At 43.8% G+C, this 129,644-nt stretch overlaps 2 protein-coding genes across 6 annotated transcripts; both read right to left on the reverse strand.

The window, feature by feature from the left end:
* Positions 1-7,593: 7,593 nt before the first annotated feature.
* On the reverse strand, positions 7,594-22,483 carry ajm1 (apical junction component 1 homolog). 5 transcript variants are annotated; one of them, XM_085927007.1, is made up of 3 exons: positions 17,661-17,834; positions 8,868-10,872; positions 8,669-8,808 (listed from the first exon to the last, which is right to left on the reverse strand). In XM_085927007.1, exons 2-3 carry the CDS (start codon positions 10,822-10,824, stop codon positions 8,801-8,803), a joined length of 1,965 nt encoding a protein of 654 aa, XP_085783133.1. In that variant the 5' UTR covers positions 10,825-10,872; positions 17,661-17,834; the 3' UTR covers positions 8,669-8,800. The 5 variants fall into 5 exon arrangements, with proteins under 5 accessions (XP_085783131.1, XP_085783129.1, XP_085783130.1 ...); XM_085927006.1 differs by having other exon boundaries at positions 8,674-8,811; XM_085927005.1 differs by lacking the exon at positions 17,661-17,834 and adding an exon at positions 22,434-22,483 and having other exon boundaries at positions 7,594-10,872.
* A 5,868-nt stretch (positions 22,484-28,351) lies between these two features.
* On the reverse strand, positions 28,352-121,218 carry slc12a2 (solute carrier family 12 member 2). Its single transcript, XM_085927027.1, has 27 exons — positions 120,169-121,218; positions 105,782-105,901; positions 102,181-102,256; positions 101,027-101,122; positions 92,536-92,675; positions 91,720-91,830; positions 91,478-91,586; positions 91,097-91,221; positions 81,876-81,960; positions 81,591-81,745; positions 81,396-81,503; positions 80,947-81,070; positions 79,361-79,462; positions 68,636-68,791; positions 66,883-66,982; positions 66,416-66,527; positions 66,051-66,191; positions 61,059-61,165; positions 60,766-60,845; positions 53,591-53,734; positions 51,917-51,964; positions 48,294-48,416; positions 47,440-47,551; positions 33,742-33,828; positions 32,956-33,091; positions 30,239-30,306; positions 28,352-30,046 (listed from the first exon to the last, which is right to left on the reverse strand). The coding sequence occupies exons 1-27, from the start codon at positions 120,742-120,744 to the stop codon at positions 29,911-29,913; spliced, it is 3,477 nt and encodes a 1,158-aa protein (XP_085783153.1). The 5' UTR covers positions 120,745-121,218; the 3' UTR covers positions 28,352-29,910.
* Positions 121,219-129,644: the final 8,426 nt, after the last annotated feature.

Consider the following 129,644-nt stretch of genomic DNA (forward strand, 5'->3'; position numbering starts at 1 on the left):
CACGCAAATATAATGAATTTTTTTTTTCGCTGTCACAGTTTCATTCGCCAATATTAACTAACGTGCGTACGCACGAATTTTGGCGGGAAATGTGCGTATGCATGTACTGTGATTCATTTTGTATCTAAATTTGTGCAAAAAAATAGAACATCCTCAGACCATGCGTTTAAGGACCATCTGCTGACAAAACGTAAAAAACAAACATTAAAATAGACACAATATTGAAACTACAGCCCTTTATTATAATTTTAACAGCAGTTACAAAAGTGAAAAAATACAAACGTTTATCACATTCTGCCTTGTTCCTTGTGTGGTGAATTGTCTTCGTGGCTTCGATGGTCTTCTCAAAACACTTGGTGAAAAATGCTGGCTTTAAAGAAGGAAATGCTTCGGGGACACACGGCTGGTTGGATAAAGATTTTATTCAGCCGATGTCAGAAGATGTTCTCTCACGCCCCACAGACACGATGTTCAGAAGACCCCCGTCTGCCAGGCAACGCCTTTCTCATACCTGGCGAGACTCATGATCTCATCGCTTTGAATAGTAACTACGCTCTGAGACCCCGTGCATGGGTTGGCTGTCTGCCCCTACAAGTCCCTCAATTTGGTTGTTTTTGTGGTCCAAAACACCTGTCAACCCATTCATCTTGTCATCCTTACATTACTGAAACCAAGCACATTTGCTCAACGCAAATAACCCTGGTCCCCCTCACACTGTCGGCTCAGATGTCCTTGGGCCTCATGCAGAAACATATGTCGGCTAAAATATACCACACTTGCTTGTACGTGTTTTTATGATGTGTCTGGGTGTAATCCTGGTGTCGGTACCATTTTCTGTCCCGCTATGTCCCCACGGGGGTCGCGGGCGTGCTGGAGCCTGTCCCAGCCATCATCGGGCCGTAGGCAGGGGACACTCTGAACCGGTTGCCCACAGAGACAAACAATCAGCACTCGCACCCACACCTAGGGGCCTTTTGGAATGCTCAATTAGCCTACCAAGCATGTTTTTGGGGATCTGGGAGGAAACCCGAGTGCCCGGGGAAAACCCATGCCGACATGGGGAGAACATGCAAACTCCACACCGGGAGGGCCGGAGGTGGAATCGAACCCGCACCCTCCTGACTGTGAAGCGGACGTGCTACCCAGTGCACTGCCGAGCCGCCCATTCACATAACGTGTATTTGTCAATAAAACAAACAAGATAAAAAAACATTCATTTTTCATGAATCTAAGGGTATTTAGGAATGAAACAAACTGTGAAAAATGTGTGAAAATAAAAGAAATTCCACCTTCAAAACTTGGCATTGTGTAGAAACAATTTCCCAATGATAAAAATTGTGTTGGGTGCTCTGAATCAGATCGGGACTTCCGGCAAGATGGCAACTTGTCAGGCCGAAAGGAAGAAAACCGAACGAGCCAAATCATCGTCCAATTCCCAAAGAGGTTTCATTGCGACGCACTGTAGAAGATGACCAAAGACTCATCAGTCTGCGAGGAGTTGGGATACCACAGGGTGCCATCTACCCATCCATCCATTATCTGTACCGCTTGTCCCCAGGGGTCTCAGGCGTGCTGGAACCTATGCCAGCTGTCATTGGGCAGTAGGCGGGGCACACCCTGGACCAGTTGCCAGCCAATCGCAGGGCGCACAGAGATGAATAACAGAGAATAACCATCCGCACACCCATGGGCAATTTGGAGTGCTCAATCGGCCTACCAAGCATGTTTTTGGGATGTGGGAGGAAATCGTAGGACATGGAGAAAACCCACGCAGGCACTGAGGTAGCATGCAAACTCCACACAGGGAGGGCTGGAGGTTGAATCAAACCCGCACCCTCCGAACTGTGAGGTGGACGTGCTAACCAGTGCGTCACCGTGCCACCTACCACAGGGTGCAATACATTTTATTTATGTTTAAAAAATCAAATTCTTTAAAGTTAACAACTGCCAACAATGGATGTGAATATTAGAGATCATTCTCAGACTCATGGACTTAAATTCTATTTCTATCTTCTAAACTCCTGTTTTTTAACTCCTGTTTGTTTCTGTTTAATTTTCTAAATTATGACTGCTGTGAACTGTAATTTCCCTGTGTGGGACAAATAAATTAATAGCTTCTCTTAATATTGGCCACTTTAACTATTTCATAGTTGTTTTGACCGCTTATTGTGTCACGTGCCTGCATCATCTGCCGTCCGGTCGATACCTTCCATTGATGTCAGTCGCTCACAGGCACGCCCACACAATCAAGTTAATCACCTGTTACTGCTTGTTGTGTGAAGGCGAAGGCCTTCACACTTATGTTATTCTACTCCTTTAACTTTATTATTGTGTGAAGGCGAAGAAATTGCAAATTCTAGTTTGTAACTCCTATTTAAACCCCGTGATCCCAGCTGTTTTTGTCAGTCTGTCCTGTGATGCCACTTGTTAGCCTACCGCGTCAAGCCCGTCTGACTCCCGGTGCCGACCTTGCTCATTTCTGACCCTTCTGATCCTGCCCGCCGTCTACCCTGACCACTTGCCCGTTTTTGACCACTCCTTGCTCGCCGCACCCCTTGATCACTTGACTGTTTGTGACTACGTTCCGATTGCCGCTGGTCCTCACTGACCACCTGCTTGGTACAGACTACGAATCCCCGCTACGCTCTGTCGTGCTGCGCGCTTGATCAGTTGTGTTCCCCACTAGGTTGGTTTCAGTCACCACCCTGCCAGTCACGCTCTGAGAGCTGACCCGTTGTGGCGCTGCCATCCGTGCCCACCAGCCGCGTCCTTGTCACGCAGCCACACCTGACCAACCAGACCTCCCAGCACTCCATGTACCCTTCCCCTGTCAATATTTACAATATTTAGGCCTCTCACCAGCTGGCCCACTGTTACGTTTTTCCTTTGTTCTTGTCTTGTTGCTTTGCTTTGATGACTTTTAACTTTCACACTTATTGGCTTTCTTTGTGGCGCTGTTGTGTGTGTCAGCCTTTTATAGGAGCCTATTGAGTTGCGCTTGTATTGTTGTTTGATGTAACAAAGACGTCTCACACGTAATTGTTTTAAGTATTAAAGGGAAATATGCTTTCAGCAGTTTGCAAACATATTTTTTAAGGTTGTGTTAAACTTGTAATCATATCAATATAATATCTAATATTGGAGTGCTCGTGTGGATTGGTGGGTGGCGAAGAATGTGCAGGCAAACTGCATGAACTTGTTTTCTTCGAAGTGTTGTGGAACAGACCTAGACAGGGAGTACCGGACGAAGGGAATACCGGACGATAACACCTCAAGGTCGGTGAGAAACAAGACCAACACGTCCAGGTGGTCAGGCTTCGCGGGGAAAACCCAACCGCCTGACTACAACGATAACACCTTGACGGGGAGGAAATGGCCATCGACCAATCATCACACAATGTTTTGCATGTTTTAATATTCATATTGTGTTTCTTCAAAACTGGGCAACCCGGAAGAATGTGTTGTCTTTTGGTGGTCACAAAAACGCACGAGTTTTAGTGTGAGGGACCCGGGACCCAGGCCTGTATTAGTTCGCTTTGTCAGGAATAAACAATTGGTTATTTTGGTCTGATTGATCTACTGGTCTTCTCTTTGACAGAACGAACTCGCAAAATTGTTAGGTGCGCCAGTGTGTGGATTGGGACATGGCAACTCGTCTTAAGTGTTGATCGCAATTTGGAGTCAGATCAATAGCTAAAATCCGTATCCTAACAGTATGTTCGCTTTTATGTCATTCAATGCTCTGGTGGTACACTTTACGGCAGACCAGCAACTGTCTCCTTTTACAACAGCTACTGCTATCAGTACAGTGCTCATGTCATCTGTGTGTCTTTATATACCCACTCTGTGGTATGAATGCTGCTGGGAATCTCAATCTCCCCCCCCCCCCCCCCGGGGATAAATAAAGTATCAATCAAGCAAGTCTGCAACTTGCTGCCCTGTCCTGTTTTCCACATATTGAAAGTTAAATATTATGTGAAAATAAATTTACCTAAATTCAGCCTCCTTTCTGTAGGTGCTTATGTATCAATAGTTTGAAAATATATATATTTTGGTATTGATAAGTATGAAAACAACATACTGTCCAGCTCTATTAATGAGATAATTACAAATCATACACAAAAGCTACTCAGATGTCCTTCAAGCACTGTACGTATACAGACTGGTGACTGGTGCGACCCCTGACTTATTTGAACTCTCAATGAAGAGCCCATTATTCACTGTTTGCAGCTGTATTTTTTTTATTCTTAGGACAAATTAATCAATTTTGAGGTTTCCCCATATTTGAAAAATTCATGATATTTTTCAGGTGTGTTCATTTTGCAGAAAATTTCAAATGACTCAACTCATCTTTATTCATCCAACAATTTCACAACAGCTGCAGCTGTAACAAAGCATTACACAAAACAATACTGCAGTTTTTCTCAGTGACTTTGGTACAATTCTCAGATCAGAATTGAAACTTGCAAAATGGTCAGTGCATTTCTCAAAACGATTTGTACAAATGGCAAAACACTACAGTTCCTCTGCAAAAGCCATTTTCTTTCTCAAAAATATATTTATTCACAATAAATATTTGTCACTGAACTTGTCTATGTCATTGTGTATGGATAAAACTGTAAAATTGCTTATGTTATTATAACTATATAATATATACACCCAAGTGTGCTTTGTTGGGTGTTAATTGCTGCTTCAATTTGGATGACAAATTAATTATTTTCGATTGGTAGTGACGGTCCAGGTACGTGGAAAGAATGACTGCAAGACTCACATTTCACTTTTACTATGGTAGCATAGTTAGCATGGCCGCCTCACAATGTAGAGGCAGTAGGTTTGAATCCAGGCTGGAGTTTGCATATTCGCCTCGAGCCTGCATGGGTTTTCTTTGGGTACTCAAGTTTCCTCCCACTTTCCAAAAACACACAGAGTAACTTGGTTAATAATTGAGTATCATATTCTAACTGGTACTTAGGTCTGAGTCTGAACGGTTGTTTGTTTGGTCTATGTACGCCCTTTGATTGACTGCCAAACCGTTCCCAAAGTCTGCCTACTTCCCAAAGTCAGGTTAAAGTTGGAATAGGATCCAATACATCTGCAACCCTTGTGAGGACAAAACGGTTTGTATAATTGAGGATGGAATGATGTTTGCACGTTTGCATTTGTTGACTTATCAACTCATTGTGATACAGAAAGGGAAATAACAGCATTGCATAGTACATAGTACAAAATAAAAAACAAATTAAAAAAAGAAGAAATATGAAAATGACTTAAGAAAGCCTGCACATGCAACGCAGTCGGAATTACAGTGCAATATTTCAGACTTCCTTTCGCCCATCAGTTCTCATCCACATCAATTATTCTCAAGTGCAATTTCAGGAATCTGGTTGATTGTTGGTTGGTTCACCTAATGCTTCACACATTTTCCCTCGTTAGAAAAAGTCAAGATTCACCAGGGGAAAAGTCTAAGAAATATGTTTCCCACATGACAACTTCTTTTGCATGCAAAATTAATGCTATAATATTGTGGAGTTTAAGACAAACAAAAAGCCGTGGCTGCTGCAGTGTGAACATAGCCTAAGGTGTCACCATTAAAATGTTCATTTCATAATAAACTCATGTAAGAAAGGAACAGTGTCATGGTTTACAATGTAAAATCTAAGGCATAAATCACACACAATAAACACAGCCTAAAAATGCTACTGAACACTGAATATTTAATGTAGCAGATACAGTATCTATCATGGAACATCTGTGTCACTTTCTAATAACAATTATTCCTGTTACGCTTTCATGTGTCATGTGAGGACATTGCAATTATTACGACAAGTCTTGTAGTTGAAACAAATAATTATTCTTACTGTTAACATGTTAACAATAAAAAATGTAAAATGGCAGAATCTTTCATTGCAAAGATAGCCACCATGTCCAGCAGTATTGCTTCAGTAAAACAAAAAGCAAAGCAAACCAAAATAAAATAAATACAACACGGGAGAACATTCCTCACGCAACAAACAAGATAGGGTACTTACATTTTTTGTAAATATGATTTGAGTGAAAGGCCGAGCTCAATCAACCAAGTCTGGTGGCAAGTCAACCAACAGGTCACACACTTTCCTAATGACATGGATGATAATTTACATTCCCACTCACCCAAAAATTTAACATTTTGACATTTAAAATACCCACAAAAATAAAGTTTTAGAACATAATTCTTCACACGGCGGCTCGGTGGTGCACTGGGTAGCACGTCCGCCTCACAGTTAGGAGGGTGCGGGTTCGATTCCACCTCCGGCCCTCCCTCTGTGGAGTTTGCATATTCTCCCTGTGTCCGCGTGGGTTTTCTCCGGGCACTCCGGTTTCCTCCCACATCCCAAAAACATGCTTGGTAGGCCAATTGAAGACCCTAGGGACAATTTCCCTAGGTATGAGTGTGAGTGTGGATGGTTGTTCGTCTCTGTGTGCCCTGCGATTGGCTGGCAACCGGTTCAGGGTGTCCCCCGCCTATTGCCCGATGACGGCTGGGATAGCCTCCAGCAAGCCCGCAACCGCCGTGGGGACAAAGCGGTTCAGAAAATGGATGGATGGATGTATAATTCTTCCCCTATTTCTACATCTTTTGACTAATTCAAATCATTCCAACTTTAAACTTACAATGCTAAAAATTCCCATTCAACAAACATTCTACATTTCACCTTTAAAGTACCCACAAAAACATTAAAAGTTTAGGATTTTTGTTTTGTCTTTGACAAGGCGACATGATGGAGGACTGTCTACCTCACAGTTCAGAGGTACAGGGTTCGATTCCAGCCCCAGCCTTCCTGTGTGGAGTTTGTATGGTCTCCCCATGGCTGCGTGGGTTTTCTCCAGGTCCTCCAGTTTCTTCACCCATTACAAAAACATGTAGGGTATGTCAATTGATTACTCCAAATTGTCTGTATGTGTGATTGTGAATAGTTGTTTATATACGTGTGCCCCGCAATTGGCTTGCAATCAGTTCAGAATGTGCCCTGCCTACCGCCCAAAGATAAATGGGATAGGCTCTAGAATGCCTGTGACCACTGTGAGGATAATATAATATAATATATCATTTGGAATTAATATTTCTCTCATTAGCCAGGTTGTGAATCATTTTATACCATACACTTTTGTTGAATTACTGACACTGCACCCAAATGTATTGTAATCAGCAGTGTGTGTGTGCGTGTGTGCGTGTGCATGTGTATGTATGTGTGTTTGAGTGTTTGTGTGTGTGCATGCTTGTATGTGTACAAAATGTCATAATTAGAGAAATCAGCTTTGCATAGAATTTCCTTTGACGTCAAGAACAAAATAATCAATATTTTTCCTATAATACATGATTAAATATTGGGACATTCCTTGTGAAGGAAAAATGTATATGTAACAGTAACCAGCCCATATAAAGATACATAACAGCCCATATAAAGATACATACACTTACACTAGCTAAAAAGTGTTCTGTATGTTAAAAATAATATGCTGTACAATATTCTGTTGAAAAAAATAGGCTGACAAAATAAAGTAGCTAAAAGTACAGTAATGTATAGTTTGTGTACTCCATACACATATATGCATTTAAATGATGTCATCAAAAAGATGCGGAGTCCCTATCCAGTCCAATGTTCTTGGCTCAGAGGCGGCCATAATCATGCACATAAACTGCTTCCCTGTCCTCTTATCAATTGGATAAATGGTGGTAGGGGTGAATCGGAGGTTATTTTCCACAAACTCACAGAGCTGTTGATACACTTGTGGGTATTCATGGCGTAAGAATACTCCTCGATTCCTTAACTCTCGTTGTATATTGATAAAACATATTTCTCTGGCCTTCCTGCCTTCTTCTCCAGCTTTGTCAATATCTATTGTTCCTGGTGGTGGAGTTAAGATCAGGGTTTCCATCTCAACCTGTTTCTTGTGGATCTTTCTGTCAGGGCTGAAAGAAGCAAGAGCAACCTTTGCATATTTTCTGACTGCTGGAGCTTGGTTCCTTGGTGAAGGCCCATCTGCCAGCTGTTCACCGACAGCAATTGATACATTCAATATAAAACATTCATTTGGGTCGTATTCATTTCCAGCTTCTTGCAACTCTTTACAGTACTCACCAAGGTTGTCTTTGAAACTTTCAAGCTCTCTCAGCGACAGGTATGTGGGTGACATAGGCAGACTATCCAGGCCTGCTTGTAAAAAGTTACTGGAAGACATAGTGTTAGGGAAACCAAGGAAGAGTACGCCCCTGCCTCGAGAAAGATAACCAACTTTGGCAAGACGGGAGAAGGCTTTGTGGACTTCAATAGTCTCACGACAATGTTTGATGATATGTCGACATGAGCTGCCAATTCTACCATATACACAACTCTCTTTATGAATGTCCCAGTCTTCTCTGCGGCAGTTGCGAGAACAGTAATAAGTGTAGCAGCTGTGGCAAGATTTAAAGTAAAGGCAAGCATTAAACAGAGTTTCTGTTCTCCGGCATTTATTGTTTGAACACATCATTGTATCATCCTCATCTGGGCTCTGATCTGGAGAGCACTCATTTGGACCCTTTATTGCGTCACTTGCCCCATCTAGATCTTGAAATGAATCAGGATTTAATCTTATTGAAGTTGGTTGCTTGTCAAGAGGAGGTGGTTCTTGAGCAACAGTATCCAAATTCTTCCTCGACAGAGATACTGCTTCTTCCTCGTCAATTAGCTTCTTCAGCTGATCTAGTATGTCCTCACTCGCCCTTCGACTTGGTGGTTTGTAGTCAGTCACAAGATCAGCCAGCAGCTCATCAAGTTGTTCAAGGCTCTGCTGAAGAGAATTGTCATGTGGCTTTTCTTTGGTCGAGGCATTAATGTCATGCTCACCTTCAGTGCCTCGAGAGTCCAGAATATCCCAGCTGGCAGACTTTCCTTCAGCTTTCCTAATATTCCCAGTACGAAACTCATTATCTGTAATTGTAATCTCTGGAGTTACTAACCACTGTTTACTAGTTCTGTTTTTTGAGGTTGAAGAAGAGCTTTGGTCAATCAAGGAGTTATCAGACGTGGACAAAGCTGCATAACGTCTTGGTGAAGTGGAGAGATTGACTACCACTGGCTGTGGTTTGTCATCCAAGCCTCCTGTAGGTTTCCTTGGATCAAGGTCATTATAGCTCTGATGCCGCTGAACAGAAGGGGGTTGTTCCCTTTCTATATGTGAGGTGAGAATATCGTCCAATGATCTTGAGTAGGATCTAGAATCTGTGCCAATTCTTTGAGGTTCTGCAGAAGGGTTAGAATAACAAGGCATCAATACAGTCTCTTGTTGGACTCTGGTTGGAGTGACTTGGGACACATCATTTACTGGAATAGAGGAATATCCAGGAGCATATGAACTGTACCAGTCATCTGTGTGTGCCTGAATAATCCTCATATTTTTTTGGTTGTCTATATAATGGGCCCTTGCTGGTACCTGGTGCTGTTTTGGCATGGCATGCGTGTCACGTGAATAATAGAACCTTGGAGGAGCAGACTGAATTTGATCAGACCTTGGATCATTTTCATAAAATATTCTTGTTGGCTGTGGTTGTATGATATATGGGCCTGGCTCATTTGCTTTAAACAAATGTGGATACCCTGCCTGTAAAGTATATGGATAATGCTCAATTTCATTGTTACAAGACCTTGTACCCATAGCATGTACCATTCGACCTCTTTGATCATGTACATATTGCACTTTGGAGGTTTGTCCTTTCATACGTTGATCATGAAAATAACAACTTGGCTGAGGGGGAATTGTGGTAACATATCTACCAGGATCCTCTTCATAAAACACTGGGATTGGCATGTTAGGACTGGAGTGACTTCTGTTTTCCATTTCATATCCAGTAGATTCCATCCCTTCAAAAGGAAGTTCCATTTGGTGTTTGTACTTATTTGGCAGACTGTAGGAATTTTGAGAAGCTTGCAGATTCTCTGTAATCAATGAATCAGTGGACGTTGGTGCTCTTGAATAGGAGAAATGGCGGGGCACAGTCAGGCTCCTACTTCCCCAATTGTGGTGCCTTTGACAATGAATGTCCATTTGAGGTGTAAGGTGTTTCTGTCCTTTATGATATAATGCTGAATCATTTGGTTTAATGTCTACCCGACATCTGACATGAGGGCTGGTTGCTGGTTTATCCAGCGTAGCCTCCTCGTAAGTATTCGATAAATAATGGGGTGAAAATATATTGTTACCACTCGTTTGAGGTTGAAGTCCAAATAAATGAGCTCTGTTTGCTGCATAGGAGGACTCCTTACGTGGGGATATGTCAGGTCTCCAATGATATCCTCCTACGGTGCATCGGGACTCCCTTCCCTTCCTCCTGGAGGATGAGGACTCAAACGATATAGGGGTGAGATTAGTATGGACTCGAGGTGCGCTTTTTGACCGAGCTCTTCGTTTTTGCTCAGGGATGATGGCAGGCTCGCTGTTCATACTTGCATCCATTGGTTGAGATGTTAACCTAAAGTTGAAAATATCTGGAGCAGAAAAGCGGTACTTTTTATGGTGACCCAGGGCATTCCAGACAATATCTGGGTTAGCGCCATGCCTCTCAGTATTTTTGTGTGGGGAATTCATTGAGTATTTAGAATGTTTGGGGTGCTCCAGCGAGGTAGTTTCAAAGACACGGCAGCGCTGCTTATTGTCCTTGCTCTTAATTTCTTCCAGTGTGCTGCAATTTAAAGAACTACATTCTTTGTAGCGTTGCAAGGATTTGGGGAGTGAAGAAATGGGGGTAATTTTTATGTCTCGATGCACACTTGATACCAATAAGTCAGGTGGTCCTGTGAGTGTCATCTTAAAAGGACTCCTTTAGTTTTTGCCATTAAGCTCCATGGTTGTTTCCTAGAAGAGAAAAAATATCATGAGGAAAAATTAAGATTTTACCAAAAGGCCGTGTGGGAGTGATCAAAACATAATTTTTGTTGTGTATTGGTGTGTACAGTGGAATTCCTGAATCAAGAATATATATGTGGACCCATCGACTTGGGAAACATCACTTCAACAACATTTGTATTTTCAGGATTCAACATTTTCGTAAAGATTGCAACTGTCAGTGTCGTGTGTTTCTGTAGGGGTGATTTGCGCCCCAGTTGTCAATAAGCAAATGAAACACAATGGCTCCTTTGCTCTTCGCGATCGACTGCATGGAATTGCAAACATTTAAAAAAATATAAGAAAGAAATGGAAAAACCTAGGTTTGGTAATAGCTGTACTGGTAACGCCAAAATGCTACACTATGAAGGCTGTTGCTCTTCTAACTAGACTATGAGTTTTGATCCCTCTGTTAGTACCCCCCTGCCTTGACGGGGAGGTGGCGTAAATTAGTCTTACCATAGTACCGTATTGGCCCGAATATAAGACGACCCTGAGTAAAAGACAACCCCCTCTTTTTCAAGACTCAAGTTTGAAAAAAGAATTTTTAAACACCAAATTTAATTTTTATACAGAAAATAATTACAGTACATCTGAAACAAATGATTGTAACAATATATTCGAGAGAAAAAACACAATATTTGGCCTCATTCGAATCATGCAAAAATTGTCTATCACATCTTAATAGCTGAACATTTAAATATGTAAACTGTAGTGCAACCACGTTTGTAAATGAATGGCTTCTGGTTTTTGACATGTAAATAAACCAATCTACTATGATTAAAAAAATAACATGCAATAACTGCATTAACCATCAAAGTCAAGTTTAACTAACTGTAGTCTTGAAACACCCCTCCGTGAGTCGTCACCTTATCGTGGTGGAGGGGTTTGCGTGCCCTTATGATCCTAGGAGCCATGTTGTCTGGGGCTTCATGCCCCTGGTAGGGTCACCCATGGCAAAAGGGTCCTAGGTGAGGGGCCAGACAAAGCACGGCTCAGAAGACCCCTTATGATGAAAAAGATATATGGATTTCGTTTTCCCTCGCCCGGACTCGGGTCACCGGGGCCCCTCTCTGGAGCCAGGCCTGGAGGTGGGGCTCGAAGGCGAGCGCCTGGTGGCCGGGCCTTCGCTCATGGGGTCCGGTCGGGCATAGCCCGAAAAGAAGACGTGGGTCCCCCTTCCAATGGGCTCACCACCTATAGGAGGGGCCAAAGGGGTCAGGTGCATAGTGAGCCGGGCGGCGGCCAAAGGCGGGGACCTTGGCAGTCCGATCCCCGGCTGCAGAGGCTGGCTCTAGGGACATGGAATGTCACCTCTCTGGCTGGAAAGGAGCCCGAGCTGGTGTGTGAGGCAGAAAGGTTCCGACTAGACATAGTCGGACTTGCCTCCACACATAGTTTGGGCTCTGGTACAAGCCCTCTCGAGAGGGGCTGGACTCTCTTCCACTCTGGAGTTGCCCACGGTGAGAGGCGTCGAGCAGGTGTTGGCATACTTATTGCCCCCCGGCTGGGCGCCTGCACATTGGGGTTCACCCCGGTGAGCGAGAGGGTAGCCTCCCTCCGCCTTCGGGTGGGGGGACGGGTCCTGACTGTTGTTTGTGTCTATGCACCGAACGGCAGCTCAGAGTACCCACCCTTCTTAGAGTCCCTGGAGGAAGTGCTGGAGAGCGCTCCTTCTGGGGACTCCATCGTTCTACTGGGTGACTTCAATGCTCACGTGGGCAATGACAGTGAGACCTGGAAGGGCGTGATTGGGAGGAACGGCCCCCCCGATCTGAACCCGAGCGGTGTTCTATTATTGGACTTCTGTGCTCGACACGGATTTTCTATAATGAACACCATGTTCAAGCATAAGGGTGTCCATGTGTGCACTTGGCGGTTGCTGAGGCAAAAACTCGGGCGTGGGAGGAGTTTGGCGAGGCCATGGAGAATGACTTCCGGACGGCTTCGAGGAAATTCTGGTCCACCATCCGGCGTCTCACTGTTTACAGTGGAGATGGTGTGCTGCTGACCTCGACTCGGGATGTCGTGAGTCGGTGGGGGGAATACTTCGAAGACCTCCTCAATTCCACCAACACGCCTTCCTTTGTGGAAGCAGGGCCTGGGGACTCTGAGGCGGACTCTCCAATCTCGGAGGTCGAAGTCACTGAGGTAGTTAAAAAACTCCTTGGTGGCAAGGCCCCGGGGGTGGATGAGATCCGCCCGGAGTTCTTAAAGGCTCTGGATGTTGTGGGGCTGTCTTGGCTGACACGCCTCTACAGCATTGCGTGGACATCGGGGACGGTGCCTCTGGATTGGCAGACTGGGGTGGTGGTTCCCCTCTTTAAGAAGGGGGACCGGAGGGTGTGTTCCAATTACAGGGGAATCACACTCCTCAGCCTCCCTGGTAAGGTCTATTCAGGGGTGCTGGAGAGGAGGATCCGTCGGGAGGTCGAACCTCGGATTCAGGAGGAGCAGTGTGGCTTTCGTCCTGGCCGTGGAACAGTGGACCAGCTCTACACCCTCGGCAGGATCCTCGAGGGTGCATGGGAATTCGCCCAACCAGTCCACATGTGCTTTGTGGATTTGGAGAAGGCGTTCGACCGTGTCCCTCGGGAGGTTCTCTGGAGGGTGCTTCGGGAGTACGGGGTGCCGAGCCAACTGATAAGGGCGGTTCGGTCCCTGTATCACCGATGCCAGAGTTTGGTCCGCATTTCCGGCAGTAAGTCGGATTTGTTCCCAGTGAGGGTTGGACTCCGCCAAGGCTGCCCTTTGTCACCGATTCTGTTCATAATTTTTATGGACAGAATTTCTAGGCGCAGCCAAGGCGTTGAGGGGGTCCGGTTTGGGGACCTCAGCATTGCGTCACTGCTTTTTGCAGATGACGTGGTGCTGTTGGCTTCTTCAGTCCGTGATCTCCAGCTCTCACTGGAGCGGTTCGCAGCCGAGTGTGAAGCGGTCGGGATGAGGGTCAGCACCTCCAAATCCGAATCCATGGTCCTCGGTCGGAAAAGGGTGGAATGCCCTCTCCGGATCGGGGATGAGATCCTGCCCCAAGTGGAGGGATTCTAGTATCTTGGGGTCTTGTTCACGAGTGAGGGCAGGATGGAGCGTGAGATCGACAGGCGGATCGGTGCAGCGTCGGCAGTAATGCGGACTCTGTACCGGTCCGTCGTGGTGAAGAGAGAGCTGAGCCAAATGGCAAAGCTTTCGATTTACCGGTCGATCTACGCTCCTACCCTCACCTATGGTCACGAGCTATGGGTCGTGACCGAAAGAACGAGGTCCAGGATACAAGCGGCTGAAATGAGTTTCCTCCGCAGGATGTCCGGGCTCTCCCTTAGAGATAGGGTGAGAAGCTCGGTCATCCGGGAGAGACTCGGAGTAGAGACGCTGCTCCTCCACGTTGAGAGGAGCCAGATGAGGTGGCTTGGGCATCTCATCAGGATGCCTCCTGGACGCCTCCCCGGGGTGGTGTTTTCGGGCATGTCCCACCGGTAGGAGACCCCGGGGACGACCCAGGACGAGCTGGAGAGACTACGTCTCTCGGCTGGCCTGGGAACGCCTTGGGATCCCCCGGGATGAGCTGGAGGAAGTGGCTGGGGAGAGGGAGGTCTGGGAGTCCCTCCTAAAGCTGCTGCCCCCGCGACCCGACCCCGGATAAGCGGAAGAAGATGAAGGTGAAGGTGAAGAAGGTAGTCTTGAAACAAATCTGAATAAGGAAAAACATTGCAATAAAATAATGCAAACTGGTTTAAACTTGAGAGTAGCTGAGATCTCTCTCTTTCTTCTTCGTGACAGGGATTCGCTTTGGCCTGGGGAGTTAAGTTCAGCATTCGCTTTAAAGATATATGGCGCCATCTAGCGTTGTGAATGGGTATAATGTCTAGACCCCAAATGTAAGACGACTCCCACTTTTTCAGTCTTATTTCAATGCAAAAAACACCGTCTTATATTCGGGCCAATACGGTATATGCATATTATCTGACTTTCGGGAAGCAATTTACCATACTTGTGATGTTTCCCATGTCAACCTATCCATGTGCTATTCCGTTTGATTATGAATGGGTTAGAAACAATACGATCAGATGAACATGTATGAAAGCAGATTTGTGCCAAAAATGAATCGATAAAAACCTTTTGAAGCACAAACAAAAACCACAGAACAAGAATAACTCTTAGAAGTGTGAGGAGAGTGCAACAGAAATGTGTACATATTTTATTGTCTAACCGTTAGACAAACTCACTCTTTCAAATGGCCAGGTGATAGCAGAACAGAGGTTTACCTTATGAGGACATGTTTTTACCTCCCCGCCTTCTCCCTTCCCACCTTTTCTTTTGTTTGTCCCTATGAGCAGACAGTATAAAACCTTCTGACCTGGAGGGTGGGGTCTGTTGTTTTATCTGCTGTAGTGCCTCGTGTACTGACCACCATTAAACGACAAAATTTAAAAAAATCTGGAAAATTGAAATATGAACTTGTGTTATTGGCCAAATACTTATTTTCCACCCTAATTTGCAAATAAATTCCTTAAAAATCAGACAATGTGATTTTCTGGATATTCGTTTTGTCTCTCATAGTTGAAATGTACCTATGATGAAAATTACAGGCATCTCTCATCTTGTAAGTGGGAGACCTTGCACAATTGGTGGCTGACTAAATACTTTTTTGCCCCACTGTATATTCTAGTTGGAACCTCTCTGCTTTGCACAAAAGCTCAGGCGCCTTCCCTGCCAGAGGTGACATCCCATGTCCCTGGGGCTAATTTATAGCCGAAGGTCGGTCCTTTTTCATGTTGCGCGTAAACATCTTGATGCAAGGAGAGCGGCACAGGTTGGCTAACATGTCTAAGCTCATTACAGGCTTTCTTTTTCAGGCTTTCTTAATAAATTATGATAGATTGGTTGTTGCTAAAGAGTGAAACCAGTCACTTGGTCAGTACAATAAAGAGACTTTTTATCTCATTGATGTCACTCATTCAGTAGAGATATAGTGATTAACTTCAGGTCAGTGGGCATTTTGAGGGAGCTCTTTTTTAATGGTGCATTGAGAGTATTTTCTCAGGGGATAAACACTGTGGTGCGCAGTAGTGTACCTCTGTACCATTGGTAATGAGCAACAAATATTTGTTTTCCCTTTCATTGAAACACTTCTGTCCTTTGAAACTCAACTGGTTATTTGTTGATTGGATGCTGCTGTATATTCCATATTCATCGCACACCGACAAAGAAAATGTTCAGTGTTTAAAAGAGCTCTGTTTTTCAACAAAAAAATGACTTGAACAGAAATATCTTACTCTATTGTTACTGTTTTACTGAGTGTCCTAATGGGCAACATTTCCATGTTATAGCGCTCTTGCAGCGTTTTCACAAGAACACTGATATTTTCTGTGCATTATATCCTTTGTCCACATTTTGAGGCAGGGCAAATGGATCTTTTGGAAGACACAGGCTAATAGAGCCATTTTATTTTAAACTATACATGTACTTTAAACTTTTTGGCGTTCTTGCGGGTAATGTTACAGCTTGTGACTAAGCGTGAAGAAGGATTCTAGAGGAGGAATACAGGAGTGAGAGTGACAGCAACAGATGGAAACTCGCCACTTTATTTTGCCGTGAATCGCTTGAGAAACAGTGACAGCGGATACAGGAGAGTGACCGATGACTTCCCACTTTGTGTTGCCATGATTCGCTTGAGAGACACAAAAACAATTTTTGTGTACCATAAATAATACATATTATAGTCATATCACTCACTACAGGAATAAAGCAGACTGTTTCCCTCTCGCACCACAAGTGTGCTTGTGGCTCCATCTTCAGCATCCTTCTCCCTATTTAACCCGGGTCCCTCCTCAGCACATGTCCAAACCATCTCAAGCTCACCTCTCTGATTTTGTCTCCAAACGAACCACCTGAGGTGTCCATCTGATATGTTCATTTCTAATCCTGTCCATCCTCATCATTCCCAAAGAGAATCACATTTTTATCTCTGCCACCTTCAGCTCTGCCTCCTGTCTTTTTGTTAGTGCCACCATCTCTAAGCCATACAACATAGGTAGCTGGTCGCACTGCTGCCTTGTAGTAGTGATTGTACGAAAATCATGGAATTCCATGTATGGTATCACCGGAGCAAATGATAACATATTTGTGTTGACAGATTCATTGCTCTAATTGTCTCTTCATAGATCGATATGGGATGGATGGAAACATATGTACATACATACATACAAACATACATGTACGTACGTACACTTAATGTCAATTTTGGAGCATGTTCAAATAAGTCTGCATCTGCCTTTGGTTTAGGATCTGAAAATATGGCATGAACATGAAGAATTGTACTTTTTTTCAACGTCCAATCTGAATGGGCAGAAGATTTATTCAACAAAATTCCCAGTTTATTTATGCATATCCATGCATAGAGAGGAGACTCGTAGCTTGACATCTGAGGAGGATGATGTCATGTGTTGAAAAGATGGGACATTTCAAACAACGTTATCACACTGAATATTAATATGGCAACAACAGCACACTAGCACACAACATTCACATACAAAATGAGACGCTTAGCGTCAATTAAACGACAAATTTATTTTTACTCAAGGCTGCATATTAAAATTATGCAGGCATGCATGTCAAGGATACGTGGATGACATGAATGTCAAACAATCACAACGTAGTGTTGGTAGAATGGTAAATGCATAATACCGTATTTCCACGCACATCAATCGTGACTGGGTGTCAACATCATTCAGCGAACCCAGTGCTTCGTATCTTACCACATCAGGTCGAAGACCCAGTCTGAGCGTATCCATTTTTCATACCAAAGAGTAACAAAATCACGCATCAGCAAAAATGCAAAACAAGCCTTTTTGTTTCCCTCCTTCGCTCCCCTCACATAGTGAGATGGGTCTCTTGCGGATTGCTGCGCATTCTCGCTGCACCATCTGCATCTAATCTTGCCGCAACCACAACCCAGTCAGTTCCTTTCCCTAACACACGCCCCCCCCCCCCCCCCTCCTTTTTACCGTTCACTGCTCCTGCTGCGGTGAAAGCTTGCCTCTAGCCCTACTTTCATCAAAGCATGTGAATGCTGATTCCATTGTCCGTATTTTATTTATTTTTGAACTCCATTTCCAGTTTATACCCTGGAAACACACACATATATTCAGTAATCAATGCAGATAATTGCTTTGTTTGTTTGGTGTGAAAAGTACATTTGCATGTTCAGATACTTTTTTTACACTCTGGTGTAAGTCACCAGTTGTTTTTGCCCTTCGATACCAGAGTGTTAGTGGGTTAGTGTGAGTGTTTTAGTTAGCGTTGGTTCCTCTTGCCACACACATGCCGCTGATTTATTCAAGTGCCTCTGTCTTTTGAAAGTTTCCCAACATTGGACGGATTATTCTTCTACCATATGTTAGAACTGTTCCCTGGTTTTATAGTAGTATCATTTGGTGTTGTTTTGCAAACATTCATTGTCTAGCCCATTTCTTGCCTTTAATGCAAGCGAATTTGGTATATTTTCTCTGCTTGCGTTTCAGTGAGTGCCATTTTAGACGGCGGGCCGAACGCTATTTAAGTGAACTTGATTGATCTGCATCGAGGGAGTACACAATTCTTTGTGTGTGACATCTAGTTATCATATTAAGTCAAAAATAATTTTTTGGGAGCAAATTTTTGGTCAAGTCAAGTCAAGTCAAGTTTTTATATAGCCCTAAATCACAAGCAGTCTCAAAGGGCTCTGTCCTCTGCATTTAACCCATCCCCATGTGATTTTGATCCATCCCCTGGGGGAGAGGGGAGCAGTGAGCAGCAGCGGCGCTGCGCTCGGGAATCATTTTTGGTGATCTAACCCCCCAATTCCAACCCTTGGTCATCCTTTTTTACAATCTTACATTGTAATGAAATGTTTTCTCATGCATGTCGTTGGACACCTGTAGTTGATAAACCAATGACAATTCGCATACGGAGATTAAGGACCCTCCCAAATGCAAACAAAATGGAACTGCATTCTGTCTGCATTGCATTGGAAGACAGTAAATACAATTCTAAGAAAACTTTCAAGACTATGATCCAACTTGTGTAGTGTTTTCATTAAACTATACTAAGATAGTTGAACCCTGGCATATTTCCTCTCGTATTTCGCAAACTGTATTCAGCCATACCGATGGTTACCGAGCTTGCTTGCAATTAACCTAGATGGCAAATTAACATGGTCGAACGTTAGTGCTTGTAGCGTTACTAGGTGGCGCATTTCTCGATTTATTTAGGTATTTACAGTGGGAAAGATTGAAGATGGTGTGGTGCATGCATGTGTGCAATCCATGTAAAGAGACCACAAAAATAATTCCATTTATAGAGATAAATTGGGTCAAATCTATCAATTGTACATTGCAATGGGCTTATTTAGCTGTCCCAGAGAGTGCAATAGCACAATTAGCTGTTAAAGCATTCAATTTAACAGTTAACAGCCTGATTCCAGATGTGCTAGCTAATGCAGGTTACCACAGATAATGCTACGTGCAATTTGTAAACACACAGAACATAGAGGCTGCCTGCAAGAGGAAGGAAAAAATGACAAAGACCACAACAGGTTCATACCAAATGCACTTTATTTTAAACATATGACACATGATTACTGTATTTTATTTTACTGGACTGGCCGTGAAATTTACCCTGGTTTTTCTCTTCAGGAGAAAACTATCATTATGGGTGTGAGCGACGTCACTTTAATCCTGTAACATGGACACAGCATGTATGAGTCAAGTTCAGATATAGCCTGAAATAGACAGGAATCAACAGAATGTTAATTTTGTGATGTGTAACTACAGTGCAGGGGTGTCCAGTTCAATCTTTGATCTTGCAAGATTACGATAGACCCCTCAGGCTAGGTTAGGCCTAGAAGATATATGTAGTATCGTCCAAGGTTGAACATCTGGGTAAACAGAAAAACAACCAATACATTTTGGAACATTACTGCAAGACATAAAATGAAGACTTCTTTGAAATTGACTGGATGTCACTTCCTCCAGCCCCCGTCGGAATCCTGGACTTCGTGTGCAAAAAAAACCCAAAAACCACAAGGTATGAAGGGGAGACGCACGTGCAAATCAAACGTTCTACCTTGTACAGACGTGTGTGTGTTTGGACTGTCTGAACACTGTTAATTACAAATGGTAATGTTATTGTGTTGCCAATATTAATTTTCTGTCACAGGTGCAGCTTGGACCAGGGTTTATTGGCGGAACGCAAAGTACAGACTCAATAACCTGACATGACTTTACAAAACTAACATGACTTCCTAACCATAACATACTTGAAAATGACAGGAACCAATGGGACATAAAAACGACACGACAACAAAACAGACAACAATGATCCGACGGGGGGGTGAGGGGCACACAGGACTTATATACACACGACAGGTAACAAGAGGCAGGTGAGAATAATCAAACTAATCATGGGCACACAGGAGGGGCGAGCACACAGACAGAAACCATGACAGACACATAGTGGAACGGCTGGGGACGAGACGCAACAGAACCACCCCCCCCCCCCCACAAGGGACGGCCCCCGACATCCCAAAAAGACAGAAACCCCCACGCGGCGAAAGGGGGGGCAGGGGGGGGAAGCGCACCAATTCAAATGACCTAACTGGCCATGGCAAAGTCCTGACCACGCTCGATGGAATTCGGGGGAGTCAGGACCACAGTGGGGACCTGAACCACAATCGGCGGCGACTCTGGGACATGAACCGCAATCGGCGGCGTTCAGGGAGCCAGGGCCACAATCGCGCCACAGACTGGGGACCTGAACCGCAATCGGCGGCAACTCTGGGACATGAACCGCAACCAGCGCCGTAATTGCGGCACACACTGGGGACCTGAACTGCAATCGGCGGCAACTCAGGGAGATGAACCGCAAATCGGCAGTATTCAGGGAGCCAGGGCCACAATTGCGACACACACTAGGGTTCTGAACCGCAATCGGCGGCAACTCGGGACAGAACCGCACTCTGGCAGCAACTCAGGGGACAGAACCACACTCTGGCAGCAACTCAGGGGACAGAACCACACTCTGGCAGCAACTCTGGGACAGAACCGCAATCGGTGGCAACTCGGGGACATGGACCGCAATCCGCGGCGTTCAGGGAGCCAGGGCCACAATCGCGGCGCACACTGGGGTCATGAACCGCAAACCGCGGCAACTCAGGGGACAGAACCGCACTCGGGCGGCAACTCAGGGGACAGAACCAAACTCGGGTGGCAACTTGGAGAACACAAGCGCACCTGTGGGACAGAACCACACTCAGCCGGCAACTTGGAAAGCAGAGCCACAGTCGGCGGCATTTGGAAGTCTGGACCGTGATCAGCGGCATTCGGAAAGCGGAGCTGTGCGCAGCTGCAAGAGCCACCACGCGCCGCAGCAGTGGGAGTGGGGCCAGGGACGATCGCAGGTCCGGCGCACCTGGCTCGAAGTCCGGTGACGGCCGCAGGTCCAGCGACAGCCGCGGTGGAGCCCAATGGCGGCCACGGGTCTAGCGCCGCTAGCAGGAGCTCCGGCAACGACCGCGGGTCCGGCGTCGCTGGGACGAGGTCCGACGGCAGCCGTGGAGCCGATGGCGCTGTGCCGAAGTCCGATGGCGGCCGCGGTTCTAGCGCCGCTAGCAGGAGCTCCGGCAACGGCCGCAGTTTCGACGTCGCTGGGACGAGGTCCGACGGCGGCCGTGGAGCCAATGGCGCTGAGCCGAAGTTCAATGGTGGCCGAGGGTCTAGGGCCGCTAGCAGAAGCGGGTCCGGTGTCGCTGGGGCAAAGTCCGACGGCGACAGTGGAGCCGATCGCGTTGGAACATGCTTGGATGACAGACGTGGATCGGGCGTCGCTGATGGGAGCTGGTGGAGGATGTACTTGAAAACGACAGGAACCAAAAGGACATGAAACCGACGCGACAACAATGATGTGACGGTGGGGGGCAGACAGGATTTATATACACGACAAGTAACAAGAGGCAGGTGAGTATAATCAAACTAATCATGGGCACGCAGGAGGGGAGGGGCAAGCGCACTGACAGAAACCATGGCAACAGACACATAGTGGAACGGCTGGGGACGAGACGTGACAGTTCTCTACCACTATGATCCTCTCTTTGGTCTTGTTTAATGGTATTGCACTACCCACAACATGCTAGTCTAACACCCAACAAGAATGTGAAACAACTATTATGAGCATTGGGTTAAGGGTGGTTGACTAACGTTTATGTGAGATTACTAGCTGAGAAAGACGGTAAGGCAAAACCAGGAGTCACTGTAGCTACTCTCTGTAACGTAAGTTAGCCATGTGTAATCTCTGAAGCCACATTTTTTTTAATTCAATGTTTTACCAGGTAAGCCAATTGAGAACATTTTCTCATTTACAAAATTGACTGCATATAAACTGCTGATGACTCCTAACATCCTATCACATTTTAGGGCTTTTCACACTGTACGTTCTTAACCCCGGGGCCATCCTTAGCCACTTTGAATATGAATTTATATTAAATAAGAACTTACCAAGTGCGAAAAAAGTCCATTGTTGTCAATGGAGCGGAGGCAATATTTACTTCCTAGTTCCTGAGTTGGAGGAATGCCATTGGGAGACATCGTCACGTGACCTTACGAGTTTTGATTGGTTCTGCAGCAAAGACCCCTTTGCGTTTTCAATCAAACATTGATTTTCATAAAACGATTACCACAATCAGCTCCCAACAATCGGAAATGTGTTAATATATCTATGTAGGTCATATTAAAATATCACATCCTCCCTATAACCAGATCAATCATTTCACTAACGAAAGCCTCTAGCGCAGGGGTGTCAAACTCAAATTCACAGTGGGCCACAATTTTAAATTGAACAAAGCCGCGGGGCAAGGTTGAACAAATGAACCTTTTAATATGGAATCAAACAAGTTTTGATTTTACAATGAATATTGAACAAGCAAGGCTTATATAACTTAAAAGTGCAGGCGTGCAAAATCAAGTTGATAATAACACTAATAATACTAATAATACTAATAGTAGTAGTAATAATAATAACAATAATAATAATAATAATAATAAAACATATCAATGGCATATTAAATAAAAATTAAATAAAAATTGAATGCCTCCTTTCTGTTTGCAGCCTTCTGAGGTAAATGTCAAAATTAGCTTCTTACACAGGCTAATAAATTTGAAAATAAAATAACATAACAACTATGAATAAATCAACCATTCAGGCCTTGGAGTAGCAAGAAAAAGTGCATAGAAAATTCCAGAAAAGACTTAAACTGGCGGTGATTGAGACCTTTGTGTTACTGTGGACATAACATCCTCCATCTTCAGCGCTTTACCACACAGGGATTCTTGATGTAAGATGCAGTGATAAACAGATAATTCACCTGCACAGTTCTCTTCGCACATTTTTTCACAGATCCTGCCCACCAGTCCATTCCTTTTACCACTCATGGTTGGCGCACCATCAGTAGTTAATCCCACAAGTTTATTCCACGGAAGGTTTATTTCAGTTACACGTTTTCAAACCTCCTCAAAGATTTCTTTCCCTGTGGTTGTGCCATGCATTGGTTTAAATCCCAAAAGCTCCTCCTTAACATACAGATTTGTGTCCACGCCGCGGACGAAGACAGTCAGCTGCGCAGTATCAGACGCGTCAGTGCTCTCATCCACAACAAGGGAAAAAGACTGGACAACTGGACATGCAGATTGGTGGCAAACTCACATGTGCGGTCAGCTATTGTGTTTCTGCTCAGGCTTACGTTTGCAAAGGCTTGGTTTTTCTCGGGGCACATTTGGTCACAAACCTTTATCATGCACTTTTTTACAAACTCTCCCTCATTAAAGGGTCGGGCTGATTTGGCGATTTCTTGTGCCACTTTGTGTTGTGGCTTTTGTGAACATTTTCTGTTGTGAAATCAAACCTCTTTTCATCTCCTTAACTTTCTGGCTCCTTTGAGCCGTGTCCAGGTCCTTATATTTGTCCTGGTGTTTGGTTTCATAGTGTCGTCTAATATTGTGCTCCTTAGTTACTGACACGTTGGCTCCACAAACAAGACAAACAGGTCTGTCTTGTATACATATAAACAGATATTCTGTCTCCCACCTGTCCAGAAAAGTTCTAATTTCTGCCTTTCTTTTCGCCATTTGTTGGTAGGGTAACACAGTGACAGCTGTCGTTTGAGGTCACAGTGTGGGGGAGAGGCACGGAGATGCGGGGTGTGCACATAGACTGTATATAAGAAATGGACGTAACATCCGTGACGTCAAGCATTAGCCAATAGTATCAAATCTAGGCAGCGCCATCTTGAACATTTCAGGTGCATTCTGGGAAAAAATGAACACGGATTCTACTACGTATGGGTGCCAAAGCAACAGCAGACCATTATGGGATTTCTAGTACAAGCGATGAATGCGGTGTTACAGCGCTGCTGCCGTATGATACCGGCGGGCCAGCTCTAATGGTAATTTGAAATTGCCTCGCGGGCCAAATATAATTACACTGCAGGCCAAATTTGGCCCGCGGGCCAGAGTTTGACACCTATGCTCTAGCGAGCTTCGGCCCGCCACCTATTTGTTGTGTCCTTTCATTGAAGTAATAAATGTTCTGTAATTATTTCATCTGCGTCTTTTCTGATATCTGCATTTGTGGTTTACAACAACTTCAGAACAATACCCGAGCCTCATTTTTGTCATGGACCACTCCATCCATCCATCCATCCATCCATCCATCCATCCATCCATCCTCTTCTGCTTATCCGGGGTCGGGTCGCGGGGGCAGCAGCTTTAGGAGGGACGCCCAGAATTCCCTCTCCCCAGCCACTTCGTCCAGCTCATCCCGGGGGATCCCAAGGTGTTCCCAGGCCAGCTGAAAGACAGTCTCGCCCACGCGTCCTGGGTTGTCCACGGGGTCTCCTGCTGGTGGGACATGCCTGGAAGCATCCTGATGAGATGTCCGAGCCACCTCATCTGGCTTCTCTCAATGTGAAGGAGCAGCGGCTCTACTCCGAGTCTCTCCCGGATGACCGAGCTTCTCACCTTATCTCTAAGGGAGAGCCCGGACACTCTGCGGAGGAAACTCATTTCGGCCGCTTGTATCCGGGATCTTGTTCTTTTGGTCACGACCATCGCTCGTGACCGTAGGTGAGGGTAGGAGTGTAGATTGAGCGATAAATTGAGAGCTTTGCCTTATGGCTCAGCTCTCTTCACCACGACGGACCAGTACAGAGTCCGCATCACGGGCGACGCTGCACCAATCCGCCTGTCGATCTCACGCTCCATCCTGCCCTCGCTCGTGAACAAGACTCCAAGATACTTATGGACCACATCAAAGTTAGGTTTTTCTCTGAGGGGGCCCTTAAGTATGGTGGCCAACAGGGGCAAACTCTGCAAACACGAGAATGATGCAAACAAACACCGGCCGTACTCTATCACAAGCTTGACGATATGCATGTTTGACGATATGCATGCTTTCTCCATGCTATGATTTTGAGTTTCAGATCAATAGTCTTAGGAAATATACTCTACACCAGGGCTGTCAAACGAATTTTTGTCACAGGCCGCATTGTAGTTAGAGTTTCCTTCGGAGGGCTATTATGACTGCCAATGCCTTAAATTGTATAGGGTATAGCAGGGGTCGGGAACCTTTTTGGCAGACAGAGCCATACATGCCCATTTTTTACAAATAATTTCCCGTGAGAGCCATACCATTAAAAAGATACAATTAAATGCATGTATTTTAATTAAGACCAACAATTTTTCGAGTGTACTAATGTATTCTTTTTAATGACGTCACCAAAAGAGCCATATCTGGCTCGCGGGCCATAGGTTCCTGACGCCTAGAGTATAGGGTAAACAACAAATGAATGATTAGTTTTGAAACCATCCATCCATCCATTTTCTGAACCGCTTAGTCCCCACGGGGGTCGCGGGCGTGCTGGAGCCTATCCCAGGCGTCATCGGGCAGTAGGCGGGGGACACCCTGAACTGGTTGCCAACCAATCGCAGGGCACACAGAGACGAACAACCATTCCCACTCGCACTCACACCTAGGGACAATTTGGAGTGCTCAATCGGCCTATCAAGCATGTTTTTGGGATGTGGGAGGAAACCGGAGTGCCCGGAGAAAACCCACGCGGACACGGGGAGAACATGCAAACTCCACACAGTATGTATGTTAAAAAAAAGGTGACAATACTTTGCAGATTTTCACATTTCGCGGGTGGTCTTCAAAGTTAAAGTCTGCTTTATTGTCAATTTCTTCACGTTAAGACACACAGAGATCGAAATTACGTTTCCCACCGTTCCACGGTGACTAGACACATTACACAACACATACAGCAAATAGCACAAAGAGTAAAAACAAATACACAAGAGCGATGAATAAGTAATAAGCAAATAACCCAATAAATAAACAATAAATAAATAAATAGACAAATAAGAGGAGCAAAATGGAGCAAGCGTGCATACAGCAGACAGCCAGAACATAGCGCAAAAGAACAGGACGTTATGCAGCCGAGGGTGGAGGGGGGAGAGAATTCAGGATCCTGACAGCTTGGAGTATGAAACTGTTGGTGAGTCTGGTGGTGAGTCTGGTGGTGCATAGAAGATCAAAGAAAGAGTGAGCGGGGTGACTCACATCACACACAATCGCGGTCGCCTTGCGGGTGAGACGGGAGGTGTAAATGTCCTTCAGGGAGGGGAGTGAAGGCCCAATGATCTTACTAGCAGTGTTCACTATGCGCTGCAGGGCCTTCATGTTGTATTCAGTGCAGCCACCACCCCACACAAAGATACAACTGGAAAGGACGCTCTCAATGGTGCCACGGTAGAATGTGGTCATGACGGCAGGAGGAGCACTTGCTCGCCTGAGTTTCCACAGAAAGTACAGGCGGCGCTGAGCTTTCTTCGCCAGCGATGCAGCGTTGGTGGTCCAAGAGAGGTCCTCACTGATGTGCACCCCCAGGAATTTGGTGCTCCTCACTCTCTCCACCACATCACCGTCGATGGTCAGCGGCAGGTGTTTGGTTTGATCCTTCCGGAAGTCAACGACAATCTCCTTGGTCTTGCTGACGTTCAGCAGGAGGTTGTTGTCCCTGCACCACGTGGCCAGAAGGTCGCCCCCGGTGATGAGACCCACCACAGTCGTGTCGTCGGCATATTTCAGCACGCTGTTGCTGCTGTAGGTTGCAGTGCAGTCTTGCGTCAGCAGGGTGAAGAGCAGCGGACTGACCACGCAGCCTTGAGGGACCCCCGTGCTCAGCGTGATGCTGCCGGAGACATTGTCGCCAACACGTACTACCTGAGGCCTCTGACAGAGGAAGTCCAGTAGCCAGTTGCAAAGGTAGGTACTGAGGCCCAGCTTGTCGAGTTTGCAGATGAGACGCTGTGGAACAATGGTGTTGAACGCAGAACTGAAGTCCACAAACAGGCTCTTTGCCTGATTTCATGCGGCTCTTTTATGTTCATATCAACATTTGTGTTTATTTTTTGTGCGTGTTCGCTTCGCTTGAGTTCAATATGGTATTTTGGTCAAACGCGCATGCGCGTGAGGTGAAATCCCGCAAAGGAGGAGGGACAAACCCATTCGAGGAGTGTCAATTTCGCTCTCAAAATGGCAAGGAAAAAATGCACAGCTAAACGAATGTATGAAGATGAACACATGATGTTTTTAACAGAGTGGGAAAGTTTATATTTTTTTGTTGAACGCAATGGGAAGCCATTCTGCCTGATATGTCGGACGTCATTAGCGCATTTAAAAGCTTCAAATCTTCAGCGCCACTTCAGCTCACTTCATGCTAATATCGATAAGGACTTTCCAAAAGGGACTGAATTTCGCAGGCGCAAGTTGGACACTTTGAAAAGTCAGGCAGAAAAGCAGGTACAGTTTTTCAAAATAATTACGAAGCACTCAGAGACTGTCACACTTGCATTGTTTCAACTGGCTTGGAACATTGCACGGGATAAAAAGTCATACAATGAAGGGGAGTTCGTTAAAAACTGCCTCAGTGACGTCATTGAAATCTTGTCTCCTGAAAACAACAAACTAAAACGAATGGTCGGTCCCGCCACACATAGTCAATAAAAAAAAAAAAAACGCTATTGTAAATTATTATGTTTTTGTTTGTGGACTTTGTTGAACTGAGAGTTTGTCTGTGTGAGACAATGCACACAATGTTAATTGTTGAAAATGTGGTCTTTGGTCTTAGTACTGTAGGAGTCAATTTATGTCATGGCTCTTAGTCTCTGACTGGTTGGCCACCCCTGCTTCAGGCTTTCGTAAGTAGAGGTACCATTTTATATAAAATTAGTAGCCCTTCACAATAATCAGCACCCAAGATGTAGCTCTCTTTCAAAAAATGTTGGTAATTCTTCTGTTGATCTAATTTTTTTTAATGTAATGCATGGCTTGTGTTGTACACGAAATGAAGCGAAGCGAGTGGACCTTTCCAATTGAGAGATGGACTTTTATTACATATGTGACACACGTGAAAATGCATAGTGGTATAGTTTTTTCAGATTTCAACTTTACATTATTCAGAACTGTAAATCTTTCAAGTTTGAAAAAAGGTCAGTATGGATAAGACTAGCAGTTCATCAAACATCCTTAAGACAAACACGATAAAGAGGATGTGAGGGGCCTGAGTACAAGAGTAAATCTAAACTGTATGATTGCTGGATGTGTTATATGTTCAGTCACCACCGAACCTACTACTTGCAGAGCTGAGCTACATTAAACAATTAAAGAGACCATTATGGGTGGACGGTGATTACATACATATGCGTAAATACATACATACATACATACATACATACATACATACATACATACATACATACATACATACATACATACATACATACATACATACATATAGTAGTTGTGGTGGTCTATTCGATAGTACTGAAAACAAGAAGTTGAACCAACAAGTATGGCTTACAAAAACTTGAATCGTTAGTTCTGGTGTTAAGGCAAAGTTTACTAGCTTGTTTGATAGTGACGCGTTCAGGGGAAAAATACAAGGAACAAACATTTTGTTGAATGAAACATTTGGTTAATCTGTGAACCTACATATGTTGCAATAGGATAACCTGTGAACCTACATGAGCTGCAATAGACTACTGTTTATGTGACACACTGCAGCAAATGAAAAATAACAGCTACAAACTAAATCTTCAACTCAAGACCATTCTATGAATGCTTTAGGCATTTGTTTAAAAGCCTAATCGTGTCTTTTGCAGAGTAGTTGAGGCATTAGAAATATTACAATATTTTAAAAGGAAGACTCAAAAGTTAATGGAGAGAATAACAACAGCCCAACACAACAAAGTGGGAAGAGTTAGTAGAACGAATAGACACCTTCTATTCATGCAATTCACTCCACTAAGAGGACTCATATTTAAAAAAAATCAATAAAATGAACTACTATTTCATATAATAAGTAACATTGTCATCTAACGAGAGTATATGTGATTAACCGGAAGGCACATCCATAAGGCTTTAAAAAGGTGTTGCAAAGCATTCTATGAGCTTCTCTCCAAGTACTTAAGGAAAGCAGCAAGGTAATTAAATATTGAGGCTTCAGAAACATTAACATTAACGGGTCGAGTCATTGTAATAGTGTGTGACCATTCCATGTCACACCAAATTGAAGATGGTGCAATAAGCGTTTTTTTTTTTTTTTTTTTATGGAACCGTTTCGAGAAGCTGACATTCCCGTATGTGAATCAGATTGGAAATACATGAGAAAATACATTTCAGGAACAAAAATAAAGAGTTGGTAAATTTTAAAAAAGCACCCTACACTCATTACTTGAACTCTATGTATTTTTGCTCAGCACAATCCATTCTGTATGTTAATCATGTCACATTATTTTCTAAATCAATTTTTGCAGTTTGTCATTATGCTTGTCTAGCAGACACATTCGAGCAGACTATGTCTATATGAAACAGTAGGTGGATGTGAGAATCATTCTTCATGTGTTATTTTTGTTGCTTTTAAGAGTAGAAAGTTAGGACGCTCTGGTGGTTGCCACGCACCAAAAGGATGGGTGGCAAGTCCTTAGACAACACCTCCAGCCAGGCCATGTACAGGGCACTAGACACTGCACCCTTTCTGGCCAATGGCAGGCTCCTGGAAAAAACAAAACATACATTCAGCTTGCTTTTGAAAACCACTGCAAATTTAAAAAAATAAAAATAGCTGCATTTGTAATCAGAATCACTCGCAATTGTAAGCAATGCAGTGGCATAGGGGATTTGCAGTTCTAATTTACCCGTATACTTAACCCATACAAGCACAAACACTCAAGCAGAGGTGGCTTACATGACAATGAGGTTGGCTGTGTTGGAGTGTTCCTTAAGAAGCTCATTGAGTCTGATCTGACGATTGGTCTGGAAAAACAAACGTCAAATATGTTCAATCAATCTTTGAACAAATTACATGTACATAAAGAGCTGCACCACAAACAGCTTTTTGTCAACCAGTCCATACTTAACACTCACAAATGACGTTTTAAAACAAATTACATTTGTTTACATAAAGGACAAAGATTCGATCACGGGATGACGAAGGGCCCCACGTACTACCGGCATCATTAGCGGCTTTGTTTGTAAGTGACACGGAAGACGAAGAGTTTTAAGGACTTAATGATTTGGAGTGACACAAAAGGTTTGAAAAACTATTATGGCTTTTACGCACGCCCGGTCCTACTCGACGGAGCTCTCTTTAAGCTCCGTGGATGGAAGTCGGGGGCCGGCGCTCGGCCGGGTGGCTGTCCGGGGACGGTGGATGGGGCTCGGACGTGGCTTTTACGCACGCCCGGTCCTAGTCTACGGAGCTCTCTTTCACCTCTGTGGATGGAAGTCGGGGGCTGGCGCTCGGTCGGGTGGCTGTCCGGGGACGGTGGATTGGGCTTGGACATGGCTTTTACGCACGTCCGGTCCTATTCTATGGAGCTCTCTTCCACCTCTGTGGCTGGAAATGCCACCTCTGGGGATGGAAGTCCACGCCACGGCATGCCTGGAAGTCGACGCCGGTGCTTGGGGCCGTGTGGCGGTGAACTATTTATGTTATAGTTATTTGATATATTTTATTTTGTGTAGCAACTTGTATATGTTTTAACCGTTACAGTTCAGTAGTTGTTGCGTAGTTGAACTCTTGTTTTGTTAAATAAAGAGCCGTTTACCAAACCCACGTCTTTGCTTGTACTTTGTTAACACTACAATATAGTTATATACTAGATCTGTGGAATAACAACGAGGCTGACGTCAGGGCGCACATGCGGCGTTGTTGACAAAGGGTTAGGAATTTGATCAATGGATTTAATGATTTGGAGTGACACAGATGGTTTGATAATATTGTTGTAATATGATAGTTATTTGAAATATACTTTATATATTGTTATATGGGTCTGTGCTCAGTCCGCTGCTCTTCACCCTGCTGACGCATGACTGCACTGCGACCTACAGCAGCAACCGCGTGATGAAACATGCCGACGAAACGACTGTGGTGGGTCAGAGGTACAGATGCCTGTGCTCCTGCACCACCAGACTCACCAACAGCTTCATGCTCCAAGCTGTCAGGATCCTGAATTCTCTCCCCCCTTCACCCTCGGCTGCATAACGTCCTGTTCTTTTGCACTATATTCTGGCTGTCTGCTATATGCACGCTTGCTCCATTTTGCTCCTCTTATTTGTCTAATTATTTATTTATTTATTGGGTTATTTGCTTATTACTTATTCATCGCTCTTGTCTATTCGTTTTTACTCTTTGTGCTATTTGCTTGTATGTGTTGTGTAATGTGTCTAGTCACCGTGGGACGGTGGGAAACGTGATTTCGATGTCTTTGTGTGTCTTAACGTGAAGGAATTGACAATAAAGCAGACTTTGACTTTTTGACTTTGACTGTAGAATAATTAGAAATTCAACTTACAAGTCCGACGTCAGCGGCGCATATGTGGCATTGTTTACATAAAGGACGATCGATGGATTTAATGAATTGGAGTGACACAGATGGTTTTAAAAACGTGTTATTTATGTAATAGTTATTAGAATAACTCTGAATGTTACGTCAGGCCCGTTCTAAGCTCTTCGTTTGTGTTTATGTCACGTTAGCATACCTATCGTTTAGCCTGTTGTTGCTCGTTCATGTCTGTTCTTGGTGTTGGATTTTGTCCAATAAATTTCCCCCAAAATGCGACCTATACTCTGGAGCGACTTATACATGTTTTTTTTTACCGTTATTGTACATTTTATGGTTAATGCGACCTATATTCCGGAGCGACTTTTAGTCTGAAAAATACGGTATCGAGCCAAATCTATGGCGAGGGATTTAGTTGTATTGAATTTTCTGAATCTGATTGTTTGTATAGATGTCTTCTTTAATTATCCTTAGTTCTTTAATGACAAAGAACATGTTATTTTATTGTAAAATGGAATATTCTGTCAATAAAAAAATATATGAGGGGGTTGTCTGTCTAAAATCTCACTGAACTGTATCACGTCTCTGCCCCGTGGCGTAAAACTCCTCCAAGCCTTCTGCTACCCTCGTGTCTCACACTGCGTGTTTCGTTGTCATGGTGTCCATTTGCGTCTCTGTCACACCTGTGCTCTCGCCCCTCCCCTCCTGTGTCCTACCCGTAATCATTGTAATCACCGTCATCTGCCCCTTGTTACCCATCTTGTATTTATGTCCTGTCCGCGTGTTACTCCCTGTTGGATTGTCCTATTTATTTACCCTGCTCACTCTGTCTGCGTTTTCCACACGTCTGGTTCCCATCCATTTCTGCTGCCCATCCGTTGCCATGTTCGACTGCCTGTGTTTGTTCCCCTCATCCTGTCTTCCACCACCCTTTTGCCACCAATTAACCCTGGTCCAAACTGTATTTGGTCACCCTGCTCCATTCCACACGTGACAAACTGTTTTGTGGTCAATATTAATTACATACTGCATTAGCTGGTCAGAAAGGTCAAATTGAATTAAAATAAATAAATAAATAAATAAATAAACAAACAAACAAACAATAATATGCGTTTCAGACCTTGGCACGATAAAGCTCCAGCTCATTGTCTGTGATCAGCCATGGTTCGCTGTTTTTCAAACACTCAGCTGCCTCCTGCTCCATGTCGTCTTCTTTCAACCGATAGGGCTCAATCGTCTCATCAAAGGCAGCAATGCTGAACAGGAGAATGCGATCATGGTTTAAGCTACAATACCAGCTAGGGATAACAAAATCATCCTTTCATCTTACAAAAAGTACTGGAAAAAAGAAAAGCCCAAAAACAAAGTACATTGTCGCTCTGCCCCTCGCCTCTGGAATTCCCTCCTCCCGGACATCAGAAACATTGACTCCATCGAACTTTTTAAATCTCACCTCAAAACCCACCTGTTTAGGCAGGCATTTGTCTAATTTTATTGCTCTGCTCAAGAGGTCTCTTTGCTTTTCGACTTCTTTTCTTTTAATTGTGCCTATTTTATGTGTGTTCGGCGACCTTGAGTGCCGTGAAAGGCGCCATACAAATAAAATTTATTATTATTATTGTAGAGTGGGACATAATTGGAATATAATAAACGGGATCATTAGCGTCACCTCAAGTGTCTATTATATAAAGTAATAATACAAAAAATATTCACAGCCAAAATGTGTTTTGAATTTAGATTTTTGATCAACAAATACAGTAAAATGTTTGAGTTTAGATAATCATAATCAAGATTATGTCTCATTAAAATAAGTAAATGTATAACAAACTTGTCATCCAAGTGAACAAGATAATTATACCCAAAATTGTTGAATTACAAAAAACAACGCTTGTTGAGAAAGACTTACTGCTCCTTTTTGGGCTTGGTGTTTATGTCTCCCAGCACAGTGATGTCTGAGAAGTCTATCCTGAATTTGCTCAGGAGAGTTGCCATTCTGCACAGGAAATACAAAATGAATTAGCACTGATGAATTGTGGGGAAAATAAAAAGCAGGAAATTAACCATCTGGTATGATTTTAGTATTTAACCCATAATTCATCTTGAAATAAACTATATAGCTCAAGTGGAACTTTGGTTCACAAAGGCAAAATGAAGCGTTTTTTTTTTCCATTGAAATGAATGGAAGTAGAATGAAGGTCCTTTTACACTACAGAAGGTCGTGCACGACAAATAAAACCATTCCATGTGTCATGGATTGTTATGTATGTATCTTGTCTGTCGACACGAGGACCATCTAGTCATCCTAAATTTGTAAATTTTTTTGGTGGGTCCGCACTGTTGGTTCAGGGTTGTTGGCTCTTTTCTTTCTGGCCTGCCTTCGGTCTTCAGCAACAGTGATCCTGTTGGCCTCGCATGCTTTGGCACCCTTCTGTACAGCTAATCGCCATGTTCCTCTGTCTTGGGCTGCCTGCTCCCATGTGTCATGGTTGATGTTGAAAGCCTTCAGTGAGGCTTTCAGCATATCGTTGAAACGCTTCGTCTGGCTACCTTGGGAGCGTTTTCCTTGCTGTAGCTTGCCAAACAGCAGTTTCTTGGGGAGACGTTCATCTGGCACGCGAGCTAGATGGCTTGCCTAGCAAAGCTGAGACCGCATCAGGATGGTGTGGATGCTGGGCAGGTCAGCACGTGTTAGGACCTCAGTGTCAGGGATCCTATCTTGCCACCTGATGCCGAGAGGTTTTCTGAGGCAGATGGTGTGGAAGTGGTTCAGCATCCTGGCAATGTCCAATGTGGTGAGAACAACAGCCCGGTACATTTTGATATTTGTCTCTGTGGTGAACCCTCTCCTGTTCCAGACATTCCTGTGTAGTCTGACAAAAACGGTGCCTGCTTTGGTGAGTCTGGAGATGACTTTGTCGTAAATGACTACATTCCTGGAGAGTGTGCCGTCAAGGTAGGTGAACTTGTCCATCAAGTTCAGTCGCTGCCATTGATGGTGATGTTCGGTTCAGCGTACGCATGGTTTGCCTGGAACTGGCTGATGCATTACCTCAGTCTTTTTTGTGCTGATGGTGAGGCTAAAGTTGTCGCAGGAGTCAGAGAACAGGTCAACACTGATCTGCATGTCAGCTTCAGTGGCAGCGTTGAGGGCGCAGTCATCGGCAAACAGGAATTCATTGATGGTGTCAGTCAAAACCTTGGTATTTGCTTGAAGCCTCCTGAGGTTGAATATTGAACCATCCGTCCAGTACTTGATGTAGATGCCCACATCAGCATCTTTGAAGGCATCTGTCAGCATGGCTGAGAACATGAGGCTGAACAAGGTGGGGCAGGGACACAGCCTAGCCTTGTTTCACTCGACTGGAGACAGGGAATGGAGCAGTCGTCTCTCCGTTGTCCTGGATTCTTGCTAGCATGCCGTCGTGTAGTTGATGTACGATGGCGATGAACTTTTTGGGGCATCCGTACTTCGCCATCTACTAACATCGTCAAATTGTTAAACTGACGTAGATGGAGTAGAGGTCGGCTTTCTGTTCCTGACATTTCTCTTGTAGCTGTCTAGCGGCAAATACCATGTCTATAGTCCCACGTTCTGGGAGCCCAAGATCAGGGGATGCTTTGAGAATAATTGTCAATTGATTGTCTATGTGAAGCCCTTTGTGACTGCTTGTGATTTAGGGCTATACAAATAAACTTGACTTGACGTTCTGGCTCTCAGGTTGGAGGCCTTGCTCGAGGTGCGTGTTGCTATCGTGAGGTGTAATGACACACAAAGTGGGCATTTGCTGTTGCGCCAAAAATTGTTTAAGAGAGCAGCAGAATAGAATAAACATAAGCCATCCATCCTAGCAGAAAACATGATGAAAACCAAGTGCGCAGTAAATAGGACTTGAATCCTTTCTAACCCCAGAATCAAGTTGCCTTAACACCCGATAGGAGAAGACAGTGTAACATGTGGGTACAGAGAGGTGAGGAGTGGCTTGTGAGCCGCCAAGCTGGAAGAATCTTGCCTGGCAAGATGACCCAAGTGCTCACCCGCAACTGCAACAATTTCTGGGGGCCAATTGACACCAATAAACAAAACTACCTAAAATATATGATAAACAACAAAGCGAATGATGTGGCTGCTGAGTGAGCTCAAGCACAACCAAGTGTTCTGTATGAGTGCAGTGACTATAGCAATGAATGAAGCGTAGTTTGTGAACCAAAGTAATACTGTATATACAGTACAGTATGATATGTACCGTAATTTTCGGACTATAAGTCGTGGTTTTTTTTCAGTTTGGCTGGGCGACTTATACTAAGGAGCGATTTATATGTGAATTTTTTCACAAATTTTCAAAATTCAAATATCCGCAATGTAGTGAAACCGCGATAAACAAACCGCGATGTAGCAAGGGATTACTGTCATTTGAACTGCAAGTGATGTCACCGGCGCCACGCGGCGGTTGTTTACATAAAGGACAAAGGATTCGATCACGGGATGACGAAGATGACGAAGGGCCCCACATTTGAAGGATTTAATGATTTGGAGTGACACAAGGTTTGAACAACGATTTATGTTATAGTTATTTTCGTGTAGCAACTTGTATACGTTTTTACCGTTACAGTTCAGTAGTTGTTGGCTTGTTGAATTCTTGTTTTGTTAAATAAAGAGCCGTTTACTAATCCCACATCTTTCCTGGTACTTTGTTTACGCTACAATATAGTTATATACTAGATCTGTGCGGCAGGCGCGTTGTTGACATAAAGGACGAGGAATTTGATCGATGGATTTAATGATTTGGAGTGACACAGATGGTTTGATAATATTGTTGTTATATAAACCCACGTCTTTCCTGGTACTTTGTTAACGCTAAAATATAGTTAGATACTAGATGATGTGCGGCGCACGCGCGGCATTGATGACATAAAGAACGATGAATTTGATTGATGGATTTAATGATTTGGACTGACACAAATGGTTTGATAATATTGTTGTAATATGATAGTTATTTGAAATATACTTTATATATCATTATATGGGTCTGGAATAATTAGAAATGTAACTTACAACGGGTCCGACGTCAGCATATGCGGCGCATATGGACGATAGATGGATTTAATAAATTGGAGTGACACAGACGGTTTGATAAACGTGTTATTTATGTAATACATACTTGAATAACTCTGAATGTTACGTCAGGCCCGTTCTCAGCTCCTCGTTTGTGTATATGTCACGTTAGCATACCGTATCGTTTAGCCTGTTGTTGCTGGTTCATGTCTGTTCTTGGTGTTGGATTTTGACAAATAAATTTGCCCCAAAAGTGCGACTCATACTCCGGTGCGACTTATATAAGTTTTTTTCACTTTATTGTGCATTTAATGGCTGGTGCGACTTATACTCCGAGCGATTTATAGTCCGAAAATTACGGTATTCACATACATGTGCAACAAAATAGTCTTTTCAATCATGACTTCTGTTAGGGTTGATTGATTATTTTGATCCTATTATTATGTTGGAACGTAACCTGTAATAATTAACCTAGCTTGTCCTATCTTAACAAAGTAGTAGAACAAAGTGCTAAGAACCTTTGAACTGATCGACCAACTGCAGAGGACGCAATCAAAGTTGTTCTGTTTACTCAACATCGTAAAACAACCCCTGCTCTGATTTGATCAGAGGCCAGGGGTTTCACCCTCATCCTGTCCACTCACACCCCCACCCTGTTTCTCTCAATAAAAATGCTCTTGCAAGAGGCCTGAGTCAGACCTCATTCGATCATTGCTGTATGCACAGCGACGAATGACTCTCCACTTGCAGGTGCTTAAAAAGGGCATACTGTCTCCCGTTGTGGTTCTTGCAAAAATAAGTTACATTTTGGTACCGTGACCCGGATCTCTCATACCCGCCATCTGGCAGACGAAGGATGACACGCTGTACACCGTCGACGGGGCAGCGTCCATTAGCCGGACCTGGTAAAGAAAGACCTGGGAAGGAAATTCTTCACTGGGCCAGCATCTTAGGTTTGCCTTTGTCTGACAGAGGCGGATTGATGGGATCCGGCAGTGCAACAAATCAGGGGACAAGTAAGTTAAAGCCCTAAAGTTGTGTGACTGTGTTGTGAAACGCGTAAAAGGTTAAAGGTGCACGAGATATATGGCTTTGGTTAGTCTGAGCTATGAGATATACGGCTTTGGTTTATCCGGGCTATGAGATATGGCTTTGGTTTTTCCAAGCGAAGAAACAGCTGGGGTTTCTAGTCCCAGTGGAAGGAACAGGGCTAAGAAAAAACAGACCTTCTTTTTCTTCATTGAGGAAGGGCGTAGATTCTTTTTTTGTCCATTTTTCCAAGCTGTTTGCATAAAAGTTGTGTGGTTGAGTGTGACTGGTAGGATAAATTGATGAAAGAGCAGTACTAGCAAAAACCCATGGCAATAACACAGGCTAGTAATTTGTTGAAAGGTCAATTTAAACATCCTCAAAGAAAAAAAAATTGAAAAGAAATTGAAAAAACTAAAACTACTAAATTAAGATGGGAAATACAAACTGTAAATCTCCAAATAAAGGGGCTCTTGAAGGAGATGAGAAGTACATGGCGAGTAGATTTCTTAATTGTATGCAATACATGCCAAAGTGTAAGAAAAAGCATAGAGTAGAAGGAAAGTTGAAAGTTGAAATGTGGAACGTAGTGGTAGAAATTTTCGAGGAGAGTGTGGCTAGGAAGCCAAAGGGATTGAGAAAGGAAAGAAAAGAGAGAGAAACGCAATGTGCTAGAGTGTGGTTAAAAGCTTCACAAGAGAAAAGAGAACAAATTCAAAGGACAAAAAATAGAAAGATGAAAAGTGATGAGGTCGTCATTCAATTAAGACTTGAAAATGAATTCAGGGTGCACAATGCCACCCCATTCAATGATGCAGCTGAGAATGCTAATCAACAACAGCTTAAAAATGCGCTCCTCACTGGTTTCAGCCCTGAATTAGGCAACTGGGTGAGGAAACACTTGGTGGAAGTGGACACTGCTTGTATTACAACAACCATGCAGTGGGCCAAAGACGCTGACAAAGTGATCAAGAAAGGCAAAAGTTCTGATGTATTTCATCTAGATGATGATGATAATGATCTAGATGAAGATACAACACTCTTCTTCCAAAGTTCCCAACGGGGCAGAGAAAGAGGTAGAGGCCAACATGGTCGCAGGCCACCATTCAATTCAAAACCCCCATCAGATTCAGACAACTGTTGGAACTGTGGGAAACGTGGGCACTGGTCAAGAGCGTGTCATTGTGAAAAACTAAATAAAAAAGGGTGGAGGAAGAGGCAGAGTGTTGGGAAAAATATTATACATTATCATCATATACCAGAATAGCAAAGTACTCATCCTTGGTGTAAAGAGCAATGAGGTGTTTGTTTTTAGAGTCTGCTCTCTTGTTGATAGAGAAGCAAGTCCGCCCGGGTTTGTTTACACCTGCAAGCCACGTCTCACTGGTCGAGGTCTTGCAATATTTCATTGTGAGTCGTGGAAGGTTTCATCTGTTTTAGTGCCGGAGTCCAGTTCCTTCAAATCTGTGGCTTTACAGCTGAATGGTCCCACACCAACTATTTTAGTTAATATCTACTGTCCACCCAAACCAAATAAGGATTTTATTAATGATTTCACCACATTTCTCACCCACATCTGCTTACTCTCACCCAACATCATTCTGCTGGGTGATTTAAATATTCACATGGACAACACCAACAGCACTCCTACTAAGGATTTTCTTTTTTGCCTGGACAGTTTTGGACTAAAGCAGCACATCGACTTTCCCACCCACACTAAAGGCCATGTTTTAGATCTGGTCTGCTGCTCTGGTGTCACTCCTTTTAACTGCTCTGCTGTTGATCTGGGAACAGGCTTCTCTGATCACTTACTAATTTCTTTTAATCTTAAACTCACATTGTCCAAAATCAAACTGCCCCGTGTTATATCCTTCCGTGACATCAAAAACATAAATTTAGCAGATTTCACAACAGCCATTGAATGTCTACCCACCACCACCCTCCCATACACCCCGGATCAACTGGTTTTTAATTATAACAATGGACTCCAAACTTTGCTGAACTTATTTGCCCCCCTCAAAACCCGGACTGTTTCTTTTATCCACTCTGCTCCCTGGTTCTCTCATCATTTGCGCCAACTGAAGGCTAAAGGACGACAGCTGGAGCGTCTTTCTAGGAAAACTGGTCTCATTATCCACAAACAGTTATTTCACACGCATATTCTCCAATATAAGGATGCGATTTTCTCCGCCAGATCACAATATTTTGCGGAGAAAATTAGAGCCGGTGTGGGGAACACCAGAGCTCTGTTCGCCATGATTCATGATTCAACCCGCCCCTGTGACTCCCTCCCCCCACATTTTTTACTCTTCCGACTACTGTAAGACCCTGATGTCCTTTTTTGACAATAAAATAGCCTCCATCCAGCAGCAACTGATCCCTCACTCGTCTAGCCATCCATTTCCTTTCTTTCCCCATCCAAACCCCCCGTCTCTTTCCTGCTTGCAACTTCCCTCTGCTTCTGACCTTACTAATTTCATCCGGAATTCAAAGCCATCTACATGTATTCTTGACCCCATGCCTTCCTCCTTGGTCATAGCCTCTCTCCCTTCTCTGCTGCCCCTGATCACTGCCATCATTCATTCTTCCCTCACCTCTGGCTCTGTCCCTTTACCGTTCAAATCTGCCGCTGTTACACCAACCCTTAAGAAACGCGGCTCAGACCCAAACACCCTCAATAACCTTCGCCCCATCTCTAACCTGCCATTTCTCTCCAAAATACTCGAAAAAGTTGTCGCATCACAAATCCACACTCACCTCTCTTGTAATAAATAATTTATATGAACAGTTCCAATCCAGTTTCCGTCCCCGTCACAGTATAGAGACAGCCCTTATTAAAATTACAAACGATCTTCTTCTTGCAGCCGACTCTGGTCTTTTATCCATTTTCATTCTCCTTGACTTAAGCGCAGCCTTCTTCACCATCTCTCACTCTATCCTCCTTGACCGGCTAGCTTCTATTGGACTGTCAGACACACCCCTGCAGTGGTTCCATTCATATCTTTCCGGCCGCTCGCAATTTGTCCAGTTAAAATCATTTACTTCACATCCCTCCCCTTTGTCCTCTGGTGTTCCCCAGGGCTCTGTCCTTAGTGTTCAGGGAGTTTCCAACCGTTATAGAATGTTAAGAGGACAATGGTGTTTTTCATGGGACAGGGGGCATATGGTTGGAGCCATGAGTCGTTAAGCAAGAACATCCTGGGTTTGAACAATGACATCATTGAGAGGTCTATACTGCTCGCCTTAAGTAATAACATTCTTGGTTTTCTGCAATCATGAGCTGAACTGACTGCTGTGAACAATGAGAAGCTATACATTTGTGTAAACTCCACCCATTGTATTTACTCAATAAAAAGCGGCCAGCCTGTAGAAGGGCACGGTTTTTGAGCGACACTTGCTGTTGTTTGATTACCGTCCTTTTGCAAAAGCTTTGTGGCCATTGAAGACAACTCTCTGCTTCAGTGAAATTATTTGTGAATGTTGAACACCCAACACAGAGAAAGAGTCACATTTTCAGCATGACGAGCTTCCTCCCCTTTGACCGCTCATGCTCCTACTTTTGGTTTCGAAAATTTTTTAGATTATTAGAACTCCTGTACATACAAGAAGTATGACAATGCTGATTGTATGCCCAATGACAAATGACCAGGGATCAAATTATGTGTGCACACTAAAGTTAAAATTTGCAAATCAAGTGGTAAAGAAATACAAATTGCTTCTAAAAGATAAATAGAAAAATTAGAATCTGCTGTCCTCGCGTGCGTGGGCGGGACCAGCTTCATGATCGACTGCAAAAAGATTCGATTACGGGATGACGAAGGGCCCCACGTACTACCGGCATCATTAGCGGCTTTGTTTGTGACACAGAAGACAAAGAGTTTGAAGGACTTAATGATTTGGAGTGACACAGAAGGTTTGAAAAACTATTATGGCTTTTACGCACGCCCGGTTTTACTCCACGGAGCTCTCTTTCAGCTCCGTGGATGGAAGTCGGGGGCCGGCGTTCGGCCGGGTGGCTGTCCGGGGACGGTAAATGAGGCTCGGACATGCCTTTTATGCATGCCCGGTCCTAATCTATGGAGCTCTATTTCACCTCCATGGCTGGAAATGCCACCTCCGGGGATGGAAGTCCACGCCGCCGCACGCCTGGAAGTCCACGCCGGTGCTTGGGGCCGTGTGGCGGTGAACTATATATGTGATAATTATTTGATATATTTTATTTCGTGTAACAACTTTATATTTATATATATATATATATATATATATATATATATATATATATATATATATATATATATATATATATGTGTTTTTATCGTAACAGTTCAGTAGTTGTTGCCTCGTTGAACTCTTGTCAAATAAAGAACCGTTTACCAAACCCAGGTTTTTCCTGGTACTTTGTTAACGCTACAATATAGTTATATACTAAATCTGCGCGGCGTTGTTGACATAAAGGACGAGGAATTTGATCGATGGATTTAATGATTAGGAGTGACACAGATGGTTTGATAATATTGTTGTTATATGATAGTTATTTGAAATACACTTTATATATCGTTATACGGGTCTGTGGAATAATTACAAATGCAACTTACGAGTCCGACATCAGCGGTGCGGCGCATATGCGGCATTGTTTACATAAAGGACGATCGATGAATTTAATGAATTGGAGTGACACAGATGGTTTTATAAACGTGTTATTTATGTAATAGTTAACACGTTTATAAAACCATCTGTGTCACTCCAATTACTTAAATCCATCGAATGTTACTAGAATAACTCGAGTGTAATAGTTATTAGAATAACTCTGAATGTTACGTCAGGCCCGTTCTCAGCTCTTCGTTTGTGTTTATGTCACGTTAGCATACCTATCGTTTAGGCTGTTGTTGCTCGTGCATGTTTGTTCTTGGTGTTGGATTTTGTCAAACAAATTTCCCCCAAAATGCAACCTATACTCAGGAGCGACTTATATATGTGTTTTTTTCCACGTTATTGTGCATTTTATGGCTAATGCGACCTATATTCTGGAGCGACTTTTTGTCCGAAAAATACGGTAGATGAAGCGAAATTGTGAATTTAAGATATTGCAAAACTAAATTTAAGAGATATAAGTGATTGGTTGTGTTATAAGATTATACAAACTTCTATATTTGAGTTAAATCCGAGAGATTGAGTTGGTTAATTTAAAAAATGGAAAAAAAAGTTTCTGATTAATTCGCCAGCTGTGTTGAGTTTTTTTTGTAAAGGTGGATTGTCTTATCAGGAACCTTAGGAAAAATTAGGATAAGGATTGTGTTGAGAATGATATATGAATGTTGTGTGGAGAGCTTGGATAAATTGAGACCAATTTGATAAAAAGACTGCTCTTTGGAGACTGTGTGAGATGCAAATGAGCAAGGATGAATGATTGCCTGAAAGAAAGGAAAATACAGGTTGAATGGTTGAAGTTGTTGGAGACTACTATGGGAAATTAGTAGAACACCTTTGAAGAAAGAGTGATTTTGTGCGAGTTAAATGCTAAGAAAACAAAAACAAAGTTGGGTTTGGATTGATAACTAGAGAAAAAAAAACAAAAAACCCTGGAGAACCATGCAGAAGATGTGTGAACTGGGAAACCGAGAAGCATTTTGGAAATAAAATCAAATTAAATGATGATAGAATGATATTTAGTAAAGAACACATCCTCCCAAAAATATTTTCTTGGTGATACTCGACAAGGTGTGAGGCATGGTGTCGCCAAGCCTCAGAAGAAGGGTGAGAATGTGGTACAGAGAGTGGAAGATAAAAGAAATACAACACCTTACTACATATAGATTCTTAAATACAAATGGCGTTGTACCATTAAGTTACATTTTTTCTCAAACTTTTGCTATAAACAATTGAAAAATGATTGAAAAGTGAATAAAGAAGCTATGAGGAGGTGGTGTAGCTGTTTGGAAGGGCACGCGCTTACGCGCTTCCCTGGCTAATCAACATTATTTAACTGATAGGGGATGGGCAAAGGAACCATCTGCTACGGGACTTACGGTCCATTCACCCTGTAACCAAGATCAGAATCTTCTTTAAAACAGGAGGAAAAAAAATGGGATAGCCCCTGTCATAAATGGTCTTTGGTCAGGAGGAATCATTAGGAAGTGCTCAGAGTCTCCTTGCAAATACTCCTATTTGCCCAGTTCAAAAGGGCAATAAAATTGATTGGTGAATGATACAAGATTTGCAAGAAGCAGACAAGAACAGTCCTTGGCAGATTACATGATCAGAAGGCTCAAACTGAAAGATGTGTCAAATGATCTTCCTTCCCCACAGGTTGACAACCCCATCAAGCCAGGAGATTGGGTCAACATCAAAGTCATCAAAAGAAAGAAATGGGCCAGCCCACGGTGGGAGGGATCATTCCAAGTTTTGCTGACTACCCACACCGCAGTAAAGATTGCTGAAAGGCCCAGCTGGATTCACCTCAGCCACTGGAAGTTCCAGAGAGTGCTGGGTGGGGAAGACTGACTACAAAGGGGCTTCATCGTTTAAGGTGGGGCGTCTCAATGTTGGTGAAGAATCCATCAATCCCCACTCTGCTAGGCGAAGGGATGTCCCAATGTCTCTGCCATCCTAATAGTAACGGGGCTCCACATGCCAGATGGATCCTCTGCTGCGTTGTGATTGGAGCGTGCTATGGTCTATGGACTCATCTGAACAGACCAAGTGACAATGTTGACCGTGGAAAAAGATGGTCACATGATGAGAGCTTTGAGGACTGGTCATGGGACCCCAGAAACCCATACGAAACCAACACTTGGTACCGCTATGTTAAGTTCATTGTGAGATCACACACACAGGAGGGTTGCTATGTGTGTTCCAAACTTCCCCCTTCCTCCACGCAAGTTCACCTGGAAGCCAGAACAATAACGGTCACTGAAGTAGTAAAATGTCTAGTACTGTCTAGTCACCGTGGGACGGTGGGAAACGTAATTTCGATCTCTTTGTGTGCCTGGCATGTGAAGAAATTGACAATAAAGCGGACTTTGAAATGCATGGCCTTTGTGGGAGCCGTTGGATTTGAACACCGTGCTGTCACAGTCAGTGATGCTACCCCTATCGCCCTGGACCCACAGAAAAGAACCTGTGAAATAACTATTTTGGATTAATCTCAATGTGACTGTTGAAGGACGAAAGATGCCACAAGTGGCCTAAACAAAAAGGCTACCTGGAATGGACTACACGTGTTTCATCCAAGGGAATAAAACCCACAAATGCATTAACAATGATTGCTTTCCAGGAGGAAACTGGATGGGAGCTTTGGACATCACCGCTGAGTGGCAGGATAGGAGAGCCATTTCAAGTGGTGAGGACTCTCCGAACAACATGGCTGCACCATCAAACGGAATCTACTTCATTCAGAAAATTTTAGGTTTATAGGTGCGCCTTATAGTCCGGAAAATACGGTATTGTCAATTTCGCTCTCTAAATGGCAGTAAGAAAATACACAGCTAAACAAAAATATGAAGATAAACACAGGACGTTTTTAACAGTGGGAAAGTTTACCGTAATTTTCGGACTATTAGTCACTCCGGAGTATAAGTCGCACCACCCATAAAATGCACAACAACGTGAAAAAAAACATATATAAGTTGCTCCTGAGTATAAGTCGCACTTTTGGGGCAAATGTATTTGTCAAAATCCAACACCAAAAACAGACACAAACCAGCAACAACAGGCTAAAAGATACGGTATGCTAACGTGACATACACAAACGAGAGGCTGAGAACGGGCCTAACGTAACATTCAGAGTTATTCAAATGATTATTACATAAATAACACATTTATCAAACCATCTGTGTCACTCCAAATCATAAAATACATCGATCATGTAAACAATGCCGCGTACGCGCGCCGTCGGACTCGTGATTTGCATGTCTAATTATTCCACAGACCCATATAACGATATATAAAGTATATTTCAAATAACTATCATATAGCAACAATATTACCAAACCATCTGTCACTCCAAATCATAAAATACATCGATCATCGATCGTGTAAACAATGCCGCGTATGCGCGCCGTCGGACTCGTGATTTGCATGTCTGGCGTGAGGTGTGCTCGCATGCTGTCCATCACAAGCAGAGCTTACTTACATCTTAAATTGCATTGTTGCCCCAAATGTTTTTTTTTGTTTTGTTTTTTTTACATCACCACACTAAATTCTTTTCACCAGACCTGTGCTTTATAAAAACTCAAAAAAACAGCGCTTTCCCCTCCCAGTTGTTGCGTCACGGCCAATGGTGAAATTTAAATCACCCTCGTTCAGTTTAGTTTGAAAATAACTATATTTCTTTTTCAGTTGTTTTTTTTGTTTTGTTTATTTGTTTCATGAACTTGAATATTGTGCTTTAAAGTGTGAATTGCTTTATTCGTTTTTTCAGTGTATTAAAAACAATATGTGAGGTGATCAACTGTACTAGTAAGTAATGTGTTAATGATCAAGTAAATTTTTTTGAAAAAAAACACATATAAGTCGCTCCTGAGTATAAGTCGCCCCTCCCCACCCAAACTATGAAAAAAAACGCGACTTATAGTCCGAAAATTACAGTATATTTTTTTGTTGAATGCAATGGGAAGCCATTCTGCCTGATATGTCAGAAGTCATTAGCGGATTACAAAGCTTCAAATCTTCAGCGCCACTTCAGCCCACTTCATGCTAATATCGATAAGGACTTTCCGAAAGGGACTGAATTCCGCAATTGCAAATTGGACACTTTGAAAAGTCAGGCAGAAAAGCAGGTACAGTTTTTCAAAATAATTACGAAGCACTCAGAGACTGTCACGCTTGCATTGTTTCAACTGGCTTGGAACATTGCACGGGCTAAAAAGTCATACAATGAAGGGAGTTAGTTAAAAAATGCCTCACTGACGGCGTTGAAATCGACAAACTAAAACGAATGGTATCAGACATCCAATAAAAATAATTGCTTCGAGTAGCAACAACGGAATACAAGCCAGATTTGAAGACGATTGTTCAAGGCAAGGAATGCACTAAGCAACATGCATAGTAAGTGATAAAACGCTTTTGTAAATTATTATGTTTTTGTTTGTGGACTTTGTTGAACTGAGAGTTTGTGTGTGTGAGAAAATGACTGGCCTGTGGTCTTAGTATTGTAGGAGTCAATTTCTGTCATTATCATGTTGGTGCGTGACATGATAATGTCAGAATAAATTTGGTTTAGCAGAGGTGTGTGTGTGTGTGTGTGTGTGTGTGTGTGTGTGTGTGTGTGTGTGTGTGTGTGTGTGTGTGTGGGGGGGGGGGGGGGGGGGTGTTCATGTGTGCTTATGTGTATGATGTGGCTCTTTGCGGTAACACAGTAAAAAACACAGTGGCTCTTAGACTGGTTGGCCACCCCTGCTCTAAAGACTATAATACTCACTCACTTCTATGTGTTCGTATGTACAGTAATTAAAAAGTAATTTAATCTCCAACAATATTTTACTCCGAACTTGGAAAATTTGGAAAGGACTGAGCAGTACTTACGCTCTGCGGTCATGGTCAATCCTGTTTATCTTGCCGCCAATAAAAACACGAATCTTACAATCCTTCCATCGCTTCTTGTTGGTTAACAGATAGGGAATAAGTAGAGTCAAACCTTCATAAAAAAAAATGAAACAGAACAAATGTTCAAAATTTAAAAAATACATACTTGAATACTTGAATTGGGTCGCACACGTTTATTGTGATAGGTATTGTTCTTTATTGAAAAGCTACAGACCCCTAGAATTGTGTGGCGTCCCCCGAGGACAAACGGGCCGGTTAACACTGACGTGCAGCCAATCAGAAATCACAGTGACAAGGCGGCGCTGAACCCAAAATGAAAACAATAATTGCGCAACAGAAAGTCTGTGTTTGCATTGTCTCCACTCCTTTGACCAAGGCTTTTTCTTTTTATCGCATTTTTTTCTGCTAAAAACAAACCAAAAGGTGTCACTTCTTTGTCCGCTGTGTTTATTTACATTTAATCTCGGGAGGCTTTGCGAGATTTCCCATCCAATGTGGCAATACTCATGAATGATATCCCTTCGTGTGTGATGAGTTGCTCTTGCAGTGTGACTGCACACCAGACACGGTACGTTCAAAACTATTGTCGTAAATCTTGTCGTGTGCCCCAGGCTTTGGCAAACCCTTTTTATACTTACATTCACACCGTCACTGAATGGGAACTGGACCCATGCTGCCTACACCAAAATCAGGTGAATGAATGTACCACGACAGTGATTTTCTTAAACAGTCTAAACATTTATAGTCCAATCATATTTGGGAATCAATCATTTATAGTCCGATCATATTTGGCAATCAAGCCCAATATATCTATCATTCTTTTACAGCCTCACCTCCATCATCAAACAGCCACCAGACATCAACTGTGCCCTTCCCTTGTTTCTTCTGGAACTGCTGGCTGGCCTCCAACAATCTCTGATCAGATACATTCAATGGCACACTCATGTTCTTCTCATCTGCAGGGAGGGTTGCCAGTCACATTCATGCACAAAACAGCACAAGGAAACAAACTAACAAAACTCGATTTTACATTGTCATTTACGGCTGGTTTTCAACCCAACCCAAACAAAATGAAATGTCTAGTGTGGACAACTAAAACATGGATTATCCTGATATATTCTAGGAATTGATTGTAAAAACTTTTTGTCCGAAAGACTGTCTGAAAGACTATAAATAACCAAATTGTCTCTTGAAAATGTAACGGGAAAAAAATCAAACCGTCTCAACCGTAAAATGAAACATTTAAAGCAGTTTTTGCTTATCAAAAGTCCAATAGTCTAAAGCTTAGAGATTCAAGCTGCAATACAGTAATAGAACAGGGGGCGTATTCCTAAAGATTCTTAGTGCAAAGAGTTGCTCCTCGTGGCCATAGTCTAGAAAATTATTTGAATTCCCCCTAAAAGTATAGAGTAGATTCTTGTAAAGATACAAACTATTCTCAAAGAATACTAGCTCTTAAAAGAGCTCCTAAGCTGAGTTATGTTTAAAGCAGGTGATGGGACATTTTATTATCTTGGGAGTTTTCTAAGCAAAGGACAAAGAACAGAAGAGGCAGGAGGGGTATTCTCCAAAAATGGCATAAGTGCATTCATGAAATGAGCAATTTTACCCTCATTGAGTTAAAATGTTGCAAGTGCAAAGTATGTATGGCAGTCAGTATTACCAAAACGATTGACTATCACTCTGTTTGTAGAATAGTACATAAGCAAATCGTTACGACTGTCAATATGTTTGTAGGTTACTAAATAAAATACAGCTCACTATTCATTTAACAGATATTTTCTTTTATGTGAGATATTTTTTCAAATACATTGACTCCACAAGAATAAATTCTTTGGTTAAGTTTATCAATTTGAAGTTTCATACTTTGGCCATGATCACCAAAAGTGTATTTCTGAAATTTGATTGCAGTATTTGAAAGAAATATCATTACTAGGATCAAAAATATTTATTCACTTATCTATTCATTTTTCTCTTCATTTCTTTTGTACTGAGTGAAATTAGGATACACATTCTATACCAATTTGTGGTGGTAGTTCACCACCAAGTTGTATGCCAACTGCCAAGTAAAAACCAATAGAAGAACCAAACACAGCTTTTGAAATGATGAGTCATACCTAGCAACGGGTGTCAATAAGACCTCCTAAAAAAATAGGGGTTTCTCTCCATTCCTTGCTCAGAGTTGTCTGAGAATGTTTTTAAAACACTCCCGAGCTAAGACTCATTGCTAGGATTTTTTAGGTTGAGTTAAGAGCACTTTGGTGATTTTCAGAATCTTTAGAAACATGGGCCCTGATATTACATCAATCCTGAGAAAATACAAACAACAACAGAAAAAAGCTTTCCAGCTTTGAAGCACCCTTGGCTAGTCAAGTTGGTTAGACACCTGACAGACAATGTGGCAACTGCAGAGAAGAGCTATTTGGAGGAAAAAAATGTTGGCACAGAGAATTGGGTTAGGTTTTAGGCACTAGAACACACAGCACAGTTGAGCAAATAATCTTGAACTTGAATAGCAGGAAAAGAAAAAAATATAGTATCTAAACAACAAACAATTGTGACAGACAGCAGAGAGCCCGACCATCACACATACAGTCTACACCTCACACTTCGGCACCCAAGAATATTTTATTTATTTTTACTATTGGCGGGCCAGTCTGGTACCTATTTATCCTATTGACTGTACTATGATACCTTGACTTATTAGTGCACTCAAAAACGTAACCTTAATCAATGTACTTGCAACTGTTTACTGGACATTAAAGTGTACCTTTGGTCATTAGCCATATTAACATTTTTCTATTCTATTCTTAATCAAATCCCTGACGTTAATTTTTTTTAAAAAAGCAACTCATGTAGGAAATAAATGGCTTTTAGTAAGTGTGACATGGAAATATGGGAGCATCCATGTTGCTTAGTTTGTGGCCCGGTAGTTTGGATCCAGCAGCTGCATGACGTCAGCAAGTTGTTAGCATCTTGGCTGGCTCCAATCTCGTCCCCAGCGTTGGTGCAGTGCCAACAATTTTTGTCCATAAACAGAGGAAAACTGATGCGAAAAGGCAGCAGCATCATGAAAAGTGATCCCAGAGACAAAACATTGCCGTTCTGAGACAGGAATGTATCTGTGATAAGCAGTTTTGTCCCCAATTTTGATAAATTACTGCGCAATTATTGTGGTTTGTTTACATTGGTTTCCTATCATGGCGGGCAAGCGCATTTTGCCAGGGAAGTCAGTTTCCTGTTAAGTGATTTTAGTAATGGCTATGATCAATTGGTCTTTTAATTTAATGTTTGGAAGCTGATTTGTATAATACAGGGATGAGAATGGCAAATGTGAAAAAGCACGGAAAAGTAGCTTACACTGTTGCGGCGGGCGGGTGAATGCCCGCGAGAGTCGCCGAAGTTAACATTGCCCGGCCAGCTAGCCGGCCGCTCCCCCATATATATATATTTTTTAAATTCTCAACGAATTTACACGATTCACGAAAATACTTTTGATGGAAAAAAACACGGAGATCCATGGAAAATTCTCATCCCTGTATACTAGAATACTTGTCCCTGCCTCGAGCTCGCTAGGCAGCCGGATAGCTTTGCCAGGGCGAAGGGGTGGAGTGGGGCGCACAACCTTTTCTATCGAACATCTAATCGTTGTATTCATTTATTCCTACATCATTACTCACATTACCCTTAAATTTCAACATAATCGATTTCTTATAAAGGTAGTCTATAGGCCTGATTGGGGCGCCCCAAAACGGATTCAACTCTGTGACATCAAATCTGGGGCGCCATTTTTCTTCCCCAGGCAGCAAAAGTGTCAGTCAAACAGCAATGTTTCAGGCTATATATCTCTTGTCCCTAAGAGGTGTTGTGTTATTTCTTTTTTCATATTGTAGATTTACTTTATACTAAATCAGTGCCTACGTTCTACAGTTTGACCAAAGGTACCCTTTAAGAACAGTCAAACACAAATATGAGAACATTCGGAAACAGATATCTTAGTGGCCAAAACTTCACAGGAGCACAGAGAGTCGCCCACTCGGCCTCACCCCATTTAAAGGCAGAGATTAATCTTAAGCGTTGGGACTCCCGTTTTACAGTAATTATTTCTTTTTTGGTATAGTTTCTTTTTCATAATACAGTTATTTAACTTTGTGTAAAATATCCATCCATCCATTTTTTGAATGTAACAAAAAATGTGGTGGGAGCTGGAATAGAGTTTCAATTAATTTAAAAATGTATCTGATATGAGTCAATAGAATTACGCTTTTTATCACGGAACACATTTACCTTGTAAGTCAAGGTACCACTGTTGTATGTTAACTAATGGATTTAAAAAGGTAGTTTAAGGAAAGGTTTTGTTAGTACAAAGGATGAACAAGAGAAGAAAAGTGTAGAGAAGAAAGTGTTATGCTGCGAAAGAAAGACATAAGGCCACTTATTTAAGTGGATATCCTGCCTTTTTTCAACAGGGGCTGGAATGTAGCTTTGCCATCATCTTCATCATCTGGGAAATATAAGACAAAAGGAGAGAAAAACTCAATTTACAATTGCAATTTGATTCCCATAAGAGTTCTTGTGGCTGAAGACCCAAATTTTCTCAGCGATGTCAATAAAGAAAAAAAAACACTTAAATTGTGTAAAAATTAGGGAAATAAGTAATAAATAAAAAACAAAATTACAGTGTCCTTTTATGTAAAATGTCATGTATTATTCAGATCAGTCATTTGGAAGATGTGTGAATCAAACATTGAGTCTAATCTTGAAAAAACTCTTGTATAAACCACTTTTTTATGACTGACAGGGATTTATGCGCTACCTTACTACCTTACCTACAACCTCATAACGGTTGACCAAAAATCCCTCAATCTGAGTCAGAAAAACACAAACAATAAACTTCAACAGGATACTGACTAGAAAGCTATGAATAAACAAGTACAATGCTAATTGCTGCAAATTCATACCTAAGAACATGTGTAAAAATGACCGACAACACGTTTAATCATTCATGTTCCACAAGAGCTGTCTCACGGATGGATGGATGAATGGATGATGATGATTTAATGATCCCCATGGGGAAATTCAGTTGCCAGCAGTATAAATTAATGAATAAATATATAAACAGATAGATAATATAAACATCAAACATGACAAAAACGACAGACGACAGTGTTAAGAAACACGGAAATTTTAAGACCTGGTGATCAATCTCACTTCTATGAAGGGCTGCAACAAATGATTACTTTAATAATCGTCTAATCTGTTGATTACTAAGTAAATCGGATAGGAGAAAAAAATGTTTTAATCACCACCACTTTACTCAAAAACAGAACATTATTTCAAATGACTAGTTCAGAAAAAAATTATAATTCAGTTAAAACCAGTACAGTAAAACCAAACATTTTATTTTGACTGCACATCAAGATCATCAGTCTGCTATCCTGGAGGACCACATAAATTGGAGAATATTTCCGGTTTAGAAAAAAATATTTCAGTTATTTGGAGAACTTTTAAATAAAAATGGTATCCAAACAATTACTCAATAATCCAAAATAATTAGACCACTTTGACAATCGATTAAACGCTGCACCTCTGCTTAAACATCCATCCATCCATCCATCCATCCATCCATCCATCCATCCATCCATCCATCCATCCATCCATCCATCCATCTTGGGCGTGCTGGAGCCTATCCCAGCAGTCATCGGGCAGTAGGCGGGGGACATCCTGAACTGGTTGCCAGCCAATCACAGGACACACAGAGACGAACAACCAGTCGCACTCGCACTCACACCTAGGGAAAATTTGGAGTGCTCAATCGGCCTACCAAGCATGTTTTTGGGATGTGGGAGGAAACCGGAGTGCCCGCGAAAAACCCACGCGGGCCCGGGGAGAACATGCAAACTCCACACAGGGAGCGGCGGAGGTGGAATCGAACCCACACCCTCCTAACTGTGAGGAGGGTCATGCTAACCAGTGCGCCACCTAGCCGCCCTACCTTTGCTTAAACATATGAAATAAATTCTAATAGAAAACTATTTCCATCAAGACATCATCACTCTCCTGCAAAAGTAAACATCCATCATGAAATAAGTATGAACAAGTGTCGTCACATTCCTATGGATTCTCTTACCTTTTTGTAAACCTGGACTGTTTTGGACACTTGTAGCTTTGGAAGACGGCTTGGATGAATCCCCATCAGAATCTTTGCTGGTGTCAATGGACACAATCACATCTTTCATCCCGCAGGACTTCTCTTGAGACGATAGCAAATCATCTGTAAGAAACGAGTTAAATTAAAATAGAATTCATTGAAACTTCCTTTAAAAAGAAAATGAGTGTGAACAAGCAGAGTGACTGAATAGAAGATGGCAGCGAGAAATGTCAGCATCCTGTATGTTGATGCGCGACCCATGTAATATGATAAGAGATTACACTGATCCCTCGTTTTGCACAGGAGATGCATTCCAGGACCACCTACGAAAAACAAAAATCCGCGAAGTAAAAATGGTATAAGCATTATACCCATTGAATTCTTTTGTTCAGACAAGGGTCGTAGGTCTTAAAGACAAAGCCTGAACCCATCATGTTTCAAGGCTGCCACCATCATACCTGTGCCGAAGAAAACTGCTCCATCCTGCTTCAATGACTACTGCCCCGTGGCAATGACACCCATCATCATGAAGTGCTTTGAGCGGCTTGTCATGACTCACATCCGATCCATTCTCCCCCCCCACCCTTGACCCCTTCCAGTTTGCGTACCGAGCCAAACGGTCCTCTGAGGATGCAATCTGCTCTGACCTTCACTCAGCCCTCACACACCTGGAAAAAAGAGACTCGTATGTGAGATTGCTGTTTGTGGACTTCAGTTCTGCATTCAACACCATTGTATCACAGCGGCTCATTTGCAAACTCGACGAACTGGGACTCAGTACCTACCTCTGCAACTGGCTACTGGACTTCCTCTGTCAGAGGCCTCAAGTAGTGCACGTTGGCGACAATATCTCAAGCAGCATCACGCTGAGCACGGGGGCCCCTCAAGGCTGCGTGCTCAGTCCGCTGCTCTTCACCCTGCTGACGCATGACTGTACTGCGACCTACAGCAACAACCGCGTGCTAAAATTTGCTGACAACACGACTCTTGTGGGTCTCATCACCAAGGGCGACGAGACTCAAGACAGGTCAGAGGTCGACCTTCTGGCCACATGGTGCAGGGACAACCTCCTGCTGAACGTCAGCAAGACCAAGGAGATTGTTGTTGACTTCCGGAAGGGTCACACCCACACCTGCCACTGACCATCGACGGTGCTGTGGTGGAGAGAGTGAGCAGCACCAGATTCCTGGGGGTGCACATCAGTGAAGACCTCTCCTGGACCACCAACACTGCATCACTGACGAAGAAAGCTCAGCGCCGCCTGTACTTCCTGTGGAAACTCAGGCGAGCAAGTGCTCCACCAGCCATCATGACCACATTCTACCGTGGCACCATTGAGAGCGTCTTCTCCAGTATCGCTGTGTGGGGTGGTAGCTTCACTGAATACAACATGAAGCCCCTGCAGCGCATAGTGAACACAGCTGGTAGGATTATTGGTGCTTGACTCCCCTCCCTGAAGGATATTTACACCTCCCATCTCACCCACAAGGCGACCATAATTGTGTGTGATGCGAGTCACCTCGCTCACACTTTGTTTGATCTACTGCCCTCTGGGAAGAGGTACAGAAGCCTGTGCTCCCGCACCACCAGACTCACCAACAGCTTCATACTCCAGGCTGTTAGGATCCTGAACTCTCTCCCCCCTCGGCTGCATAACGTCCTGATTTTTTGGGCTACATTGGCTGTCTTGCTCTACTCCTTTACTTTTGCGCTATATTCTGACTGTCTGCTGTATGCAAAAAGGTTTACTTGCTCCATTTTTGGTCCTCTTATTTATTTATTATTTGTTCATTGCTCTTATTTATTCATTGTATGTGCCTTCTTGTTTGTGTTTACGTGAATGTTTTGTTTGTCCGTGGACCATATCATATATACACTATATATATATATATATATATATATATATATATATATATATATATATATAGTGTATATATTTATGTATGTGTGTGTAATATGTCTTGTCCCTGTGGGATAGTAGGAAACAAAATTTTGATCTCTTTGTGTGTCTTGACATGTGAAGAAATTGACAATAAAGTAGACTTTGCAAACATTTTTGACAGTTTCGGGAGCAACTTCCGCTTTCAAAACTGTCAGAAATGTTTGCTCAGGTAAGACCTATAACCCTTGTCTGAACAAAAGAATACAATGGCTATCATCAATGACGACATAATGAACACAATTCAACTGGTATAAACATTACTGTATTTTTCGGACAAAAAGTCGCTCCGGAATACACGTCGCATTAGCCATAAAATGCACAATAAAGTGAAAAAAAAAATATATATATATAAGTCGCACCAGAGTATAAGTCGCATTTTGGGGGAAATGTATTCGACAAAAATCCAACACCAAGAACAAATATGAACGCGCAACAACAGGCTAAATGATACTGTATGCTAACGTGACATAAACACAAACGAAGAGCTGAGAACGGGCCGAACATAACATTGACAGTTATCCAAATAACTATAACATAAGTACCCACCCTTCTTGGAGTCCCTGGAGGAAGTGCTGGAGAGCGCTCCTTCTGGGGACTCCATCATTCTACTGGGTGACTTCAATGCTCACGTGGGCAATGACAGTGAGACCTGGAAGGGCGTGATTGGGAGGAACGCCCCCCACCCCGACCTGAACCCGAGCGGTGTTCTATTGTTGGACTTCTGTGCTCGACATGGATTTTCTATAATGAACATGTTTTTATATTTAACTGTGTATGCTATTTTATCTCTGTACGGCGACCTAGAGTGCCTTGAAAGGCGCCTTACAAATAAAATTCATTATTATATCATTAAAGATTTGTTCTTTAACGATATCATGACAATAGCCTAACATTAGCTTACCTGTAACATGTTACTTTCTAAACCCACATGCTTGTAAAAGTAAAAACGTAACTTTGTGTTTTCCTTAATCTTCCTAGCGCCGCGACCTCCATAGCTGAAAATATCTTGACAGAGAATACACAAAACCTTCCACGGGACATCTACTTTACGGACGAACTGTGTTCTAAGTTGTATGATGATGCTGCTCTTGAGCCATGCCCATCTGAAGCAGTTCTTGATCCCGGATTGTCAATAATGAACGCCATGTTCAAACATAACGGTGTCCATGTGTGCACTTGGCACCAGGACACCCTAGGCCGCGGTTCAATGATCGACTTTGTAGTCGTGTCATCGGATTTGCGGCCGCATGTTTTAGACACCCGGGTGAAGAGAGGGGCGGAGCTGTCAACTGATCACCACCTGGTGGTGGGTTGACTCCGATGGTGGGGGAAGATGCCGGTCCGACCTGGCAGACCCAAACGCTGTGTGAGGGTCTGCTGGGAACGTCTAGCAGAATCCCCTGTCAGGAAGAGCTTCAACTCCCATCTCCGACAGAGCTTTTCCCACATCCTGTGGGAGGCACGGGACATTGAGTCAGAGTGGACCATGTCCCGCGCCTCCATTGTTGAGGCAGCCGACCAAAGCTGTAGCCGTAAGGTGGTGGCAACCCCCGAACCTGCTGGCTGACACCGGCGGTAACGGATGCCGTCAAGCTGAAGAAGGAATCCTATAGGGCCTTTTTGGCCTGCGGGACTCCGGAGGCAGCTGACAGGTACCGGATGGCCAAGCGGAACGCGGCTTCGGCGGTTGATGAGGCAAAAACTCGGGCGTGGGAGGAGTTTGGCGAGGCCATGGAGAATGACTTCCGGACGCCTTCGAGGAAATTCTGGTGCACCATCCGGCGTCTCAGGAGGGGGAAGCAGTGCACAGTCAACACTGTTTACAGTGTAGGTGGCGTGCTGCTGACCTCGACTCGGGACGTCGTGAGTCGGTGGGGAGAATACTTTGAAGACCTCCTCAATTCCACCGACACGCCTTTCATTGTGGAAGCAGGGCCTGGAGACTCTGAGGCGGACTCTCCAATCTCTGGGGTCAAAGTCACTGAGGTAGTTATAAAAGGGCCCCGGGGGTGGATGAGATCCGCTCGAAGTTCTTAAAGGCTCTGGATTTTGTGGGGCTTTCATGGCTGACACGCCTCTACAGCATTGCCTGGACATTGGGGACGGTGCCTCTGGATTGGCAGACTGGGGTGGTGGTTCCCCTCTTTAAGAAGGGGGACCGGAGGGTGTGTTCCAATTACAGGGCAATCACACTCCTCAGCCTCCCTGATCAGGTCTATTCAGGGGTGCTGGAGAGGAGGGTCCATCGGGAGGTTGAACCCCGGATTCAGGAGGAGCAGTGTGGCTTTCGTCCTGGCCGTGGAACAGTGGACCAGCTCTACAACCTCGGCAGGATCCTCGAGGGTGCATGGGAGTTTGCCCAACCAGTCCACATGTGTTTTGTGGACTTGGAGAAGGCGTTCAACTGTGTCCTTCGGGAGGTTCTGTGGAGGGTGCTTTGGGAGTATGGGGTGCCGAGCCTGATAAGGGCGGTTCGGTCCCTGTATCACCGATGCCAGAATTTGCATTTCCGGCAGTAAGATGGATTTGTTCCCAATGAGGGTTGGACTTCGCCAAGGCTGCCCTTTGTCACCGATTCTGTTCATAATTTTTATGGACAGAATTTCTAGGCGCAGCCTAGGCGTTGAGGGGGTCCGGTTTGGGGACCTCAGCATCGTGTCTCTGCTTTTTGCAGATGACATGGTGCTGTTGGCTTCTTCAGGCCGTGATCTCTAGCTCTCACTGGAGCGGTTCGCAGCCGAGTTTGAAGCGGTTGGGATGAGGGTCAGCACCTCCAAATCCGAGTCAATGGTCATCGGTCGGAAAAGGGTGGAATGCCCTATCTGGATCGGGGATGAGATCCTGCCCTAAGTGAAAGACTTCAAGTATCTTGGGGTCTTGTTCACGAGTTAATCCAGGATGGAGCGCGAGATCGACAGGAGGATCGGTGCAGCGACGGCAGTAATGCGGACTCTGTACCGGTCTGTCGTGATGAAGAGAGAGCTGAGCCAAAAGGCAAAGCTCTTGATTTACCGGTCAATCTATGCTCCTACCCCCACCTATGGTCACGAGCTATGGGTCGTGACCGAAAGAACGAGATCCAGGATACAAGCAGCCAAAATGAGTTTCCTCCGCAGGGTGTTGGGGCTCTCCCTTAGAGATAAGGTGAGAAGCTCGGTCATTTGGGAGAGACTCAGAGTAGAGCCGCTGCTCCTCCACATTGAGTGGCTCGGGCATCTCATCAGGATGCTTCCTGGACGCCTCCCTGGAGAGGTGTTCCGGGCATGTCCCACCAGTAGGAGACCCCGGGGACGACCCAGGACACGCTGGAAAGACTGTCTCTCAGCTGGCCTGGGAACGCCTTGGGATCCCCCGGGATGAGCTGGATGAAGTGGCTGGAGAGAGGGAAGTCTGGGAGTCCCTCCTAAAGCTACTGCACCCACGACCCGACCCCGGATGAGCGGAAGAAGATGGATGGATAAACAACACCTTTATCAAACCATCTGTGTCATTCCAAATCATTAAATCCATCGATCGTCCTTTATGTCAACAATGCCGGGTGTGCGCCGCGCACGTCGGTTGCAGTTCAAATTATTCCACAGGCCCATATAAAGATATATAAATTATATATCAAATAACTATTATATAAGCAACAATATTATCAAACCATCTGTGTCACTCCAAATCATTAAACCCATCGATCGTTCTTTATGTAAACAATGCTGGGTGTGTGCCACGCCGCTGACGTCAGTTGCAGTTCAAATTATTCCGTAGGCCCATATAACGATATATAAATCATATATCAAAACTATTATATTAGCAACAATATTATCAAACCATCTTTGTCACTCCAAATCATTAAATCCCTCGATCGTCCTTTATGTCAACATAAATTTATGTGTGCGCCGCGCCGCTGACGTCGGACTCGTCGCAGTTGCAGTTCAAATTATTCCGCAGGCCCATATAATTACAAACAACAATTTTATCAAACAATCTCTGTCACTCCAAGTCATTAAATCCCGTGATTGAATCCTTTGTCCTTTAAGTAAACACCGCCGCATGTGCGCCGCTGATGTCAGTTGCAGTTCAAATTACAGTAATCCCTTGCTACATCGCGGTCCGTTTATCGCGGTTTCACTACATCGCGGATTTTTGAATTTTTAAAATTTGTGAATATATACTTCCTGAGTATAAGTGCCCCCCCCCCCACCAAAAACTATGAAAAAAAACGCGACTTATAGTTCGGAAAATACGATATTTAGAAATTTAAACACCACGTTTTCAAGCGAGCACCCTGGATTTTTTTGCAACTAGCTAAACCACACACCCCAAAAATGACAGCACATTGTTTACCAGGTCTAAAGAGGTCTATTACACAATTTCAGGGATGAGAACGGCAAATGCGAAAAACCACTGGCATGCCCCCATTGCGGGCTGCAGGGGCCACAGGCCCCCATTCAGGGCCGCAGGGGAAACGCCCCGGAGGGGGCCCAGGGGGCAAAGCTCCTGGATTTTGGCAGTTGGAAACCCCAAAACCATTAATTTCATCACTCAATTTCAACAGTTTTGTTAAAAAAATATTCCTGCTTGGTGGGCTACCAAGGTGAATATAAAACATCAAAATAGCACAATCAATTCTGGAGTTTTTCCTTTTAATGAAAACTATAGATTTTTGCAACATATATCTACAACCACATGTCTTGTCATCAAACAGGGATGAGAATGGCAAATGTGAAAAAACACTGAAAAGTTGCCGGGGGTCTAGGGGGGGCGGGCGATGATATATACTATATCCCTAGATCTATCTAACTAAATAACTGGTCTACAAGTGATGAAAACCCAATCGCAAATTCACATTGTGGCGGTGTAAAAACACTTAGTTCTCCTCGTAAATTGAGTTAACAAATGGAAATGTGACGAAAGTAGTGCCAAAATGCTGCCGAAAATAAGGTGGATGTTGTCGCATCACTGCTGCCAGTTAGTTAGGTTTACACAGGCAAGCCGATTTCCGTAAGATGCTGTCGCGGCGGGCGGGCGAATGCTCGCGAGTCGCCGAGGCTAATGTTGCTCGGCCGCTTCCCCCCTATATAAACAACATGTTGTCAACGGATTTACACGATTCACAATAATGATACTTTCGATGGAAAAAAAGACGGACATCCTCGGATCTGCGGAAAATTCTCATCTCTGCAATTTGTACCATGAAGAAAAACAGTTTGATACAATCTCATACCTTGTCCATGGATATGCGACACATCCAATCCTTCTTTTAATCTCAAAATAACAGCACCATACTGAAAGTCAAAGGCATCACTGAGAGGAAGAACACAAAACAAAACAAGTTATCAAATCATAGATCTCAAATCGATTACGAGAGCCTCGTAAATATGAGAAGTATGAATGTAACTTTTAAGAAAGAAAACTTTTGTTGAAGGATACATTGAGATAACACTCAAACATATTTTAGCCTGCATGGCTGAGGGATTATTAGGTAATTATATGAAGATTAAAATGGTTAAAACTTACTGAATCATACTGATGTATGTCTCCACATTCATCATGTCACCGTCTCTCCAATCATTTTTGAAACCAAGCACAAGAGTGTTGGGTTTTAGACGGCCTAAACCTGCAGCCTTAAGGAGAAATAAAGATCTAGTTTAATCAACAATAGTAGCATCTTGCCATTTCAGTACACAAGATTCATCCTTGGAGTGTTGCCTTTTTCAATAAATATTTAAAAATACTGTCGTTAAATCTCCCCTAGACTGAATCTGTTGCTATTTTAAGAATAATTATAGATTTGGTTTCAGAGTTTTAGAGTCAATACAACCCTCGAAAGCAGAGGTCACCAACTACACTGCTCAAAAAAATTAAAGGAACAGTTTTTTATCAGGGTATGGCATGAATTCATTTAGACTTTTCTGATAAGGTTTTGGTCAGGCACGTGCCAGAGGGGGTTGTTAATCACTTTCAGCTGCATTGGTGTTGATGGAATTAACAACAGGTACACTAGAGGGACAACGATGAGATGGTCCCCAAAACAGGACTGGTTTTGCAGGTGGAGGCCATTTCAAGCTCCTCCCTCTTGGTCTTTTTTACCTAATTTTCCACAAGTGTTGGCTTTAGCAAGAATCATTATCACGACTGGAAGCATGAGGCGATTTCTTAACCCTCCTGAAGTTGCGCAGATTGTCCAACTCCTCCAGGATGACACATCCATGCGTGCTGTTGCAAGAAGATTTGATGCGTCTCCGGTCATGCTGAATGATGTTGCAGGCAGCATAGCGCTCTCCTTGGCTTCTCCAGACCCTTTCACCTCTATCACAGATGCTCAAGGTAAACCTGCTCTCATCTGTGAAAAGCACAGGGCGCCAGTGGCGGACTTGCTAATTCTGGTGTTCTATGGCAAATGCCAATCGAGCTCCACGGTGCTGAGTAGTGAGCATAGGGCACACTACAAGACATAGTGCCCTTAGACCACCCTCATGAAGTCTGTTTCTGACTGTTTGGGCAAAAACATTGACACACGCAGCCTGCTGAAGGTCATTCTGTAGGGCTCGGGCAGTGCTCAACCTCTTCCTCCTTGCACAAAGCAGCGGATATCGGTCCTGCTGATGGGATGAGGACAGTCTACGGCCCTGTGCAGCTCTCCTAGAGTAACTGCCTGTCTCCTGGAATCTCCTCCATGCTCTGGAGATTGTACTGGGAGATGCAGCTGAAAGTAATTAACAACCCCCTCTGCCACGTGCCTGACCAAAACCTTATCAGAAAAGTGTAATTGAATTCATGCCATACCCTGATAAAAAAAACTGTTCCTTTAATTTTTTTGAGCAGTGTATTTTCCTTTATCACACATTATCCACATTTCCATCCATATTGTTAGACAAATTATCAATTAACTTCATGTGGTTTAATTTGTATGTATATATGATGATTTGTTAATGGTGTACAGTCTTGGATTATTTACTGGACCAAATATCAGTTCTAATGTTTATTTTCAAAAAGAGCAACCTCATTGATACACATAAATAAAAGGTAATCTCCCATCACAGAGTCAAAATTTTAACATTATCGCCCAAAGTATATAAGTTAGAGCCTTATCACAAGTTAACTTTACCAGCAAGGCATTTTTTATCCATCCATCCATCCATCCATCCATCCATCCATCCATCCATCCATCTTCCGCTTATCCGGGGTTGGGTCGCGGGGGCAGCAGCTTTAGGAGGGACTCCCAGACCTCCCTCTCCCCAGCCACTTCATCCAGCTCATCCCGGGGATCCCAAGGCGTTCCCAGGCCAGCCGAGAGACATAGTCTCTCCAGCGCATCCTGGGTCGTCCTCGGGGTCTCCTACCGGTGGGACATGCCCGGAACACATCCCCAGGGAGGCGTCCAGGAGGCATCCTGATGAGATGCCCGAGCCACCTCATCTGGCTCCTCTCAATGTGGAAGAGCAGCGGCTGTACTCCGAGTCTCTCCCGGATGACTGAGCTCCTCACCCAATCTCTAAGGGAGAGCCCGGACACCCTGCGGAGGAAACTCATTTCGGGAGCTTGTATCCTGGATCTCGTTCTTTCAGTCACGACCCATAGCTCGTGACCATAGGTGAGGGTAGGGTAGCATAGATCGATCGGTAAATCGAGAGCTTTGCCTTTTGGCTCAGCTATCTCTTCACCACGACGGACCGGTACAGAGTCCGCATTACTGCCGACGCTGCACCGATCCGCCTGTCGATCTCGCGTTCCATCCTTCCCTCAATTGTGAACAAGACCCCAAGATACTTGAACTCTTCCACTTGGGGCAGGATCTCATCCCCGATCCGGAGAGGGCATTCCACCCTTTTCCGACCAAGGACCGTGGACTCGGATTTGGAGGTGCTGACCCTCATCCCGACCGCAAACCGCTCCAGTGAGAGCTAGAGATCACGGCCTGAAGAAGCCAACAGCACCACGTCATCTGCAAAAAGCAGAGACGCGATGCTGAGGTCCCCAAACCGGACCCCCCCAACACCTTGGCTGCGCCTAGAAATTCTGTCCATAAAAATTATGAACAGAATCGGTGACAAAGGGCAGCCTTGGCGGAGTCCAACCCTCACTGGGAACGAATCCGACTTACTGCCGGAAATGCGGACCAAACTCTGGCATCGGTGATACAGGGACCAAACCGCCCTTATCAGTTGGCTCGGCACCTCATACTCCCGAAGCACCCTCCACAGGACCTCCCGAGGGACACGGTCAAACGCCTTCTCCAAGTCCACAAAACACATGTGGAATGGTTGGGCAAACTCCCATGCACCCTCGAGGATCCTGCCGAGGGTGTAGAGCTGGTCCACTGTTCCATGGCCAGGATGAAAGTCACACTGCTCCTCCTGAATCCTGGGTTCAACCTCCCGATGGACCCTCCTCTCCAGCACCCCTGAATAGACCTGATCAGGGAGGCTGAGGAGTGTGATTCCCCTGTAATTGGAACACACCCTCCGGTCCCCCTTCTTAAAAAGGGGAACCACCACCCCAGTCTGCCAATCCAGAGGCACCGTCCCCGATGTCCAGGCAATGCTGTAGAGGCGTGTCAGCCATGAAAGCCCCACAACATCCAGAGCCTTTAAGAACTCCGAGCGGATCTCATCCACCCCCGGGGCCCTTTTTTAACTACCTCAGTGACTTTGACCCCAGAGATTGGAGAGTCCGCCTCAGAGTCTCCAGGCCCTGCTTCCACAATGAAAGGCATGTCGGTGGAATTGAGGAGGTCTTCGAAGTATTCTCCCCACCGACTCACGACGTCCCGAGTCGAGGTCAGCAGCACGCCACCTACACTGTAAACAGTGTTGACTGTGCACTGCTTCCCCCTCCTGAGACGCCGGATGGTGCACCAGAATTTCCTCAAAGGCGTCCGGAAGTCATTCTCCATGGCCTCGCCAAACTCCTCCCACGCCCGGGTTTTTGCAACCACCGAAGCCGCGTTCCGCTTGGCCATCCGGTACCTGTCAGCTGCCTCCGGAGTACCGCAGGCCAAAACGGCCCAATAGGACTTCTTCAGCTTGACGGCATCCCTTACCGCCAATGTCCGCCAGCAGGTTCGGGGATTGCCGCCACGACAGGCACCAACGACCTTACGGCCAGTCGGCTGCCTCAACAATGGAGGCGCGGAACATGGTCCACTCGGATTCAATGTCCCCCGCCTCCCCCGGGACGTGGGAAAAGCTCTGCCGGAGGAAGGAGTTGAAGCTCTTCCTGACAGGGGATTCTGCCAGACATTCCCAGCAGACCCTCACAGAGCGTTTGGGTCAGCCAGGTCGGACCGGCATCTTCCCCCACCATCGGAGCCAACCCACCACCAGGTGGTGATCAGTTGACAGCTCCGCCCCTCTCTTCACCCGAGTGTCCAAAACATGCGGCTGCAAATCCGATGACACGACTACAAAGTCGATCATCGAACCGCAGCCTAGGGTGTCCTGGTGTCAAGTGCACAGAGCACCCACCTGACTTCACCCTTACGCTTGAACATGGTGTTCATTATAGAAAATCTGTGTCGAGCACAGAAGTCCAACAATAGAACACCGCATAGACACAAACAACAGTCAGGACCCGTCCCCTCACCCGAAGGTGGAGGGAAGCTACCCTCTCGTTCACGGGGGTGAACCCCAATGTACAGGCGCCTAGCCGGGGGGCAATAAGTATGTCCACACCTGCTCGACGCCTCTCACCGTGGGCAACTCCAGAGTGGAAGAGAGTCCAGCCCGTCTCGAGAGGGCTTGTACCAGAGCCCAAACTATGTGTGGAGGCAAGTCCGACGATGTCTAGTCGGAACTTTTCTGCCTCACACACCAGCTCGGGCTCCTTTCCAGCCAGAGAGGTGACATTCCATATCCCTAGAGCCAGCCTCTGCAGCCGGGGATCGGAACGGCAAGGTTCTCCCCGCCTTTGGCCGCCGCCCAGCTCACTTTGCACTCGACCCCTTTGGCCCCTCCTATGGGTGGTGAGCCCATGGGAAGGTGGACCCACGTTTTCTGGCCCCTCACCTAGGACCCTTTTGCCATGGGTGACCCTACCAGGGGCATGAAGCCCCAGACAACATGGCTCCTAGGATCATCATTTTCTATTAAATTGTCAAAATCATTATTAAATAAATAAATTTGATAAAAAAATAAATAAAACAAACTTAAACTTGAGTAAATCAAGACTCAACATAGACAGTAATATTGTAAAGAAACATTACTTTTAAATGCAAGTAACTAGTAATATGTTACATTTTGGAAGTAAATTGTCCAACACTGGGTTAAACATGTATCCAGCATGCCCATAATCAATATAAGCTAAAAATATTAATGAAATATTAGTAAATTTGAAATACTCATATTACAGAAAGAAACATATCTTACGAAGAGATGCTATTATAAGCATTAACCTTTGATAAAACTTTCAGACTTAGTTAACTGTTGTAAATACACATTTGTAAAAATAAAACTCACTTTGCCACAAACTTGTTTGTTGCTAGGTAATTTAATTGGCATGTCTTCCTACCTGGAGGAGGTACTGACTTCCCTGCCTCATGTCTTCTGCGAACACTGGTGTGTAGAAAGCCTTTGTTTCATTCTTGAGCAGCCAGCGCTGATACCGAGACTGGTCTGTTGCCAGATCTTTAAAGTTTGGCCTTCTATAACCCTGTGAGGTGGCAAAGACAAATACTAAATAACAATAATACTACTTATACGAAATACTTAGTGATTGACTGTGTGTAATGCTAACATAATCTGAAACATTCTGAAATGCATTTTCAAATCTTTTTTTTTTAAGTGTACCGATTAATGTTGTAAATGCGTCACAAATATACCATTAGGTACTAGTATGTGTAGGAAATTTAATCCCATAAGGAATTATTTGCTCACCGTTCGAATATGACCACAGATCATCAAACCCACATTCTTAGTAAAGCTGTGGACCAAGTCCAAAAGAGCTGGACGGGAGTTAGGGTAACCAGTCATCACCAGACACTGGGGTCTACATACAAAAATAAGCAAAAATGTACATCATTGCTCCCCACCATTATACTGTGGTCAAGCCTTGGAGTGGGACATGAGGGGTGGTGGATGAGTGGGGGTGGGTATCTAAAGTAGATTAGCACAATCAAAGCAAATATGTTAATCTCTTTAGGATTATATAAATAGGTGATGAGAGGACATGAGAATGAACCCTGAAGCCACACTAATCATTCTGCCTTTCATAGTGCTTATTAGATCTCATCTGAACTGGGAATGGTAGAATGACCATTCAGCTTCAGATGTTAACCCTAACCATATAACAGAGATGATCCAATCCAATGATCCGTTAATGCGCGCTTACTTATCTTTTATACCTGAAATTCTTAATGTGGTCTTCTACTCCACTGAGGTGTAAAGTGTGGGTGAGAGCCTGATGGTAGGTCAAAGCCTGGGTCGATGAGCCCCAGTTCACATCTGGACGGGAGAGAACATGCATGCAGAAACGCGCATTGGAGTTAGGAAGTGTGTTTGTGGGTCACCCCGCTGAGCCACAGGCAATCTGTCCCATGTGGCGTGATGGGCAATAAGAAAGCCTTGTATGTATGTGTAGCTGCATGTCAAACTGTGTACACACAGGTGTGGTCCAAGTTGTTAGGCCAGCATTGCATTTGTAGAGGTTGCAAGGGCACTGCAGAGTGACTGTCCAGTATTGTGTCAGGACTTGCAATTCTTTTTGGTGATCGGTATCAGTAAAGATCAAGGCCATAACGCTCATCATAACATTTTGCTACATCAGGATTTTGAATAGCAGCGGTAGAGTCATTATAATGATCCATTATTCAAACAGCTTATCCTTACGAGGGTTGTGGGCGTGCTGGAGTCTATTTCAGCTGACTTCGGGAAGTAGGGAGGGTACACCCACATTTTCACCATCATTATTAGTGCAACAGAATGAATTGTCTACTGTATAAATGTGAGCAACATGTAACATTAGTAACTTGTTAGCAGATTGAGCCATTCATATGGCATATATATATATATATATATATATATATATATATATATATATATATATATATATATATATAATATTATAAATATTTTTATATAAATTATAAATTATTGGTATAAAATTATAATTATAAAATTATAAAAAACAATTATAAATATATATTATAAATAAATGAATAAATGACTTGTTAAGACTTTCAGGTGAAGTCAGAGTGGGAGACTTTCACTCACTCTGCTGGCAGACTAAAACAGAATGAGACTGATTTGAGTACCACTCCTCCAAGTGGGGCACAGTACGAGGAAGTGAACCAATCGGAATTGCTTAGATTTCTGCATAAATTGATCATAAACTGTGATTTGATTTTAATTTATATCATAAAATAAACACTCCCCGTACTGATACAATTCAAACAATTACAGTATATATTTTCATATTGTTGTTTTGAGCTTAGCAAAATCTCTCACCAGTCACACGACAGGGAGGAGGGAAAAGTACCAGTAGGTGAACCCTTGGCTTTAATAACTCAGTCATCCCGGGAATCTTGCTAAACTATTTTGTAATGAATGGTCCAAAACTCATCCTGATCGTGTTTGATCTAGTATATCTAAAGGAAATATTTGGTTGAAGTTATTGCTGTCAAAATGACGGTGAATCAGTTATTAAATGGAAAAAAAAAAAAATCACTGACATTTTCCTCCATGTCCTGTGAATGTTTTTGCTATAAAAAATATGACAACTATTGGTTTATGATGACAGGGGCACGGTGGAGCGCTAGTTAGCGTGTTGCCTCATAGTTCAAAAGTGCAGGGTTAGATTCCGTCTCTGGCCTTCCTGTGTAGAGTTTGCATGTTCTCCCCATGGGTTTCCACCGGGTTGTCGGCTTTCCTCCCACATCCCAAATACATGAATGGTAGGGTAATTGGGCATTCTAGATTGACCTTAGGTGAGTGTGAAAGCTTTTTTGTCTATGTGTACCCCATGATTGGCTGGCAACCAGTTCTGGGTGTCCCTTGCCTACTCAGCTGGGAAAGGCTTCGGTACGCCTGCGACCCTCTTGAGGAAAAGCGATTCAGATCATGGATGGATTTTAAGAAAATATAAGATGACATACTTACCAGGCTTTTTATAGCTGACATAAATATAGAGTCCCAGAACAATGACGTTGGTGAAGAGAGCAGCCCACCAGTTGATGACAAACATTACCACGCAGCACAGTACAGCTCCCGCAAGCGAAACCCACATGTTGTAGTATTTGAAGCTGGGACGCCACCCTGTGATATCAATGCCACAAAGTCACAATTCAGAACAAAGACAGTAAACAAAATGCTAAAATATTACTGGTACATCTGCATGTAAATCTCTGCAAAACTCTTGTGTTAAAATGATTAAACGAATTATTAGAAGTCAAACTTGAGTAGGTTTGTCAAATACACCACCAAGAAAAAGGACTAGACTCATTTTCAACAAATAGGAATTCAAAATAAGAAACGTTTTTTCTTTTCTTTAATGAATTATGACCATGAACTATAAACAAGTTACAAAGAGCATGGAGAGAGAGTATCTAGATGTTGTATGTACTTGGGTTAAAGAATGAAGGGTATCAGTCTGTTATACATGAGCTCAGAAAGTTACACCTGCTATTTAAGACCATAATTACGCACTCAGCCGAGGGGTAGCACAAAAATTGAAGAAATTGACTTTTAGTGATGGGACACAGTGATGCTGCGTTGTTATAGAATGACTAAGGCTACAACCACAACACATAAAGGGTACATTGACCATGTCACTTCATTCACTACAGTATTATGTAACAATCCCCTAAGTGATTTTGGCAATGACGAGGCTAAGATTTTACATAAAAATAGTTTTTGGAAAAGTGGTAAAATCTTGTAAGGCAGTAAAGGTTGGTCTATTTTCTCAATATTTCTCAATATTACCCTCAGATTGAGCCATGTACCATTTATGTGCTGGTAAAAACATAATCTGCTCGGTAGAATTAAATGCAAGACAGGGAATCTGTACCTGGAGCACAGCTAGAGCTCTGGGGTTAAAGGAGAAAAAGAGCATATAATTCAATATATACAATGAAATATCAATTATCTTGGGCGTAAGATGCGTGAAGTTAAGATGTTTTAAAACAAACTATTACAAAATGTTATTTGCCAAGATTTCATCATCCTTGTGCTCCGGTTGGTGGCTAACTGATTTCTTCCTAATTTCTGAATGCAACTGTTAACTATCTGGCTTAGACTGAATGACTCAATGGGCCCCATTTGAAAAATGTTTAAAGTTTCTGAACTGAACTTTCTTCAAAAGTGTTGTTCAATAATTCAGAGTGCACCACAATCAGAGTGCTGGTATGCGCTGTTGGTGCTCTAAACAGGTCATGGTGCATCAGCGAGTCAGGCAGTACAGATAGAAACAGTTCAAGCGCAAGCTTCTGCAGAGCACATTGTGAGTATGGATGGGTGTGTGAATGGCTGAATGTGAGGCTCTGTAAAGTGCATTGAGCACCATATAGTGTAGATAAAAACACTACATTAGTTGACTCCATTTGAGGTTTACCTTTCTTACACAGCTAAATACATAAATAAATAAATAATTAAAAGAATCCATGAAACAGCAAGGCTGAATTGCAATATAGCAACAGAAAAATGTGTGTGTGCGCGTGCGTGTGTGTATATATATATATATGAAATCCCCCCCGCTACATTTCCGTGTATACACACACACACACACACACACACACACACACTTAGTCCACTTTTTGGAACAAATACACACTATTGTTTTGCATAATTTCATTTTTTTTTTCAGTGTTAATATCAAATAACTTCACTGGCTTCCCATAAAACAGCACATAAACTAGAAAATTCTCATTCATACATTTAAGGCCATCCATAACCTCGCCCCTCCATACCTGTCTGACCTCCTCCACATTAACATTCCCACCAGGTCTCTAAGCTCTGCATCTACTATTACCCTCACTGTCCCCCCATTCCGTCTGTCCACTATGGGGGCTAGAGCCTTCACTTGCTCTGCCCGTCGCCTCTGGAACTCTCTCTCCCCTGACATTAGAAACATTGACTCCATTCTTCAGTTCGCATTCCACCTAAAAACCCACCTCTTTAAGCAGGCATATACAAACCAGATTCAGTTGGAGTTGGGAAATTGTGTAAAATGTAAATAAAAACAAAATACAATGATTTCAAAATCCCTTTCAACCTATATTCAATTGAATACACTACAAAGACAACATATTCAATGCTCAAACACAAACTTTATTTTATTTTTCAAATAATAATTAACTTAGAATTTCATGGCTGCTACACGTGCAGTAGAAGTTGGGAAAGGGCATGTTTACCACTTCGTTACATCACTTTTCCTTTTAATAACACTCAATAAATGTTTTGGAAGAGAGGAGACTAATTCTCTTAGCTTCTCATGTGGAATTCTTTCCCATTCTTGCTTGATGAACCGCTTCAGTTGTTCAACAGTCTGGGGTCTTCCCTGTCATATTTTACGCTTCATAATCTGCCACACATTTTCAATGGGAGACAGGTCTGGACTGCAAGCGGGCCAGGGGAGAACCTGGACTCTTTTACTTCGAAGCCACGCTGTTGTAACACGTGCAGAATGTGGCTTGGCATTATCTTGCTGAAATAAGCAGCGGCGTCCATGAAAAAGACGTCGCTTGGATGGCAGCATATGTTGCTCCAAAATCTGTATGTACTTTTCAGCATTTATGTTGCCTTCACAGAAGTGTTAGTCACCCATGCCATGGGAACTAATGCACCCCCATACCATCACAGACGCTGGCTTTTGAACTTTGCGTTGATAACAGTCCGGATGGTCCACTTCCTCTTTGGTCCGGAGGACACGACGTCCAGTGTTTCCAAAAACTATTTGAAAAGTGGACTCATCAGACCACAAAACACTTTTCCATTGTGCATCAGTCCATTTTACATGAGCTCGGGCCCAGAGAACCCGGCGGCGTTTCTGGATGTTGTTTATAAACGGCTTTTGCTTTGCATGGTAGAGATTTAACCCGCACTTACTGATGTAGAGACGAACTGTATTTACTGACAGTGGTTTTCTGAAGTTTTCCTGAGCCCATTTGGTAATATCCTTTACACGCTCATGTCGGTTTGTGTGCCGTCTGAGGGACCGAAGGTCACGGTCAATCAGTCTTGGTTTCCGGCCGTGGCACTTACGTGCAGTGATTTCACCAGATTCTCTGAACCTTTTGATGATATTATGGAGCGTAGATGTTGAAATTCTAAATTCCTTGCAACTTTGCTTTGAGAAATGTTGTTCTTAAACTGTTCAACTATTTTCTCACGCAGTTGTGGACAAAGTGGTGAACCTCACCCCATCCTTGCTTATGAATGACTGAACATGTTTGGGGAGGCTCCTTTTAAACCCAATCATGGTACCCACCTGTTCCCAATTAGCCTGATCACATGTGGGATGTTCCAAATAGGTGTTTGATTAGCTTTTCTAAGCTTTCTCAGTATTTTTTGCCACCTTTCCGAACTTCTACTGGACGTGTTGCAGCAATGAAATTATAAGTTAATTATAATTTGGCAAAAACAATTACCGTAATTTCCGGACTATAAAGCACACCTAAAAACCTAAAATTTTCTCAAAAGCCGACAGTGCGCCTTATAGTCCGGTGCGCCATATATATGGATTAATTTATGAATTTGTTGATTCATAATGGTTATACACAGTGCTCTGCCAAAATTTTCAGTACATTTTAGTACAACTAGTAAATTACAAGGTCGCATCGCTTACCAGCATTACGGCAACCGTTGTCAGGGGGTGTCACTGAATAGCTGTTGTATCCGTGAGGCCATTTTATGTCAAAATAGGCTGCTCTGTTAATGTTTCGAGTAAATTTACGGATCGATATGGAAGGGAAACATAGGTAAGCAGTACCAAGGTGTTAGATAAATTTTTAGTCAGTTCCGATCATTTTTTAAGCCCTCGTTTGAGAAACGCGATTGTTTACACTTTGCTGAGGCTCATGGGAGTCTGCGAGCTGAGGCTCATGGGAGTTTGCGGGTGGCTAATGCTATAGTGATAGCTGCTATACGCACGGGGCTATTTCATGTCAAAATAGGCTGCTCTGTTAATGTTTCGAGTACATTTACAGATTGATATGTAGGTAAGCAGTACCAAGGTGTTAGATCGAACTTTAGTCAGTTCTGATCATTTTTTAAGCCCTCCTTTGAGAAATGCGATTGTTTACACTTTGCTGAGGCTCATGGAAGTTTGCGGGTGGCTAATGCTATAGTGATAGCTGCTATAAGCACGAGGCTATTTCACGTCAAAATTGGCTGCTCTGTTAATGTTTTGAATAAATTTACGGATCGATATGGAAGGGAAACATAGGTAAGCAGTACCAATGTGTTAGATCTAGTCAGTTCTGATCATTTTATAGGATAGTTTGAGAAACGCGATTGTTTACAGAGGGCCCATTGGTTATTGGCTAGAGGATGCATATCGCAACTCTAGTCAACCGCAGTTTGTTGCAGTATAGCTTCTATTTTATGCGCCTTATAATCCGGTGCGCCTTATATATGGACACAGTTTTAAAATGGGCCGTTCATTGAAGGTGCGCCTTATAATCTGGTGCGCCTTTTGGTCTAGAAAATACGGTAAATTTATCAGTTTGAACATTAATGTATTCAATTGAATATGGGTTGAGAAGGATTTTCAAATCGTTGTATTTTGTTTTTATTTACATTTTACACAATTTCCCAACTTCAACCGAATCCGGTTTGTACTTGAACCTATCATCCTGCTGCAGATGTTTCCTTGCTTTTATACTGTTTTTATATTTAATTGTGTATGCTATTTTATCTCTGTACGGCGACCTAGAGTGCCTTGAAAGGCGCCTTACAAATAAAATTCATTATTATATCATTAAAGATTTGTTCTTTAACGATATCATGACAATAGCCTAACATTAGCTTACATGTAACGTGTTACTTTCTAAACCCACATGCTTGTAAAAGTAAAAACGTAACTTTGTGTTTTCTTGTTCCTTAATGTTCCTAGCGCCGCGACCTCCATAGCTTAAAATATCTTGACAGAGAATACACAAAACCTTCCACGGGACATCTACTTTACGGACGAACTGTATAATGACGCTGCTCTTGAGCCACGCCCATCTGAAGCAGTTCTTGATTCCGTTCGACTTGTCTATTTCCCAGCCACGATCCTCGTCTTTTTTCTCCAAAACTATCGCCATGCTGGCGAAAACGTTTGCTGAGTAGGCCCTTGATCTATCTAACTAAATAAATTGTCTCCAAGTGATGAAAACCCAATCGCAAATTCACATTGTGGCGGTGTAAAAACACTTAGTTCTCCGCGTAAGTAAACAAGTGGAAATGATGTGACGAAAGTAGTGCCAAAATGCTGCAGAAAATAAGGCGGATGTTGTCGCATCACTGCTGCCAGTGAGTTAGGTTTACAGAGGCAAGCCGATTTCCGTACTCACATCTTAAGTACCGTAATTTTCGGACTATAAGTCGCAGGTTTTTTCATAGTTTGGTTGGGGGGGCGATTCATACTCAGGAGCAACTTATGTGATTTTTTTTAACAAATTTTCAAAATTCAAAAATTCACGATGTAGAGAAACCGCGATAAACAAACCACAATGTAGCAAGGGATGACTGTCATTTGAACTTCAGTTTGAATGTTTGAAGGATTTAACGATTTGGAGTGACACAAGGTTTGAAAAACCTATTTATGTTAGAGTTATTTGATATATTTTATTTCGTGTAGCAACTTGTATATGTTTTTATCGTTACAGTTCAGTAGTTGTTCGCTCGTTGAACTCTTGTTTTGTTAAATAAAGAGCTGTTTACCATACCCACGTCTTTCCTGGTACTTTGTTAACGCAACAATATAGTTATATACTAGATCCGTGCGGTCCGCGTGCGGCCTTGTTGACATAAAGGACGAGGAATTTGATCGATGGATTTAATGATTAGGAGTGACACAGATGGTTTGATAATGTCGTTGTTATATGATAGTTATTTGAAATATACTTGATATATCGTAATATGGGTCTGTGGAATAATTAGAAATGCAATTTACAACGAGTCCGATGTCAGTGGCGCGGCGCATATGCGGCGCATACGCGGCATTGTTTATCTAAAGGACGATCGATGGATTTAATGAATTGGAGTGACACAGATGGTTTGATAAACGTATTATTTATGTAATACTTGTTTGAATAACTCTGAATGTTACGTCAGGCCCGTTCTCAGCTCCTTGTTTGTGTATATGTCACGTTAGCATACCATATCGTTTAGCCTGTTGTTGCTAGTTTACGTCTGTTCTTCGTGTTGGATTTTGACAAATAAATTTGCCCCAAAAGTGCGACTTATATGTTTTTTTTTCACTTTATTGTGCATTTTATGGCTGGTGCGACTTGTACTCCGGTGCGACTTATATATGTTTTTTTCCACTTTATTGTGCATTTTATGGCTGGTGTGATTTATACTCCGGAGCGATTTATAGTCCGAAAATTACGGTAATTTTGTCTTGAGATGTGCCTAAAGATGCCGTCGCGGCGGGCGGGGGAATGCTCGCGAGTCGCCTAGGCTAACGTTGCCCCCCATATATTTAGAAATAATTTTCTTAACGGATTTACACAATTCACGAAAATGATACGTTCGATGGAAAAAAAAACGAAAATCCGTGGATCGGCGGAAAATTCTCATCCCTGATATATATATATATATATATATATATATATATATATATATATATATATATATATATATATATATATTGCTCAAAAAAATTAAAGGAACAGTTTTTTATCAGGGTATGGCATGAATTCAATTACACTTTTCTGATATGGTTTTGGTCAGGCAAGTGGCAGAGAGGGTTGTTAATCACTTTCAGGGCCGCTGCACAGGGCTGTAGACTGTCCTCATCCCATCAGCAGGACCGATATCCGCTGCTTTGTGCAAGGAGGAACAGGTTGAGCACTGCCCGAGCCCTACAGAATGACCTTCAGCAGGCTACTGGTGTGAAAGTCTTTGCCCAAACAGTCAGAAACAGACTTCACGAGGGTGGCCTCAGGGCACGACGTCCTGTAGTGTGCCCTATGCTCACTACTCAGCACCGTGGAGCTCGATTGGCATTTGCCATAGAACACCAGAATTGGCAAGTCTACCACTGGCGCCCTGTGCTTCTCACAGATGAGAGCAGGTTTACCCTGAGCACCTGTGATAGACGTGAAAGGGTCTGGAGAAGCCAAGGAGAGTGCTATGCTGCCTGCAACATCATTCAGCATGACCGGTTCGGTGGTGGGTCAGTATTGGTCTGGGGAGGCATTTCCATGGAGGGACGAACAGACCTCTACAGGCTAGAGAACAGCATTCTGACTGCCATTAGGTATCGGGATGAAATTCTTGCACCCATGGTCAGACCCTACGCTGGTGCAGTAGGTCCAGGGTTCCTCCTAATCCACGACATTCCTGGCCTCATGTGGCAAGAGTATGCAGACAGTATCTGGAGGATGAAGGAATTGACACAATTGAATGACCCTCACGATCACCTGATCTAAACCCGATAGAACACCTTTGGGATATAATGTTTCGGTCTATCAGACGCCACCAGGTTGCTTGTTAGACTTTGCAGGAGGTCACTGATGCCCTTAAACAGATCTGGGAGGACATCCCACAAGACACCATCCACCACCACTCACTTTTTAGTTCTTTTATCACAAACAAGGTATTTTAGGTTGCATTACCTGACATGTTTCGGCATGAACTTCCGCCTTCATCAGAGTGTCACTGCTGTAGTTGTGACGCGTCTTTATCAGCTGATCGAAGAATGAAGTCGTGACTCACCTGTCAGATTTGACAGATGAGTCACGCCCTCTGCTGTCCCTTCACCTCTCCAAAATGCTGCTCCAGGTGGTAGAGAGCATGTAGGCTCCCTCGTCTCTGTTGATGGGCCTCGGGCCTCGTTTACGGATCTCAATGGCCTCCCTGATCTAACGCTGATGTTTTTTTTCTTTGGTGCGGATGATTCTGGCCTTTTCCCAGTCCATGATGTGGTTTTCTTTTTTACAGTGGTCGGTGATGGCTGACTTGTAGTGTTTTATTGCTCTTGTTTGTCTTATTGCGGTCTCCTTCTCACCGTCTCCCCGATGTATGATTTATTGCATGATTTGCATGGTATCTCGTATATGGAGTTGCATTTATTTTCCGGGTTGATTCTGTCTTTTGGGTGGACCAGTATCTGTGTGGTTTGATGGGTGTGTTTGTTATATTTTTTCATGGCCCTTTTGATGCGTTCCTTAATTCCTTTCACATACGGCAACGTTACCATACCGCTGGGTTCTTGTCTTTGTGGTTTCTTTTTTCTTTCCCCCTGTGTTGTGTGTTTTTTGTTCTTTACCTGTTCTGCACCTTTAGTTATTGCCCATTGTGGATACTGACATTTTTTTGAGTGCGTTTTGTATGTGCTTTTCTTCCTGTGTTCTGTCCTCCGGGTCCGTGATTATTGTTGTTTGTTCGTATAGTGTTCTGACTACTGACAGTTTATGTATAGTGGGATGTTCTGATGTCCAGAGGAGGTATTGGTCGGTGTGTGTGGGGTTTCTGTGTACTTTTATTTTTATGTCTCCGTTGTCTGTGTGGTGTATGTTGATGTCTAGAAAGGCTATGGATTGATCTGTTTCTTCTTCGTGAGTGAATTTTATGTTGCCAGTGGTGTCTATGGTGTTGAGGTGGTCTGTAAGGTGTTGTGTGTGTCCTGTTTTTGTTTTTTCCAGAATATCATCTACGTAGCGTCTCCATAGTGTGGGTTTGTATGTATCCGGGGCTGTTGAGAGTGCTTTTTGTTCTAAATCCTCCATAAATAAATTGCACATGAGATCCGTAAACGAGGCCCGAGGACCATCAACAGAGACGAGGGAGCCTACATGCTCTCTACCACCTGGAGCAGCATTTTGGAGAGGTGAAGGGACAGCAGAGGGCGTGACTCATCTGTCAAATCTGACAGATGAGTCATTCATCAATCAGCTGATAAAGACGCGTCACAATTACAGCAGTGACACTCTGATGAAGGCGGAAGTTCATGCCGAAACATGTCAGGTAATGCAACCTAAAATACCTTGTTTGTGATAAAAGAACCAAAAAGTGATTGACAAAGGAAACAAAATGAACTTAGTACAACTAAGACACCATCCGTCATCTCATTAGGAGCATGCCGCGACGTTGTTAAGCATGCATACAAGCATGTGGGGGCTACATAAGATATTGAAAAGAGTTTTGAATTGCAGAAATTGAATTTAAGCAAAATGGACCAGCCTGCCACATCATTTTTTCACTTTGATTTTTGGGGTGTCTATATACTGAGCCCTCTGTAGGCTGAAAACTTTTATTTCCATCAAAAGATGTGGCATCCTTTTGTTCCTGAGACAAACTGTCCATATCAGTATAGATATCCACATTTTTTTTTTCACCATTGAAATCTGATGTGTTTTCAAAGCTTTCCTTTAATTTTTTTGAGCAGTGTATATATATATATATATATATATATATATATATATATATATATATATATATATATATATATATATATATATATATATATATATATATTTTAGATGAGATTAATCTTATTTTAAATCTTATTTTTAAAAGAATGAGCTCAAATTAAGTTCGTTTTCTCGGAGGGCCGTTATGACTGAACCCATGTATGATTGCCTCATATTATCACATATAAACAAAGAATTGATGGATAACTACGATTGAAATCACAAGCCAGTATTTTTTTTCCCAACTGATTTTTACTTTATTTTAAAGGGGGGATTGGTAACAAAACAAATCTTACATTATCTAGTATCGCAGTGTTGTTAAAAGTCAAGACAATATGCAAGAAAATTGAAGTCAACACATAAAATGACTTCACAGGCCACACAAAATAATGTCGCGGGCTGGATATGGACCCAGGGCCTTGAGTTTGACACCTGTGATTTATGAATAAATGAACGTCATCATCATCATCTTTCCTGTTATAGTACATTTACACGCTTTATCACCACATCCGTGAAACCTACCTTTAGTGAATTCCATTTCAAAGTAAGTGCGTTTATGCTATTAAATTGTCACTATCTTACTCTTCACGAGTAAACACACTTGTTTTAAAATTTGTTGTTTATTTAAGTGTGTGCCTATACAAGTAACTGATAGTGTTTGGGTTACACACGCTTGATTTGTGTGCAGGCAGCGTGAGATTGATTCCCGCTCAGTGGTGGTGTGCATGTGAGTGCGATTCGTTGTTCGTCTCTATATATGCCCTGCGACTGGCTAGCGAACAGTTCAGTGTGGTCTGCCTATTGCCCAACGTCTGCTGGGACAGAGATCAGCACCTCCCGTGACCCTGAACAGGATAAGCGGTGTTGAAAATGGGTGGATGGATAGATGTGATGACAATGTATTTGAAAATGATATGCATGTCTCGTTCTCAACATTTTCTGCTCAAACTTGAGTTATCTGCAAATCTTCCTTCACCATAGCAATAAATGTTCTCTTTGCCTCCAACTACCATTTCCAACATTCATGTGCTAATATGCACTGTCCCTTCTTTGCACATCCCAAAATAATTTCCATCTTCTTTAGCTTGATCTGTAAACCTTCCAGTCAGTCGAGAAGTTATCAGTGCTCTCAATGCCTTTTAGAAGAAATACATTGATTTTCACACAAAGGAAATGTTCAAGAGATTTCTACCATAACAGCTTTGATACTGCATATTATAATAGATCACATTTAAAGTAGTTTACTTATCTTCCCATGACTTACCCGGGGAGTTAGCCAATGAGGCATGGAACACCGAAAAGTTGATCAATGCATAGGAGGCCAAGAAAAAATTAGAGATGATGGGGGCAATTACGTTCAGTTCAGCTGCAATGAAACCAAATACAGATGACCAGTTGTTCACATTCTTAAACACAGTATTGCAATGTTCACATTATGTTGCATCAATAAGACACTTGCTCTATGACTCTTTTATAACATAGCGAGAACCTATCGGTTACAAACTCCGTAAGTTCAATATGCAATGCTAAAAAGGTCTACCACTTCACTTCTCCATATTTCAGCCCAAAACACTACTCCACCATCTCCTATCAATGTTGTAGTCTTGCTATAACATGGTGACCATCTACTATATATGCAAGTGGAACTTTCATTAGTTAATGAAAATAATTACCGTATTTCCCGGACTAAAAGGCGCACCTAAAAACCTAAAATTTTCTCAAAAGCCGACCGTGTGCCTTATAGTCCGGTGCGCCTTATATATGGATCAATTGATGGATTTGTTGATCCATACTGGTTGTACACAGTGCTCTGCCAAAATGTTTCAGTACGTTTTAGTACGACTAGTAAATTACAAGGTCGCATCGGTTCCCAGCATTACGGCAACCGTCGTCAGGGGGCGTCACTGAATAGCTGTTGTACCCGTGAGGCTATTTCATTTCAAAATAGGCTGCTCCGTTAATGTTTCGAGTAAGTTTACGGATCGATATGGGAGGGAAACATAGGTAAGCAGTACGAATGTGTTAGATCGAACTTTAGTCAGTTCCGATCATTTTATAGTAGCTCGTTTGAGATACGCGATTGTTTACACTTTGCCGAGGCTCATGGGAGTCTGCGAGCTGAGGCTCATGGGAGTTTACGGGTGGCTAATGCTATAATGATAGCTGCTATACGCACGAGGCTATTTCATGTCAAAATAGGCTGCTCTGTTAATGTTTCGAGTAAATTTACAGATTGCTATGGAAGGGAAACACAGGTCAGCAGTACCAATGCGTTAGATCGAACTTTAGTCAGTCCTGATCATTTTATAGGAGATAGTTTGAGAAACGCGATTGTTTACAGAGGGCTCATTGGTTATTGGCTAGTGGATGCATACCGCAACCCGATTCAACCTGTTTGTTGCAGTATAGCTTCTATTTTATGCGCCTTATAATCCGGTGCGCCTTATATATGGACAAACTTTTAAAATGGGCCATTCATTGAAGGTGCACCTTATAATCCGATGCGCCTTTTAGCCCGGAAAATACGGTACCTATGAATTTCTGAGCCCGCTGTAGAAGGTGTAAATTTTAAGAATTCGACCTGCAGTAGAAATTTGCACAATACGGACCAATCGCAATAACTTTTATTGACGAGGTCATCATATCTTCCCAAGTGTGACAAATGGCTTCAAGCAAAGTGACCACAGAGCAGCAAGAGATGGGTTACAAGAACAATTCGGATTTGGTTCACATTTAATTCAATGTCAACGCAATAAACATTTTAAACATGTGGAAGCATAATACTTTAAGAAGACAAATTATTTTCCATTCCATCACCATCTAATCAAGCAGTGTAGCTAGCTACCTTACCAATTAGGATGAACACAAGAGCGATCACAAAGGTCAGGATGTAGCCTCGGAGAGGCTCATTGTTCTTGCCATAACCTTTCGCAAACATTCCAAGGCCTGGGTAAATGTTGTCTTTACATAAAGCCTGCAAAAAAAGAATCATATTGTTAATATGTTGAAGACATGTTTCTTACAAGCCTAATTGTAATTAAAATTGATTTATATATTTGTTTTGGGGGGCATCCACACTCTGGTTGTGTGGCCAAAAATGGACCTTGTGACCAATGTGTCTGTATTCATTTTCCTAAGCAACCATATGTCATGGGGGGGAGAAATGAGAGCGTGACATACCACCCCTGACGTACCGCCATTCATGGTTAAGGTGCCTTTGAGTAAGGTTCTCAAATCTACCAAGGTGTGAGGCACATGTTCAATTTGTGAAAGTCATATCTATTTTAAGATAGTCTCACCTGAAATACTTTGGGTGCACTGACCAACGATGCTAGTGCTGAGGACAGGGTGGCAGAGAAGATTCCTGCTGTAATGATAGGTCCAAAACCCGAAACCATGCTCATAACCTGTAAAGACAATGAAAACATGTTTGCTATTTACACCTAATAGAGTAAGCGTAAAAGACAGAGTAAAGATTTGAAATCTCATCATACCTGATAATCATTGTGTAGTCCATAGCGACAGCTATCTTTGTCTCTCTTACAAGCAGAAAAGTCATAGCCAAATTTGCAAGAAGCATCTGTGCAATTCATTAGGAACTGAGAGGTGACTGTGTCATTTCCACTGGCATCTCTGACAATACAAGAACCTAGGATGGCAAGTGTCAAATGCTCAAAAATGACTCACAAACAATGGGGTATTCTTGAGAAAAAAAGTATATAGAAATATATTTATTTAAATAACACGCTTAAAGATATACAAAGAACTAAGTACTCTACCTGTAGAAACAGCAACTCCCAGATAAACTATTCCAGTGATTAATATGGCAAGCATTGTTCCTCTGGGTATGGCCAGTTGTGGGTCCTGCAAGCATCCATGAAAATGAAATACATGAAAATTCTAATCACAAGGACAAAGAAAATATTAGCCATCTAACCATGCAGAAGGATGTCTGTCACTCCAAAATTGACATCATTTTAAAAGCAACTAAATGCCATTTGTGGTCAAATTGCACGTGAAGGCGAAGAAGTCGCATAAAACTCGGGGAATGCTATGGAATGATATCAAATGATACAATTGCCGGGAATGAGCTGAAAATGTTGAGAAAAACGGTAAGCAAGATCTTCATCTTCTTCCGATTATCCGGGGTCGGGTCGAGAGGGCAGCAGCTTTAGGAGGGACTCCCAGACTTCCCTCTCCCCAGCCAAGGTGTTCCCAGGCCAGCTGAGAGACATAGTCTCTCCAGCGCATCCTGGGTCGTCCATGGAGTCTCCTGCCGGTGGGACATACCCGAACACCTCCCCAGGAAGGCGTCCAGGAGGCATCCTGGTGAGATGGCCGAGCCACCTCATCTGGCTCCTCTCAACGTGGAGGAGCAGCGGCTCTACTTCGATTCTCTCCCGGATGACCGAGCTTCTCACCCTATCTCTAAGGAAGAGCTCAGACACCCTGCGGAGGAAAATCATTTCGGCCGCTTGTATCCGGGATGTTGTTCTTTTAGTCCCGACTTGTAGCTCGTGACCATAGGTGAGGGTAGGAGCGTAGATCCACCAGTAAAGTGAGAGCTTTGCCTTTTGGCTCAGCTCTCTTCACCACGATGGACCAGTACAGAGTCCGCATTACAGCCGACGCTGCACCGATCCGACTGTTGATCTCTCGCTCCATCGTGCCCTCACTCGTGAACAAGACCCCAAGATACTTGAAGTCCTCCACTTAGGGCAGGATCTCATCCCTAATCCGGAGAGGGCATTCCACCCTTTTCTGACTGAGGACCATGGACTCAGATGTGGAGGTGAAAAACGATAGGTGAGAAAAACGGTAAGTATCAAAAAATGCCAAGCGCGAAAAACAGTAAGCGCGAAAATGGTAAGCGCGAAAAACAATGACAGCAAAAAACAATAAAGGCAAAAAACAATAAGCGTGAAAAACGGAAAGCATGAAAAACAGTAATCGTGGAAAACGGTAAATGTTGAATGTGCCAATAAGAATGAATGGGGAAATTTTTCTGGAAATTTAACAATTTTGCGAAAACTCAATATTTGAAAAACTATACTATAAACTATAAAACTCAAACTATATGTGAAAGTTTGAATGAGATGAATCAGTTGAACTATCTGTAACAAGTTAAGCGTAAAAAATTTGGAAGGCTAAGTGAATATCATATGCAAGAAGAATGGTAAGCGAGAAAAAGATAAGCAAGAAAAATGGTAAACGTAAAAACAGAAGGCGAGGAAAATGGTAACCCAGAAAAACGGTTGGCGAGAAAAACGGTAAGCTAGAAAAATGGTAGGCGAGAAAAACAGTAAGCGAAAAACAATAGGCGAGAAAAACAGTCGGCAAGAAAGATGGTAAGGCGAAAAACGATAAGGGAGAAAAACGGTAGGAGAGAAAAGAGCCAGGATGAACATTTTACAGTTGGAACGGCTTACATCGATCAAGAATGTAGAAATTAGAAGGAAAAACTAAATTTGCATAATTTTGAAATTTCTAAATTTTGTATATTTGATAATTGATCATTTTGATGATGGCGGCTCGGTGGCGCACTGGGTAACACGTTCGCCTCACAGTTCGCCTTAGGAGGGTGCTGGTTCGAAGCCACCTCCGGCCCTCCCTATGTGGAGTTTGCATGTTCTCCCCGAGCCCGCATGGGTTTTCTCCGGGCGCTCCGGTTTCCTCAAAGCGGTTCAGAAAATGGATGGATAATTGAGATGTTTTGGAATGGGTATGCATAAGATGAACGGTTTAAAGATGGAACTGGTTGAATTTGTCAAGAAATGTAGAAATTAGAAGGGCAAAAATATTTTGTGAAATTTCGCAAAATTTTGCGGGAATTTTACAGTTGAAAATGTTACATTTTTTAAACAAGTAATGTTTCGGAATTGGTAGGCATAAGATGAACAGTTCAAAGGCGGAATGGGTTGAATCGGTCAAGAAATTAGAAGGGGAAAAACTGACATTTGCAAATTTTTCATGTGAAAAGGTGACATTTTTTAACTTGGCAATTTTGGCAATATTGGAAATCCTCCCCAATGTGATTTGAATGTGCCGAATGATGTGAATTTCAAACTGGAACGATGTACCGTATTGGCCCGAATGTAAGATGATGTTTTTTGCATTGAAATAAGACTAAAAAAGAGGGGGTCGTCTTACTTTGAACATTCAGGGTCTAGACATTTTGCCCATTTTCACTTGTGCGCAGCGGTAAATTAAAGGTTGCTGGTATCGACTGAGTAGGTTGCTGTGATTGTGTGCGTCTTTGACAAAAAGTGAGTATATACATTTCACTGTTACTACTGTCCACTGTTGTACGGTTTGTCCAATCGCGGTTTGCTTTGTGTGCGAGCCGTTTAGATTGACAGCTCCGGCACGCTCCTTTAAGTTTGCGTCGCATCGTATGAGGAGCCGTTACGCAGCGGCATGGTGACTAACGGTCGCCAGCAAATGTATTTTGTTATCTCGATTGATGACTTATGTTTGGTGTGTTGCCGAGAGCATTTTATTTATGGTTATTTATTATTATTTAAATCAAGTAAAGCAATCAAAACTGAACCACGTCTTCCCTCCTGTGTTCTGACCGACACCCGGAGGCGAAAAGAGCATTACCATTCGAACCAAGCCCCTATACAGTCCTCAGGTTCCCCAACAATAGCGGTAGCAGTTTGCATTTTCTTGCAATGTTTTTCCTTATTCAGATTTGTTTCAAGACTACAGTTACAGTTAGACTTCACTTTGATGGTTAATGCAGTTATTGCAATTTTGTTGTTTTATCACAGCAGATTGGTTTATTTACATTTCAAAAACCAGAAGCCATTCATTTACAAATGTGATTGCACTTTAGTTTACATATTTAAATGTTCAGATTTTAAAGTCAAAGTCAGCTTTACTGTCAATCACTTCACACGCCGAGACAAACAAAGAGATTGAAATTGTGTTACCCACTATCCCACGGTGACAAGACATAACAAAACATCCAAGAAAACCAACACAAAAAGTAAAATCAAGAAGGCACATACAATGAATAAACAAGAGCGACAAATATGAATAAATAAACAAATAAGAGGAGCAAAAACGGAGCTAGTGTGCATACAGCAGACAGTCAGAATGTAGTCAGAATATAGCGCGAGAGTAGTGCAAGGCAGCCAACGCGGCCCAAAAGGTCAGGACGTTATGCAGCCAAGGGCGGAGGGGGGAGAGAGTTCAGGATCCTAATAGCCTGGAGTATGAAGCTGTTGGTGAGTCTGGTGGTGTGGGAGCGCAGGCTCCTGTACTTCTTCCCAGAGGGCACCAGATCAAATAAAGTGTGTGTTGGGAAAAATGTTCTACATTATCATTAGATTACATGGGTTTAATGCAAAATGTTTGCCGTATGGCAGTTTGACCTTGTGTCCAGGGAGCTTCCAACCGTTATAGAATGTTAAGCAAAAACATCTGGGTTTGCTCTTCCATGAGTTGGGATGTACATGTCTGGAGCCATGAGTTGTGATGTATATGTCTGGAGCCATGAGTCGTGATATATATGTCTACAGTCATGAGTCGTTAAGCAAGAACGTCCTGGGTTTGAATAATGACACCGTTGAGCGGTCTATACTGCTCTCCTTAAGTAATAACATCTGGGTTTTCTGTCTCATGTGTTAAACTGACTGCTGTGAACAAATGAGAAGCTATACATTTGTGTAAACCCTACCCATTGTATTTACTCAATAAAAGGTGGCCAGCCTGAAGAAGGGCACAGTTTTTGAGCAACACTTGTTGTTGTTTGAATGCTGTCCTTTTGCAAAAGCTTAGTAGCCATTGAGGACAACTCTCTGCCTCTGTGAAATTCTTTGTGAATGTTGAAGACCCAACATTTTTGGGGGCTCGTCCGGGATCCCAAGAAATCTGCTCGCCGATCTGAGGAGTGTTGAAGATGCCGAATCCGTGCACGGCAGGGGTCAACAGGACACCTGAAGGAAAGACCTGTGGAGCGACGTTTATCCACCAGGCCGGCGAAGTACAGTTCAGCACCTCTCGGCGGCAGCGATTGACGGGATCATCGGAGAAGTGTTTCACAGACCGGGTGAGTCTCCTCTTTGGCTGCGTTTGGGGTTTAGTCCCCGGAAAAAGGGTACCCGGGTAAAGGCGGCGGAGTCCTTGTATGAATTCCAAGTAAAGGAATTAGGTCTGCAGATGTGACTTGTAGACGGAAACGCACCTAGTTGTGTTAGTAAATTCCGCGGTGTGACTCCAGAGAAGAGGGTCCACGGAAAGGACGGCGGAGTCCTTGTTTGAATTCCAAGTAAAGGAATTCAGTCTGCAGATGTGACTTGTAGATGTAAAGACAACTCGTTGTGTTAGAAAAATTCCGCAGCGTGAATGTGTGTGTGAATGGTAAGACATATCTTTCGAGATTGTGTTGCATGTGACATTTCTGTGGGGGCACAGGCAAGACATCAGGAAACTGGTTGAAGCAGGAGTTGCCACAGGAAGTCATTAGTCCCACTAAAACAAACCTTCCAGCTGTAGAAATCCTTAAGATTTGACAGCTTGAACTAAATTGATTAAAATGAAAATGTATCAGGAAATGAGAAATATATCTTAAATAAGTTACCAAACTTGAGACGAGTGTCATTAAAAGTGATGAGGATGCAAGTATGATTGTCAGACAAAGGCGCACTGTTAAGGCGTGGCTCAAGCAGAGGAGCCTGAGGGAAAAGCTTCTTCTGCTCCTATGAAAAACATGCATCTAAACTTAAAAGACCTGAAATCTCCCCCATATAATAGCAAAAGATGTCATGGTCAGTTAAAAAGACCTATACAAACAAGTATAACAAATAATGTAATGCTGAGGCAGAGAGGGTTCCGTTCTGCCCTACCATCAATTCATCTGGCGAATGTCCGTTCCCTGGCGAACAAGACGGACAAACTGCTGCTCCTCACTTCAAGGAACACTGACTTCAGTAGATCCGCCGAGTTGTGCTTTGTTGAAACGTGGCTTGACGGACGCACCCTCCACCACGCCGTGGAGCTAGCTGGGTTTCGGCTAACGCGTGCAGACCGCAGCGTTGAGCTCACCGGAAAATCAAATGGAGGTGGTCTATATTTCTATATTAATGAACGTTGGTGTACGGATGTCACGGTGTTGAAAGAGTCTTGCAGCCCTCTCCTAGAAACACTTTTCATGAACTGCCGGCCGTTCTATTCACCACGGGAGTTCTCCTCGATCGTCATGGCGGCTGTTTACATTCCACCACACGCACGAGCGAATGAAGCGACGCAGATGCTGTCTGACCAGGTGACAGACATGGGGAAACTTCTACCAAATTCACTAATCATTGTTCTGGGTGATCTTAACAAGGCAAACCTCGCACACAAACTCCCCAAATACAGACAGCACATATCCCACCAGAGGGGCATAGACACTTGACCACTGCTACACCATAATAAAGGATGCATACCACTCTGTGGCTCGTGCAGCTTTAGGACTCTCGGACCACTGTCTAGTTCATCTGATCCCGGCCTACAGGCAGAAATTAAAAACTTCTAAGCCTGTGGTGAAAACTGTGAGGAAGTGAACAGTGGAGTCAAAGCAGGACCTCCAAGCCTGCTTTGACTGCACCAATTTATGAAGCTGCTACTTCAGACCTGCATGAACTTACTGACAATGTCACATCATACATCAGTTTTTGAGAGGATCTGTGTGTGCAGACTAAGACCTTCTGCACGTACAACAACGACAAACCTTGGTTTACATCGAACCTAAGGAGGCTGCGTAAAGCCAAGAAGGAGGCCTACAGGAGTGTCGACCGGGACCTGTTAAAGCAGACCAAAACCACACTGAACCAAGAGGTCAAGAAAGCCAAGAGGTGTTACGGGGAGAGACTGGAGAGACACCTCTCTGCCAATCCTGATCCCTCAAAAGTGTGGAAAGGTCTTCAGAGCATCACAGGCTTCAAGAAACCATCCGCCCGTCCTGTGGAGAGCCTAAGGATTGCAAACCAGCAAAACAGGTTCTACTGCAGGTTTGTTCGGTCCTCCCACACAACAGGACCTCCTGCAGCACAATCAACATACTCACCTCCCCCCAATACCGCTCTGTCTACAGCTCCATCACCAATGTCACCTACAGTCTCTTGCAGAGGCCGCACTCCAGGTCCGCGAGGAGGAAGTGCGCCAGATGTTCCGGAGACAAACGATCAGGAAGGCACCGGGCCCAGACGGCGTGTCACCTTCCTGCTTGAAAGTCTGTGCTGAACAGCTGGCACCCACCTTTGCACGGATTTTCAACCGTTCCCTGGAGCTGTGTGAGGTGCCCTTGTGCTTCAAGAGCTCCACCATCGTACCGGTGGCCAAGAAGCCCGCCATCACAGGTTTAAATGACTATAGACCTGTCGCCCTGACATATGTGGTCATGAAATCTTTCGAGAGATTAGTGTTGAACCACCTGAAGGATGTCATGGGCCCCCTGCTTTACCCCCTCCAGTTTGCCTACCGGGCAAACAGGTCGGTGGACGATGCGGTCAACATGGGACTGCACTACATCCTGCACCACCTGGACACCCCAGGAACGCACACCAGGATCTTGTTTGTGGACTTCAGCTTGGCGTTCAACACCATCGCTCCTGACATCCTTCAACAAAAGCTCACCCAACTCGGGGTACCTGCCTCCACCTGTCAGTGGATCGCCAGCTTCCTGACCAACAGGCGTGAGGCTGGGGAACATCACATCCGACACTCGGACCACCAATACTGGCGCCCCTCAAGGGTGCGTCCTCTCCCCACTGCTCTTCTCTCTCTACACCAACGACTGCTCCTCAAGTGACTCTCCCGTGAAGCTCCTGAAGTATGCAGACGACACCACTCTCATCGGACTGATCCTGGACGGTGATGAGACTGCGTACAAACAGGAGGTGGAGCGGCCGGTCCACTGGTGCAGCCAAAACCACCTGGAGCTGAACCCACTCAAGACCATGGAGATGACTGGATTTCAGGCGAGACCCTTAACCACTTACACCCCTCACTATCCGCAGTAATACTATTCTCTCCACAGACACCTTCAAGTTCCTGGGAACCACAATCTCTCAGGACCTGAAATGGACCAAGCACATCCACTCTGTCCGGAAGAAGGCACAGCAGAGGCTGTACTTTCTGAGACACCTCAAGAAGTTCAACCTGCCGCGGGAGCTGCTGAAGACCTTCTATACTGCCATCATCCAGTCTGTCCTCTGCACCTCCATCACTGTCTGGTTTGGATCGGCCTCCAAACAAGACAAGCACAGACTGCAACGGACAATCAGGACTGCAGAAAAGATCATTAGAATCAACCTCCCATCTATCCAGGACCTGTATCTGTCCCGGATCAGGAAGCGTGCAAGCAACATCTCAACAGACCCTTCTCACCCAGGTCGCAGTCTGTTCGAACTACTCCCCTCCGGACGGCGTTATAAAGCTCTGTACGCCAAAACCAGCAGACACAGAGAGAGCTTCTTCCTTCAGGCTGTCGCTCTGATGAACTCACGCCACCCTCAGAATCTCCGAGTCATTGTTGTGCAATAACATCCTGCTCTTCACACCTTTTTTGAATTGTCTACATTGTTTGTACTAGGTGTCCTCTCTGCATCCATTGCAGCCTGGTCATCCTGGAAGAGGGATACTCCCATCTGTGGTCTCTTCTCAAGGTTTCTCATTTCCCCTCGTTGGAGTTTTGAGTTTTTTCCTTACCCTCCTGGGAGTTTAAGATCAGGGTATGTTTGAGAATGTTTGTCATTTTTCACACGTCCTGAGTGTTGTTAGTCACCTAAATGTTGAACAGATTCCTTGTTTGGCACACTCAAACATGGCGAATAAAAATTATTGTATCTTGAATCTTTTAATCATTTGTTTCAGAGGTACTCTAATTATTTTCTGTAAAAAAAATAAATTAGGTGTTCAAAAAGTCTTTTTCAAACCCGAGTCAAAAAGTCTTTTTCAAACCCGAGTCAAAAAGTCTTTTTTCAAACTTGAGTCTTGAAAAAGAGGGGATCGTCTTACAATCAGGGTTGTCTTATATTTGGGCCAATACGGTAAATGTGAAATGTTGAATGTGCCGTTAAGAATGAATAGGGAAAATTTTGCCAGAAATTTACCAATTTCACAAAAAGGTTTGGGATGAAAGAAACTTGAGTCTTGAAAAAGAGGGGGTCGTCTTACAATCGGGGTTGTCTTATTCGGGCCAATACGGTAAATGTGAAATGTTGAATGTGCCGTTAAGAATGAATGGGGAAAATTTTGCCAGAAATGTATCAGTTTTACGAAAAGGTTTGGAATGAAAGAAATGCCAAACCAATCACAGGACTTTACGTAACACGTAGACTACATACCTCCGCCGCCATTGATAAATAAATACTATCGTTTATGGAAAGGAAACAGTATTAGGACCCTCTAAAATGGCATAGACAAAGAGACATGCTTACAAGGCACAATTAGAGCTTTTTGGAAAGCCAGGACAACGACGAGACAATGACAAGAGGGAACTTGGCATGTTTAATGGTGAACTTGCCAAACTGTTTAATTTGGATACAGAACATGAGGATTTGGACGGATTTGCGTATGAATATCGATTAACAATAATGTGAGTACAGTAGACAGTACATGGTTCAACATGTAGTGTCATTGTCTTGCTCCCATGACGTTTTTTCTTTTGTTTACCTTAAGTCATGGCATGCATGCGCCCTATAATGCGGTGCGCCCTATGTGTGGATTAAATACAAAATAGACCCCGGAATTGAGTCTGCGCTTTTTAACCCGAAGCGCCTTATTGGGCGAAAAACACGGTAAGTGTGAAAGCCTAATTAAAAGCAAATTCACTGTTTTGCTATTGTTCCCCTTTTTTTGTATATCATATGATTTAGCATACAGGCACCCAATAATGCAGTGTGCTGTATGTGTGGGCCCCCGTTATTGAGTCTGTGCCTTTTAATCCGAAGTGCCTTATGATGCAAAAAATACAGTACTCATTTACAAAATGAAAAAACTGTTAACTTACTGCAAGGTCTCCAGAAATGTTGGCGCCAGCTAAAATACCAGTAGCTGCAGGGAAAAAGATTGCAAAAACAGAAAAGAACGTTTCTTTCCTGAAGTCAGGACCCATGTTTTCCCACATGATAGAACCTAAGAAAACACAAACAAGACTGTTGTTACCAAAGCCTAAAATTGTATGTGCTCAGTTAGACACATAATTAGCATGTCCATCACAGAATCATGAATCAGCAGTGGGGTCCAGGAACAAGTGGACAATTAACCCCTCATATCAAAGTGGATTGACAAAAGGGATAATACCGACCTTATAAAAAACTCAATCTCTGTACGTAGACTATATTTCACCATTTGTCTGTCAGTAATTTCATACAAAACTAAAATGCCATACCATCATAGCCAAAGAAGCCGAGAGATTTCTTTGACTGAACCGTAATAAAAGTTCCAATGAAGTAGTTGATGATTGCAGTGATGAGTACAAACAGCAAGAAGATCTGGGCCTAAAAGGAGGAAAATAAACAATTACATTTATTTTAATAAAGTATTTTTTGTTAAAATGTAAACCATATCTCTTAAGAGTCTACAGAGTTATTGTAGGCTTTCGAAGTATTAAACATTGTACAAGACTCATACCTTTGCCTCCCATTCCATTCCTGCAACGGATATGCCCAGGAGAAGGATAACAGTAATGGTACCTATAATTCTGATATCATTGATTTCATCCGTCATGAGGGCATCCACACCCTAAAAGATGAGAATAATTAAAATGTATGTATTTGTTCCTTCATTTATTTATTGTTTTCCTTTCCATATCTGCATATCTGAGTCACTTGCGGGCAACCCATTTGAAAATCCATTAATTTCACTGATACTGGCGAACTATTAGCAGTTGGTATCATTCAAACAGTAATGTAAAATTGAATATGGATTTCTAACATTTTGCTTCGCTCTGGTGCTGCATGGATACAGTGTGGGTATGTGATCGCCAGGTTCCGTTTCATTTGTCTGCTCATTCATTTTTCTTTCAATTTAAATAATGACATTGTCGATTCAATTCAACTTTTCTTGTGCTGGTAAATTTTATAGTACCAAAAGTGTAGTCATCACCCAATTCAATTGAGTTATGTGAGCCATTACTGGACCTCAACTTGGATTTAGGAAAACTAAGCAACTTGCCTAGTTTCATACAAAGTACTGCAAGTTTTGACTAAACACTAGTCAAGACAGTCATTCACAGAACATTAGATAGTGTTTACAGATACATTATATGAGATCTTCTGAGTATCCATCGATGTAGGATATTTACGGATGCAATGAATTACTTGTGCATTAATAGGTTAAAACTGTAATTTGTCCGTCTTTTATGTTTTCAGAAGTGATAGAAATGTTTTCCTGTTTGTTTCTCTCTCATCAACCTTGAAAAAAAAAATCAACAGAAAATGGGCTTACAGCAAGCAGTTCCACAACTGTCTCAGCAAATCCCACCACATACATGGCCACAGCCACAGCATTGGCAAAGGCAAAAATTAGACCAATAGAACCTCCAAATTCTGGGCCCAGACTCCTTGAAATCAAGTAGTATGCTCCGCCTAGAAATGTAAGAAACAAATCAAAAAATCAGACATGGTCATAGTCAATGCTTAAGAAAGGGAAATGGGACCGAATTCGAGGGATCTGGGGTGAATAACCCCCCTCGCAGACACTGCCATGACAATTGAGGGCACCTTCCTGCAGCTCTTCATTTTGAATATAGACATCTACTTTTTCTTTGGATTGTTTTATATTGTGTGTTCAATGTTGCCCACTCTGCACCCATTGCAGTTTCATCATCCTGGAAGGGGGATCCTCCCATCTTTGGTTCCTTCTCAAGGTTTCAAATTTTTCCCAAGTTGGGGTTTGGTGAGCTTTTTCTTGCCCTCTTGGAAGTTAAGATCAAGGGATGTTGATAATAACTGTCAACTTTGCCCGTGTGAAGCCCTTTGAGACTTGTCTGTGATGAAGGGCCTTCACCACTTTCACCCCTCACTATGCGCAGTAACACCATACTCTCCTCAGACACCTTCAAGTTCCTGGGTACCACAATCTCACGGGACCTGAAATGGACCGGCCACATAGACTGACTGGAAGAAGGCCCAGCAGAGGCTGTACTTCCTGAGACTGCTCAAGAAGTTCAACCTGCCGCGGGAGCTGCTGAAGACCTTCTACACTGCCATCATCCAGTCTGTCCTTTGCACCTCCATCACTGTCTGGTTTGGATCGGCCTCCAAACAAGACAAGCACAGACTACAACGGACAATCAGGACTGCAGAAAAGATCATTGGAATCAACCTCCCATCTATCCAAGACTTGTACCTGTCCAGGACGAGGAAACGCGCAAGCAACATCTCTACAGACCCTTCTCACCCAAGTTACAGTCTGTTTGAACTACTCCCCTCCAGACGGCTTTATAGAGCTCTGTCCGCCAAAACCAGCAGACACAGCTTCTTCCCCCAGGCTGTTGCTCTGATGAACTCACACCACTCTTAGAGTCTCAGTGTCATTGCTGTGCAATAACATCATGCTCTCCACACCTTTTGGATTGTCTACACTGTTTGCACTGTGTCTTCTCTGCATCCATTGCAGCCGGGTCATCCTGGAAGTAAGACCCTCCCATCTGTGTTCTCTTCTCAAGGTTTCTCACTTCCCCTAGTCAGAGATTTGAGTTTTTCCTTGCCCTCATGGGAGTTTAAGATCAGGGGATGGCTGAGAATATTGTCATTGTCATTTGTCATTTTCACATGTCCTGAGTGTTGTTAGTCACCTAAATGTTGAACAGAGACTGTGATGTAACGAAGTAAAATTCCTTGTTTGGGACGCTCAAACATGGCGAATAAACTCTTCTTGAATCTTGAATATAAATAAACTTGACCTATTTGCATATACATATACAGTCAAACCTCGGTTTTCGACCACAATCTGTTCCAGAAGGTGGTTCGAGAAGTGATTCTGAATCTTTTTTTTCCATTAAAAATAATGGAACATTTTATGATCCGTTCCAAGACAAAAAAAAACGCCTTTTTTAAGCATTTTTTCAGTTGCACATTTTTGTCCAATCGCGCAACTACAGCGCACCGCCGAACACGCAACCGTAGCGTGCCGCCAACCGCGCAACTGCACCGCGCTGGTCGCATTATTGTGACAGAGCGGTCGCTAAAATTTAGAAAATATTTTTAAAGTCCTGATGTACTTTACAAAATTTAAATGAACCTCAATGCGCAGGGAGCTTAGTCCGATCGCACAACCGCAGCGCGCCGGGCGCTTACTGTCGCATTGCTTTAAGAGCGTGTTTGTGTTTTAGAGTGGCGGTTGGCGACGCACTACGGTTGCGCGTTTGGCGGTGCGCTGCAGTTGCGTGATCGTACAAAATTGCGTAAATGAAAAAATGCTTAGAAAAGGCGGTTTTTTTTGTTGCTTTGAACAGAGTGAATTTTTATCCATTATTTGGAATTCGAACAATTCACTTCTCGAACAGCCTTCTGGAACGGATTGTGGTCGAAAACCGAGGCTCCACTGTATTTGAATAACTGTTAATATACTGCGTCAGGCACGTTCTCAGTTCCTCATTTGTGTTCATGCAACGTTAGCACACCATATTGTTCCTCTTGTTGCCTATTCATGTCTGTTCCTGGTGTTGGAGGATAGACATATATATATATATATGTATATATATATATATATATATATATATATATATATATATATATATATATATATATATATATATATATATATATATATATATATTCCGCGATAAACGCACCACGATGTGGAAAGGGATTACTGTCATTTGAACTGCAAGTGACGTCACCCGTGCCGCGCGGCGGATGTTTACATAAAGGACAAAGGATTCGATCACGGGATGACGAAGATGACGAAGGGCCCCACGTTTGAAGGGTTTAATGATTTGGAGTGACACAAGGTTTGAAAAAGGTATTTATAAGAGTTATTTGATATATTTTATTTTGTGTAGCAACTTGTATATGTTTTTATCGTTACAGTTCAGTAGTTGTTGGCTTGTTGAACTCTTGTTTTGTTAAATAAGGAGTCGTTTACCAAACCCACGTCTTTCCTGGTACTTTGTTAACGCTGCAATATAGTTATATACTAGATCTCCGCAGCGCACGCGCGGCGTTGTTGACATAAAGAACGAGGAATTTGATCGATGGATTTAATTATTTGGAGTGACACAGATGGTTTGATAATATTGTTGTAATATGATAGTTATTTGAAATATACTTTATATATCGTTATATGGGTCTGTGGAATAATTAGAAATGCAACTTACAACGGGTCCGACGTCAGCATATGCGGCGCATACGCAGCATTGTTTACATAAAGCACGATCGATGGATTTAATGAATTGGAGTGACACAGATGGTTTGATAAACGTGTTATTTATGTCGTGTTTGTTACTTGAATAACTCTGAATGTTACGTCAGGCCCGTTCTCAGCTCGTTTGAGTATATGTCACGTTAGCATACCGTATTGTTTAGCCTGTTGTTGCTGGTTCATGTCTGTTTTTGGTGTAGGATTTTGACAAAGAAATTTGCCCCAAAAGTGCGACTCATACTCCGGTGCGACTTATATATGTTATTATATATATACATATATATATATATATATATTTTTTTTTATTATATATATATATATATATATATATATATATATATATATATATATATATATATATATATATATATATATATATATATATATATATATGTGCCTTGTGCACTGGCCGCCATTAAACAACCCAAGATCTTGCAAATAAAGAACCAACTCTATACGCCACATCTTTGTTGTCCTAGCTCAACATCGGACATCCCGTACAACACGCAACAAATGGTGACCCCGACTTGGGTTTTGTCCAGTTGAGCGAGTTCAGCCGCTTTCAGGTGAGGCTTGCCGCTCCGATCCGGAGGTCCGGGTCGCAAGGTAAGAGGATTCTTTCCTTCATGAACTAGGACCTCCGCACCGTGGTGGCGTTGCCCTGTCTGGCGCTAAGCCTTATTTTGCCGTGAGTTGAACGGGTTTGTGCGCATTAACTTGTTCTGGTAAAATAAAGCGTAAAGTGTGGGCAAGAGTTGTTCCTTTATTGGGGTATATGTAGGACGTCGTTTGTGTTGTTGTTTGGGATAAACCTTTGAGAAACGGGTTCCTCGGCAGTGTGTTTTTGCGGTCTCGAGATTTATTTAGAGATTTACGCCTTGTGGAACGGCGTTTGGGTTGTTTGGGATAAACTTTTGAGAAACGAGTTCCTCGGCGTTGCGGTTTAGCAATCTCGAGTGACCTTCGAGATTTACACCTTGTGGAACGGTGTTTGTGTTGTTGTTTGAGATAAACTTTTGAGAAACGAGTTCCTCGGCGTTGCGTTTTTGCGGTCTTGAGATTTATTTCGAGATTTACGCCTTGTGGAACAGTGTTTGTGTTGTTGTTTGGGATAAACTTTTGAGAAACGAGTTTCTCTGCGTTGCGGTTTAGCAATCTCGAGTGACCTTCGAGATAAACCTTTGAGAAACAGGATTCCTCATATGTGTGATCGTTTGGCCGCATCGGTTTCTCCCGCCAATTTTTGAACGTCTTTGTGTGATTGTTTGGCCGCAGCATTTTCTCCCGCCAATTGTTGAATGTGTTTGTGTGATCGTTTGGCCGCAGGATTTTCTCCCGCCAATTTTTGAATGTGTTGGTGTGAGCGCTGGGCCGCAGTGTTTTCTCCCGCCAATTTTTGAATGTGTTTGTGTGATCAAGATCTTGCCAATAAAGAACCAACTCTATACTCCACATCTTTGTTGTCCTGGCTCAACATTGGACATCCCGTACAACACGCAACAGCACCAAACGGCAGCTCAGAGTACCCACCCTTCTTAGAGTCGCTGGAGGAAGTGCTGGAGAGCGCTCCTTCTGGGGACTCCATCGTTCTACTGGGTGACTTCAATGCTCACATGGGCAATGACAGTGAGACCTGGAAGGGCGTGATTGGGAGAAACGCCCTCACCCCCCTCGATCTGAACCCAAGTGGTGTTCTATTGTTGGACTTCTGTTCTCGACACGGATTTTCTATAATGAACACCATGTTCAAATATAAGGGTGTCCATGTCTGCACTGGGCACCAAGTCACCCTAGGCCTCAGTTCGATGATCGACTTTGTAGTCGTGTCATCGGATTTACGGCCGCATGTTTTGTACACTCGGGTGAAAAGAGGGGCGGAGCAGTCAACTAATCACCAACTGGTAGTGGGTTGGCTCCGATGGTGGGGGAAGATGCCAGTCCGACCTGGCAGACCCAAACGCTCTGTGAGGGTCTGCTGGGATTGTCTGGCAGAATCCCTTGTCAGGAAGAGCTTCAACTCCCACTTCCGGCAGAGCTTTTCCCACGTCCCGGGGGAGGCGGAGGACACTGAGTCCGAGTGGACCATGTTCCGCACCTCCATTGTTGAGGCAGCCGACTGGAGCTATGGCCGTAAGGTCGTTGGTGCCGGTCGTGGTGGCAAGCCCTGAACCCGCTGGTGGACAATGGCGGTAAGATATGCCGTCAAGCTGAAGGAGTCCTATCGGTCCGTTTTGGCCTGCGGGACTCCGGAGGCAGCTGACAGGTACCGGATGGCCAAGCGGAACGCGGCTTCGGCGGTTGCTGAGGCAAAAACTCGGGCGTGGGAGGAGTTTGGCGAGGCCATGGAGAATGACTTCCGGACGGCTTCGAGGAAATTCTGGTCCACCATCCGGCGTCTCAGGAGGGGGAAGCAGTGCACGGTCAACACTGTTTACAATGGAGATGGTGTGCTGCTGACCTCGACTCGGGATGTCGTGAGTCGGTGGGGGGAATACTTCGAAGACCTCCTCAATTCCACCAACACGCCTTCCTTTGTGGAAGCAGGGCCTGGGGGCTCTGAGGCGGACTCTCCAATCTCGGAGGTCGAAGTCACTGAGGTAGTTAAAAAACTCCTTGGTGGCAAGGCCCCGGGGGTGGATGAGAGCCGCCCGGATTTCTTAAAGGCTCTGGATGTTGTGGGGCTGTCTTGGCTGACACGCCTCTACAGCATTGCGTGGACATCGGGGACGGTGCCTCTGGATTGGCAGACTGGGGTGGTGGTTCCCCTCTTTAAGAAGGGGGACCGGAGGGTGTGTTCCAATTACAGGGAAATCACACTCCTCAGCCTCCCTGGTAAGGTCTATTCAGGGGTGCTGAAGAGGAGGGTCCGTCAGGAGGTCGAACATCAGATTCAGGAGGAGCAGTGTGGCTTTCGTCCTGGCCATGGAACAGTGGACCTCGAGGGTGCATGGGAGTTCGCCCAACCAGTCCACATGTGTTTTGTGGACTTGGAGAAGGCGTGTCCCTCGGGAGGTTCTGTGGAGGGTGCTTCGGGAGTACGGGGTGCCGAGCCAACTGATAAGGGCGGTTCGGTCCCTGTATCACCAATGCATAAGTTTGGTTCGCATTTCCGGCAGTAAGTCGGATTCGTTCCCAGTGAGGGTTGGACTCTGCCAAGGCTGTCCTTTGTCACCGATTCTGTTCATAATTTTTGTGGACAGAATTTCTAGGCGCAGCCAAGGTGTTGGGGGGGTCCGGTTTGGGGACCTCAGCATCGCGTCTCTGCTTTTTGCAGATGACGTGGTGCTGTTGGCTTCTTCAGGCCGTGATCTATAGCTCTCACTGGAGCGGTTCGCGGTCGGGATGAGGGTCAGCACCTCCAAATCCGAGTCCATGGTCCTCGGTCGGAAAAGGGTTGATTGCCCTCTCCGGATCGGGGATGAGATCCTGCCCCAAGTGGAAGAGTTCAAGTATCTTGGGGTCCTGTTCACGATTGAGGGCAGGATGGAGCACGAGATCGACAGGCAGATCGGTGCAGCGTCGGCAGTTATGCGGACTCCATACCGTTCCATCGTGGTGAAGAGATAGCTGAGCCAAAAGGCAAACCTCTCAATTTACCGGTTGATCTACGCTCCTACCCTCACCTATGGTCATGAGCTATGGGTCGTGACCGAAAGAATGAGATCCCGGATACAAGCGGCTGAAATGACTTTCTTCTGCAGGGTGTCTGGGCTCTCCTTTAGAGATAAGGTGAGAAGCTCGGTCATCCAGGAGAGACTCAGAGTAGAACCGCTGCTCCTCCACGTTGAGAAGAGCCAGATGAGGTGGCTGGGGCATCTCATCAGGATGCCTCCTAGACGCTTCCCTGGGGAGGTGTTCCGGGCATGTCCCACCGGTAGGAGACCCTGGGGACGACCCAGGACGCGCTGGAAAGACTATGTCTCTCAGCTGTCCTGGGAACGTCTTGGGATCTCCCGGGATGAGCTGGATGAAGTGGCCGGGGAGAGGGTAATCTGGGAGTCCCTCCTAAAGCTGCTGCCCCCGCGACCCGACCCCGGATAAGCGGAAGATGGATGGATGTTTTTTACTGGTGCACAAAATTAGCCGTGCATGAACATCACCTTGCTCAAAAAACCAAACCCAACACAATGCATGAACTAACAACAAATTACATACCTGCAAATCAGTGTGACTTCTGCTGTTGCCTTTGTGAGACCGGTTCAGATATGCGTTATCACGAACTTATGAATCAGGTGTGTTCGGTCCTAGTGGAGTCTCTGCCGAACCCCTGAGACCAACTCACCGAACCCCTAGGGTTCGATCGAACGCAGGTTAAGAACCACTGCCTTAATCATAGAGTCTCAAAAGGCTTCATAAGCGCACAGTTGACATATTAACAACATCCCGTGATCTTAACCCCACAAGAGGTTAAAGACCCTATCTCATGGAGGACCGAAACTGCCAAGATTGATAAAAAAAAAAGTAAAAGTGAAAATAAAATCAACCATGAAAAAAATACAATGCCCTGATAGCGTGTTGTATACTGTCAAAAGTTTTTTTTTTTTTTTTTTTAGGAAAGGCATGTTTGTTTTGCATCTGAACGGGTCCTTTGTTACGTTAATTTAGGTCAGTCATGCTGTTGGGCAGCCAAAGGGGTCCATTTACCATCCATCACCAAGAATTCTCGACACACATCGAAGTCTGTTAACATTTTATTGAAAGAGAGGTAATACACAGATGGCACGGCGGCTCGGTGGTACACTGGTTAGCACGTCCGCCTCACAGTTACAAGGGTGCCGGTTCGATTCCACCTCCGACCCTCCCTGTGTGGAGTTGGGATGTTTTCCCCGAGCCCGCGTGGGTTTTCTCCGGGCACTCCGGTTTCCTCCCACATCCCAAAAACATGCTTGGTAGTTCGATTGAGCACTCCAAATTGCCCCTAGGTGTAAGTGCGAGTGCGGATGGTTGTTCGTCTCTGTGTGCCCTGCGATTGGCTGGCAACCGGTTTGTCCCCCGCCTGCTGCCCGATGACGGCTGGGATAGGCTCCAGCACACCCGCGACCCCCGTGGGGACAAAGCGGTTCAGAAAATGGATGGATGGATAATACACAGATGGCAATATCAGGTGGATTGAGCATGTCATTTGGATGCTATGTGGATTGGATAGAAGAGAGAATAAGGTAAATAAAATAAACTTGTTCGACTACTGTGTTCGGTCACGCTCTTTGACTTGTGAGTGACTGTGTGGATGAGATCCTTCCATGAACTTCCCCCTTTCCGAATCAAGAGCAATCCGAGGTGTTCGTAACATTGTTATAAAGCAGCCATAAAAATCAAACGGACGGACTTCTTATTATCAAACGGCTGTCAGTGTTTAGAGGGGAAAATGACCACATGTTTCAAACGTGCGAGTGGTATCGGTGCTTGATATTGATGACGTTGACTAAAGAACAGTACTGGTATTGGTCTGACAAAAAGTCGTGTTGAATGTCCCTAGGTGGCATCAAAACAATTTATTAAAATATTAGCTTTTCTAATAACTGAAAAATACCGTAGATACGGTTGAATGGAATTTAAAAAATACAACACATACCTCCTCGTACAAACCCATTGGTTGCAATTGCAGAAGTGGAGAGTCCAGTGATTGTTGTCACTACGCTGGCCATGGCAACAATTAAGCAAGATAGAGCTGCAAAGGACCGTGTTATCATTAGAATTGCTTCATCAAAGCTGCTCTAGAACCAAGAGATCTGTGTGAAAATTAAAATGTGGTTATTGAGACAAGCTACTTGGGTAAAACCTGCCACGTGTCACTGAGCAGGCCACTACGCTTCAACCGTTATTAAGCTTATGTCGCTTCGACTAATTCAACTAATATGCAGGAGATGATGCTTAAAATTCCAACTTGTAGTATATATACCCGTACACTTGAGAAGGTTTGACTGTCTTGTTCTGGAGGAGGCATGGGCCAATATTAGATATTGACGATACAATAACCATGACCAAAAATATTGTAGGAACACGATAAAATGACTGCTTTAAAAGCACCTACTCTACGTGTCACAAGTTTTCGACCTGCTTTAAATACAGAATCAACTTGTTTCCAGGTTTGACACGAGTAATTCCTTCATAGGTCGAGACCCAACCAACTGCATTCAAAGTTTCTTAGAGGAAGCATTTGTATCTGTACATGTGTGACTTGGATACCAACATGTTGGGAACCAGCCCCTTCTAACACAGAGATGAAATACTAGCACTGCATTTTAGTTTTCCAAGTACAGACGGACAAAATGATAGTATCGAGTCATTTTTGCCAGCTAAATATCACAGTATGGTGCAGCTACTTGGTGCAACACTAAGCTTAGTCATCTGAGAGAGGCTCAGAGTAGCTGCTGATGCTACTTGCCGTTGCTCAAAAGGAGCCAGATAAAAAGACATTTGATTGGATGCCTCCTCCTGAATTATTCCTGGATGACTCCTGGGCTTTGCTGAAGTGTTTCGGCCCTGGCATACCCCACAGAGAGGAGGCCCTAAATAATAGCTAGGAGACGCCGGTGCGACAATGTCTCAGCTCATCTGGAAACAGCTCGCCTGAAGGGCTGGACTAAGTGACTGGGGAAGCCCAGACTTCCCTGCTTAGACTGCTGTTGGCACAACCTGACCCCTGTGGTTGACCATCATAAAAGAAGCTAACACATTACCTCAAAAGGAAATTAACCCATCCATTCCATGTCAACGTGATCTCACCAATTCCAGCCTGACCCACAATCCAGGACATACGAATGAAGAGCATCACACCCCATATGTTCAACATACAGCGGACCTGGGGGGAGGGTGGGGGGGAGGACAAATAATTCAAAAGCATCAAAAAAGGCGCTCCTTCGGTTGTTGAGAAAATTAAAGGCTTTTAAGTGCGCCTTATGGTGCGGAAAATACAGTCCTCGAAATAGATGGATGCCTTAAATTGCACTTTTGTCATTGTTACTTAGAATAAAATGTGCAGGACACATCTGTTCACAACAGTAAAATGCATAAACGTACAGCCACAGTTCTACCGATTTGCACTGACAGTTTGACTGATGACATCTATAATGATGTCACAACATAAATTGTGACAACTGTGAATAGTTGGGGTCTTACAGTATCTCACAAAAGTGAGTATACCCCTCTTATTTCTGCAATGTTTTAATTGTATCTTGACATGGGACAACACTGAAGAAATAAATGACACTTTGATACAATGTTAAGTATTCACTGTAGAGCTTGGATAGCAAAGTAAATTTACTGTTCTTTCAAAGTAACTCAAAATACAACAATGAATGTGTAAAATGCTGTAAAAGTGAGTACACCCCAACTGAAAATCTCAAAATGAAGCCAAAATTGGGACCAATTAGGCATCTTTCCTCACTGTGTAATGCAATTAAATAATGTAATGAGGGGTTAGGTGTGATTGGGAATTAGTTGTATTAAATTATGTATTTTCACTCATACTGGTCACAGGAAGTTCAACATGGCATCTCATGGCAAAGAACTCTCTGAGGTTCTAAACAAAATAATTATTGCTCGACATAAAGATGGCCTAGACTATAAGAAGATTGCCAACCCCCTGAAACTTGAGCTGTATCATGGTGGCTAAGACCATACAGCGGTTTAAGAGGACAAGTTCCATTCAAAACAGGCCTCGCCATGGTTGACCAAAGAAGTTGAGGGCATGCGCTCAGCATCATATTCAGAGATTGGCTTTGGAAAACAGGCGTATGAGTGCTGCCAGCACTAATGTAGAGGTTGAAAGGGTGGAGGGTCAGTCTGTCAGTGCTCAGACCATACGCCGCACTGCATTCAATTGGTCTGCATGGCTGTCGTCCCAGGAAAAAGCCTCTTCTAAAAAAGATGGACAAGGAAGCTCGCAAAATGTTTGCTGAAGACAAGCAGACTACGGATATGGGTAAACATATTTGGTTCCGATGGTGTCCAGCGTGTGGCAGCAACCAGGTGAAGAGTACAAAGACAAGTGTGTCTTGCCTACAGTCAAGCATGGTGGTGGGAGCGTCATGGTCTGGGGCTGTATGAGTGCTGCTGGCACTGGGGAGCTACAGTTCATTGAGGGAACAATGAGTGCCAACATGTCCTGTGGAATACTGAAGCAGAGCATGATCCCTTTCCTCCGTAAACTCGGCCGTGGAGCAGTATTCCAACACGATAATGACCCCAAACACACCTCCAAGATGACCACTGCCTTCCTAAAGAAGCTGAGGGTGAAGGTGATGGACTGGCCAAGCATGTCCCCAGACCTAAACCCTATTGAACATTTGCGGGGCATCCTCAAACGGAAGGAATATCCAAAACTTATTTAGGAATCGGGAGGGAGGTTATAAGTTAAGGGGGAATCACAACTTCAAAATCTTAAACATAAGAACCTTAAAAACTTTCTGTATAACTATAACCGGGGTCAAACAATGGAACAATCTAAGCGAGGAACTCAAGCAAAGTCCAAATGTCCACCAGTTTAAAAGAATGTACAAAAATATGTTGTTTGGCGGGGACAAAGGCTAAAAGTGCCAAAGGGCTACATACAAGTAAAAATGAAACAGAAAAACAAGTGTGAAAGTGTGTCTACTTGTGTTCTGTTGTAGAATTACAGTATATGTTGAATCATTGGTTTAATGGATAAAGTGAGAAAGGGGTAGGAATCTAAATAGCTATGCTTCCTCCTACTCCTTTTCGAGCATTCTTTATTTATGTATGTATTTATGTATGTATTATTATTATTATTTATTTATTTATTTAATTCTTTTTTCTGATTGTTGGTTTATTTTTTGTTTGTTTGTTGTATGGACTTATATGGCACTTTAAAGTGTTATTTGTTTTGTTTATTTTTCTTTTTTGTTTTGAATGTTCGAAATAAAGATATCAATCAATCAATCAATCAATCAATCAATCAATCAATCAATGGTGGAGGAGCGCAAGGTCTCCAACATCCACCAGCTCCGTGATGTCATCATGGAAGAGTGGAAGAGGATTCCAGCGGTGACCTGTGAAGCTCTGGTGAACTCCATGCCTAAAAGGGTTACGGCGGTGGCCACACAAAATATTGACATTTGGGTTCAATTTTGAAATTTTCAGTTGGGGTGTACTCACTTTTGTTGCCAGCATTTTACACATTCATTTTTGTATTTTGAGTTATCGTAAATTTCGGACTATAAGCCGCTACTTTTTTCTAAAATTTTGAACCTTGCGGCTTATAGTCCAGTGCGGCGTAGATAGTTATTTCCGTGATATTTCTCATGACTAATACACTTATACACTCATAAAAAGGCTGTGAACTGTTGTGCTGTTAATAAAATGTTAATAAAGGTTATGCGTCCCTAAATAATCATCTCTTTCCTGACAATCATCTTTGTGTATATTCTCTTACAAATGGGAATTAAACATTAAAAACCTTACGCGATCATGCGGCGACTTTACATGTATCTTCCAATCGAACACTGAGGAGGAAGATTTTGCTGGTTTCAGTGGACAGGAGGAAGACAAAGACGGCTCTCAGTAACTTTGTTGACTGCTAAGTTTTTTGTTTTTTTTTATCCGCCTAGTTAGTGCTGTTACTTCCGTGTTTACAACAAAATGTTAATGTTATTAAAACCTTAGCCCAGCTAGTGCTGTTACTTTCGCGTTTACAATGAAATGTTAATGCTATTAAAACTTTAGCCCAGCTAGTGCTGTTACTTCCATGTTTACAATAAAATGTTAATGTGATTAAAACTTTAAAAAGGCTTTCTGTGTACTGTCTTTCTTTGTAAATAACTCGTGCACACGTGCGGCTTAGAGTCCGGTGCTTATTCTTTTATTTACTTATGTAAATAAGTTTAAAACCCCCCAAAAAATCACGAATTTTAGCTGGTGCGGCTTATAACCCGAAATTTACGGTACTTTGAAGTCACAATAGATTTACTTTGCTAACCAAACTCGACAGTGATAACTTAACATTGGATCAAAGTGTCATTTCTTCTGCGTTGTCCCATGACAAAATATAATTAAAACATTGCAGAAATGAGAGGGGTGGACTCACTTTTGTGAGATACTGTAATTTAAGGGCATATTCTTCACTAAAATGTTTGTCATGCCTCTATAAGAGGGCTCCAGATTGCCTAATGGTGGCATTTTGAAATATTATGTTATTGCGTCACTTTTGTCCCCCTAAAATTAATACTGGTGTAATTTTTTTCTTTGGCTTTTGACTGACTTTGTTTTTATTCTTCTATTAATGTATATTAATTTGTGGTTCAATTTGTTGATTAAAAACCCTCCGCTCCCCCTGCCTGATATGTATAAGATATGTAAGACAACAAACCAAAACTCCTTTAATCCAGCCAAACTTGACAACTCCTTTAGATTCAGCAGCTTCCTTTGCTGCAGCTTCCTCAGCTGGGGTCAGCTCATCACCATTGGCAAACCCATCTTCAAATGGTTCCTGAAGAAGAAGAAAAGAAACTAAGAAAAAGTGTGAGGGAGAGAAATTGAGAAGGAATTGTTACTTTGAGTGAGTAACGTAAAATTGGGTCCCTGAGACAACTTCTATGACCTCAAGATGAAACCCCTTTTATGCGCATTGCCAACTTTTTTATGCCACTCCCCTTTATTCCCATTGCAGTCAAAGATCCAAAGGTATTCCTTGCATCAAGGGATTGTTCACTGTTGCCATGCAGGTTGTGCAACCCTTGATGGTCACGATGGATGGAATAATTTTTTTTAAAATAATTTAAACGCACGCACACACACCCACACACACGCATACAAACAGACAGCACGCACGCACACGCTGGGTGTCTGTGTGTGCGTGTGCGTGCGTGCACATTCAGCATACATACAGTACATATTACATTAATACACGAGTGTGACTTAAGTGGGATGTCAGTTTTGCCAATTTTGGAAACGGGCAGTTTCATGTAGTTGTTGTATTTGGCTCATGATCACAGACATTCCAGAGACGAAACTAACTGTACACATGCAATAAAAAAATAATAATAATTTCAAAACATTGTCTATACAGTTAATATTTATTAATAATAATAAATTTACCAATATTCTTTTATGATGCCGGTTGAAATAAAAGTAGGGCAAGTATGTAAGTAGGCAAGTATCCCAACTCGCCTGGCCGTGCCTTCCATTCTTCTGGCGAACGTTCGGTCGCTGGACAACAAACTGGATTACGTTAGTCTGCTGAGATCCACGAACCAGGCAGTGAGTAACTGCCGTGTGCTCGTGTTCACTGAAACTTGGGTGAAGGTCAACATTCCGGACTCTGCTGTGCAACTGGGGCGGCTAGCGTGCTATCGGGCGGACCGGGCCATTGAAAAAGGAGGAAAATCGCATGGAGTCTGTGTCTACATCCACGACGAATGGTGCCGGGACTCTGTAGTTGTGTGCAGACAATGCTCGCCACTGGCGGAGTTTGTGATCATTAAGTGCCGTCCTTTTTACCTACCAAGGGAGTTTACTGCGATTCTGCTTGTCGCGGTCTACATCCCGCCTTCCAATGTTGGAGGTGACAGGATCACGGCCCTTAGTGAACTGTATCAGGCTGTCAGTGATGAGTAGACGGCGCACCCTGGCAGTTTCATCGTCTTCGCTGGTGATTTTAATCATGCTGACCTGAAGTCTGTCTTTCCAAAGCTTCACCAGCATGTTAATTTTCCAACTCGTGGTGACAGCTTCCTGGACCTGGTCTACACTGCACATAAAGGAGCTTTCAAGGCCACCCCCCTCCCCCACATCGGACTTTCTGACCATGTCACCGTTCTGCTTACGCCCGCGTACAGACAGAGAGTGAGAACTTCCAGGCCGGTTCGCAAACGAGTTAGAGTGTGGCCTGAGGGGGCCTCTGATGCTCTTCGAGACTGCTTTGGCACTACGGACTGGGAAATGTTTAAGCGGGCGGCCACTTCGGACAGACATTGAGGAGTGTGCTGACTGGAAGCCATGGCTGACAGGGGCTGTCCTCGGGCTGCTGAGGGCCAGAGACAAAGCCTACAGGGCTGGGGATGTAGCGGGCGTGAGATCAGCAAGGGCGAAGCTGTCCCGGGGCATCAAGGATGCGAAAAAGGCGTTCTCTTCCAAGATTACTGCCCACTTCAAGGACAGCAGGGATGCTCGGGGCCTGTGGCGAGGCATACAGACCATTACGGACTACAAGCCCGCGCCGCGGAGCTGTGAGGGCGACGTCCTTCTGGTCAACGAACTGAACCGCTTCTTTGCTCGCTTCGACGCTCAGAACAACACTTGCCCGCTGAAGACCCCTTCCCCTTCGGACGAGAAGCCCCTGTGCCTCTCTGCCGTTAGTGTGAGGAGGGCGGTTGCTGCTATCAACACCCATAAGGCGGCGGGCCCGGACAACATCCCGGGACGGGCGCTGAAGGACTGCGCTGAGGGGCTGATGGATGTCTTCACGGACATCTTTAACATTTCCCTGCAGCAGGCCATCGTCCCGTCATGCTTCAAGGCTGCCAACATTATACCTGTGCCGAAAAATCCTGCTCCTTCCTGCTTCAATGACTACCGCCCTGTGGCACTGACCCTCATCGTCATGAAGTGCTTTGAGCGGCTTGTCTTGGCGCACGTCAGATCTGTTCTTCCCCCCACCGTTGACCCCTTAAAGTTTGCCTTCCGACCCAATCGGTCCTCTGAGGATGCCATCTGCTCTGCCCTCACCCACCTGGAGAACAGGGACTTGTATGTGAGATTGCTGTTTGTGGATTTCAGTTCTGCATTCAACACCATTGTTCCACAGCGTCTCATTTGCAAGCTCGACAAGCTGGGCCTCGGTACCTCCCTTTGCAACTGGCTACTGGACTTCCTCTGTCAGAGGCCTCAAGTAGTCCGTGTGGGCGACAATGTCTCCGGCAGCATCACGCTGAGCATGGGGGCCCCTCAAGGCTGCGTGCTCAGTCCGCTGCTCTTCACCCTGTTGACGCATGACTGCACTGCGACCTACAGCAGCAACCGCGTGCTGAAATATGCCGACGACACGACTGTGGTGGGTCTGATCACCGGTGGCGACGAGACTCACTACAGATCGGAGGTCAACCTTTTGGCCGCATGGTGCAGGGACAACGACCTTCTGCTGAACGTCAACAAGACCAAGGAGATTATCATTGACTTCCGGAAGGGTCACACCCAGCACCTGCCGCTGACCGTCGACGGTGCTGTGGTGGAGAGAGTGAGAAGCACCAGATTCCTGGGGGTGCATATCAGTGAGGACCGCTCCTGGACCACCAACGCTGCATCGCTGGCGAAGAAAGCTCACCGCCGCCTGTACTTTCTGCGGAAACTCAGGCGAGGGAGTGCTCCTCCCGCCATCATGACTACATTCTACCATGGCACTGTTGAGAGCGTCTCTTCAGTTGTATCGCTGTGTGGGGTGGTGGCAGCGCATAGTGAACACTGCAAGTAAGTACGCCTCCCGTCTCACCCGCAAGGCGGCCGCGATTGTGTGTGATGTGAGTCACCCCGCTCACTCTTTGTTTGAACTTCTGCCCTCTGGGAAGAGGTACAGATGCCTGCGATCCCGCACCATCAGACTCAGAAACAGCTTCATACTCCAAGCTGTCCGGATGCTGAATTCCCTCCCCCCTCCACCGCATGACGTCCTGTTCTTTTGCGCTATGATCTGGCTGTCTGCTATTAGCACGTTTGCTCCATTTTGCTGCTCTTATTTGTCTATTTATTTATTTATTTATTGTTTAGTTGGGTTATTTGCTTATTACTTATTCGTTGCTCTTGTCTGTTTGTTTGTACTCTTTGATTGTGAGTGTTGTGTACTGTGTCTAGTCACAGTGGGACGGTGGGAAACGTAATTTTTATCTTTTTGTGTGCCTTAACGTGAAGAAATTGACAATAAAGCGGACTTTGACTTTGACTAATATGATAGTTATTTGAAATATACATGGGTCTGTGGAATAATTAGAAATGCAATTTACGAGTCCGATGTCAGCGGCGTGGCGCATATGCGGCATTGTTTACATAAAGGACGATCAATGGATTTAATGAATCGGAGTGACACAGATGGTTTGATAAACGTGTTATTTATGTAATACATACAGTAATTTTCGGACTATAAGTCGTGGTTTTTTTCATAGTTTGGGTGGGGGGGCGACTTATACTCAGGAGCGACTTATATGTAGGGTTTTTTTCAAAAAAATTTACTTGATCATTAACACTAGCACAGTTGATCACCTCACATATTTTTTTTAATACACTGAAAAAACGAATAAAGCAATTCACACTTTAAAGCACAATATTCAAGTTCATGAAACAAATAAACAAAACAAAAAAAACAACTGAAAAAGAAATATAGTTATTTTCAAACTAAACTGAACGAGGGTGATTTAAATTTCACCATTGGCCGTGACGCAACAACTGGGAGGGGAAAGCGCTGTTTTTTTGAGTTTTTAAAAAGCACAGGTCTGGTGAAGAGAATTTAGTGTGGTGATATAAAAAATAAAAAAACAGTAGGGACAGCAATGCAATTAAGGATGCAAGCTCTGCTTGTGATGGACAGCATGCGAGCACACATCACACCAGACATGCAAATCACGAGTTCGACGGCGCGCGTACGCGGCATTGTTTACACGATCGATGATCGATGTATTTTATGATTTGGAGTGACAGATGGTTTTGTAATATTGTTGCTATATGATAGTTATTTGAAATATACTTTATATATCGTTATATGGGTCTGTGGAATAATTAGACATGCAAATCACGAGTCCGACGGCGCGCGTACGTGGCATTGTTTACACGATCAATGATCGATGGATTTTATGATTTGGAGTGACAGATGGTTAGATAATATTGTTGCTAAATGATAGTTATTTGAAATATACTTTGTATATTGTTATATGGGTCTGTGGAATAATTAGACATGCAAATCACGAGTCCGACGGCGCGCGTACGCGGCAATGTTTACACAATCGATGATCGATGTATTTTATGATCTGGAGTGACAGATGGTTAGGTAATATTGTTGCTATATGATAGTTATTTGAAATATACTTTATATATCGTTATATGGGTCTGTGGAATAATTAGACATGCAAATCACGAGTCCGACGGCGCGCGTACGCGGCATTGTTTACACGATCGATGATCGATGTATTTTATGATTTGGAGTGACATCGATGGTTTGATAAACGTGTTATTAATGTAATAATCATTTGAATAACTCTGAATGTTACGTTAGGCCCGTTCTCAGCCTCTCGTTTGTGTATGTCACGTTATCATACCGTATCGTTTAGCCTGTTGTTGCTGGTTCGTGACTGTTTTTGGTGTTGGATTTTGACATTTGCCCCAAAAGTGCGACTTATACTCCGGAGCGACTTATATATGGGTTTTTTTCACGTTATTGTGCATTTTATGGTTGGTGCGACTTATACTCCGGAGCGACTAATAGTCCGAAAATTACGGTACTTGAATAACTCTGAATTTTACGTCAGGCCCGTTCTCAGCTCCTCGTTTGTGTATATGTCACGTTAGCATATTGTGTCGTTTAGCCTGTTGTTGCTGGTTCATGTCTGTTCTTGGTGTTGGATTTTGCCAAATAAATTTGCCCCAAAAGTGCGACTTATACTCCGGTGCGACTTATATATGTTTTTTTTCACTTTATTGTGCATTTTATGGCTCAGTGGTAGAGTGCCTGTCTCCCAACATGAAGGTTGTGGGTTCAGTCTTCGCCCCTCAATTTTACTTGAGCACTAATCTGGAGCCACACCTCCCACTGGTGGAATGTTTATTTTGTTATATACCAGTTGTACAATGACGATAAAGGCATTCTTCGTCTTCTATATACAGTATTTCAGGGTCAATTTGATGTAATGGCAGCTGTCTGTTTATTTTAGCCAGCTCAATTTCCTGTTGTCGTCATGGAAAATTGTACGACATCCTTTATATATACAGTATTTGCAAGCCTCTACATGTCTATCCACTTGCCAGTGCACGTTTTACTAATTTAGAAGGATTCTTTTATTGTCACACTTTGTAAAGCTACTTCACAAAAAATTGAAAAAAAACAGGTTACAGCCTAAATGGTTTAAAATGGAATAATAGAGAATAGCAATCACAATATGACACTGCAGTCCAAGAAATGACACCTAATACAATTTAAAGCGGTCGTAAAATATTAATAGAAGATGGCAATAATCCTTAGAAATTATAATTGACCTGTGTTCAGACAGCATTCACATTTTTCTCTTTGAAGTTGTGTCTCATCACCTCTTGCACCATTGACAGAGTCACTTTGTAATTCAGGACAGCTCAAAAACAAAAATCTTATTGTCAGGACCGGTGCATGTCATTTTGGCCAAGTCAGCAAGCCTCTCATAGAGTTTCAGTGATAGAAACAATGAACAGGGTGGACAGTCACAGGAGATTTCTGCCAAACAATGTGGAGATGAGATTGTGGACATTTGATCATTACTCTTTGTCTCTGTGGGCTTAAGTAGCCTGCAATAAGTAAATATTTACACAATCTGTTTATTTATCCATCCATTTTCTGAACCGCTTAGTCCCCACGGGGGTCGCGGGCGTGCTGGAGCCTATCCCAGCCGTCATCGGGCAGTAGGCGGGGGACACCCTGAACTGGTTGCCAACCAATCGCAGGGCACACAGAGACGAACAACCATTCGCACTCGCACTCACACCTAGGGACAATTTGGAGTGCTCAATCGCCCTATCAAGCATGTTTTAGGGATGTGGGAGGAAACCGGAGTGCCCGGAGAAAACCCACGCGGACACGGGGAGAACATGCAAACTCCACACAGGGAGGGCTGGAGGTGGAATCGAACCCGCACCCTCCTAACTGTTAGGCGGACATGCTAACCACTGCCCCACCGAGCCGCCCCTGTTTATTTAAAAGAAGTAAAAAAAGTAGATTTTTCTGCTGGGATTTTTTTACATTCCATCCTGTTTTATCGGTCCAATTTCTAATGGCTGCACATTCAGTCTTGATCTCCTAATGATCTCCTCTTAGCTATGGATTCAAATACTTCATCGGTATTGTTACTACTCGATCTTAGTGCTGCCTTCGACACTGTTGACTTCAATATTCTATTAGAGCGTCTTAAAGGTTGTGTTGGTATTTCGGGGTCAGCACTAGGCTGGTTTCATTCGTATCTATCAGACAGGACGCACCGAGTGGTCCATGGCAATGCGTCCTCTGAGCTCTATAAAGTTACGTGTGGTGTCCCACAGGGATCGGTACTAGGACCAATTCTATGTAATATTTATATGACTCCGCTTGGGGACATAATACGTAAATATAATATTAGTTTTCAATGTTACGCGGATGACACCCAATTATATATGCCATTATCAATGACAGATCCGCGGGACTGTTGTAATCTTGAGGCATGCCTTGCGGAGATCAAGCAATGGATGTCTCTCAACTTCCTTCGTCTGAACCCAGATAAAACTGAGGTGTTGATAATTGGTCCAGCTCGTTATCAACATTTATTTAAGGAAACTGCTATAACTCTAGATAACCGTACTATCACTCAGAGTGATACTGTAACTAATCTCGGGGTAATATTTGACCAAACGCTCTCCTTTCAAAAGCACATTAAGAATATAACCAGAATAGCATTTTTTTCACCTTCGTAATATTGCTAAGATTCGCCCAATCCTCTCGACCGGTGATGCGGAAATTATTATACATGCATTTATCACGTCGCGCCTGGACTACTGTAATGCATTATTCTCTGGTCTTTCCAAGTCCAGCATCAAAAGTCTACAGTGCTGCTGCAAGGCTGCTCTCATGGACAAGAAAATTTGATCACATTACCCCAATATTAGCCAATTTACACTGGCTCCCGGTCCATTTAAGATGTGACTTTAAGGTTCTTCTATTAACCTATAAATCATTGCATGGCTTAGTGCCTTCATATCTCGTCGACTTAGTTGTTCCTTATGTTCCGTCTCGTAACCTTCATTCGCAAAACGCTAGTCTTTTAGTGACACCGAGGGCCAAGAAAATGTCTGCAGGGGCTAGAGCATTTTCTATTCGGGCTCCAGAGCTCTGGAATGCCCTACCAATGGATATTAGAACTGCTACCTCAGTAGAAACATTTAAGTCACGTTTAAAGACGTATTTCTATGATATGGCCTTTAATTAACCTGTAGTAGCCGATTCGGCTGGAGTTTGTTTTTGCTCCCTCTCCCCGACCCCTGGTTAGGTGACATCCAAGCTGACGGCGGCTATCTAGATTCTCGTGGACCAATTCGGCATGAGGGAACTGCAGCGGAATACCCTCCTAGAGGACACTGCCAGGACAATCGAAGGCACCTCCGACAGCTCTTCGCTTTGGCCTGGACATTCACTTTTTGACTTCCATATTATGTATTTTATGTGCCCTCTTTGCATCCATTGCAGCCTGGTGATCCTGAAAGGGGGATCCTTCCATCTGTGGTCCCTTCTCAAGGTTTCTCATTTTTCCCCTGGTAGGGGATTTTGAGTTTTTCCCTTGCCCTTTTGGGAGCCCAAGATCAGGGGATGCTTTGAGAATAATTGTCAATTGATTGTCTATGTGAAGCCCTTTCAGACTGCTTGTGATTTTGAATAGAGAAGATGAGGATTTTGATGGATTCGCATATTAATATCGATTAACAATGTGAGTACAATACAGTACAAGATTATAGAATAAAGTACAACCGAATTTACTGTCTTGGTCTCGTGACGTTTTTTTGTTTACCGTAAGTCATGGCATGCATGCGCCCGATAATGCGGTGCGTCCTATGTGTGGATTAAATACAGAAAAGTCCCCGGAATTGAGTCTGCGCCTTTTAACCCGAAGCGTTTTATGGTGTGGAAAATACGGTATACAGTGCCCTTTTTCTGTCAACACAAAATGAGAAAATGTTGAAATGGAGTAAGTTCCTTAAATTGTTTTACAGCATCGGGTTTCAGAGCTTCTCTCCTCTTATACAACTGAACACAATCCTCTTCTCAGCAAAGCTGAATTGCTGTAATGACATGTTTTTCCATCACATGGTGTGCAGCTCAGAAGAAAATGCTTCCAGCTTTACCGACATGAACAGAGGGCTTATGGGATTTCACGCCAATAGTTTACTGTTTATTTTTTTTTGCCCTAGGCCTGAAATGTGCGTGGGTGTGTGTACGTGTGTTTGTGCACGCGTGTATGAGTCCCTCAGCAGCACTGACTGACAGGGTGGGGTGTGGGGGAACACTTTATGTAAATAAACAAGCACAGGTTTTCCTTTCAAATCAGAAACATACTTTAGTAAATCGCCCTACTAACCATCAAAGTGAAGTCTAACTGTAGTCTTGAAACAAATCTGAATAAGGAAAAACATTGCAATAAAATAATGCAAACTAATACCCCTATTGCTATTGGGACTTGTCTTGGTTTCTGTCTGTGTGCTCACCCCTCCCCTCTTGTGTGCCCATGATTGGTTTGATTGTTCTCACCTGCCTCTTGTTACCTGTCGTGTATATAAGTCCTGTCTGCCCCTCACTCACCGTCGGATCATTTTTGTTGTCTGTTGTTTTGATGTGGTGTCGTCTTAATGTCCTTTTGGTTCCTGTCGTTTTCAAGTATGTTTTGGTTAGGAAGTCATGTTACATTTGTTAAGTCATGTCAGGTTATCGAGTCTGTATTTTGAGTTCCGCCAATAAACCCTGGTCCAAGCTCCACTTGGTCGCCCTGCTCCATTCCGCTTCCACCCGTGACACATCTGATACAACTACTGCAGCACCTGGAGGGATATATTATACTTTTCTACACTCCTGGATACTCCAGATACACAAGAAAATGATTTCAAAAGCAAAATAATTTTCCATGATACATGTCCTTTAAGGCGGCTCGGTGGCACACTGGTTAGCACGTCCGCCTCACAGTTACAAGGGTGCTGGTTCGATTCCACCTACGACCCTGTGTGGAGTTTGGATGTTCTCCCCGAGCCCGCATGGGTTTCCTCTGTGCACTCCGGTTTCCTCCCACATCCCAAGAACATACTTGACAGGCCAATTGAGCACTCTAAATTGCCCCTAGGTGTGAGTGCGAGTGTGGAGGGTTGTTCGTCTCTGTGTGCCCTGCGATTGGCTGTCAATCGGTTCCGATGACCACTGGGATAGGCTCCAGCACAACCGTGACCTCCGTAGGGACAAAGCGGTATAGAAAATGGATGGATGGACGTGTCCTTTAAGACATTTTGAAGCCAATGAAGACTTTTCTAAGATTCAGGGATTCAATGCCTTTTAAAACTCTTTAAGAAAGTCACAGAAAACCTGGACTTACTTACTTACTTATTCTTATTTGGTAGGTAGGTAGGTAGGTAGGTAGGTAGGTAGGTAAGAAAAATAAAATATATTTTTTTTATTCCCAAATTCAAAATAAGTGTGTGATTCTTAATCACTGTGCACTGCCCATACAATAATTGTGGTGAAATGTTCAAGTCCGTGAACTTTGTGAGGATAAGGGGTCTGGAATATGCAAATCAATTAATCTAGGTTTGTCGTTCCCTTTCAAGATTGTCTATCTCTTGTCTGCCATCAAGTTAGTGAAACTATATTGTCATAAACTCTAAACTAAACTAACAAGCAGGAAATATGATATGCTGACATCTGGCTAAACGTGGCATGTAAATATTTAAATATTACTTTCAAATGCTGCATTCTGACTTTAGAAATTAGTCTTGCTATGTTAATGTACTCTGGTAAAAGCGGCGCACGGAGTGTTGGTGTTTTTTGATACATCAGTCATGAATTGCACATAAGAATTTTGTAGATGAACCACATTCACTCAATAGCAGGGGGGTATAAAAGTACTCTGACAGTCTTTATGAAACTGTGCTGTGCGACTACAGCTGTAAGGCAATCAGGCATGGCAAACACTTTGACAATAGGACTCTCTCAAGCCAAAAGTCAAATCCCCTGGCGAACTTCACTTCCTGTTAGTGTGTGACCTTTGTAGAAGCAAACAAAGAGCAGTGAGAGCATGCGTTCTTCCCATATAAAATACTCAAAGGATATAATGTACATGGTGCCCTGTAAATGCATCCATGTAAAATGAAGTACGAAATCCCGCAGTCCATTAGGGGTAATGGTCGCGAGCAGAGCGAACCGAACTGTTCAATATTTTGCTGTGTACCGTTGCACTCCTCTTGATTAAAAACCCTGACTGTGTGTGTCATTTTGCATGCTATAGACAGAGGCTATAGCATGCTGTTACCTTCGCGTCACAATTAAAGGCATCCAAGAGGAAATTTTGAGCACAAAAACAGGTTTAATTTGTTTCATTTAATTAAAATCTTTATCCAATTGGTTTTTAGTTTTATTTTCATTATATTTAATTGTTTTCCAATTTGAAACAGGCAAAAAAATCAATAATTATTGAGATACTGGTATGAAATACTATGTACGTAGTAATTCTCCGAGCCCGACGAAGCACATTTTGATTTATTTGAGTTCATTTGACTTTCTCATAGTTGTGTTGCCCTCTTAATTAAGGTTGAACATTTTAATTCCATATAAAATCACCTAAATTCAGCCTTTTTTCTCTGGGTCCTGAAAAACAAAAATTCTATACGGACGGACGCACACGCACGAATGCACAGACACACACAAACACACACACACATCCCTCGCTACTTTAGGCATTACCTTTCGTGAATGCGGTGCTGCGCAGGTTTATAAGTGACGGGAGAATGGCGTTTAAATACACGCTGATCGCGAGGGGCGTGCCTCTGAGCACTCTGCGTCACTGTGTACAAGTTCGGGAAGCATGACAGCCAGCTTGTCACGAACGAGGCAGGAAAGTCATGTGCAACACGGACTGTTTATTTAGGGAATGTGAAGCCCTTCATGAAGCCCACAAAAAAACATTCCATTATCATTTTAGTTCTGGATTGTTTATAAGTCAGAATAATGCTGTAGCTTGTCCGCAAAATGATGTGCCACAAACTTCACAACCATGCTGGTTGAGTTCACCAGCATCCATCCATTTTCAACACCACCCATCCTGCTCAGGGTTGCGGGGGGTTCTGGAGCCTACCCCAGCTGACATCTGGCGAAAGGCAGACTACACCCTGAACTGGTCGCCAGCCAGTCACAGGTCACATGTAGAGACGAACAACCCATCGCACTCACATGCACACCACCACTAAGCGGGAATCAATCCCTCGCTGCCTGCACACAAGTCAAACGTGTGTACCCCTACACTATGAGCGACAGGCTCACCATCACTAACACAAAATTAAATACATTTTGATTTTCCTTCAATGAAATGTAGCCACCCAGCCGTTGATCACTCAAACAGTAGCGACCTATTGATTACTGTGAGCAGCCATCAACTGACACAGTGGAATTTCCATTCCAGATTTTAAGTCACAGAGACATGACATATGTCAGTGTAATAGAAACACCAACAGCGACCTTGCCATAACCTCTACAATGGAAATAAAAACCATGTTTGAGATCCAAAACGGCTGCCCAATGAGTGTTACTTTTCAGTAATATGGCATATTTGCTGCTGACTGTACTGGTAATTTTGAGCTGATGAAAACATCAAATCAGGCCTACACTACTCCTACGCTATACACGTTTTTAAGAGTTAATACAAATTCTGACTAAAAATACAATAGGGGCTCTATTTCTGCAGGTTAACCTTGAATAAATATGACCGCAGCCTTTCATCACAGGCTACTTGATGTGTCAGATATGGTATTACTGATTATTAACTGCTTCAGAGAGTCTCCCTTGAGTTTTCATTCTTGTAGCTCCTTGACTGTTTAAGTCTTTAAAGGTATACTCATTGCTGCAAGTCAAAGTTTTCTCCTGAACTATAAATTCATAGTCAACATACACAGGAGTAATGGATACACACACACACACAAACACACACCGTAATTTTCGGACTACAAGTCGCGTTTTTTTCCCCAAAGTTTGGGTGGAGGGGCGACTTATACTCCGGAGCGACTTATAGTCGGAAAATTACGGTAGTTTAACGAGCCTACAACTACTGAGCTGTAACGATAAAAACATATACAAGTTGCGACACGAAATAAAATATATCAAATAACTATGACATAAAGAAGTTTTTCAAACCTTGTGTCACTCCAAATCATTAAATCCTTCAAATGTAGGGCCCTTCGTCATCCCGTGATCGAATCCTTTCTTCTTTATGTAAACAACCGCCGCGCGGCATGGGAGACGTCACTTGCAGTTCAAATGACAGTAATCCCTTGCTACATCGCGGTTCGTTTCTCTCGGTTTCACTACATCGTGGATTTTTGAATTTTGAAAATTTTTGAAAAAAAATCACATACAAATCGCTCCAGAGTATAAATCGCCCCCCCCCCCCCCCCCCCATCCAAACTATGACAAAAAACGCGATTTATAATCCGAAAATTACGGTATACACGCGCACACACACACACACACACACACACACACACACACACACACACACACACACACACACACACACACACACACACACACACACACACACACACACACACACACACACACACACACACACACACACACACACACACACACACACACACACACACACACACACACACACACTAGGCTCAGTGGCCTAGTGGTAGAGTGTCCGCTCTGAGACTGAAAGGTTGTGGGTTCAAGCCCCGGCCGGGTCATACCAAAGACTATAAAAATGGGACCCATTGCCTCCCTGCTTGGCACCCAGCATTAAGGGTTGGAATTGGGGGGTTAGATCACCAAATGATTCCCGAGCGCGGCACTGCTGCTGCTCACTGCTCCCCTCTCCCCCAGGGGATGGATTAAAATCACACGGGGATGGGCTAAATGCAGAGGACAAATTTCACTACGCCCAAATGTGTGTGTGACGATCATTGGGACACATATACATACATATACATATATATATATATATATATATATATATACATCTACATATATATATATATATATACATACACATATATATATATATATATATATATATATATATATATATATATATATATATATATATACATCTACATATATATATATATATATATATATATATATATATATATATATATACATCTACATATATATATATATATATATATATATATATATATATATATATATATACATATACACATATATATATATATATATATTTATTTATTTATTTATTTTTTTTAATTCTTATGGAATTGTATGCTTTTATCTGAATTTCACCATCAGCGCCATCCAAGCATCAATCATTGTCGGGCAATCACAATTAATATGCTATGAACACAGCAACATTTTACCAAACAATGTAATTCTTTCCATTACATGATAAAAAATTATTTCCATTCTGTCCATATTTAAAATCCCCAAATTAGTATCATTTTTTCGATATTGCTATCAACATTAATACTGTCCGTTTTTCCAATATTGTAATTATGTGCAAGTTAGAAGTTATAACAATTAACTAAGAATACAGTGAGCCCACTTCTTTTTCCACATAAAATGTATCTCTTTCTCTACATAATAATGTATTTTAAGATTTCTTGAGGTACGTGTTAAATATCACATTAATGTAGACATTCTTCTCTTTTAACATTAAAATGGTCAACTATCATATCACGCATCCAGAAGTACAGCATATTGGTTAAAACTCAAAAGGGCGATTCGGATTGCAGACGCTGGGCGTCGTGTTAATTGTTGCGTTCTGTAATCAGAAAGCCCATGTGCTGTCTTACCTTGTCCAGTTCGTCATGCAACTCTGACAGGGTGGGTCTGATAAGCTTCTCCCCCAACGGTGCGGCTGTATGGCGGTAGAAATCGATGTTGGGCACGGCATCAATGGTGTTATGGCCAAAGGTCCTCAGGTAATAGGTGTTCGTGTGGGTGTCATAGTGATAGTGATGCTGGCCGCCGCCAGTGGATGAATGTAAACTAGTCTCGCTCATCACAGTGTCCCCATTCTGCATCCCGTCGACAGGCGCTGCCTCTGGAGAAACCGGAATCCCAGCCCCGCTTGGATCTATAAAGTTCACCACCCGAAAGCGTCCTTTAGCTTCCTCGCCGCTTGTCCCCGGGTATTCGGGAGGAGCATCAACAGTAGCCTTATCGCCGGATGGGACAGTGTTGGAAGCTTCGGAACTCGGCGAGTCATCTACGGCTGCCGCAGCAGCCTCGGCCACAAGATCCACTTGGAAACGACTCTGACTAGGCGTCGGACCAGGCGGATTCTGCCCTGCGTCAGGGGCTAAAAAATCATTCTCCGCCGGGGCGTTCTCTCCTAGAGCGGGAGCTGTGGTTGATGGCGCCGACATGGCACACTCAACGCAAACTAACGGGAAAACCGTAGATGAGAAAGCACGTTAGGCCCGCAAACCAATCGAGAGCAAGTTGGTCAACGACAAGCAGAAATGTGCCGTTCTCTGAACTCTTGAGCGAAACGCGCTTGGAAAGCCGTACGGACCGCGGGAACAACAGACAATTCCACGTTTGTGCGAAACAAGATGGAAACTTTTAAGCCACCTACTGACTTGTTCTTCCGCAACCGTAAATATCAAAAGGCTGTAATTTTCCTTGTTTCCCTCCAAACTTCAGTCCGTCGAGCTAGCGTCTTCTTGTAGTTCAGGGCAGGATGCTGTTGCCGACCTTGCCGCAACTCCTCTTAGCTTCCTAGCGGCTCCCTTGCCAGTAATATACACACTGCGGACGGTCGGCATCACTGAAGGAAGGGTGGGCTGCTGTGACGCATGACCTCGCGAGATGTGAATGTTTCAGGTCTCGTTTTACAGGGCCGCAAGGGTGGGGTACTACGTGAGCGCCACAATGGAAACAGACACGTTTTTATTTATTTCTATGAATGACGCATTAGTATGACCCATAAAAAATGCATTCTTGATTTTACTGTTTATTTAGTTTCTATTTTGTATAGTTAAGTGTTTTCCTGGAGAAAAATATTAGAAAAAAGCGTCAGGACAATTGCAGTGCAATGTTTTACTTTTTTTTTCTTTGTGTTTAAATAGATGGGGGAATTAGAAGTGCTGCCAAACAATGAAAGCAGAAACTGAATTAGTTAAAAGACAGACATGGTTCATTTGAGTAAAATGGAACTGCTATTGAGTGAAAACGGGTTTTCAATATGGCTTTGTTACAGAGCACTTTGCAACTCGTATGGAAAATTGTCGAGCCTTTATTGAGCGCTTAGCGGAATTTGATTTTGGCTCCTAATTACACCATGTGTATATGTTTAAATTGTTGTTAAAAGGGGAATACATTTCTCACATTTTGTCAGAAATGGTTCTCTTTTGCCTCAAGCAGGCTCTGATTGACATATACAACACAAGACAATACATGTTTATTTATGTAAGACTTTTAAAACAGCTTTCGCTGTAACAAAGCGTTTTACAAAAACATTTAACATAAAATACAACAGAACACATCATATAAATTTGAAAGGTAAACAATCTGCAGTTGTGTCCATTGACGAATAGAGAGATTAAGAGAGGATGGTTCAGTTCTCTTGTTCCATTTAGATCCACTTCACAGTTCAAGTCACACATCCTCGGCTCCAACCAACTCGAATGATATTCATAGTAGCATCAACTGAGTTGTATTTCAGAAGTTCTTGGTTTCATCACACAGTACGATCAGGAAGCCGCTGGTGAAATATTGTATGCAGAAATAGGAAATTTGCTTACAAGAGGTACTATATGGCATAAAAAGACCTGCACAACTCCTTTAATCAGAAAGAGGATACATTTGCAGTCCGCACAAATGGAATACATTCCCTGCGCTCATTTAAGCACACAAAATGAACATTTGTACAGTACAATACAACTCTATATGGCGTATTTTACAACAGGTGTATCTGTAACAAAGCGCTTCACATATAGCAATGGGACTACCACAAAGACAGTGAAATTAGTCAATTGAAACACAAATTGATAAACAGTACCTGAACAGTGACGGTTAAAAAATAGTTCGTCGAAAGCCAAAGAATAAAAATGGGTCTTCAAACAAGTTATTTTTTTTATTATCCCATTCACAATCAGGTTTTCACAGACTAATATTCTCATATATTCAGAGCAATGCCCATGACACAATCAAGAAGGAACAGATTCAATTGCGAAGAAACTTTGATGAGATTAATTTACTAGATAAATTAATTTTCTTTGCAGTAGCTTTAATTTTGTAAACTATCACATTATTTATTTAAAATTTGTGTGTGTGTGTGTGTGTGTGTGTGTGTGTGTGTGTGTGTGTGTGTGTGTGTGTGTGTGTGTGTGCACGTGCAAGATTGTTATATAAATGCGTTTTATTTCATGAAACCATGACTGTGGAAGGTATGTTACTGTATGTTAAAAGAATTCATCCATTATTTCCGCCATTTATCCTCATGAGGGTCGTCAGTGTGCTGGAGCCTATACCAGCTGACTTTGGGCAAGGGGTGGGTATCTATAAACAAATAATCATTCACACTTACAGACAATTTAGAGTCTCCAATGAATCTACCAATCACATTTGGGAATGCAAGAGAAAATGCCAACTTCATACAGCAAGACCAGAGGCCTGATTCAAACCTATGATCTCCGCACTGTGAGGCAGATGTGCTAACCAGTCAACCATCGTGCCATTCATTAGATGGCAGAAGGTACAATAAACCGAGGTACATCTTGACTTATTATGTACGTACTGACAGTTATTTCTTTCTTTTTCTTGGACAACATGGTAGCGTTTATCAAATGATAAACAGTTGGCAAAGTACTTGTTTCCAAAAACAAGTACACATTTACTCATACCGTATTATTTTACTGTACCCACTCAACTCAGATCAGATCATGTAGCATTTTGTGTATATATATATATAGTAGGCCCTACCCCTTAGATATAAGGCACATCCATCTCTTTAAATATTGACAAAAAGAACTAAACAGACAGTAGTATAAAGCAAAGCACAAAAATATACAGTATTATATAAGAATCTATTATTACTACAAAAACACTTGAGCCTCAGAAGTTTGTACGTGGGTCATGCTATTTATTACCTTGAAGAAAGTCAACTGTGCTCATATGTTGAAAGGCAACTTGCACTCAATGAAAGTCACAGTACCCTGTTCACCAAAAGGGCGTGGATATGGTCAAAACAAACGAGTGTGGTGATACATAAACTGCATACACCACCATGTGATGTAGCACTTTGCTGGGAAGTTTTTCATAATCTATTATTCTTCGAATGACATTATTTCAAAATATTCCATTTTGAACAAGCTGTGGTTGCCATTGCTCAAATGTGGATGTTTCTATTTCAGTGTCCCAGTTATGTCAGCTGATTTAAGATGAAAAACAGGGTACAGCCTGGACCGAGCACCAATAAATCACGGGTCTTCTCACTCTACACACAGCCAAAAATTCACATTGCATTCACAAGTTATTTTTTTAGACTGGGACTGAAACTGAAAAATAAAACACAGAAAGAACAGGCCACCTGAGCTATACAGTTTGGTGAGTTTTTGCTTTGGTTGCTTTTGAGCTGTTTTTACAATAGTCAAAGTCAGCTTTATTGTCAATTTCTTCACGTTAAGACACACAAAGACATTGAAATTACGTTTCGGTGACTAGACAGATTACACAACACATACAAGCAAATAGCACAAAGAGTAAAAACGAAGAGACAAGAGCAATGAATAAGTAATAAGCAAATAACCCAAATAAATAAACAATAAATAAATAAATGGATGAATAAGAGGAGCAAAATGGAGCAAGTGTGCATACAGCAGACAGCCAAAATAAAGCGCAAAAGAACAGGACGTCAAGCAGCCGAGGGTGGAGGGGGGAGAGAATTCAGGATCCTGACAGCTTGGAGTACAAAGCTGTTGGCGAGTCTCGTGGTGCGGGAGCGCAGGCTTCTGTACCTCTTCCCAGAGGGCAGAAGATCAAACAAAGAGTGAGCGGGGTGACTCACATCACACACAATCGCGGTCGCCTTGCGGGTGAGACGGGAGGTGTATATGTCCTTCAGGGAGGGGAGCGGGGCCCCAACGATCTTACTAGCAGTGTTCACTATGCGTTGCAGAGCCTTCATGTTGTATTCAGTGCAGCCACCACCCCACACAGCGATGCAACTGGAGAGGACGCTCTCAATGGTGCCACGGTAGAATGTGGTCATGATGGCAGGAGGAGCACTTGCTTGCCTGAGTTTTCGCAGAAAGTACAGGCGGCGCTGAGCTTTCTTCGCCAGCGACGCAGCGTTGGTGGCCCAGGAGAGGTCCTCACTGATGTGCACCCCCAGGAATCTGGTGCTGCTCACTCTCTCCACCACAGCACCGTCGATGGTCAGCTGCACGTGTTGGGCAAGACCCTTCCGGAAGTCAACAACAATCTTCTTGGTCTTGCTGACGTTCAGCAGGAGGTTGTTGTCCCTGCACCACGTGGCCAGAAGGTCGACCTCCGACCTATATTGGGTCTCATCTCCCCCGATGATGAGACCCACCACAGTCATGTCGTCGGCATACTTCAGCACGCGGTTGCTGCTGTAGGTTGCGGTGCAGTCATGTGTCAGCAGGGTGAAGAGCAGCGGACTGAGCACGCAGCCCTGAGGGGCCCTCGTGCTCAGCGTGATGCTGCCGGAGACATTGTCCCCAACACGAACCACCTGAGGCCGCTGACAGAGGAAGTCCAGTAGCCAGTTGCAAAGGTAGGTACTGAGGCCCAGCTTGTCGAGTTTGGAGATGAGACGCTGTGGAACAATGGTGTTGAAGGCAGAACTGAAGTCCACAAACAGCAATCTCACATATGAGTTTCTGTTCTCCAGGTGGGTGAGGGCAGAGTGGAGGGCAGAGCAGATGGCATCCTCAGAGGACCGGTTGGCTCGGAAGGCAAACTGGAAGGGGTCTATGGTGGGGGGAAGAACAGATCTGACGTGCGCCATGACAAGCCGCTCAAAGCACTTCATGACGATGGACGTCAAGTGCCACAGGGCGGTAGTCATTGAAGCAGGAAGGAGCAGGATTTTTCGGCACAGGTATGATGGTGGCAGCCTTGAAACATGACAGGACGACGGCCTGCCGCAGGGAAATGTTAAAGATGTTCGTGAAGACATCCATCAGCTCCTCAGCACAGTCCTTCAGCGCTCGACCCGGGATGTTGTCCGGGCCCGCCGCCTTACGGGTGTTGATAGCGGCAAGCGTCCTCTTCACGCTAACGGGAGAGAGGTACAGGGGCTGCTCGTTCGGAGGGGGAGGGGTCTTCAGCAGGCAAGTGCTGTTTTGAGCATCAAAGCGAGCAAAGAAGCGGTTCAGTTCGTTGAGCAGAGGGACGTCGGCCTCACTGCTCTGCGGAGCGGGCTTGTAGTCCGTGATGGTCTGAATGCCTCGCTACAGGCCCCGAGCATCCCTGCTGTCCTTGAAGTGGGCAGTAATCTTGGAAAAGAATGCCTTTTTCGTATCCTTGATGCCCCGGGACAGGTTCGCCCTAGCCGATCTCACGCCCGCTTCATCCCCAGCCCTGTAGGCTTTGTCTTTGGCCCTCAGCAGCCCGAGGACAGCCCCTGTCAGCCATGGTTTCCAGTTAGCCCGAGTGACGATGCATTTTGTGAGGGTCACATCATCAATGCACTTCGCGATGTAAGAGGTCACGGAGACAGTATACTCCTTAATGTCCGTCTGACTGTTGCAAGTGGCCGCCTGCTTAAACATTTCCCAGTCTGTAGTGCCAAAGCAGTCCCGAAGAGCATCAGAGGCCCCCTCAGGCCACACTCTCACTCGCTTGCGAACCGGCCTGGAAGCCCTCACTCTTTGTCTGTACGCGGGCGTAAGCAGAACGGTGACGTGGTCAGAAAGTCCAATATGGGGGAGGGGGGTGGCCTTGAAAGCTCCTTTGTTATGTCTGATGGTTTTTGGGTTTTTTTCTGTGTCGTTATAAAATTCAACAGAATATCATTGTAGCAAAAACACTATGGTTTATTTGCGCTTTAAGTCCACCTATAAACAAACTTTTACCAACTGGTTCATCAACTACTACTATTGGGGTATCTTGAGTTTGTTGCTCTGTGACTTGTCACCTTATCATGGTGGAGGAGTTTGAGTGCCCCTATGATCCGAGGAGCCATGTTGTCTGGGCTTCATGGCCCTGGTAGGGTCACCCATGGCAAAAGGGTCCTAGGTAAGGGGCCAGACAAAGCACAGCTCAGAAGACCCTTTATGATGAATAAAATATATGGAACTAGTTTTCCCTCGCCCGAACGCGGGTCGCCTCCCTCTAGAGCCACGCCTGGAGGTGGGGCTCGAAGGCAAGTGCCTGGTGGCCGGGCCTTCGCCCATGGAGCCCGGCCAGGCACAGCCCGAAAAGAAAACGTGGGTCCTCCTTCCCATGGGCTCACCACCTGTAGGAAGAGTCAAAGGGTGCAAAGCGAGCTGAGCGGCAGCCAAAGGCGGGGACCTTGGCAGTCCGATACCCAGCTGCAGATGCTGGCTCTTGGGACATGGAATGTCACCTCTCTGGCTGGAAAGGAGCCCAAGCTGGTGTATGAGGCAGAAAAGTTCCGACTAGACACAGTCAGACTTGCCTCCACACATAGTTTGGGCTCTCAAGAGAGGGGCTGGACTCTCTTCCACTCTGGAGTTGCCCACAGTGAGAGGCGTCGAGCAGGTGTGGACATACTTATTGCCCCCCGGCTGGGCACCTGCACATTGGGGTTCACACCGGTGAACGAGAGGGTAGCCTCCCTCCGCCCTCGGGTGGGGGGGAGACGAGTCCTGACTGTTGTTTGTGCCTATGCACCGAACAGCAGCTCAGAGTACCCACCCTTTTTGGGGTGCTTAGAACAAGTGCTGGAGAGCGCTCCTGGGGACTCTATCTTCTACTGGGTGACTTCAATGCTCACGTGGGCAATGACAGTGAGACCTGGAAGGGCGTGATTGAGAGTAACGACCCCCCCAATCTGAACCTGAGCGGTGTTCTATTGTTGGACTTCTGTGCTCAACACGGATTGTCAATAATGAACGCCATGTTCAAACATAAGGGTGTCCATGTGTTCACTTGGCACCAGGACACCCGAGGTTGCGGTTCGATGATCGACTTTGTAGTCGTGTCATGGGATTTGCGGCCGCATGTTTTGGACACTCAGGTGAAGAGAGGGGCGGAGCTGTCAACTGATCACCACCTGGTGGTGGGTTGGCTCCGATGGTGGGGGAAGAGATGCCGGTCCGACCTGGCAGACCCAAACGCTCTGTGAGGGTCTGCTGGGAATGTCTGGCAGAATCCCCTGTCAGGAAGAGCTTCAGGTGAAGCTCCGGGAGAGCTTTTCCCACATCCCAGGGGAGGTGGGGGACATTGAGTCCGAGTGGACCATATTCCGTGCCTCCATTGTTGAGGTAGCCGATCAAAGCTGTGGCCGTAAGGTGGTCGGTGTCTGTTGTGGCGGCAGTCCCCAAACCCGGTGGTGGACACCAGCGGTAAGGGATGCCATCAAGCTGAAGAAGGAGTCCTATCGGGCCGTTTTGGCCTGTGGGACTCCAGAGGCAGCCGACAGGTAGCGGATGACCAAGCGGAACGTGGCTTCGGCGGTTGCTGAGGCAAAAACCTGGGCGTGGGAGGAGTTTGGCGAGGCCATGGAGAATGACTTCCGGACAGCTTCGAGGAAATTCTGGTCCACCATCCGGCGTCTCAGGACGGGGAAGCAGTGCACCGTCAACACTGTTTACAGTGGAGATGGCGTGCTGCTGACCTCAACTCGGGACGTCGTGAGTCGGTGGGGAGAATACTTCGAAGACCTCCTCAATTCTACCGACACGCCTTCCATTGTGGAAGCAGGGCCTGGAGACTCTGAGGCGGACTCTCCAATCTCTGGGGTCGAAGTAGCTGAGGCACTTAAAAAACTCCTCGGGGGCAAGGTCCCAGGGGTGGATGAGATCTACTCGGAGTTCTTAAAGGCTCTGGATGTTGGGGGGCTGTCCTGGCTAACACGCCTCTGCAACATTGCGTGAACATCTGGGACAGTGTCTCTGGATTGACAGACTGGGGTGGTGGTTCCCCTCTTTAAAAAGGGGGACCGGAAGGTGTGTTCCAACTACAGAGGAGTCACACTCCTCAGCCTCCCTGGTAAGGTCTATTCAGGGATGCTGAAGAGGAGGGTCCATCGGGAGGTCGAATCTCAGATTCAGGAGGAGCAGTGTGGCTTTCGTCCTGGCCGTGGAACAGTGGACCAGCTCTACACCCTCGGCAGGATCCTCGAGGGTGCATGGGAGTTTGCCCAACCAGTCCACATGTGTTTTGTGGACTTGGAGAAGGCGTTTGACCGTGTCCCTCGGGAGGTTCTCTGGAGGGTGCTTCGGGAGTACGGGGTGCTGCGCCAACTGATAAGGGCGGTTCGGTCCCTGTATCACCGATGCCAGAGTTTGGTCTGCATTTCCGGCAGTAAGTCGGATTCGTTCCCAGCAAGGGTTGGGCTCTGCCCTTTGTCACCAATTCTATTAATAACTTTTATGGACAGAATTTCTAGGCGCAGCCAAGGCGTTGAAGGTGTCCGGTTTGGGGACCTCAGCATTGCGTCTCTGCTTTTTGCAGACGACGTGGTGCTGTTGGCTTTTTCAAGCCGTGATCTCCAGCTCTTACTGGAGCGGTTCACAGCAGTGTGAAACGGTCGGGATGAGTGTCAGCACCTCCAAATCCAAGTCCATGGTCCTCAGTTGGAAAAGGGTGGAATGCCCTCTCCGGATCGGGGATGAGATCCTGCCCCAAGTTGAGCTCAAGTATCTTGGGGTCTTGTTCACGAGTGAGGGCAGGATGGAGCGCGAGATCGACAGGCAGATCGGTGCAGCGTTGGCAGTAATGCGGACTCTGTACCGGTCCGTCGTGGTGAAGAGAGAGCTGAGCCAGAAGGCAAAGCAGAAGGCGGTTGATCTACGCTCCTACCCTCACCTATGGTCATGAGCTATGGGTCATGACCGAAAGAATGAGATCCCGGATACAAGTGGCTGAAATGAGTTTCTTCTGCAGGGTGTCTGGGCTCTCCCTTAGAGATAAGGTGAGAAGCTCGGTCATCCGGAAGAGACTCGGAGTAGAGCCGCTGCTCCTCCATGTTGAGAAGAGCCAGATGAGGTGCCTCGGGCATCTCATCAGGATGCCTCCTGGACGCCACCCTGGGGAGGTGTTCCGGGCATGTCCCACACCATCTCTAGGAGCGTAGATCAACCGCCTTCTGCTTTGCCTTCTGGCTCAG

Source organism: Syngnathus leptorhynchus, chromosome 12 (genome assembly GCF_054491065.1).
Source record: "Syngnathus leptorhynchus isolate UIUO chromosome 12, UIUO_Slep, whole genome shotgun sequence".
NCBI classification, from domain to species: domain Eukaryota; kingdom Metazoa; phylum Chordata; class Actinopteri; order Syngnathiformes; family Syngnathidae; genus Syngnathus; species Syngnathus leptorhynchus.

Excerpts from the sequence above, each read along its gene's own strand:
- ajm1 (XM_085927005.1), bottom strand. The coding sequence starts at position 10,824 with ATGACACTCACAGGACCACCTGACTTATTGGTATCAAGTGTGCATCGA.
- slc12a2 (XM_085927027.1), bottom strand. The coding sequence starts at position 120,744 with ATGTCGGCGCCATCAACCACAGCTCCCGCTCTAGGAGAGAACGCCCCG. Across the intron at positions 81,961-91,096 it reads ACATTTCTGGAGACCTTGCA|GACCCACAACTGGCCATACC; the intron begins GTAAGTTAACAG and ends GGATGCTTGCAG. Across the intron at positions 66,192-66,415 it reads TCTGTGGTCATATTCGAACG|GGTTATAGAAGGCCAAACTT; the intron begins GTGAGCAAATAA and ends GCCACCTCACAG.